Here is a 144,179-nt window from a genome sequence, read left to right on the forward strand (position 1 = left end):
TTAAGTTTTTCCTCCACTTTGCCTTTCACTTTAAACAAGTCTCCAAAAGAAATCTTAGCCCAACCCTTAGCATTTCTCCTTATATTATCTAGTTTTTGGGTCAGTTTATACATTGTAGTACTGTCTATCCTTACATTCCACCATTCTTGAACTCTATCCTTGAATTCTAGGTGAGTCTGCCACATTATTTCATATCTGAAAGGTTTTAGCCCACTTTTTAAACCATCCACCCATTGAAAGATTAAAGGGGAACGATCAGAAGTAGTTCTGGTGAGGTTCTCCAAAAGGGAATTGCCTAGTCAATTCCAGTTCCTTGTCAGCAATAGCCTATCTAATCTAACTTGGATAAGGTCTCTCCCCTTTCTATTATTGGTCCAAATAAATGGATTCCCTCTTAGTTCCACATCAATAAAGTCCATTCTACTCATAAAATCATGGAGATCTTGTAAGCTTTCAGGGCAGTCCTTGTTACCACTTGAGTTCTTCAAATGATAAAGGGGGGTATTAAAGTCTCCCATACACATTACTTGATTATCCTTCATTGTTTCTAAGATCCTAACCAACTTATCATATGTTTCCTTTCTCCCTACCTTGCTATTAGAAGCATAGATATTGATGAGCCCCCAATGTTGAATACTAGTTTTGAAATCAATAATTATAAAATTTCTATCTTTCCAAAACTCAACTCCTGTCATAGAGTATGGGTTGCACATAGTAGCAATTCCCCCCCAGGTTCCTTCAACATCCATATGCATGTAAGAAACACCTAACCAAACATGGCTAACAATTTTATCAAAATTAGCACTAGACATTTTAGTTTCTTGTATTAACACACAGTCAACTTTTTCCTGAAATATGCACTGTTTTAGAGCATATTACTTCTAGGGATTATTTAACCCCCTTAAATTCCAAGAGAGGAATTTCATTTCTTACCTCTAGTTACAATCTCTAGTTTAAGTTGCTTAACACTGACCACGTCCCTTGCTACTTTTTTTGTCCTAGTTCCTCTGCTAGATGGTCTTCCAGCTATCCCACATGTCCCCACATCTAATTTTTCCCCCCCCTTCTCTTCTTTTTTTGGAACCTCCCATTCCCCATTAACCCCCTCCTATGGTGAGGTGGGGTTAAGCTCCTTTTTAGCCTTGTCAATGCTTGCCATTACTTTAGTTGTAATCTCTATTGAGGAGTCTTTAACCATCCTTAAGGGGGTAGAAACCCTCTCATGTAGGCTCTCACCTCCCTACTTTGCTGGGGAGCAAGGAAGAGGGTGGCGATTCACAATTTCGCCTTCCTCCAACAAATCTCCTTCCTTAAGTCCCTCCATGGGTGAACTCAATAGTTCCTCCAACTCCCATGTAAAGGGGTATTCTCCCAATTTCTTCTTATCCTCCAAAGCTTTCCCCTCCCTAGTATCTGTATGCTCCCTTGGTCCTTTAACTAGGGTGGATAATACTAGGTTATCCTCCATAATTAGTGTATCAGTAGTTTCTTCCTCTAGTCTTGGGACTTCTGACAGTTCACCCCCAACTTCCATAACAATACCCGGGGAACCCTCCTTTTGTTTATCCTTCTACATTTGGGCCTTACAATCAACTATAAGGTGTCCAAATTGACCACATTTCTGATAGAATAGGCCTGCATTCTCATATTCAATGGGTTGAACTTTCTCTCCCCATTTGGCCTTAAGAGTAACCACAGTCAGGAGTGCTTGATTCAAGGCTACATTCACACAGAAGCTAGCATAGACCAGTCGTGATTTTTGCATAGTCACTTTGTCCATAGTGAAAAACTGACCAAATGAATTTCCCACCCACCTTAGGATCTTCCAATCCCAAAATTCAAGGGGCAATCTAGGTAATCCAACCCAAACTAGAGTTGGCTTATTTAACTCTGCACTAGCATCAAAGCTCAGATTCCACTTTGTTAAGGTGAGACAATGTTTTCCATAATACTTGTAATACCCCAAAATTGGCTCATTGCCATTATACCAATTCTAGTCTATTCCTGATAATTTCAAAGTCCTATTCTAATAGGCAATTCTCATTCTGCTATTCGCTACTTGACTTAATTGTCAGATGCAGAAAACCTAAATCTACATTCATCATGCTTATTATTTAATTCCTATAGTATTTACTCATATTAGTCACATTAAACCTATTAATTAATATTTAATTTAATTATTAAAGTATTTATACTTTAATTAAATTAAATTATATCCTAAGGCTAATGTACTATGAAATTAAATTTATTTAATTTAATAAATACACCTATCTTAATTAATTAAATGTCATTATTTAATTAAATGGGAAAGGTATTTCTAATTAATTAAAAGAAATTATTTAATTAAATGGAGTACTTACTTCTAAATAATTAAACAAAGTTATTTAATTAAATGGGAAGCCATTCCCAATTAATTAAATGATGTTATTTAATTAAACAAAAGTGTCTCTAATTAATTAAAGATTATTTAGTTAAATAGAAAAAGTAATTATGAGAGCATATTTCATTTTATTAAATTAAATATCTCAACAAAATCTCTCTTCAGTTCAAAAAGGGGAATTTCCAGTTCACTATTGATAAAAAATGAGTTAACTCAGTTAACTCCTTTTTTTACTCAAATTAAAACTATTAACTCCTTATTTTACTCAAATTAAGTTTGTTAACTCCCTTTAATTTGGGAATCTCCCTTTATGACTAAAACTCATCTTCAATCTTGACCATTGATCTGAATCGATCTCAACCATTGATGGATTCCAGGAGACTCTATTTAAGAGACCCTCATCTCTTCATTTTAGGAGGATGAATTGATTTTCTATCGAATTGCTATTGAAATTCATGCTCATGTTTATTGCATACATTCTCATTCTTAGTTTAATCTCATTTTAGTTTAATCATGCATATGCTTAATCTAGTTTGCTTCATTTGTTCTTAGATTACATTGCATCTTTCATTTTTTTAGATTAATCTGTATACTCATTCTTAGCTTAATTCCATTGTCAAATCCTTCGTTCTTAGAGGGTATGGTTGCCTACACCTTGATTCTGAGGATATTAATAGGCAAAATCCCTTTAGATAGAAGGCAACAGGTCGCCTTGCAGATCAATTTTTGGATGAACAATCCAATGTTCATTCTGAGATGAATCCGCATTCAATGACCGTGTTGAAGTGTGTGTGTTAGCATAGGCTACATTTTCACATATACATTTCTGGCTCCCACCGTAGGGCACGAAAATCAATTTTTTTGGCCTCTTTCTGTATTTTTTTAATCATTTTTTTGTTCTTTGTCCGTACTATTCCATACAGATTTGGGAATCTTCGTGCGAAACTGTTCATTTTCACGCGAGGATCTAGAATCTTCATGCGAAGATTCTTTCTGCATCGCACGAGAAAGTTCTTTGGCGTGCGAAGCTTCGCGCGAGACCTTTTTCTTCGTGCGAGCCAATTTTAATTTCGCACGAGCCAAGTTTAATTTTGCGTGAGCCAAATTTGATTTCGCACGGGCCATAAAAATTCTTCGCACGAACTGTGAGGAATTTCATGCGAAACTCTGCTGACAGAGGAAAATTTTTTGCATTGATTTGCATGTTTTTAAATTTTTTTGCTAACTATTCACGGTTTCTAGTGTTTCTGTGTTTTCTTATTTTTTGAATAGCATAGCAATAGTTTGTGGAACAATGGGAAAAGCGTGCTAAAGTTGTCAGAAATAGGTAAAAATCTACTAAGCGCATTGCGAGGATCACCAGGTAATCTTCATCAGCTGATAACATTTCATTTGGATCTAAAACAAACATCTTTCATGTTGAGCTTGTGTGTTTCCTTCTATATTTCCATTTTACAACACATGCATAAACTCATACTAGGGTGTGATCTCTGTTAGTATTCATTTAGTAGGCTTAGTCTTTAGTGATAGATCTGATTAGCTATCTTGGGTTATTGGACTCGTTAATCCGTCGGCCCCTCGTTCCACCCTGTGGTTGCAAGCTCAACACCATGTTAAATAGGGGAGGGGTCTATAGGACATAAGCGTTAAAGGCTCCACAAGGAAACCCTTTTGTGCTTTTTAGAACTCACTAATTTCTGAGTTGTGGACTCATTTTCACTTGCGTGAGGGGTTAAATGTTCCATATCTTTGGACTCACCTCACATTAGTTAAAGCGTTAAGTATACCACCTTGTTCTTTTTTATTACTTTTAGATAGATTTGCTTTTAGGAATTAACATCTGTACACACATAGTAATTAAGCCCCCATGAACACTATTCGTGGATCTTGAGGGAGTGGGTTCCTAGTGAAACTCCTCTCTAAGATGGATTCCTTATGGGTGGGGAGGATACTTTGAGCATCTCATAGATAGATGAATCTTTGACTTGTTGATTAAGGCATCCTTTCTCTGGAGAGGTTGATAGATCACAGGAAGATGATATCATAGATCTTTAAAAGAAAATCTTAGTCTAGCATGTCGGATTAATCTGTTTGTTTTAATTGGGCTAAAGGTGAAAAGGTGTCAAAACCTTGAATCTGGAAGCTAAGTCCCCTTGTGGTATACTATTGTGAGTTGGTCGCCTTAGAGAGGGTTAACCGTAGCAGACAAACCCTCTACAAGGAAAACTGTGTTGACAAAACCTCGAGTGGTAATAGCCATTTTGTCCATGGTAGTGACAATCTCTATATAAATGTCCTTGTGGAAGAAATATCCATGGGTGTGGCTCATTGTGGGTTGTCAGATCTCCCTAGCAGCTCTTGAAGATTAAGTTCTCAGATTGTGTCAAAACCTCGGTGCGTCAGGATTGGAGGTCACCCCTGTGAGTCATAAAAGTTGCAGAGTCAAACCATTACAAAATACCTTAGAGAAGCCAACTTTTATTTTCTAAAAATGTGTCCAATTATTGCAAAACTCTTTGAAAATGTACACAATTAGCTCTCTTAAGAATTAGCACAAACTAAGTCACTTGATTGTTCATGTGCAAGGTTGCTTTTTCCCTTGCTTATTGTTTTCAGATGTGCCTAAAATCACTTGCTTGTTGTTCTACATGCCTGTTTATCTGCCTGGTTATTGGAACAATCAAAAATTTTGTCAAAATCAATCACTGTTGTGAAACTGTTCTGTCCTTTCACGCAAAATCATTTTGTTCTTGCGCAAAATCAATTGGCTCTCGCGTGAAATCATTTGGCTCTCGCGCAAAGCCATTTTGCCCTCACGTGAAATTAAAGTTTTGTTGCACATCTTCGCGCGATCCAGAAATCATTCTCGCATGAAATTAAAAACTATTACTGATCTTCGCAAGAGACAAAAACGTCTTCGTGCATCCTGTAAAACTTCTTCGCGCGACTCGTAAAGGTTTTTCGCGCAAAATTTTGTATCAGCATTAACAATCTAGGTCTGTTCTAGCTATATACGGCCTGCAGGCTATCCTTTTCTTCCTCCATTTATCGCTCTCTATTTGCAAACAGTCCTAGAATAGCGACACTTCGCTTAATTGAAACTTGTGTCTTATACCTTGACTAGTCTCGTCTCATGCGTAATCTTGGTCCTCGTCTTAATGCTTGTCATACTTTGTGCTGCAGTGGTCATAATCTCTGGCTATTCTAGCCTTTAAATCAGACCATTTGTGCCTTAGTGAACATCATTCTTGCTACTATCTTATCCTTTTTGAGACTCAGTTTTAGTATAGTCCTTGTCCAAGTTCTAGCTTCTTGTCCTTGCCTATGACTGTCACAACCAGAAGCGGCAACATTTTTTATCTTGATAACATTAGACGTGGTCGCGCTAGGGGTCGTAATCGCAGTAGAGGTAGCTTACCTTTCGCTACGCAATCTATATCTAGTTTGGCTAGTGAGGCGTCTTCACGGTCTTCCTCACCTGGAAGGTCATCTCAAGTTCAACGAACATTTTCCAATTTGCAACAAATTAGGAATCCTTTTTACCAAAAGGATACTGAGACAGGTAGGAGTCCTGCATTCTCAAACAAAATGTATGACCCTTTCTCCATGGACCCTTTTCAAACACAACGTACGAAAACTGAACAAGTTCCTATAATGACTAATCGTGAACCTGAACGGGAGAAAGAGAAAGAAAATGACACTGATGAAGAACAAGAAGATGTGGAAATCCTTCCTGAACACATAGTAAGATTTTGAAGAGACAAAAACTTTCAGAAGGTCATGGGAATCCAAATCAATGAAGAGAAAGAAAAGTACTTTCTCAAACTCGCCCAAGAGGGAGCTAAACTGCCCACACATTTTGATGTGGAGACCATTATCACATGTGAAGAAGAAACTGAGACCACTAAACTCCAAAAACAACTAAAAATTATGCAAGACCAATTGGCTCAGATGATGCATGAGAAAGAGAAACCCAAAAAGACATACACATTGGATGCTTTGTTCATTTCCATTTGACAAAAGTATAAACATGTCGCCTTTCCCAAGAGGTGTAGAACTACCCAAATATGACAAGTACTTTGGTAATACTAATCCCCAAGATCACTTGAAGAACTTTGGTGCTTTGTCTATGGAGTTTATACACAATCAAACGTACCTCATGTGTTTATTCCCTAGAAGCCTAGGTGGTCAAGCTTTGGAGTGGTTCTCACATTTACCTCCTAGTATCAAGACATTTGACAAAATTGCTAATTCATTTGTTCAGCAATATTCTCATAACATTCAACATCTTGTAAATATTTGAGATCTATGCAACCTTAAACAGAAGGTTGGTGAACCTTTTCTCACTTTCCTCCAACGGTGGAGACAGCTTTATACTAAGTACTCTCGTAAAATCCCAAAAACGGAGAAGCTCGAAATTTTCACTGATAACCTCTTACCTGATTTTGGGTATAGATTCCAACTACAAGGTCCACGTACCTTTGAAGACATGATTACATAGGCTATCTGTATCGAAGAATTTATGGTCAAGAAAGGTGAGCTCACTCTTTAGAGAGACTCAAAACAAGGTTCCACTTCCAACAGGGATAAAACCAAACATGTCAACAAGAACCGAGAAATTGTACATGATGGGGTTGTTGATAATGTCACACCAAAACTTGCTAAAGCAGCATTTAATCTCACAGACTGCTTCAAAGTGGCCAAAAGTGCTGAGAAGCCTCCTCCTGACAATAAAACGTTTGGGAACAAACCAAGAAACTCATGGGCAGCATGACCCAAGTGAGAGTATACGCCTTTAGGAGAACCTTTGGATGTGGTTTAAAAAACATTGCTACAACACAAGCTTATCTCACCAATGGATAACCCTCATCCCTATGATCCAAAACCATGTCCACCATGGTGGAATAAGACCTCATTTTGTGAGTATCACCAAAAAAAGGGACATAAAACCATCAACTGTATAAACTTACATCATAAAGTCCAGGACATGATTGATGCTGGTGAACTTGTGGTAGATGGACATAACAAAAAAATTGGACCACAAGGCATTCAAAGAGCCTTTCCCAGCTTATGAAAAAGGAGAGACTTCGAAACTAGAACCCTACAATAAGGTCAACTATACGTATTCCAATGATGACAATGTCATTCACATGGTTGAACTTGTAGATTCTGAATACTGCGACGTTATTACCATAAAGGGGAAGCAAGATAATGATAAACCCAAGACACCATTTGTCTTGAGAGGCCCTATTTCCAATAACATGGATAATGCGTCTTCGCAACACTATGCTAACACTATTACTCGCTCTCATGCGAAATTGGCGCTAAAAGGCCCTACACCTCCTACTTCAAATCTTGAACAACACAAGGAAAAAGCTCTTGCTAGTCCATCTGGTAAAGGTGCAAAAAACATGACGAACTTGACTGCAACCAGTTATAGTGTTCTAGATCAATTGAAATGAACCAATGCTCACATTTCTATATATTAGCTGTTAAAAATCTTGCCTGCTCATAGGAAAATTTTGGACAAAGCCCTTACTGAGGCAAACATTCCTCAAGATCTTGATCTTGAATGATTTCAATCCATGGTAGGTCACCTAACCTCACCTCATCTTATGACCTTCTCTGAGGAGGATGACAATTCACTGAATCACCCACACAATCAGCCTCTACACATTGAGGTTATGATCCACCAGACACGTGTTTGTCAGGTACTCATTGACAATGGCGCTGGCCTAAATATTGTTTCTGCGGCTCTACTTAGACAATTGGATTATTCTGAGGACTCTATTGATCCTCGATGAAAGATCACTATTAAAGCATACGATGAAGTAGAACGAAAGTCACTAGGTCTTGTGACTTTACCAATTCACGTCGGTCCTATCGAAAGGGATGTCACTTGTTAGGTGCTTGACATTCCCTTAGCCTAAAACATTCTGTTGGGACAGCCATGGATACATGAGATGCGTGCTATGCCATCCACATACCACCAATGCATTAAATTCCCATTTCATGGCTCTGAAGTTACTATTCCTACAACTACTAGCTACACTTGCAATATGCTCAAAGCTACTGATTCTTTCGTCCCTACTAACCGTGAGTCTACTGATTGTCACAACAATAAGCTAAAACAAATTGAGCAATTATTTAAATTGAAAGAAATTGCTATGGGAGAGTACCACATGAAACCAGTGTTATCATTAACATCAATTCCAGAGTCCCCTCGACATTTTGGGAGACCCTTAGTAGCAAAGAAGCCATTCGTGTTGACACCTCAGACCAAGTTTAATGTCTCTTTTGTTAAAGCTATAGTTCCCTTAGAAGATGAAAGAAAAAATAGAGCCATTGCTGCATGGCTTTACAAAGAAGAGTCTCCAGTAGACCTAACAGAACAAGCTCGAGAAATCACTCCTAAGAAGTATGGACCTGGTCTTAAGCTTATGAAGCATTTTGGCTATAAGGGAACTGGCCCTATTGGGTGCAATAACAATGGTTTAATAGATCTTGTCAAAGCAACAGCTCGAAGCAGCAATGACACAACTGGCATAGGGTTCAAGAAGGTCCCTTTCCATTTGGGATCCAATAAATTCATACCGGTACCTGAGAGTTCATCTGAAAATGAGTCACAATCTGAATCAGGTACTCGAGAGGAAGAATCTGATGATGAGGATTCTTACCCTCATCCTATTCCTTATGATCTTGCTAAATTCTTTGCTGAGCCAGATGACTTTGTGCCATGTGTTAGCACTATGGATGATACTAGTGATTCTTCTGAGGACAATACTAAGCAACTCAAATATCATTCTGAAAAGGGGGAATCTAGTCAGTCATGCCATATTGAGTATTTGTGTGAGAATCCAGAGGCTGAAGGAGAATATGTCCCTATCATTGTTGGTGAGTTCTATAGTCTCTCACCATCTAGCACCGATTCTCATGAATATGAATTTGACAATCTTTCAGAAGCGACTACTGATAAAGACATTGACCAAGTGCATGTCTATGAAAATCAAATCGAAGTGAGTGAAACGTCTAGGGATAGGTCACAGTGGTCTAATCCAACTAGTGTCTTAGAGTCATCAATTACTAACATTCGTACTCTGAGACGTTTGAATACACCTATGGGTGAGGTCGTCGTAGGTCTCGAATTGCTGGTCCACGCATTTAATAACTATACTGTGAATGCAATTGAACTAGCCACTACTCTCTCACTCGCACATCTTGAGCTTATAGAATGGAACCCCAATGCATCTAATGAAGTCCCCACATTCCAGAATGACTATACTCTTGCCTGTTACTTAAACGCTATTGAACCTGTAACATCTTCCACCAATGACTAGATCTTCAACATGACTGAGGCCGACATCAAATATCTCAGTCACATAATTAAAAAAGAAAAAATGCAAGAGGTCCGATGGTGAAAACCACATTGTGGCAGTGTCGGATCCAAAAAAAGTAAAAACAAAAGACGTATCCAAGGGTGAAAAACTCTCTGAGGCACCCGCGGATGAGATATTTGATGTCCTTCCCAATCACTTTTAGGAGAGATCATCAGTGTTAATAGAGCCAACACAGCCGATTAACCTAGGCATAGAAGAACATCCTCATGTGATACATTTGGCTCAGTCATTGTCAACTGAAGAAAAGGAACAAGTCATTGCCTTTTTCAAGGGAAAGAAAATAAATTTTTCCTGGACATATTCTAACATGCCAGGATTGGATCCTGATCTTATTATGCATCACTTGTCCATAACACCAGGCATAAAACCAGTTAAGCAGAAGCTTCAAAAAATGCATCCTCATGTTGCATTACTAGTAAAAGCCAAATTGGAGAAACTTCTGAAGGCTGGTTTCATTCGTGCAATTGATTATGCTGAATGGATATCCAATATTGTCCCTGTGTCCAAGCATGATAAGTCTATCAGAGTTTGTATAGACTTCCGTTATCTTAACTTGGCATGTCCTAAAGACGATTTTCCACTCCCTAATATTGATATGATCGTGGACATGATGGCTGGTTATGAGATGTACTCACTTATGGATGGTTTTTCTAGATACAATCAGATAAAAATTGTGCCAGAAGATCAAGAGAAAACAACTTTTACATGTGCATGGGGAACCTTTTGTTGGAATGTGATGCCATTTGGTTTAAAGAATGCTGGAGCTACGTATCAGCGGGCTGTTACTACAATTTTCCATGACATGATGCATAGAACTATGGAGGACTATGTTGATGATACTTTGGTCAAAAGCACTAAATGCAATACTCATTTGCAAGATTTGGGACCAATCCTAGATCGTATGGAAAAGTTTAGTCTTCGGCTCAATCCTAAGAAATGCGCATTTGGTGTCACATCAGGAAAACTGTTAGGATATATTATTTCTGCAAAGGGAATCGAAGTAGATCCAAAAAAAGTACAAGCAATAATGGACATGCCACCACCTCAAAAAATCAGTCCAATGAGAGGACTATAGGGAAGGCTTCAATCTATTCGCAGATTTATTTCACAATTGGCGGATAAATCACAACCCTTCACAAAGACCTTACATACGGGTGTGAAATTCAATTGGAGCCAGGATTGTGAGAAAAGCTTAACATAGATTAAAAAATATCTTGCCAATCCACCAATCCTGATGCCTCCTATGCATGGGAAGCCTTTGCTTTTATACATTTCAACCACTGAAACATCTTTGGGAATCCTGTTGGCTCAGGAAGACAGTGATAACAAAGAAAGAGCTATTTATTATTTGAGCCAAACATTGGTCTCTTATGAGAAAAACTATAGTATTATTGAGAAAGCTTGCTTGGAAGTTGTCTTTGCTTCCCAAAAATTGAGACACTACATGCTTACCCACACTACACAGCTTGTGGCTAAAATAGATCCATTAAAGTATTTGCTCAGTAAGGCAGCTCTCATAGGAAGATTGGCTAAATGGGTCATGATACTAAGTGAGTTTGACATCTAATATGTTGAACACAAAGCTATAAAGGGACAGGCAATTGCAGACCAGCTGGCTGAGGCACCCATACAAAGTCTTCTACCAATAAACATTGATTTTCTAGATGAGTCAATTCTAACACTCACTCACCATACATGGGTTATGTTCTTCAATGGATCCTTCACACAACAAGGATCAGGTGCTGGATTACTTTTCATCACACCATAGAAATACTCATTGCCCAAAGCATACAAGATTTTGTTTCCTTGTACAAATAACATTGCTGAATACGAAGCTTTGATTAATGGTATGAAAATTGCAGCTGAATGGAGAGTAGATCAGTTGGATATCTTCGGTGACTCTCAGCTTGTCATCAACCAAGTAAATGTTGTGTATCAAACAAAGGATGAAAAACTAATTCCTTACAAATGCATGGTTGATGACTTGACAAAATATTTTGCACACATCACCTTCCAACAGGTTCCATGCGTAGATAATAAAGTGGCTGATGCCATGGCCACTCTGGCCTCCCTTCTACAAATGCCAAAAAATGATCTCTGACACAAGTTCTTGGTGGAAGCATTACACTACCCAACCTATGACACACCTGATTCCAAGATGATCTATTCTATTATAGGACAAGAATCATCCCGCTACAATCACATCTTTTCCTACCTTCGTAATCAAACCATTCTGGAAGGTTTGACCCGAAATGAGAAATGTTACCTAATCCATAATGCTTCACATTATGTCATTATTGTTGACGATCTATATAGGAGAGATCTCGACAGAACACTCCTTAGGTGTTTAGAACCCGACGAGTCCAAACGTGCACTAATTGATGTTCACAAAGGCATTTGCGGATCTCATTCCAATGGCCTAAGACTAGCTCGCAAACTCCTTCGTGCTAGTTACTACTGGCCTAAAGTAGAGCAAGAAGCTATTAAATATGCTAGGTCCTACAAACAGTGTCAACTACACAGGAATCTCATTCACGCTCCAGCTAGAGAGTTGATTCCCTCTACTAAAACATGGCCATTTCAACAATGGGCCTTTGACTTGGTGGGACAGATTCACCCAACCTCTTTTAATGGACATAAGTTCATTATCACTGCTATAGATTATTTCACGAAATGGGTAGAGGCAGTCCCTCTCACAATTGCTAATGGCAAAACTGTAGTGCTTTTTATCACAAACTACATCATCTATAGATATGGGATACCTTCCTCAATCATTACTGATAATGGAGGAAAATTCAAAAATAAAGACCTTAAAGAACTGTGCAAGAAATTCAAAATTACACAACATTGGTCTTCCATTTGTTACCCCTAGGGTAATGGCCAAGCTGAGGCATCCAATAAGGCGATCCTCAAAATTCTTCATTACACAGTTAGTAAGTCAGGGCGAGACTGGCATCTCCAGATCAATCCAGCCCTATGGGCATATAGAACAAGCATTACAACTCCAATGACCACGACTCCTTTTGCATTGGTATATGGGGCGGATGTTGTGCTTTCAATAGAGGTTTAGATTCCTACCTTGAGAATCTCTATGAAAGGTCTTATCATAGATGATGACTATAGGATAGCCTGGCTTCAAGAGCTTGTGTTGCTGGATGAACAATGAAAAGTGGCCTGTGATCATCTACGAGCATATCAACAAAGAATGGCACGAAGCTACAATAGGAGAATTAGGCCACGTGACTTCCAGCTGGGTGATCTTGTCCTAAGAGAGAATCCTAAGAATCAACAAAAATGAATGCAAAAGGGAAAGTTTGAACCAAACTGGCTAGGTCCTTACATCATTACTATAGTATATGGATCTGGCGTCTATCAACTTTCCACAACTGAAGGAGAAGTGCTTAAAGAGCTTATGAACACTCTCCACCTGAAGCGGTTTTACAGTTGATTCAATCTCAGCAAGCTCTCTGCACATATCTAAATGTCCTGAAAAAAATCCTAAAAATCAGAAAAAGTCCTAAAAAAGTTGTTACCCTGGTAAAAACCTAGCAATAGGTGCCTTTGTAATACCAAAAAAAAAAAAGAAAAAGAAAAAAAAGGGAAAATCCTGCCAAGAAGGTGAAAACCTAGTAAACAGGCGCCTCTTGTTAGTCACTTTCATGCTTTCGCTTTCCTGCTTTTCCTGCTCATGTATCCATGGATTGAGTCTTGTCATAGCTCGGGGGCGTTCCCCCCTTAGTGTCACTCTTTTTCAAGATTCTCCTCATAGAATCTCCTACGCGACAGTCACCAGTCATTCTAACTATGTCTGCCTACTGTTGCCAGTGTCATTCTTTTCGAGATTCTCCTCATAAAATCTCCTATGCAACAGTCACCAGTCGTTCTGACTGTGTCTGCCTACTGTCGCCAGTGTCACTCTTTTCAAGATTATCCTCATAAAATCTCCTACGCGACAGTCACCAGTCGTTCTGACTGTGTCTGCCTACTATCGCCAGTGTCACTCTTTTTGAGATTCTCCTCATAGAATCTTGTATGTGACAGTCACCAGTCATTCTGACTATCTTCCTACTGTCGCCAGTGTCACTCTTTTCAAGATTCTCCTCATAGAATCTCGTACACGACAGTCACCAGTCATTCTAACTGCATCTGCTTACTGTCGCCAGTGTCACTCTTTTCAAGATTCTTCTCATAGAATCTCGTACGCGATAGTCACCAGTCGTTCTGACTATGTTTGCCTACTGTCACTAGTGTCACTCTTTTCGAGATTCTCCTCATAGAATCTCTTTCGCAATGGTCACTAGTTGTTTCAGCTATGTCTGCCTATCGTTGCTTGAGTCATGTCTCAAGATTCCTTTATGGAAGATCTCTTTTACGTCAGTCACCAGTCGTCCTGGATGTGTTTGTCTACTGTCGCTTAGTCCTTCTTAGGTTCTTCATTGTGAAGATTCCTCTTTGACCTCAGTCACCAGTCGTTCTAACTGCGTCTGCCTACTGTTGTCACCCTACTGAAGAGATTTCTTTCTTACATATTCTAGACATTGACACTTGGCATCAATCCCGAAAACATTAAACTCAATGACATACTTGTTTGGATATGTTGAGCATTTTCTTTTTTTTCTTTGTTTTTCTTTATCATATCTCCTTGAGTAACTCAATGATTTCATCTTTGACTAGAGAAGTAATGACTGGGGGCATGATCTTTTTCTTTGCTTTTTGTTTGCGGTTTAGTTCTAATAAGTTGATCTATTCCTATAAGAGGGATGTCCACTATAAGAGCCTCCATCTCGTATTGGATGGTCGTGTGTACTTCGACTCCTTTTATACAGATACGTCAATGACATTGGTTCTTCTCCTTGTTTGTTGGAGTGAACTCTTCATACTACAGTAAATATTGATATTCGTCCTATTAAGTGAACGTACGGGTCACTGCAAGTATATCTAGCATACTTCTATCTCAGGTTACGAATGCAAGGGTCATTGCGGACAGAATGAATACTAAATACTTAGCATAAGAGGAATCTCCCGTGTGTTTGGTGTGCCTGTCATGCAAGCAACATTCAGGTCATCCTAGCATTCATGCTTTGATACTTATGTTAACTTGCTACATTAAAAGGGACAAATGTTCTGGTCATTCTAGTTTCTTGTGCCTCGAATGCTTACATTTAATCCCGACATCCCAATAATGTATGTTATATTCATATTTTCATGATTGCAATGACAGTGGAAATTGTATAACATATGAGCTTTATTTTATATCCAATGATGATAAAATCATCGAGGCTTGGTAACCAGACCTAGGGTTGCATTTAACATAGTCTTGTATACTTCATTTGCATTAGCACGTGATTTGATGGTAATCTTGTTCATACTCCACATGCATCAGATTCTTCCACGGCTGCACAAGCGTTTGGTTCGTCGATTCTCGCTCCTCAATGGAATACCTATGACTGTCAAACAAAAACACATAACACTACATCAGATGTAAGTTCATACATATGTGTTCTATCTAAACATACATCTCATGTACATCAGAGCAAAAAAAAATAGACAATGACATGTACACAGGAATACTCAGCTCAAAATCTCGTGTATATATATATATATGAAAGAATGGGTCGGTACAAAAATGGGCGCTACTCGAGTGCAATCGATCAAAAATGATACATGTGGTGCTGGCACACCAATCGATGCATAGCCAGAGATCAAAATTAAAAATCAGGCACAGAGCGTCTAACTCTGTCCCAAACTCTCACCTCCAGGAGGAGCAGGGGCAGCAGGTGGCAGAGGCGGTGGTGGCATATCTGGCCTGACAGGAGGTCATGCACCTCCAGACTCTCACACATACTGAGAGAATCGTTGCACCTGTAATGTCTCATTAGGTACGGTGCTAGTGTATGTAGCATAATAATATGCAGCTTGAGCAGACTAGAAGCGGATCTCATCCTGTGTCAGCTCCAGCCTCCGCGTGCTCTCTCTGACAATCTGTCTCTCGCTGTCGCTCTACCAACTGTGCATCCCTGACTGCCAATGCAATCTGCAACTCTCCCAATTGTCGGGAGGCTGCACGAACCCGCTCTCAGTACCGCCATACCGCATCCTGTACCCCACTCACCAACTGATCTGACATATCCTCATCAATCATCTCTGGCGGAGGTACCTGTGGCTGTGGAGGCACCTGCTGCTGTGGGACCTCCTGCTGAGGGGCCTGCTCCTATGTCCTCTGCCTCCTCTGCTGACTATGTCCTGCCCCACTACCCCCAGCACCTGGGTCTGATCCCATCTAATGTGGAGGAATAGGTATCTGCTGTACCTGGTGCTGGACCTGTGGTTGCATCTGTGGCTATGCCTACTGCTGCTAGGTCACCTGTCTCTGTCCCTGTACCTGCCCTACCATCCCTAGTGGATCCGTGAAGCATGGGAACATATGGCTCATCAAAAATGCCTGATATGCAAGCATCATCCCGACATCTACTACCTCTAGCAGGTAGTCCCACTGAACTGCAACTAAGCTGCAGATATCTATCATGGATCATCCTAGATCCATCCGTGGAGGCCATCCCCACTCTATATCCTTCTGCACCCTGGCATAGGCACAGTACTCAGCTTAAATATCCTATGGTCAGTCGTACTGCCACCACACTCGTGAGATCACAAATCTCTCTATGACGAATGTCGTCCTGCCAGCCAGCGGTTGAGAACTAAACATCCAAGGTAACTCTCTCAGGGCATCATCCCAGTCCTTTGTCTCTCTCCAAGGTCGCCATATAACAGACACCAGGTCATCAAGATAAGTCCGCCAGTGCTCAATCTTACCCAGGTGGGCCTGGGTAATATGCCCTTGATATTTACAGATGTAGGGCTCCATGGGCTCTCGAGAATCCTCAAAAATCAGCCTACATACAGGGAGATGCTCCAAGGCCTAGATCTGTAGCACATAAACACCTGCTGCCATGGTCTTCTTCTCATGGAAGATGAGCTCATGCATCTCATGAAAAAGATGGGCCAACATGCACTGACCCCACCCAAATATCTCGGGTGCCTCAACCATCCTACGAAGCATGACACCCCATCCACACTCCAATCCATGCTCTCCCCTGTCAAGACATAGGAAGCAGCTCAAGAAAATACCTAGCATGGATGCCAACCTATGTGTGGGTCCATAAGTATGCATTCGCTCATCCTAGCTGATGGCTCTGCCTCTCGATAGCTCTCTCCCGAATACAATGGAAAGTGCCTTTGTCCCTAATCGAGGCACTATATCATAGATGAATCGAGCACCATGAAATGGGATCCTCAGTATCCTCCAAATATCCTCTGGGGTAATCGTCATCTCACCCATCGACAAATGAAATGTATTCGTCTCCGAATGGAAATGCTCTACCAATGCAGTCAGTAAATCGTGATTCACCATCACAGCTGGAATCTAGCATAGTGAAGACAAACCCAATTGGGCAATGTGTGCCCGATCTGTGTCATCCAAACTCCACAATAACTCTCCGTAAGGCAAATAATGAGATCTAAATGATACGTCTCTGAAGACCTCTTGCACGCACAAAAAAAAAATGACAAACAAATGATCAGTATCAAGTCAAATCAAAGCATCAAAACAAAATAAAATGCAATTTCTAAATGCAAAAATCACAAAACTGGCACAGAATTTCGTGCGAGATTAATGAAATCTCGCGCGAAGACATATAGTTTTCCACGAAATAGTTCTTTCTTCGCATGAAGAATCTAGCCTTCGCGCAAAAAAAGATCTCCTCGTGCGAAGATAGATCTTTTCGCACGAGAAAAGAGGTTCTCGCACAAAACACAAATTGCCTCGTGTGAAGAATCTCCACCTTCGCGCGAAACCAAAATCACCTTGCGTGAAGATATTCTGGTTCCGTGCAAAGAAACAGCGCATCCTATTTCTTCGCACAAAGAAAGAAGATGTTCGCATGAGAAGAGATCGGTCTCATGCGAAGAAATAATTGAACATCCTAAAACATGCTAAAAATGTGCATAAATGACCTCGAAATGCATGACAAAAAAAGTACGAAGATAGGAAATTGATGACTCACCAGTGGTCCATACTCTGCTGGCCAGTTGTGTCGTCTGGAGTGCTCGAAACGATGATATCTCAGGTTCACTGCCATGTCTCTATCAGAACTCAAAATCACTACAAGACAAAAAGCACAAATGAATTGAAAATGACCCTTCGAGCCCTTATATGGGTGTTGACCAAATTTTTCAAAGTGCTCGGATTTGTGCAAAAATTGCACCCCTGGCTAATTGGACCATTTTGGATCCATTTTCAGGATAAAATTCAAAATCTGACACACCTAAGAGCCTTAAAAATGCATTTTAAAATTTTGGAGACTGACGTAATTGAACGCTTGTGCAGCCCAAATCTTTCTGATACTTTATGATTCTTGGAATCCTTTCAACTTTACATTCTCCATATTTTCAATAGTCAAGTCAACTGTGGTTGACTCTGGTCAACTTTTGGTCAAACTCATTGCGACTTCACAATCATTTCAAATCAACCCAATCTTTAGATTGTTCTGATCTCTTCTAGATTCTGCTGACATGATATACTGCTTCAATCATATTTCTGGTGTGTCATCTTTCGATTTCGCTCCCGAAGGGGCAGGATGATTACATCATTAAATACTTATTGCTCGGGGCATCTAGTTCCCATCTTATGTCCTAGTCACTTGGGGCATCACATCACTTGGGGCATATTGTTCCCTTCTATCTGGCATCTCTGCCATCTATCTTATCTTTTCATCAATTGATCAACCTCATAACAACTCTTCTCAGAGTTCGATAGACAGGTATTGGGATAGTCTAAACCCCTTCTCCTGAGGATCAAGCCTCATTCTGAGGATGATTCTACGACTCATGATTGAACCTTGTTATCTTTCTTTTATCAATTTTGGGTATCTAGGTGTTCTATCTGGATCCTTGAAGGTTAAGCTTCGTGCTGGAGATAATCTTCTAAATGCTTTCAATTCTAGGTATCTAGGTGTTCTATTTGGATCCTTGAAGATTAAGCTATGTTCTGGAGATAGTCTTCTAAATTCTCTATCACTCTTGGGTATCCAGGTGTTCTATCTGGATCCTTAAAGGCTAAACTTCGTTCTGAAAAAACTTTTTAAATGCTTATCAATTTTAGGTATCTAGACGTTCTGTCTGGATCCTTAAAGATTACGGTTCATTTTGGAGGTAGTCTTTTAAATGCTATCAATCTTAGGTATCTAAGTGCTCTGCCTGGATTCCTTAGGATTAAGCTCTGTTCTAGAGATGGTCCTTAAAAAGCTTATCAATTGCTCTCTGTATCATCACCTTCGGAACCAATCTCATGTTCACATCATGCTTTCTGATTATCTTTGAATTGAACATGCTGCTCGCACATTCATTCAAAGAGGGGCAAAATGTAATACTCCAAAATTGGCTCATTGCCATTATACTAATTCTGGTCTATTCCTGATAATTTCAAAGTCCTATTCTAATAGGCAATTCTCATTCTGCTATTCGCTACTTGACTTAATTGTCAGATGCAGAAAACCTAAATCTACATTCATCATGCTTATTATTTAATTCCTATAGTATTTACTCATATTAGTCACATTAAACCTATTGATTAATATTTAATTTAATTATTAAAGTATTTATACTTTAATTAAATTAAATTATATCCTAAGGCTAATGTACTATGGAATTAAATTTATTTAATTTAATAAATACACCTATTTTAATTAATTAAATGTAATTATTTAATTAAATGGGAAAGGTATTTCTAATTAATTAAAAGAAATTATTTAATTAAATGGAGTACTTACTTCTAAATAATTAAACAAAGTTATTTAATTAAATGGGAAGCCATTCCCAATTAATTAAATGAAGTTATTTAATTAAACAAGAGTGTCTCTAATTAATTAAAGATTATTTAATTAAATAGAAAAATTAATTATGAGAGCATATTTCATTTTATTAAATTAAATATCTCAACAAAATCTCTCTTCAGTTCAAAAAGGGGAATTTCTAGTTCACTATTGATCAAAAAATGAGCTAACTCAGTTAACTACTTTTTTTACTCAAATTAAAACAGTTAACTCCTTATTTTACTCAAATTAAGTCTGTTAACTCTGTTTAATTTGGGAATCTCCCTTTATGACTGAAACTCATCTTCAATCCTGACCGTTGATCTGATTGATGGATTCTAGGAGACTCTATTTAAGAGACCCTCATCTCTTCATTTTAGGAGGATGAATTGATTTTCTATCAAATTGCTATTGAAATTCATGCTCATGTTTATTTGCATTTCTTGCATACATCCTCATTCTTATTTAATCTCATTTTAGTTTAATCATGCATATGCTTAATCTGGTTTGCTTCATTTGTTCTTAGATTACATTGCATCTTTCATTTTTTTAGATTAATCTGTATACTCATTCTTAGCTTAATTCCATTGTCAAATCCTTCGTTCTTAGAGGATCTGGTTGCCTGCACCTTGATTCTGAGGATATTAACAGGCAAAATTCCTTTAGATAGAAGGCAACAGGTTGCCTTGCAGGTTGATTTTCGGATGAACAATCCAATGTTCATTTCGAGATGAATTTGCATGCAATGATCGTATTGAAGTGTGTGTGTTAGCATAGGCTGCATTTTCACATATACAATACTAGGTCCCTGAAAGTATGAGGTTGATATCCTCTTATGTCGTAAATTTGAAATAGAAGAGGCCATTAGGCATTGCTGAAATGCCCACACTACCCCTAACTTTCCATTTCTGACTCACCCATTTATGAACCATCTCAATTGTGGGTCTAACGGCAACGAATCTGCCTACAACACAAATTTTGAGGCTAGAGGTCACACTTTCCACCAAACTATCAGGGAGGGAGATCACAAGACCATCTATGCCATGGACAATCTTGGGATCCTCCATAAAGACATTAGCCACCGAGGAACCCACAAGCGTGTTCTTCCATCCACTCAATGTCCCATCTGCTAGCTTTTGACCACCATCCAAAGGACAACCAACAGGACCACTACTACCCAAAGCAACAGTCTCGAAAAAAGTCTTCCCTATATCTCCCATGGACCCACATCCATCCATTGTGTCCTAATCCCTGCACAATGCAAGCACCATTTATAGATTCGGGCAGGGTGGAGGATCTGGAGGCTTAGGACCTGCAATGGAACAATTCAAAATTCAAATTCAAAATTGGGCGGTAATGGGTCAACAAGTTGCAGAGCTCTTTTACTTTCTAATATGTTACTATTATGTGTAAATGCTTTAAATATAAGTAAATTTAAACAATAATGAAATAATATTTTATTAAAATTTGAAATGTTAAAGAATAATAAATTCAAATTAAATGAAAAATATTCACTTTGTGCAAAATAAGAATTTATTGCCGCATGCAGTAAACATTTATCTAATCTGCAATGCTAGTTATGTTTATTTGATTTGGACATGCGAGTTTACATAATCCCAACAACTTATACATTGTTCATTTACTGTGTGCTATGATGATAGGGCTAGAGCTTAGCTTTCCTAACATTATTAAAAATTTCACACTAACATGAAGGGAGGCACATGTAAATCAACAATAATTATGGGAGAAGAGAGAAAATGGTAAAAAGAAAAAATGATAGAGCACTCGACTTCTTGTTGTTTTCAAAGTTTAGCTCGGGTATTCTCACCCATTTCCAAAATGACATGACAACAGAGCTTGACAGGGTATTAAATCTGTTTCATGCTAATTAAATAAAGAGCTATAGTGAGTAATAACGATATTGATCTTTGAACGTGATGGAGATAATCCTTGGATGCAGTGTAGGGTTCCGATCCCTAAATAAATAAATAGTAATGTAGGTATGATGATTTTGAATTGTGCATACGATGGAGAGTTCAATTTTGGATCTTGGTGAGATGAGTTGGTGGGGCGTGGTAGTAAGGCTGCTTTTATTATGGATAAGTGAGATGAAGTAATGTCATCAACCATCAGAGATCAAGTCATGTCAACCATGATCAAAATATCAAACTTAGATGCTGATCATAATATCAAACTTAGATGCAAACAAAATCCACCATTGAATGTAGGAAAGGAAAGAAATAAAGAACGTTTCACAATCTTCAACAACCATAACATACCTAACAGATTTCCAAATGTTGACCCCAACACTTGTTCATGCATCATAGTGATTGCAATCTTCACAAACTTTTTGGAATATTAGGGATAGACTCAAATTGTATGTGAAGGCTTGCTACTTTGATGTTTACTATCTTCTAATTTATCATGTTCAAATGTTGTAATGTCATGTTGTTTGATAGATTGTGTATTTTTCTCATGAACATACCTGCAAACTGTGCACCTAGATCCAAAGCTTTCAAAAGGAACAAATGCAAAAGATAAGCCAATTGTTCAAATGCCATATTGTATATCTTTAGAATTGATATTTTATTTTCTATTAGATACAATATTTAGATGTATTATATTAATTAATTTTTAGTAAGTTACTATTGGCCTAACTTATTCATGAGAAATAATAAATTTGTGTAGTCAATCTGTTGATTGTAAAGAAAGTATAACATTTTATCTATCATTGAGATGCTAGAGAAAAAAAACAAAACATCGTAATGATGCACAACAACTTTCCCTAATGTTTAAAAAGACAAATTACGTGGTTCCTTATTTACCCATTTACAAACAAAAATTAACAAAATTTCCTTCCATAAAGGCTATCAATGTATAGTGACGAGTACTTAGTTATGAGCCATGGTCCAGCCCAGTTCCCTAAGCCAATGTGATTGATTACAGCGAATAGGTGGGGAAAATCTTTGGCACTGGCTAAATAGCCACGAAAATGCATTGGGCTAGCTAGTGTCGTTACACTTCCGTCCGTTAGATCCGTCCTGTCTTCCCATGATGCCCATCCCCTCGACTGGTGTGCCCTCTGTGCTTCTATGTCCTCTCAGGTGTCGTGCAGTTTCAAACTCTGCAAAATCCGCATCCTGCGTACGTGGATCACGTGAATCAATTTTGCAGAGTTTCAAACTATATATGATAATAAACTATAAACTTAGGATACCTGAAGCATATAACATTTATCATAAACTATAATGACAACTATAAACTTTCTAATAATATTTATCATAAATTAATTATTATTATTATTATTATTATAATATGATTAATTATGTTAATATATATATAATATAATAATATTATTATCATATTATATTATATTAATAATATATTAGCTTAGAAATTAATATGATTAGTTATTAATATAATATTAATTAGTTAAGTTTAAGGGTATGTGCAGGATCATGGTGTACCAAACTATGGCCTTAAGTGGCAGTGAAAAATCAGCAAATCAGGGTTATGTCAACTTGACACATAATTTTAAAGTGGTTCTGGACTTTATATCAAAAAGTTGTAAGAAAATAATTTGTAGAAAATTGAATATAGTTTCTAAACTATAAGGCCTTATCTAGAGAAAAAATTATTTGATTGGTTAAAAGTTTGGATTTTAATGCAGTACTACAAAAAATTCAGGGCAAAAATAAAAAGTAGGTGTATGTCTGACCACCTTAATCATAATCAAATGATAATATTTTTAAATATAATTTTAGATATAAAAATTAGACTCATGCTTGGATGTGACACATATTTTTGGCAATTTTTATTCCAAATAAATAATTAATTATGAATTTTCTACTATACTGTTTTCAGAATTAAAAAAACTCCCATGTCTGACCACCTTAACTAGTTCAAAAAAAATCAAAATTAAGTTTTTCTTTTTTTTTTCTTATACTAGTTGAAGCATAGAATGTGATGCATATTTTAGATTTCACAAATCTTATACGGTTTGAAAGTTATAGCTATTTTTCAACCAGTATGTTAATCAGCACTTTGTAGCTAACTCCATTAGAAAATAAGTAATAATTACCTACTGAACTCGTAATTTGACAAAACTTACATTTATGAAAAGCTAAGAACATTCTTAAGAAACCCTTTTCATTACATCAAATTTTGGTTTAAAAAAAGTCATCAGCTACATGCTTGAAGTAAAAAATACATAAGAACATACCAAAAACACATTTTTGAGATGTTTTAAAGATGACCATATAAGGTTGGTATTGAAAGATATATTAGGGATTATAAAAGTATTAATTATTTTCATTTAGTATCAGGATGGGTGGGAAAAAAGTGGGAATAGATTTTGAAATTCTTTGAGGCATTTCAGAACTACATATTTTTCAGATCGCCACTTTTTGGCACACCATGATCCTGCACATACCCTTAATTATCTATTAAATTAATAAATTAATGTATTTATTGATCTAATAATTAATAATATTATTAATTAACTATATTAAGTTAATCTTATAGTTGTCATTATAATAATTATAATTTATATAATATATTAATAACTTAATAAGTTATACATATTATAGTTTTAATATTATTAACTTATTAATAATTAATTTTAATATTATATTATGATATTTAATTTGGCATGGATTTTACAAATTTATAGAAATTTTAATCTTTGGCATGATTTGCCAAGATTGTGGTTCTAATTGGTACACTTTTCACTATACATTTTAATCTAATTAGAACCAAAATCTTGGCAAATCCATGCCAAAGATGAATAGAGGAGCGTTCAAGGATGTTCTATATGTTCCTAATCTTACCTAACTTTCTTTCAGTCCACCAAATGACTTACTATGAAGTTGAAAATAAAGTTGAATTTCTTCCAAATTCAGTGGTAGTGAAAAGCATCAAGGATGACTCAATGATTACAATAGGTGAAGCCAATCATGACTCAAGGCTTTATATTTTCTCCTCCTTTGTGCCAAAATCAAATGCACAAGCCTTGTTATTACATTCAAATGCAAAAAGAAAACTGTGGCATGAGAGATTTGGACATCTCAACTACATATATCTTCAGCAGCTTAGCAACAAGAAAATAGTCAATGGTCAATGGTCTACCTCAAATCCAGTTTTCAAAATGTGTTTGTTCAGGTTGCTCACTTGGAAAACATCTATAAAAATTATATGAAAAGGAGAAGTCTTGCAGAGCACAATGTGTTCTTGAATTAGTTCATAGTGATGTAGCGGGACCATTTCCAGTGCCATCATTTGGAAAGTCTCGCTATGCACTCACCTTCATAGATACTACTCTCACTTTACTTGGGTTTTCTTTGTGGCTCATAAGAGTGAAGTGTTTGAAAAAATTCTTAGCTTCAAGGCTCAAGTGGAAAAGAAGTTAGGGAAAGCAATCAAAGTTCTTCGAATAGATAATGGGGGGGAGTATGTGAACTCAAGACTAATAGACTTTTGCACTCAAGAGGGCATTGACCTTCAGCATTCATTACCATATACACCACAAAAAAATAGTGTTGCTGAAAGGAAAAACAAAACTCTCAAAGAGATGACCACTTACATGCTACTAAAAAAATCTATTGATCAAATCTTTTGGGCTGAAGCTATGGATTGTGCTAACTATATCCAGAATAGGATTCCTCATAAAGATTTGGATGGTGTAACTCCTTTTGAAGCATGGACTAGCAGGAAACCTATGGTTAAGCACTTTAGAGTGTCTGATTGTCTAGCACGGGCATGAATACCTCCACAAAAATGCAAGCCATTAGAAGCTCAAAGAAAACCTTGCATCTTTGTTGGATATTTGGACTCACATAAAGCCTACAAGTTAATGGATCCAAAGACACACGATATATTCTATGTACACACAATATATTCGATGAGAGGAGTTTACATTTTGAAGAAAGTTGTCCAAGCTCTACTTCTTCGATTCCTCCTTCTTCCTCCATTGAAGAGAGTGATAGTGATAATAATGATGTAAGATGTTCATCCCTAACCCAAACAGAGGCATCAACCATTAGAGTTTGAGGATACTCCTTCTACATCTTCTTCCAATATACCTAGATGGGCTAAGTAGACATTGGATGCAACAAGACCATTGGCAGGGAATCCTTCTGATAATAGGAGGACAAGATCACAACACAACTCACTCCCACATGCTTATATTGTAGTTGCTTCAGATCCACAATCCTTTAAAGAAGCATCGAGTATTCCATAATGGGATAGAGCAATGGAGGAAGAATATAATTCTCTTATGAGAAATGATACATGAGACTTAGTCTCACTTCTAAGGGAAGAAAATTGGTTTGGTGTAAGTGGATCTGTCAGACCAAATTCGCAGTGGATGGAAGTGTTGACAAAAATAAGGCTTGACTTGTTGCAGAAGATTTCTCTTAGGTACTTGGCATTGATTACACTGAGACATTTGCACTAGTGGAAAAGATGAATTCCATTCATTTGACACTAGCTATAGCAGTAGCTCAACAATGGGTTGTTCATCAAATGGATAATTATTATTTATGCTTTTCTTAAGTTTAATTACCTGATAAATGCATTATTTTATTATTTCTTAGGTTAGACACTTAGGAGTTTGCATACTCATATGAGTTGTCATGCACATGGTGTCTATAGCACTAGAGTTTGCATAATCAACTGAGTTGTCATGTTGACAACACAGTTATTCACACTCTTATTTTAGCACATGGTGTCTACAACATAATTTTACGTGAGACACCTTTGTAGCCTTATCCTCTTATCATCACACTAACTCTTGTGCTTAATGGAGGATAACCCACTCTTGGTGGACATGTGCTTAATTGTGAGGCTTATCAAATTACTAACTCTAGACATTCTAGATGCATCTTAGAGACCTTTATATATAGGCACCTCTAGCATACTTGAACATCAATCAACACATCAATTGAATATCATATTATTATTTTGATCATACTCTATTGGTCTATTTTGTGCTAGTTATTGTGCTTCTTGGTTTTGGGTGATTTTTCCTTAAGGAAAATTCTTAAACTCTTTAACTCTTTATTAACTTTTTTTTTAATGTTTTCATGCACGCTTATTGCAATATAAAATATATTTATTTAAATTTACTTGCCTTCTTTTTTTAATTAATTTATTATATTTTAATCTCATGCATACTTTATGCAATATTAAAACTCTTTAATAAATTATTATCTTTTCCACTCTTTAATTTATTTTTGAAGTGTTAATTGATAAAATATTTATCAAGTCAAGTAATAATAATATTTAACATTTATTTAAAAATGATCTCCTAAATATATATTATTATTAAATTAAATTAATATTATTCCACTCCAAAATTAAACTATAATTATCTCTTTAAATTTGATTCTTTTTATTTAATTAATTTTCCAATTAATTAAATATAATTAAATATTAAAAAAATATCATAACAATTTTTCTTTAAATCAAATCATTTAATTTGACTTAATTAATAAGAATCAAACACCAATGACCTATAAGACAAAATAAAAAAACCCATCATGAAATACCACATACAAAATCAAACTAAAGGGTTATAATCATGAATTTACATCATACGACACATTGAGAAGGTAATCATCTCAGATACTTGTCCTAGTTTTCTAGGACAATTGGCTTAAAGGTTTAGGATTTGGACTCAAGAATTTATCTCCCCTCTCTTACCATTGAGATAATGCAATAGGGTATGCTCATCCTAGCAATTTAGGGAAGTCTATACTTGGTACTTAAAATCTGCGTAAAATCCACGCATGTACAAACACATGTGATAGGGTACGCTCATCCTAGAAATTCAGAGAAATCGATACTTGGTACTTGTAATCTACATAAAATCCACACATTTATAAATACATATATACTAAACTTAACAAGAAATGGCAGAAAGTGGTGCATCTTGTAGATCCCGACTAGCAAGTGACTATGACTCACTTCCTTAACCAAGTCAGAAATGCCATACATAAAGAAAATATATAGGCACACCATACACATGTAGTATGCGGTAAGTATCCATAAAAAAATACATAAAATAATCCATCTAACTAATCATCATCAAATAACTAAAATCACTGTAATAATCCTCATTATGCATAGATGAAGTAAATAGTACCAAGTAGTCTCATCATAAAATCAACTGAATATGAAACAATATCTGATAATTTGAAAGATAATGCTACTAATCATCAAGCATAAACTAGCCTAAAAGAGTTTGGCAATGATAAAAAAATGTAAACTAGGGGTAGGCACTACAGATTGTATATTTTAGAAGAATTCCATAGGTTTCATCATTATTATATCATGTATTCTCCTTGTGGTGACCAGACATTTATAAAATATTGGGATTCAATGATATGGAATCTATCTAACTTGACATATTCATGTGCTAACTAGTTTAATTCTTTTCAATATCGCCTTCCTTTGTTGGTGTCATCTTGTGTTAATTATGTGGAGGCAATTTTAAATAACTATATTGAAAGATTCATCTAGAGAGGCTCACGTCCTCATCCATTCTTTTTCTTCTCATCCTTATCATCTCTTAGTGTGGTTAGTGTTTATGTCTTTTGTCCATGATCAAAAGTTGCTTGGGTTATTGTGAATTGAGAGATGCTTGAGAATTGCCTTTATGTGTGCATGTGTATCAAAAGCTAACTATCTTTATGTGGGGTAGTTAGTAAAGAAAAAAAGTCCTTAAGTCCTTTCTTACAATATTGGTCTATTCTCAAAGACATGTGAGAATAGTATAACTTTTGATTCTATTGAATCTATTTAATACTGTGGCATTAGAGAATATGAGATTAAAACACATTACACAATGACATTTTCAAGGTAGACTGTGTGATCTTTTTTGTGGAGATTAATACAACTGAAGAGAGGATATTATCCAATGAACATACCTACAAATAAATGCTTGAAAACCTCAAAAAATAAAACCCCATTATACAACTAACAACATATAATCTCTAGGAGTCGACAAATTCAACTCTCACAAACCCAACCTAAAGCACTTAAACAAACAAAACTTTCAAAATCTCCAATAGTTGTAGACAAAAACTTTTATTTTTGGGATAATATGATGTGTAAATTTACACAAGGGTAAACATAAGCAAACAGACCCAAAAACTTTATAAATTTTGATTTATAAAAAAGTGGAGTTGGAATTAGTTTTCTATTTCTACCTTTATAGGTGGTAGAATCATATGTTCATTTTAGGCAAACATTAGAATTTGGAAAATCTATCATTTTTTTAAATTTTTTTTTAAATAAACTGCAAATTTGGGAATTGTGATATTTGAACTTTCCATTTCAACAACCAAATGGGTTTTAAATGAATTGTCAATATCATTTGGATCTCATATTGCTAATGTCATTGAAGCCCAAATACATAGTCACCTTGAAAGTACCAGAACACCACTTTGAAGAGCAACTCCATTTGATTAACATTGGTACAACTGCACAAATTTTCATCTGTGGAACCCGGTGGATTACCTTCCCCTTTTTCATTGAAAGATGATTAAGGACACCACTATCTTTCTAGGCTAATGGTCATGACCACAAAATTTTTCCCACTACTAAGCTCAAAGAACATCTGACAATAGATATAGACAAATTTAATTTCATAGTAATGGGCACTTCTCTAATTGTCACTTGCTCTCTACAAAACTCAAAAATGATATTTCTAACATAGATTCCTAACATTCTTTAGATTTCACAGTGTAAAAGACCACTGGAAAGTCCAGACATTCTAGTGGGAGTCTTGCTCTACATAAGCCTATCAACTAATTATAGAACTAAAATTTTGCAATGTATACAAAAGATAAATATTAGTTACATAATTAAATTATATATAAAGCTCACATACAAGAAAGTATTCATTTATAAAATTAAAATATCTAGGTACATTTTAAATTTAAAAATTCTATAAACTATTTTGTACAATTATCCTTCACTATTTAATTAGAGCTCATATTTGAACAAGGTCAAGTGAGCCAATTGATCTATTTATCTACCTTATAGACCTCTATAAATAAGGGTAATATTTTTGAAATGATACTCAATGATGTGTCAATTTTAATATAAGGTTTTCAAACAGTAATGTATAATTTAATAGTTTAGTGAGTTATTATGTTTGAATAAAATTAAATGAAAGCAATCTTTTACTAATACTAGATGGTCTATGAAACTTAAGATTGGAAACAATATGGAACATCTAGTAGACTTAACCAATAAACCCAAACTTAAGTTCTAAACGTCCATGAAGAGTCCTTCCTCTCCAAAAGAGTGTCATCCAACACGTCTAGGGGAAAGGACCCAATAGTGGATTACCCTATGGTGAACATAGATTCCAATCTTCCAACACATTTTTACTATATATTGTAATCAAGGAGTAGACCAAGCCTGACTTGATATAATCAAATGTGTATTCAAAATGATAAATGAACAAAACATAGATTATATACACATCAAAATGTTCTTCTTTGAATGATCTAAACTTACTATATACACGTCATTTTAGTTCATAGAATAGAGTCAAGTTTATATCTACCTAAACATTTTTCATTAATTTGAATTAGATTACTTAAACATGATGACAATACCAATACCAATTTTGTTTGTTTGTTTAAGATAGATCCATTTTTATTCATATTTAATTATCAAAATTATATTTGAAACATTAAATTGTATGTAGAAGACTACCCAAATTGATTGTTGTTAATGAAAAATTGCAAAATACTAGCCACTATATTTACTAGCATATTGCTTAAAATAAAATTAATTTTGAAAAATCTTGCAGTGCATTGATAACTTTTTAATAACACTTATTTTATTTTGTTTTTTTGATAATTTTTAAAAATTATCTATAAGATAAAATTAATTTATTTTTTATTGTTATAGGTCTTCTACAAAAGAATTTTGAACTATTAATAGTATCATAGAATGAATAGGAGAAAACTATGTTTTGTTAATTTATCATTTTGAATGCACATTTGATCATATTGATTGTTTGATTAACATTTAAAAAGTATAGTTGTTGAGTCAGGCTTGGTCTACTCCTTTCTTTTTCTATTCTTTCACTCTCTCTTCCTGAAGATGGATCACTGAGTGTGATCTAAAATATTGATGCTAAAAATACACACAATCGAATCTAGAAATTTAATCACATGGATTGTAGAAATATGATAATGTTAAGTTCATGGTTATTGCATTATGATGTACATTGAAAAACAATAAATATAAATCTGATGTTAAATTGATAAATCGTAATAGTTATGGTATATTTCATGTCTATGGTTGATGTAATATGATGCACACTCGAAAATAATTAATTAAAATCTTATGTTTTAATAACTCTTGATGGTTGTGGTACAATATTGGTTTGTGCTTGTTGCATATGATGTACACTAAAAAATAATTAATTTAAATCTTATATTTTGATTTAACTCTTGATAGTTGTGGTACATTGCAAATTTATGGTTGTTGCATTATGATGTACATTGAAAAACTGTTAATTTAAATCTTATGTTTTGATAACTTTTGGTGGTTATGGCACATTTTAAGTAAATGGTTGTTTCATTATGAATTGAACAATGCTCAACAATTCATATATCGATGAACAAACACCAAATTAATGAGGAACATTTTGATTATTTGTTCATGGCTTCTTGAATCAATCTTAACATACATTGGAAATTACCTCATAAAATATTTACTTGACAACCCCAAATACTTTCAAATTTGGCTATGTTCATAAAGTTTCGTAGATCACTACAAATCTAGTGAGATATATAGACCTTGTCGAAGATGCTAGCACATGTTTTCATTTAATATATCAATTACTCATTAGTTTACAAAAAAAATCACTTCTAGAATAGCCAAGATAGCTATTAAAATTATTTATTATTATTTTTCTTACCAATTTTATTATTAAAAAATATATATTTATTGTTTAATTTAAAAATTCAATTGACACATTATGTAAATTCATTATTCTACAAACTTTGACTTAGATATTATTTTACATTTTAATTATTATGTTAAAATGTTAATACAATATAAGTAATGGTAATCTTATTATTTATTATATGTAAATACATTTATCAAAAATATTTATTATTCATTTTACTTTTAATAATCTTACTTTCTACACTTTAAAAAAACAAGTGTATTAATTTTAATTAAATAAATGCAGTGAACCTTAAAAATAACATATCAAATGCAAAGGCAATTTAGGCCGCTTTACTGATTCTGCATGTACGTCCCTCCGTGGCTTGCAATGAAAGCGTGTGTGTTGATGGTAGCACTGGGATCTCTGTTTATAACTATACTTACCGGCTGATGGCTTCTTTCGTTGGGCACGAGAGACGTTCCATGCCTTGGATTTCTGATGTGGACTGTCAGAGTACGTTTGGATCGAACAGAACTGTCAGAGTACGTTTGGAAGGTCAAAGTACGTTTTCTTCCGGATAGTTAACGGACGGAAATGTAACGGCACTGGCTAGCCGGCGCATTATCGTGGCTATTTAGCCAGTGCCCAAATCTTTACCCAATATCACACAGGTACCCTTGGGTGCCTACTTCATCAAGGCCCCGTTTGGTTGCTGGAAGATGAGGGCCAAAACCGGGTTATCAGAGGCAAAACCAGGTTTTGCAAAAAAACTTTGGTGTTTGGTTGGTTAAAATTATAACCTGGTTTTCAATTAGTTTCTTCAAACAAAAAGGTGGAATTCGAAATTAAAACCAGGTTTTGAATTTTATGACAGTTTTTTTAATAATATTGTGGGATCCACAGTATATTCATCTTCCGTGTCAACCAAACGGACCATTGGCTTTCCAAACCACAAAACCAGGTTTTCGAAAACCTGGTTATAAGATAACCTGGTTATGTCAAAAAATCATCTTCCCCAACCAAACGGAGTCCAAACGATGTGCCGTGTTGTGTAAGTGACCTTATCACGTACAATAACGGAATAAAAGCACATTTGGGATGATGAACTAACTAAATTTGCGATCCACACGGGAGAAGCTAGATTTTTTATGTTTTCTATTGCTATTTTATCGTTGAGCTTCTTATGAAAATTAATTGAATGGCACCTATCACATATCAAAGTTGTTTGTCGCAATCAATACCTTTTATAAAAAAAAATATCATATATCACATATCAAAGTTGTTTGTCGCAATCAATACCTTTTATAAAAAAAATATCATACGAGCAAAGCGTATGGTCTCTTTGAGTAGTTACAATGTCTGTATCTGGAATGGCGGATTCTCCTTCTTCCCAGGCAGAGGCAGAGGCAGAGTGTGAGAGGGTCTCTGAAAAAGGAGGTCCCTCCTCGCCCTCCAAGAAGCGGCCCAAGGGAACAAGTGTTGATGATCACGAGCCTTCTGCCAAGAAACCAAACAATGAAAAAGAAAAGGCAAAAGTGGAGAAATCCGTGAGGAAGAGCGGCACAATATGGAAAAATACGGATGAGTTAACATTCTTGGAATATCTGGTGGCCATGTGCAACGAGCGCGAGCACATTCCCAAATCTCTGTCTGCTTTTTACGATATTGTTAGGCCCCATTTAAAGGATGATTTCAGCAATGACCAGCTTTATAATAAGAAAAGATTCCTCAAGTCCAAGTATTACGCTCTAAAAAGGAAGAAGGAGGATATGGAATCTGGTAAGCTCGGGGGTCATGAGAAGGATGTGTACAAGCTAGCCAAACAAGTGTGGGGAAGGTGGCAGGAGGAGGATGTGAAGAAGAAGAAGGAGAAAATTGATGAAATGGCGGTGGGAATCAAGGCGGCTAGGGGAACAAACGAACAAGTGGGCAATCCAAAAGAGCAGAAGGGAGAGGAAGAAGAAGAGGAAGATAATTCTAAAGAGGAGGAGATGAGGAGGGAAAATGAGTCCTTGGGAATGAGAATGGGAAAGAAGGAGGTTGAAGCTGCTGTTGCAGCAGCAGTAGATTATGCAGAGCATCATCATCATGATGGTGCAGAAAGGGAAAGGGAGGTTCTAAATCAGGATCTCAATCCTCTTCATTCTGCTCAAGACCGGAGGCCTCCCGCGAGAAGGAGGAGGAGGAGGAGGGAGGAGGAGGATGTGAAGAAGAAGAAGAAGAAAACTGATGATGAAAAGGCGGCTATGGGAACAAACGAACAAGTGGACAATCCACAAGAGCAGCGGGGAGAGGAAGAAGAAGTGCCTCTGCCTCAAGTGCGAGCTGAGGAGGAGGAGGAGAGGAGGGAAATTGAGTCCCTGGGAATGGGAATGGGAAGGAAGGATGTCGACGCTGACGCTGCTGTTGCAGCAGCGGTAGATCATGCAGATCATCATGATGGTGCAGAGAGGGAGAGGGAGATGGCGATTCCAAATTATCTCATTAATCCTCCTGAGGACCATAGAAGACCTCCCGTGAGAAGAATAATTGTACCAGCAAACATTAACAATAACGATGTTTGTAGTTTTGGAAACCCATATGTAAGATTTGAAGAGATGTGCAAAGCGAGCTTGAAAGTGCACAATGCTGAGATGCTCAGGACGTATGAGAGGATCACCGCCGCTGTGGCAAAAGGGGTAAAGGAAGTTGACAGCGCTGCCGAAAGACGAAAGAAAGAGCTTGAAGCTGTTTTTAACAATAACCATGACCTCGACTCCTCATTGTTGAGCAAACTGTCTTATTGCAGGAAGCTAGTGAAACTCAGCCAAAGCGAAGAGCAAAGATTTGTGGACAGGTGGCGCAAGCAAAATGATGTTGAAATGAGAGCTGCTGAAGGCCGCGCCGAGCTAATGCTAGAAGAACATCGCGCGCGCATGGCAGAGGCGGGCCTGCGTCAATAGATTGCTTGTTTTGCTCATCTGCACAAGAAGCCCTCCTTAACTGGTACACAGCACAGTTATTTGTTATTTGTTCATACGCGTTTTTATTTACTAAATGTTTTTCTTTGCCGCAACTAATGCGTACTAGGCAGCCACATATGGTTATGATATTACTGTTAAAAAAATTAGGGATCAGTGGTGTATCAGATAGTCTGATAGTCTTTGTTTAGGTTTAGATTGAGCACATTTAGACTTTTGTTAGGGTTCAATCATAGTGACAGTTAAGTTCTTGTTCTGATATAGAAACCCCAGGAAGAGTTGTCCCACGAGTACGAGATAATTCTTGGGTGTCTGAAATGCACACTTTTTGTAAGCATGAGATTAATCAAATTATGATACTGTTATCGAAATTTTGATGATCAAAATATGATGTTGTTATTGCAACTTAGTTGTTCAGTTTTGAAGGATATATTTTAACTATTTGTATCTAGGGGATGTTTACACATTTGAAGCATCGAACCTTTTCATGAACTTGTTACTTATCTATTCGAGTTTTATTCTAATATTTGTGTGCTAATTCTAAGATTAATTCTATATGATTAGACTTGTTATCTAATTTACAATATTTTGTATATTATAAACTTCTGTTATAAAACAATTGGTTATAGAATATTGAAACATTTTAGATAATCATTTAATAGGTAGAATAAAAGAAAAAATAACACAATTAGATTCTTGTATTCTATATAAAACATTTCAACAATTGAAAGCAGACTTTGTAATATAGGGAATTAGTTAAGGTTAAAGTATGATACTATTCTCATCCATATCAACAATCCATTATTTTCCAATATGATACCATTTAACATCTCACTCTTGATATTTCCATCTCCATAGATTTAATTAAAATGGTATGAAAAAAGTAAGGCCACTCACAATGGAATTGTAACAGATGTAATGTCGGTTCTCTTGGAGAATAAGAATAATTCCAAACTATGCGATAATTGCATGCTCACCAAGATGCATTAACTACATGCAATGAATATGTTATGCGAATTTGAGTGCAAGGTAGTAAATTGGTTCCTTCGCATGATTTGCTCTTTTAATAAGAGTTTACTTCAGTATAAAGATTGCATTACTATGCTTACTATAAATTAATCAATGAGAAATAGTTTATTCATTTTTAGCAGCTCTGTTTTCTCTCTTTCTGATCTGCCAGCTGGCTACATTCTTTTAGCAAGATTCTCAAGATTCTTATTTGTTTTCTTTATATTTCTAATTTTATTTTCAATTTCTTTTTTTCTCCCAGTTTCATGGGTTTTAATTAGCTTTTATTTATAAAAAATAAATTGTTTAAAAAATTTGTGGTTTCACCAAGAGTTAGGTTTGACATTTGTTGTAAGTATTTAACAAATTTTTCTCAATCAAACACATAAACCATTTTCTTGGGGATTATTTTTGGATAATTGGAAAATATAAAAAATATTTTGATGTGGGAATTTATTATATTTATTCTCATTATTTTGATTAGTTTTTAAAGTGAGCAAACTAAATGAATTAAAGGAGATTTAAAAAAATTGCTTTTCATAAATTAAAATTTATTACAAATAAAATTTCTATCTAAATTAAAATATATTAAACATGTTTTTTTTTTCTTCTATTATACAAAATTTTAACAAAAAAATTACATCCGTATTTATTTCTATAAAAATAATAGAATTTATTACCAAAACTTTGGTAGAACATAGAATAAAATAAAATTTAAATATATAAAAAATAACTACTAATTATACTCTTTTTTCTATTATTATTTTTTATTTCTAATATATTTACTAAATCTCTAGTTCTTTTTTTTTTTTTTAAAAGAGGGGTAAACGCTTTGACCTTGAGCTATGAACCAGTGAGGCCACAAATGGGGGACCTCATCCCCATGAGATTTGAACCTTGATGGCAAGGATAACAACACAACAACTTAACCATTACAAAAAATAAATATAGTAAGAAAATGAACATTTTCTTCTTAGATGATTAAAAATTCAACTCTTAAATTACAACCAACATATCTATATAAGTTATATTGTGTTCTATTTGAAAACATGTATCACAATGTTATAATAACATAATCATTTGAGGTCCAGGTTTAAGAATAGTTAAAAAATATAAAAAATTATTTTGGTAGGGAACATATATAGTTATTCACATTATTATTTTAATTATTTGCAAAAGTAAACAATATAAATGAATTAATTGATGAGGTAAGGAAAATTGTTTTAACATATTCATAAATTAAAATTTAATATAAATTAAATTTCTATCTAAATAAAATTATACATGATATGCATATCTTATTTTTCTTCTATTATAAAATAATTTAACAACACATTTTATACATATCTATTTTTTATACATATCTATTTCTTAAAAAATTATTAGAACTTATTACCAAAACTTTAGTAGAACTTTAATAGAACATAAGGTTGGATAAAGAATTGATTATAAACAAAATATTTAAATAAATAAAAACCACTTTTTTATCTCTTATATATTTACTAAACCTCTAATTCTAATAAAAGCATATTTTTTATAAATGCATATAATGAGTAATATACAACAAATGAATGTTTTCTTCTTAGATGCTCCAATTTCAATTCTTAAATTACAACCAACATATTTATATAAGCTATATTGAAGTCTACCTTATTTTTAAAAATGTTAATAATTTTATTACTATTTTAGTTAAACATTTATGTGAAAAAATAAAATAAAATATTATTCTTAATAGAAAATAGTTATTAATAAAAAATTATAGAACTTCAAAGTAACAATGATAGAAAGATTATTTTGTGTCACAATAATTTTTCTTGGCAGGGCAGATTTCCACTCATGGCCAAACTATGGCACATGGATTTCTATCCTCTCTCGAAATCCTTTAATAAGTTCCTTATCTAGGTTCAGCTCCCTAATCTTCCATTACATCTTTGGCAAGATTCAATTTTTGAAACTATTGGGAATGCTATTGGGGATTTCTTATATGTGGATGCTGACACTTCAGATATTCTCCACTCGACCTGTGCTTGCTTTCTCATAGACTTGGATGTTTCTAAGGGCCTTCCTAAGGAAATTTGCTTGGATTCCCCGAAGGGTTCTTGGACAAAATTTTTGGATTACGAGGGCATCCCTTTTCGTTGCAGGAAATGTCACTTAACAGGCCATATTGTTGCTCGTTGTGCTACTGGGAAATCCAAATCTAGGCAACCACCTTCTTGGTGGTCAAAGGCCTCCTCTAAGCACTACATGGTGAAACATTCCTTGGTTGCTCCTAAGGATTCTGAGGCTGAGGCTAGCTCCGAGCCGGTGGCTGAGGAGGATGCTCTAGTGGAACTTTCCTTGGATGCTTCTAAGGATTATGTGGCTAAGGTTTGCTTTCAGTCCGAGCCAGTGGTGGAGGTGGATGCTTTGGTCTCTACCCCTAGTTCGGATGTCCCTTCTAGGGGTTAGACGTCTGATTCTCTCACGGAGGTTGTTGCGGCTTCTGCGTCCCCTGGGTTCCTCGGGTCTTTGTCTTCTGAGGCTACAAAGATTGAGGACAGTTGGATTGCGGTTAAATGGAAGAAGTCTAATTATTCTGCCCCCCCTTTAGATAGGGTCCTTCGATCGGGTAAGGGAAAATTTATATCTAAACGAAAATCTTTTGTTTCCTTATGATGACCGATTTTTTGTGTTGGTGAACTGGTTGCTTTACTGGTTCGTTGGATACTGGTTTGGGAGGATTTTCAAGTAGTTGTTCCAGTCTGTTGACCTTCCAGGTTCCAATATTGTTTTGGTTGATTTTTCTGGTCACATCTGTTGGTCTCAGGTCCCTATAAACCTGATTTAGTTGTTTAGCTGGTTTCTGGTCTTTCTACTTGGTTGTGCTTAATGGTTTATCTTTCTCTTAGATGTACAGGGTTTCGGGGCCCCTTCAAAACCAGCTTTTACCTTAATTTAAAAAAAATTATAGAACTTTATGTTTAACTTATTAATATTCTATTTATTATTTAACAATTTTTAGGGTGTGACATGTATATATTTCTATCAGTGTATTGTTGCATGTACACAAACATGCCACTGCTAGTTATTTTATTTATAGGCATTGCAAGTTAGTCTAGGATGATTTTTTTTCCCATTAGATTGGGGGTTGTTAATTTGTTTCCTTTTGTAATGACAAATTGAGATAAAGTTCTTTTTTTGGGAGAGATCAGTTGCAATGCTTAGCCCTAGTTTACTTTTCATGTTCTATTGTCGAATTCTTTTAGGTGAGCTTTATGGTAATGTTTTATTATTAGCGGTACTTGATTACTTGATTTGATTGGATGTTATTTTAAACTCACTTTATATATTTGATGAGCTACTTGTTATGTGTTCATGATTATTCTTTCAATGATCATACATGTATGTTCATATAGTGATTTCAGTTATTTCATGATGATAGTTTGATGGATTATTTATATACAAATTTCTATGGTTACTTAGCCCATACTTGCATATATATGGTGTACTTGTATGTTTTACTTTATGTTTGACATTTCTGATGTGGTTGAGGGAGGGAGTTGTAGTCACTTGCTAGTCAGGATCTACACAATGCACCACTCCTTGCCACTATCTGTTTAGTTTAGATTTATATGTATATGTACATGCTTGGGTTTATGCATTTTGCAGGAACTAGGCACCGACTTATATGAATTGCCAGGATGATCGTGTTGTATCATAATATCTCAATGGGAAAGAAGTGAGCTAGTTCTTGAGTCCAAATCCTAAACTTAAGCCAATTGCCCTCAAAAATAGGACAAGTATCTGAGTAATGCATCCTTATGAATTCGTCAAGTGATGTGAATTCAAGATTGATGGAGACTCATTTTAGTATCCTCGCATTTGCACTTTTGAGTGAGTTTGGATCAAGACAAACCCCTTAGTACAGTAAACCCTAATTATAGGGTGATGTCGGTAAAGCAAGCTATCTAGTTAGTAGGTGGGCTCAATTAGAGTTTGAGAAACATGGTTGTTAGAGCACCATCTAAAATCAATTCAAGATCCTTGCAGTGTAATTAGAAGACCTAAGGTTTCACTTTCCTCCAAAAACCTTGGTACGACTGCCCTATGTCAATAATGAAAATTTTGTAAGTAATTGGATTTACGTCCTTATTTGTCTGATTTCTGATTTTGATACTCTTAATGTTTTTCCTTTTTTCCAACAGTATGATGTGGGGATGTTTAGCCAACTGTATTATTGGTGATTCTATTTTGCCTCTTAGTTATGTTTATATTTCTTGATTAAAATTTTACTATTGTGGCCACTCTTTATTTCTTTGTTTTTAGACTTTTGCATTGGATGTTTCATCCTTGATGTTGGATTTAAATTGTGAGGTACTTTCTTTTAAATTTTGTTGGCAAAGTGACATATGATGGGCCTACCAAAAAGGGATTCCTGGCGATTAAGTGGATGTTAACATTAGGGTTTGGGGTTATTAGTGAGAGTATTCGCCCCACCCTCTCCCAAGACTTTGAGAATAAGACTAGTGTTATCTGTTGGTTGTTATGAGAAATGAAATTGCACTCTAACATAAATTTGGTTAAGGTTACGGGTTAACCAAATGAACTTCTAGATGAAAAGGTGCAAGTGTAGCGATGGGTTGTTTAGTATCCTATCAAGGACTCAGTAAGTCATGGAAACTCTAAAGTAAAAGTGTTTAATGTTAATAAAGAGCTAAGTTGCTTATTATGAAAACCTCGTTTGAGGGAGTCTTGTATAGATGTTATCCCAATGAGTGAGTGTGTGGAATATGGGATATCTATGATATTATTATTATTAGAGACCTTATAAGTATTTTATATGAGATTGGAATGTTGTTTTCATATGACCAATATGTTTTCAAGAGTATTAGACCTTGGAAAATGTAATCATGTAAGAGCTATGGATTGAACTTCACTTTTAGTAAGAATAATTAGGTAAATATGTTATCGCCCCTGAGTATGTCTATGAATTATTGATCATTATTTTTACAAGAGTAAATTTTGGTATAATTCTAGATAAGGTCTAGCATAAGACAAACATTTTAGTTGTGCGACTTCTAGGAGGAAGTCAAGAGCTAGTGGGGGAGGATGTAACGTCTCTCCTCGCATGTACTTATTAAATATGAATTTCTTGGTTAAATCTGTTGTAGGAGATTAAAATGGATATGAAGTAATGTTATGTTGTAAATGTCCTAATGAAATTGAGAGTAGTTGATACATCCATATTTTAATACTTAATGATTCGAGAACTATTACATTATCTTGACTATTTAAACAATAAAATTTCACTAACAATGATACGAGGCATTTTCACCTGATGATAAGAGTGTTGATTTTGGTACCTCAATGATTAGATTATAAGCATTCAGATAGTTCAATATCCCTTAATTGGTGATGTTTATGATCTTAGGTATATGCATGCCTAACGATGATTATTTTAGTATTTTAATCTGAATTAGCGTATAAGTTATGTTATATTGATTTTGTAATTTTTGATGATTAAATGCAAGTAGAAAAGAACTAAACAGTTAATTATATGAAAGATTCATGTTTTGATTTATGTGACTATCCAAATAAGTTTTGAATATATGTATGGGATTTTTCTTGAACTATTGATGTGTGAAATGAGTGTGGAGGATTTATTAACAGAAGAATCTAACAGAGAATTGGAACTGAACCCTATGTACCATTTGTGGAAATCAGGGTTGAATCTAATGAAAAATGTGAACCCCGTTGTTCATATTTTATTTGTATCATGGTTTGAATGAATGTATCATTTTGTAATCAGTAAATGTTAATGTTTTGTAATAGTGTTTTTATAGTGTCGCTTGACACTCGTGAACTATATATGCATTCCAACATGATAGTTAGGGTTAACCGAGCAACCTAAGGATCTAAGTCAGATTAGGTTAGTAACACTTTTTGCTAATCAATTTATAATGGAGATTAATTACTCTTAATCTGGATTAGTGTTTAATCTGCATTTTTAAGGTTGTTGGAAAGTCCTTAAAATTCATAGCTTTTGATAGGACCCTAATTAATCCTAAAGGCCTAAAATCATGAAATCTAAGTACCCAAGGGGTATGGGTATGGGTTGGGGGCATTTTCCACCCCCGTAGCCCCTTTTGTTGACTTTTATGGTCACTCAAAAACCCCATTTTTTCTTTATTACGGAAATTGAGTGTTTCATCATGAGTTTAATAACTTTAACTCCACCTTGAGGTCAGCCTTATGTCTAGTTGAGTTAGAAGACTCTAAAACTTTTGGGCAAGTGGGGGAGTTATTGCATTTTTGAGGTGGTTGAGTTTATGATCTTATTTAGAGGCAAATTTAAGAAGGTTTGGGTGTTCACCCAACCTCTAGTTTTAGAGTGGAGATCAAAATTGAAGGAGAAGGAGAAGGAAGGGAATGCTCTTCTCAAACTTGTTCAATTGCCATAACCCAATTTTGAAGGTAGGAATACTTCACCTCATTTAGCTCATGTTGTGCTTCATGTTTCAGTTTTATTACTTATGTATGTTTGTGTGTGTGTTGAGTATGTTGGGAGGGATCGAAACAGGTTTTCTTAAATGTCTTTCCTTTGTGTTTTGCTTTGAATTTCGAAGGGATTTTATGGGTGTATTGGCATTATTCACCCTCGGATAGGGTAGAAGTGGCCATGTATGGGGGAAGGTCTTTAGTTGGACTCCAACAAGTGTAGAGTCTCTTCTTAGGATGAGAAGAGGGAGAGAGGGTAGGGTGTTATGAGCACCGACTCATCAGCACAAACCACATATGAGTTTTGGAATGTACGAATGGAAGAACATAAGTCTTGAGTTTATAGCTCTGAAAGGGCACCTATTTTGATGTCGTGTTTGACGTCTCTTGTTGGAAAAATCCACCTTCTCCCTAGTCTGGTTCTATGTTGATCCTATTGTGTAAACCTGGTATGGGAGTGAATGTTTGATTTTGTCTTTATGTTATAATTGGTTGTGATCATTGTGATATATTGCAAAATTCGTAATGGATCCCTTTTTAAGGGCCAAGAAGGAAATTCAAAATGGTTAATGGATTTCAGTTATGTTGGGAGATTTCTCCTCGAGATTGAAATCCTGTGTAAAATGTATTTAAACTTATTGTTGAAGTGGCAATGATGTCAAGTTTTCTTACTGGTTCTTTCCCAGCAAAGCCTTTGAATCAAGTGGTCAATAAAAATAAAATTGATTGAGTAATATCATTGCTTATGAGATTCTTGTATTTTTAGTTATATGCACGTGTATTGAAAAGTAGATAAAATGGTGATGTTCAATTATGCAATTTTCAAGTTCAAATATGTTAAGAAAAAAATTACGTTATGTTTGGAACTTCGATTCATTTTCGTGATTATTGGGAGAAAAAGTACTCTTACATTGTTGTTAAAATGTATTATTCAATCCCTTGGTTTAACTAGGTATTTAGCAAATTCAATTAAAAAAGAAGAAATAAATATAAACCCTATGTTATAAAAATAAATTGCTTGAAGAATCCATACTTAGCAAAAATATGGATTTGAAAAAATAAATACACTTCCAAGAGCAAAAATGCTCATTGGATTTTGTATAGGAGAAAGAATAATTACCTTTTTGCAACATAAAATCTAAAGATTCTTTTAGATATTCTTTTGTGATATTTTTGTTATATATATAATTCATTAAAAGTAGAATAATAAATAAAAATATAACTACAAATGTAAATATCTATTTCTAAAAATACATTCCTATCTTATTAAATTTTTTTAAAAAATCACCAACTAAAATTTAGACATTTATTGCACCTACATGTTCCATTTGGACTTGGTAGGCTTTTATTACTATTGTGTAAGAAAGGGGGGAAAAGTTTGGTTAAAAAAAAACATTTGATTGGACAGGAATTTAATTCCCTTTTACCACATACAATGGACCCACGTGACATTACAAATTGGATATGAGTGGGAGAGTAATGGGGTGCAGGTCTGATATTTTAATTTAAAACAAATTCAAACTCTTTCTTGTACTTAACCTTTTTCTTTACCCCTTGGGGCTGCATTTCTTTTTATGACATAGGTCAGCATGGAGTATTTTAGGCGTGAGGGAGGTTAGGCGAGTTGGAAGTAATATTTTTTAGTTGTTAATAAAGTTTGGGGGTTTGGTTAGTAAAAAGGTAAGTTAGTTGTGATAATTTTAAATTTTTATTTTTATTTATTTTTATTTTGTTTTCTGTTTTATTTTATTATTGTAGTTTAGTGTTAGTTGTAAATTATAAATTTTAAATTTTTTCTTTATTAGTAATGGTTTATTTAGAATTTAGTTTTAATAAAGTGTAGTTAGTTAAGTTTTATGTTTAATGTATATGTTTTATTTAATGTTAGCTAATTTGTATATATTAAAAAAAAATTTAACAATTATAATTGTTTTGTCTTAAAATTGTAGTTAGTATTATTTCATTTTAAGTATGTTTAGATTAATAAAGATTTGAAAGCTAGAAATCGTTAGTTGTAGTGTATGATTAGATTAGTTGATAAAGTTATTATGTTTTATTTATTTTATTACTTAGTTGTATTTAATTTTAATTATAATGTCATTATTAGGAATGTTTTATTTAAAATAGATTATAAGTTTAAACAAAATTATTTTTAGAATAAAGTTTATTCAATTGTATGTTAGAAATTATTTGAGTTAGTAAGTTCTTTTATTTAACTTTTCGAATAATTAGATTTATATTATTTAAATGGTCATTCAAATCAATTACTTTATATTGTTAATTGATATTTTGCTTGATAGATATTTTATTGATTAATGTTAATAGGATTTAAATTAATTGTAAAATGAGTTAACTAGTAAGCTTAGTACTATTGTTATAAGGATGCAATATTTTAAGGGTAATTAAAATAATAAAGTGTTATGTCTTTTCATTAATTGAATTGAATTTATTTAATTTAATTAGTTGATTTAACAATGAACGATTAAGTTTAACAACCTATTCTTACATGGTGTTTTTAAGCTGAGTTGTAATCTTAAAGTATTGATAGGAGATCTTGTATCCGTCACTCAGTGTACCTACACTCTAGCTTGTAAATCAAACAAAGAAAACTTCATCAAAACCCCTTAATGAACTTTTTTTTTCTTTTTAATCAAAAAGTGACATAGCACTTATATAATATATGTATTAATAAACTAGTTCAAGGGCTCATCAGAGAAAGAACTAGCAAGAAAGCTCTAAATCATTGCCGAAATACAAAAGTGTTAAAAGCTGATATGTCATACCAGGCATACCTACAAAAAAATACAATTTCTTTGCACTAAGCAAGAGTACCCAAAATATGATATATATTAACACTCAAGAATGATCAAGGTCCAATTAATGCCAATAAACCTCTCCTTTTGAAAGATTTAACTAAAATCAAGAGAGCTTTGAACCTCCTGTCTAATTAGAGCATTTGTGAACATGCACAAAGAATGTGCAACCTAATAGCCATGTGTCGATCAAATATAGTACTAATTTCTATTAAGCTTCATTAATCTTCTTTGTGTCCCAAATATGGCACTCTGCTAAGCATGGGAATTTTGAAAAAATAATCTCTGAATGGCAAGATTCAAATATGGAGCCTTCACAACCAAGATTAGCTAGACAAATAGCTAGTTTATTGCCCTCCCTCAGAGTATGAGAAAAACAAGTAGCTTGAAAAGAATAAATTAAATCCCAACATTGTTGAAGGATATAGGCTAGTTTCTAGGTATGAGAAGATTGTGAGAGACAAGAGTTTATAATTACCTGAGAATCACCTTCAATATGGATGGTGGAAACATTACATCTCTTTGCCAAAATTAGACTTGCTAATAGGGCTTGAGCTTCTGCAAGGTTGCTAGTACCAACTGGTAAAACATCTACTTTGATTGCAACTACTTCACCTTGCCAATTTCTAATACAAGCACCCAATCCTGATTTACCAGGGTTCCCACGAGAGCAACCATCAAAATTTAACTTTAGAAAATTTCCTGAGGGGGGAGACCATTTTACATGAAGCCGATCAGATTGATGATTAGAATTCCAGTTTGCAGAGAAACCTGGAGGTAACTTAATTTTTTTCTAGAGTTTTAGAAGAAGATAGTCCCAAGTAGAAACTAAAATATTATTCATACAATTGAACATATTTGCATTTACTCTTTCTGAAATTGCATTCTTAATCCCATCTAGAACAGATTCTAGGTTTGATTTTTCATTGTGAAAAATGATCTTGTTACGTTCCCACTAGATGGCCCACACCACAGTAGCTAGGATGCACTTCTAAATAGTAACAAATAGAGATCTTGGGAATAGAAGTAGACAAGATTGAAATAGGTCCCAAAGATTGTTTGGCAAAGGTAAAGACATTTGAAGCTTGTTCAACACAAAAACCCAACACTCATAAGAAAAGGGACACTGGAGAAGAAGATGATCTGTAGATTCTAGCTCCTTGTTGCATAATTTACAAATAAAAGATTTAGCAATACCTAGCTTGGACAACCATTCACTAGTGAGTATTCTTTTTCTAAGGGCTAGCCAAGCAAAACATCCAACCTTAGGCAACACAGTGGAGTTCCAACAAAAGGAAAAAGCTGTACACTTCTTGGTTGAATTATATGCTTGTCGAAGACCATAATAACTTTCCTTGATTGAATAATCACCACCTTTGGTCAGGGCCCATATAACTATATCTTCCCTATTAGAAAGAAAAACAATTCTTTCAGCAAGAGAGTCCCTCAAGGAAAGGAGACTTGGCTAACTAAGAAAATGTGTTGGAGGTTTTTTCCAAAGAACCCTTCTTGAATGAATCTCAATAGCTAAAACATAGTCCCAAAAAGAGGAGCCCCACTTAGCTTTTAGGACATGGCATGGTTCATCCAACTTTTCTTGTTTGCATAGAGGGGGAAATCCACTCCATGAGTCTTCCCAAAACTTTACTTTCTCTCCACTATGAATTTCCCAAGTAACATAATTACAAACAATATCCTTTGAAGAGACCATAAAATTCCATATGGCTGAACCTAAAGGAGGATTAGACATAGTAAAAATTCTAGAAGGACTTGGAGAATCTAAGTATTTTCCTTGCATGATTGAACACCATTTTGCATGAGATTTTGTATACATATGCCACACAAGCTTGCCCCCAAAAGCCTTATTTCTAGTAGCAATATCATGCAACCCCACACCCCCAGATGCCTTATCATGAGACATTTCAAGCAAAGAAACAAGAGGAAGCTTCTTTTCATCTGACAAATTTCCTTTCCATATAAAGTCTCTGATAATCTTTTGAATTTTCAAAATTGTATAAGAGGGAGCATTGAGAATTGACAAGTAATAGTTTGGGATAGTTGTTAGTACAGCTTTAACTAACAAAATACGGCCTAACAAAGATAACCATCTAGCTTTCCAAGTAGAGATCCTAGCCCTAATTCTGTCAATGATAGGAAGCCAAAAAGTTGTCTTGTTTGCTCCCATAAAAAAAGGAATTCCAAGATAAACAAATGGGAGGTGATCCACCAGGAAACCCAAAGTTGAAGAAATCCTTTGAGCTACTGCATTATTAGTGTTGAAAATGAAAATTTTGGATTTTTTGGCATTGATTCTCTAACCAGAAAATTCTGAATATAGATCCAAGGAATATTTAATATGGTTAGCTTCCTTTACATTTGATGTACCAAAAAGAAGAGTATCATCAACAAATAGGGAATGGGTAACTATAATAGATGTACGAGGAATCAAAATTCCTTGCCATAAGCCCAATTGTGAAGATCTATTGATGAATTTGCTAAAAGCATCAGCCATAAGAATAAATAAAATTGGAGATAGTGGATCACCCCGATGAATCCCTTGAGAAGAGGGGAAAAAACCAATTGACTCTCCATTAATAATGACTAAAAACCAGGCACCAGAAATACAATTTTTGATCCATCTACACCACTTATCTAAAAAACCAAATTTGGAAATAACTTTAAAGAGAATGACCATCTTACCCTATCATAAGCCTTCATCATGTCAAGCTTGATCACAAAAATAGACAACTTATGAGAATTGATAGAATGAAGAGTCTCATGTGCAACAACAACACCTTCCCATGTTTCTCTTCCTGACACAAAACCACCTTGATCTAAAGAAATGATATGAGGAATAAATTGCTGCAACCTCATGTATATAGCTTTAGTAATCAATTTATAAATCATGTTGCATAAAGAGATAGGCCTAAAGTTAGCAAAAGAAGTTGGCTGCTTAACTTTTGGAATAATAGCAATATTAGTTGAATTGAAACTCTTTATTATCTTGGCATTCCTTCCTAACTCTTCAACCACTGCTAATAAATTAGAACCAATAAAATCCCAACATTTTTGATAAAAAGAGCTGTAAATCCATCAGGGCCTGGGGCTTTGTCAGGTGGGAATGAAGATACCACTTTTTTAATTTCTTCCAATGTGAAAGGGGCAAGCAACATCCTATTATGATCTGTTGTAATAAGAGGGGGAATACAACTAATAAAATCATTAATTAGATTGTCATCAATAGGATCCAAATGAGGGGGACCCAAAAGATTTGAAAAAAAGCGAACACCTTCCTCCTTAATACCATTGTCATGTTCTATAAGATGACTAGATACTGACTGCTTAATTGAAAAAATAGTGTTAACTGCCCTTTTAACTCTAGTAGTTTCATGAAAAAAATTTGTGTTCTTATTGCCATCTCTTAACCATAGTTCATGAGACTTTTGTCTCCAATAAATCTCCTCCCTGTTGCAAAGCTCCTCCCATTCCTCTTTCAAGGATTTTTGCTCATGATATAAATCCGATTAAGACCTTTTTGAATGATGATTGTATTTACCTTCTCAAGTTTTTCTGAGACATCCATTGATGAACTTATTAGTTTAATTTAAAAAAAATTTTATGTGTTTTTACCCTTGTATTTTGGGCATGACATTGGCCCTTTGAGTTTGATTTTGTACATTATTTTTTAGATGGGTTTTCTTATTTAGTTTGTGGGTTTGTTGTGATTTTTAGTTATAATTAAATCAAATAAAGATATTATTAAATGATTTAATTTAATGAAATTTTTACAAAGAAAAATCAAATTTTAATTATATTTAATTAATTGAGAAATTAATTAAATAGAAGAAACAAATTTAAAGATTTAATTAAAAGTCTAAATTTGGCATAGTTATATTTATTTAATTTATTAATAATTAATTTAGAAGTTTCATTTTAATAAAGATCTCTAAATATTATTATTAGTTAAATTAATAAATGTATTTTCTAAATATGTCTTATTTGATAAAAGCAAGTGGGAATAATTTAAATAAATTTTATTATAATTAAAACGCAAAAAATATGCATAAAGAATTAAATAGATTAAAATAATAAAAGAAAAGGCTTTTGTATGTTCGTAAAACCAAAGCCTTGGGTTGAGAAATTCTTTATTAAGAGATTAGAGCTCATTTCTCCACATATGTTTTGGAGAGAAAAATTTAGAATTAGAGCAAAAGAATTGTTGAAAGTTTTGAAGGGTTCGGATTTGCATGCATTCATAGGTTGTCTCAGATTTTAGTTATTGTTTTGAGGTAGGGTTTGAAAATTCATTGTAAAATTTTATTGAAAGATTTGTCTACTCTGTGTCTTCTGGGTGCTTGCATAATGCTTATTAATTTACAAAATTGAATTTTGGATAAAGAATTATGTTTTAGATTTTGAAAAGAAAACTTATTAATTAAGAAAACTTGGCCATGGAAAAACTATAGAAAATTATTATGACTATATTCTTTTAAAACCCTTTTCTAGTATAGAGAAAATTCTATTAAAGATTATTGGAAGAAAACAATAAATTGAATAGAAAGGGATTCAACTTTAAACTTGTCATTAGAATCATGTGATTACCATGAATTTTATAATTATAGATAAATATTTTTCTTATACCTAAAATGATTTGATCACAAAATTTATTGTAAAAACAAAAGATTAATTGAGAAAACATGTTCTTCCATAGATCTGCTTCCAATCATAAGAAATGGAACACCAGTACCTCTTTGGAGGAGGAAGGAGGGAGGGCCCTGAAGGAACAAGAAGATATGGGAAGACACATGGTGGAGTTCTTCACAAATGCTTATAAAAGGGAAGATGAGCAAAGCAACAATTTAATCAGGAGAAGTATGCTCAACAATATCCCAACTATCCTAGGGGGTGAAGAAAATGATAAGCTCAAGGAGAAAGTCTCGGAAGAGGAGGTCAAGAATGTTGTGTTCTCCATTAAAACCTATAAGGCTTTGGGCCCAGATGGCTTCTTGCCTGCATTCTTCTAGCACTTCTAGAAAGTGATAAAAAATGAACTTATTTGGGCCTCTAGGGATATGATCAGAATTGGGAGGATGCTAAGGAGGATCAATAAAACATTTATTATCCTTGTGCCTAAATCCAAACACCTAGAACCATAAGGGTCCATTTGGTTGTCGAAATTAGGATGGAATTGGTATTTGAAATTTTGGAAAAAAATATATCCATTGTTTGGGTCCGTCAAATCAGAATGGGAATTGTAAAAAAATGGAATTTTGTGTGCCCATTTAACCCCTAAAACTTGGATTTTGTATTCCACCAAAATATTTGGAATTGGTTTAGTTCTTATTTTAATTCCAATTTGGCGAAAATGTGAATTACAAATTTATGAAAATTAAGTCTTTGTTGAGGTCCGCCTGACCTATTTGATTTCTTGCTCTTTGGTTCAACCCTATTTTAGTCTTGGTCAGACATTTCTCTGCTCAAAAATCTTGTCAAGGAATATCCAAGCACAGTGGATGAAACTTCAATTGTCTATCTGGGGTCTGGAATACACACCCTAGAAGTTTCTCTTTGCAAGCATTGCAGTACTTTCATCTACCAGTCCGCTGTTGAAAATATAACTAGTGTCTGTGGAAATGAGGATGCTAGGTTCCATCAGCCAAATAGGCACAAGACTCATGTAACACGAAGTCAGAGCATGTTCCACACTTATATTCGACATTCGCACCAGATGCTTTGCATCCCCTGCATTTATATTTTGGAATACCTTCCCTCCATTGAAGCTCATGAACATGGCAACCTTTCTGAGGTTCCCAATCACAACACGGGCCTCTCTGAGGTTGAAGAGCTTGCCCATCAAGAGTTTCTGTACACAAGTATACATTTGAGGGTTTTTTGATGTCTTGTTTGGGGTGTAGCCGTCTTTGATCTTTCATTTGTGGTCATCTGCTAATGATGTCATCCAAACCCTAACTCAACTTTCTTGGCATGCTATTGTTCTAAGTCTACCAAGAAGCCAAATGAAATCACTTGTTGTTGTGGTGAAGACGTCAATTGCATCTAATATGATCAATGACTTCATGGAAGGATGTGATCGAAATTCGTTGTTGAACTTTGAGTGTGACAAGGCAAATGGTTGATTGTTTTAGTAATTACCAACCCACATGAGACACATAGATACATTCTTGACAAGGGTTACTCTGCTTGGAAAGAAAGGGGAAGAACATAAAGCTCTATCTGTGCTATATAGAATCATTAATAACCACTTCTGCTACTAAATTTCTTCATGTTGGTATTCTAATTCCAAATCCAAAAATGAACGACCAAACTGAGGAAATGTGTAGTCTCATAATGAATTCTCGGTGAACCAAACAATCCCAAATCAAATTCTCAAAACCTTACTTTGGATTTGGAGTTCTAGAATCCCAAATCAAGGATTTTGAATGCCAATTCTGAAATGATCTTCCAGCAACCAAACGGGCCCTAAGGGATTTTAGGCCAATTAGTCTCTGCAATACCATTTATAAGGTCTTCTCTAAGGTGTTAGTTAACAGGATTATACCTTTCTTGGAAATGGTTATTAGGAGCCCTTAGAAGGGGTTTGTTCTAGGACGTCAAATCCTAGATGTTTTGATTACCACACATGAAATCATCCACTCGGTAGACAAAAGTGGAAGACTAGGTATGGCCCTCAAACTAGACATCTCTAAGGCCTATGATAGAGTCAATTGGTCTTTCCTCTATGATGTCCTAGAACAAGTGGGGTTTAGTAAGAACATTATGAATATCATAAAAACTATGGTGGAAACCACCCAATTTGAGGTGTTGCTTAATGGGATGGGGTAACTTTGAATTTGGAAGAGGCCTAAGATAGGGTATCCTCTTTCCCCTTACCTTTTCATTATGGTGGATGAAGTGTTAGGAAAGTCGGTTACTATGTTGGCTGGTTCAGGAAGCTTGAAGTGTTTAAAACCAGCTAGTACTCTAACACCTGAGATCTATCCAACAATTTGTGGATAACACTTTTCTTTTTGGAGAATCCTCTATCTAGGGAGCTAGCACTTGGAGGAGGTCCTCCTCACCAATTATGAGAATTGCTCAGGTTAGCAAATTAGTTTGGTTAAAAGTAAGATTTTTTTTTTAATATCCCTAAGGTTTTGTAGGTGAAAGTTAAAAAGATACTTAGTTTCCAGTTAGACAATCTCCCAGATACCTACCTTGGTCTTCCCCTAACTACCAAGGAAGTATCTACCACTTTTTGGAACTCTATTCTAGAAATAATGCAAAAAAAGATGGCTCAGTGGAAAGGAGAATTATTAAGCAATGCAAGTAAACTTCAACTCCTAGTGGTGTCTCTTCAAGGAATACTAATATACTTCCTCTCAATTTTCAAGACAAACTTGAATATGGTGGATAAACTTGAAAAATTGCAAAGGAAATTCCTTTGGTCTGGCATAGAGGAAAGAAACAAATGGAGCCTCGTCAGTTGAGAGACTATGTGAAAACCTAAATATAAAGGGGGGCTGGGAATTAGAAGAATTGCTGATACGAATAAGGCTCTATTCACTAAGTTCAAGTGGAGAATGGTTGAAAATAAGACTGGTTGGGGAAGGATCATGAGTGCTAAATACCTAGCCAACACTCTCTTTAGATATAACCTCTTTAATAATGACCTCCCTAAGGGTGCGAAGAATTGGAACAACATCCTCAATTGTAGGCCCCTCCTATGGAAGGGTGTAAAATGACTGGTTGGGAATGGTCAAAATATAAGATTCAAGGAGGACAATTGGATAGGGTGAAACCACTCATTTGCAACAAGTTTAGTGGGCTGCAAGAACCCTTAAAAAGGAATATGGTAACAAAGGTGGAAGATTATATTGATAATCAAAGGAAATGAAAGCGGTTATCCACCTTGGATATCCCTAATAAAGAGGATACCCTTGTTAAAGATTTGGAGGAAATGATGTGCCACCCCACTCTCCCTATACATGCCAAATGGGATGAGGTGATTTGGGATAGGAGGGTTAATGGTCGGTTCTTGGTTGGCTCTACTTACCAGCTTATTTTTGAGAATGCTTAGACCTCAATTAGTTGGAGCAAGATCTGGAATAAACACTTACTACCAAAAACCATTTTTTTGTGGTGGACAATCATGCATGGTAAGATCCTTACTACTGACAACCTCCAAAGGAGAGGTATTCAAATAACTAACTGATGCTACCTCTACAAGGAGGACAAGGAAAGTATTGTTCACCTCTTTTTGGAGTGCCCCTATTCTTTAAAAGTATGAACCTACGATCTAAAATAAATTCTTGATGGCTTGGGTTATCAATAGAGGTTTGGAATAATTCATGGAGAACTAGGACTTCCCATTCATCCACCCATGTCTCAGAGTCCTTTGGAATCTCCTCCCCCAACATTTTTGATGGGGTATTTGAAAGGAGAGAAACAACAGGGTTTTTAGGGAGGAGGAAAGGGGTGAGGTAGTGGTGGGAGAAATTTTGAGTAAGCTCATCATAGAGAATTTTATGGTGGCAAAATTTAAAGTGCCACAGAAACCCTCGAGCAAGAAGAAGATGGATATTGCTGGGAAGCAAAATATTCTTCCCAACTTTCAGAATTTTGACAATTCAAAATTGGTTGCTAGAAAAAATACCCATTGGTTCCCCCCACTGGGTCCATGGTCAAACTAATTTTTGATGGTGCTACTTAGGAGGGCAAGTAGCAGCTAGAGGTGTACTGAGGAATGAAAAGGGCGATGTATTGGTTGCCTACTTAGGACATTTGGGTCAGGGAACCAATAATGCAGCAGAGGCTATTGCCTTACTTTGGGGGCTAACATTTTCTATGGAATTAAAAGTGAAAAGATTAACCATAGAGGGGGAGTCTAAACTCATCATTGACTCTATTCAAGGGGTTACTCAGCCTGGGTGGGCCCTACATCCATTTTGGGTGACATTTGACAATACCTCACAACCTAGATCATTACGACTTACAACACACCTACATGGAAGGCAATGCAGTGGCAAATGCTTTGGCTACTTTGGGGTTTAATTTGGAGAACATAAAAAGTTGGAAGAGTGTTGAATCATTGCCTAACTCTATAAATTCCTGAATTATTAGGGAAAAGACTCCTCTAAATCAGGTTAGATGGCCTTCCAATTTTGGAGAAGAGCCCATTTTGGCAGAATTGTTATCATTATGATAGTTGAGATCGTCTTGAGTTTGACAAGATATTTTGCAAGGTTTGATTATGTGTACCTATTCATGAATGGGCACAGAGAAGGGGATGCAATTAATAATACCAAATTCAAAATTTGTGCCATCATTTTTTGGTGTTATGGCATGATTACAAAAAGAAATCACATTATGAATAAGGCTATATCTCCAATGTATTTCATGTGGATTTCTTACACTCCTTGTAATGATGCTTTAAAATGGTTAGTACATTCTAGAATTCACACTCTTGTGAAGCATAAGAAAGATAATTCTTTTATAGCTAGTTACTGCATTTCTAGCCCTGTTTGTGCAATTTTCTAGATGCAAATGAGAATTATTGAGATTGAGGAGGGTGATATCATTGAGGAAGCTATTCACATGGGTGGAGATATGAAAAGGTTGGAGCCCACTACATTGGAGGACTTCTCCAGAAAACATGCCACTTGGATTCTGTTGAAGGATGGAGGGTTTGTACCCTACATGTAGGCTATGGAAGGCTACAATAAGAATTGTTTGCAATAATTTGTTACTAGTGAGAAGGATAGGCATGCGACTATTAATGGCATTACGTTCTAGGTGAATGAGGAGTCTATTTCCATAGTGGTGGGACTAGACATTACTGGATGAAAATGACAGAAAGTTACGAAGGTGGTGGATGAAGCAATGAGGCTCCAGACTGTTATCGTGGTGGTTTTAGGAGGGATAAACTGCCATAATCCTGGGATGATGTTTGTCTGATGATCTTGAAATACTTGATGCTAGAAGGAAGGCACAATGTGTATTGATTTTATCAATTCCTGCTTCTTAACCATTTTCATAATAGGGAGCTTGTTTGCATATCTTTCTTTGTAATGCATGTGCTTGAAGAGACTGTGATGGATGTTAGAGGAAAAAGGAAGAAAGGGGCCAACTTCACTATCCTTCACCAAGGGCTCATGTTTCTCCTTTCCAGTTTTACCTAGCTCTTTTCCCACCTAGTGTGATTGCATTTGACAATGTCCTCCCCTTTGGGGCTCCCTTGTGCTTGGAATTTGCAGGTGGCAGTTATGCCCCCACCCCTCAGCCTTCCCCTAGAAAAACCCCTTTTAAGGGTAGGGAGAACAAGTTGGCCCTAGAACAAACTGCTAACATGAGAATTAAAATGAATAAATGGGTGGAGGTGGAAATTGGGGATTTAGACGAGGAAGTTGGTGAGGGTAGAAGAAGGTCATGAATAATTGCTAAGACCTGTAGAAGATTTAAGCAACTGGGTTGTTGCTTTCAGGAGGATGAAGAGGATGACACTAACTTTGAGGAGAGTGACAAGAACTCGGGGGATGACCAGGAGAAGGGGAATGATGAAATAGAGATAATACTAACCCACTTTTAATAAAACATATTTTAAATTATTATTAAATAATCTAAAATAAGTATAACTTTTATTAATTTACTAAAGTTTGAAATTTGCCAAATTTATATTAAATAAGACTTAATTTTAAAATTGTAAACTAGAACTAATTTTAACATTTAATTAAAATTTTAAATAAATAAATTTAATCTTTATATCACTTATATAAATAAAAACTAATTTATAACTAAACAAATTCATAAATTATTTAAATAAACTAACTCATACTAAAACTATCTTATAAGAAATCTTACCTACCCTCCCTCTTAACATTGTTTTTAAAATAAATAATAATAACTGAAGAGAGTTAGGCCCACCTCCCCTCTTATCCATGTGAGAGAAAGGAATGCTTGCTAATTTTAAATAGAACAAGACAATCTATGTTTACTTTAAATATGGCAAATAAAATGTCTTATGGACAATTTTTTTACACAAATTACTTTCCCAACGAGCTGACTACCCAGGTCACCCATTTCCCTTTCCCACCGCACCCCATCCATCATCCCATCTCTATATGCCATCCCCCATCCCATTCAACTTGATGTTTTCTTTATCTTGAAAAATTGAGATTAAGTAAATTTAGTATCATGTTTGTCAATTGATTTTTAATAAATTGAAACACTATATTGAAATGCTATATGATAAATTTAAATCTATGAGCTTACAATCCTAAAATTAAATCAAGAGATAATAATAAAGTTATTTGAGGCTCATAAATAAAATAAAAATTTAAATAGAATGACCAAATTAAATTAAGAGATATTAATCAAGAAAAAATAATTTTACCCTTTATTAAATTTTTAATAATATTAATTTACTTGTATATTTTATATTTAAATATATTCATTTATTTATAAAATTTTAATAAAATAATAATAGTGTCACATTCATAATGTTAATAATAAGATTTACTCTAAGCAATAAAACTAAATCAAATATAAGAAAGGTGCTAGGAAATTTAACTATTCAATGATAGTTGTTCATGAATAATTTTAGTTAAAATAAAAAGGAAATAATTTTAAAATTTTTAAAAAAAATTTAAAAAACTTATTCCCATACGTATAAGTTAATTTAGTTTTTTATTTTTTTGTATTTCAAATATTGGTAAATAAAAAAAAAGATATCTATAAAATGCATTATATTTTTAATTTGTTTTAAAATTTATTATATAATTTTTTATTTTTTTTTGAACATTATGTTTATCATGTTTTAACATATAACAAATCAGAAGATATTTATGTTAATATGGTAATTTAGAAAAATATTTTATTGATGTAATTAAGTCAAATTCAATTTACAAAACTATTATAATAAATTATTTTACTAAGAATTTAATATAAAATTTAGTATATTCTGAATTTTTTATTTTACTTATAAATAAATAAAATCATATTGCCCTTATACATTAATTTTTCTTTCTCTAGATAAAATGGCTAAAATCTCCTAAGAAAGTCGATTTTCAAAAGAACCAATACTTGTCCTACTCAAAAGTATATAAAATATTTATATTCATCTACAAGGTATTATTACGAGAGTCAAATTCTAAATAGAGTTAAAATAGTCATTAGATAACTCATATTACACTAATCCAGAAAATGATTATCCAAAAAGATATGGACCGTGAACCTCCATTATAGTAACATCCATATGTGTAAAGACATGAACTAGTTATAAAATCAATTTACAAAAGAAAGAGTTGAAATTGATTAATTTTGAATATCATAATGTTCTTACCATCTCTAGTTCCCATTGCATTTACTATTGTTGATGTTTCTTGATTAAGATCCAAATTTAGTTTATGACCATTTTGTTGATCAACTAACACTGAAAAAAGATGTACATTTCACAAATCAACTTAGATAAAACCAATATACAAATTAAATACTCAAAATTAACTAAATCTTACTTCATGTTTTTCTTACCATCTCTTGTTCACATTGCATCATCCATTGGTGTATGGTTGAGATCAATAGAATAGGGAAACATATGCTCTTCTACTTTATCATTTAAATCTATAATAACAAACAAATTTAAAATTTAAACTTAATGAACCAAATAAAAATTAAAGATTCACAATGAAATCCATTTAGTAATTTTCATACCATATCCAATTTGCATTCCATCCATTGTTGTTGATGTTTGGTTGAGATCCATACAAAAGGGTAACATATGTCCATTTTGTTTTTTAAAATTGAAAACTGAAATAACATTCACGTTCAATGACAATAAACTTAGATAACATTTTCAAGTGTAAAAATATATAATATAACTAGTATATAAATATTTAAAATTTGAATTACCAAAAATGAATTGTTGAAATGTTTTCTTAGGGGTAACATTCAACATTGATGCTTCATCTCCACAAATTGTATCTAATTTGTTTGAATATTATAAAAAAATGTGTTAGATACATGATTAAGTAATTTTCTATAAATAAATAGATTAAGAAATTTAATAGTTAAAAGATACCATCTACGAGGCATGTTTCACTTGTTATTGTTTGGTTTAGATTAATTGAAAAAGATAACCAACCTCATGGATTACATTCTTGAGCATACAAAATTGTAATTCAACATATCATTAATATATGAACTGATAAAAAATCATACTTATATAAATTAACAAAACATTTTTGAATGAATGTACTCACCTTTTTGTTCCCTACTAATAAGAGTTTCTTTTTGTATTGCTATACCTAAGCGATTACTGCCCTTCTTTTTTCTTTCTTTCTACATCCTCTAGAGGGGAATTGAAAGGTTTCCTGCTCAACTCTTTCACTTAAGTTTTGACAAATGGTATCATGCCTTCGTTGAGTAGAATGTTGTTTGTGCATTTTTCTTGGACTAAACCATGGTGATATTCATCTCATAGGAATGTTTTCCAACCCAAGTATTGCTTGAGATTTGGAAGAGGAAGTGAGAGATGTATTGACATCTTTTCTAAATCTCTTAATACATTTACTAAGATGTTTTTTCTCATCCACTTTAGTTGGTAAATTTTGGAGCAATGAACTCACATAATCAATGGAATTTTCAAAGTTTTAATTTGAAGCATCATATATGTTATCTAGATTAGAAACCTATTTTTGGGTCTTCCCTAATGATACATCCAAGAGCATCATGATCTTTGAAATAAAGAAAGATATCTATATAAATTTGAAATAAGAAATATTGAGGTTTGAGAATCATAAAATGATCTAATGTTTAACTATAAAGATATTGTAGAGATTACCAGTAGTGATGTTTTCATGATTAAGATTCCCTCTATCATCATGGTCACCATTTGTCAACAGATCAACACCTTGTGTAACTTAATAACATTAAACTAGTTACATTTGACACTAATCATAGCAATAATTAAATATTAAAAAAACAAACATGTGTGAAATAAAACATACCTATAACTTGATATTTCTCATTTGTTTTGTTTCTCTTTAGAAGATCTAAAATCTTCAATGCATGTTTGCATGTGTTTCCTTGTTTTTCCCAATCACAATCACATACATGCAAATCAAGTCCACAATTTTTGACAACATACCATTTTGTTGGAATTTTTTTGCTTCTTATGTTATACACATTATGGAGGTGATCATTAGGATAAGAATTTGTATTCGGTAAATTGTTTTTATCTTTCTAGTGCATTTTAATAGTATTGTTCTTTTTGAAGTTTGTTACAAACCGACATAACTGCAAAAATCTTTTATTTTTAGGAATGGCTCTACCCTATGAAGAAATACATGGATGAGAAATTCCATTCTCCTTGTGCAATTCTTAGAATGAACCAATAAATAATGATCCTTCATGTGACAATGGTATGATTCTATTGAAGCATTGGTCTCTTGACTTGAATGAGAAAAGTTTCAAAAATCCTTGGCCCACATTTCTAAAAAAAATATAATGAGGTCACACAAAAATAGCTAACATGATGTAAATGCATATAAATGTAATTAATAATCACATGATCTTTACCAATACGACTCTTATGATGACACTGAGTTTTTTGAAGGTAATCAATAAAAGTCCTCTTCTCTTTGAATTCTTCCATGAAATTCTTTATTAGGTGAGTAGTAATGTCTTCATCATCACTCATTGCATACATAATCTACCCAATTTGAATATTTTTAATTCCAATTTCCTTATTTCTCAAATGCCTAAATTATAATGTAAAATATCAAGATATGATGTTTCAAGGTATATAATATTGATTAATTCCAATTGAAAATTCACCTACATGTGCACATTCTTCAACCACACCCTATGTACATGCCAAATACATAAAAGTATTTGACAATTGAAGGATAGCCTACAAGTTCAATTATAATAGTTCATAAGTAGTATTCGAACAAAATTAACTTTTATATTTATTCAAACAAAATGAAAAATATAATTTTATAAACTAAATATCAAGAAAAAAAAATTTGATTGCCTCAATCTCAACAGTAGCATCATCTGTCATGAATGCATTAACATGCCAGTCTTCTTTAGACTCTTTCCCTATTTTATAAACCTCAATTATCCATTCATTTATATCCTCAACTTTATTTCTTGAGGATATGGCCCATGCAACAGGAACACTAGCCTCTTGCTCATCGAATACAAGTAAAGTATATAACTCAAACTCTACATGATTACACTATATCAATAAATAAAATATATGTATGAATTTTATAGATTATAACTATCAATAATAAATTTATGATCCATAGATATGGGCATCAAATTTATACTTACACCATATTTATTTGTAGAGAATTTGGAATCCATCGCAATGAGTGAGTTATGTGAATGTTTTACCATCATTTCTTGAATCCATAGTGTTTGGCTATAACAAATGGAACATATTTCATGTTATTTGGCCTCTTATAGTAGAAAAAATTGTATATATCCTTTGGATGCCATAAACTTACACTTTTGGCATCATCTTCATCTTTCTTAGATCGATGGGATCACACTCTCTTCCATGCATTCAATACATATTTTCTTAATAAATGTGTATCCCTTTTATTCATTAAATCAGTTAGACTACGATCTAAGTTATTTTTCTCACATATTGTGTCAATTTTGATACTCATTAGTAATAAAGATTCAATGTCAAATTTGCATTCATTTGATAATATTGGTGCAAATCTGCTCCTTAGCACTAGCAAGGTCATCCTTTCCATGACAAAACTCACCATTAGTGTCATAATGGGTAAACTCATTATATGTAATTATAACATCTGGTCTACCATACATAACCCTAAATAGAAAATGAGCTTGACAACCCCTTTTTTGGGTAAATCTTCTTTTCCTTTCAATGTTTTCAGGTTTTCCTCTATTGTCCTTAGGACCATAAGCACACCAATAACTGTGTATACATGAAATTTTTTTTTGACTTGATAAAAATGTATTAATAGATATGACATTTAATTACTCTATTAAATATAGGAAAACCTCGAGTATGTCTTTGTAGTGTGGTTAGTAGGTTTTTTTGAGATTGCCTCTTTATGCTTCTTAAGTACAAAGTCTGTCTCTGTACTATCCCAAAAACCTTCCCCTTTGACAAAGTGAGGAAGCCTTTCAAGAGGGATTGCAATGCATAAGTCCATATTGTAATGCCCCACCAAGGGATCCAAAGAATTTCACTAAGTTTGCCAAACAATTTTTTTAAAACATGAAAGTAAAACCATTCATAACATTTGCGGAAGTAATAGTAAAATCCAACTGAAAGTAAACATAACATACATAACAGATTACATTCTTCATGAATCCCTTAATGTTGAATCACATCTAATCTTAACCATTCATCTAACATCACATCCTTATGAACTAACAATGATACATCCAACATTCTTAAACCATATACAAGTGTGTAATTACATTTTAGAATTGCTCAATCATCCATTGTACATGTTACAAGGTATGAAAGAATAAACATCCATGTAAATATAGTACATCATCATCCAATATTAATCCATGATGCAATTAAAGTAAATGAAACCACATATCATACATGATATAGCATCACCATAAAGATATAAACATCCATCATTAAAGATAACTATGAATTACAAACATAAATAACTAAGTGCACGGTTCCTCCCAACCATAAATAGCATCATTAGACCATCGTGGATCCTAGCCATCCCTTCATGCATAACATTCCAAAGCACCGAAGAGATCATCGGTATTAACATAGTAGGAATGTCACTCCTATAAACATCCTACTAACATGCAAAGTAAAGCATAATATATCATCTAACATATGCAAATCATCAATAAGAAACATACCAATAAATACATCCATCATACGGTATATCATCTATCATAATGATCCGAGAACAGAATGAGGATAAATACCAACCAAGAATGCTCCAGCCACGGTGTCTCAGATGGATCTCAAATGATAAGAGTGGAAAAACACTACCACCCGACCGCATGGAACCTAAGTGGTCCACTCCCACCATGCTGAGGAGATAATTTCAAGTCCCAAAAAAGCTATCAAAATCACAAAGCATAAATCTCTATAGTCCAGGAATCCTAAAAGTATACTAACTCAAAGGTTCCAATCACAAAACTGACATCTAACCCCAGAGGCACACAATGACATGTAGGAAACCTACTCTGCAAGCGGGAAAGTGTCATCGCATTTATCACGTACAAGTTACCCTGGTAGTTAGCTAAACTCCACAGGTCCATATTGATCTCATGCAGCCACTAGTATCCTCTCATACTGACGAGGCATACTACTGAATGCACAGTCGCAACCATGCATTCTCTCTACTCCCATCCTAGTCTGTACAAGCACTCGAGGCATGGGCGAGAACATCAAAACAATTATCTTTTTAGGTTCATTTAATCCCCATTTAGTGTGTAAATGTTATCACTTATTAACCAAACTTACAATGAGTTATCCTGGCAGCCACTTAGGGCCCTGACCCCCATTGCAAGCCACTTCCCAACACTACAAGTAGATATCCTACCCTAAGCTCATGGAATCATAAAATCACCACAGTCCTGTACAAGCGATTGTAAAGAAAATCCAAAAGATAATCCATAAAAAGAATCATCAAATATCCATGATAAAAGCATCAAATATCCACAATAAGAATCATCAAATCTCCATGAGCATCCAAAAAGAATCCATAGAAAATCATGACCACAACAGTTCTCTATTGACAACTGAAGGCATCACTGATAATCAAAAGTATCCATTCATTCTCAATAACCAAAATATATCTCAAAATCATACTAATCGAAGACTCCAAAATGTTTGAGTCAAAACATGTCACGACATGACATCATCAAGAAATAAATCAACACTTTAGTCCCATCATGGCGACTAGAAAATAATCCAAGGATAACTGATCGATGACTCAAAAATGATTAGCTCAAGTGTCTCATACACATACATCTCAGCTTCACACATGAAGACTGATGAACAATAACAATCAACAATTACAAGCATTTCATAGAGCATATGATCACATTACCATGGTTGGGTTTATAAAGATCGAGACCAAATAAGATCAACATTCCATCACATCTCATAACCCTCGAGCCTCTAGTAACAACCTAAGAGTGGTCAACACTAGTCAACCCAAAACTCAAAACAAGAAGCATATAGAATACATGATGCAAACACATGTTTTGGTTTACTAAATTCACATAGTTGAATAATGTGTAGGGGTTTTCAGTTTTCTATTTGCAAGTATACTTTCAAGTGTCTTAAGTTTCATCATTTGACCTACAAGTCAACCCATTTGTTCCCCGATAGCATTATCCTTCCATTATTAAGAATTACATTCTAAGAATAACTTAAGGATAAATATTCACTAAACTGATCATGATTGACGTTTAATTAAATTGTTCTCTATATTTAATCATGATCCATATTCTAATTGATTACCTTTCAACTTTTCTAGGATCATTATTCGTTATATTATAAGAGGACTAATTATCATTCTTCGAATAAGAGATTATAACTTTATTAGAATGATCTATTAATATCGGTTCACAATCCTTGACCTTTTATCATTCTAATCATTCTCAATTATATATTACTAAGTCTTCACCATTAAAATATCTAAAGTCGTTATTCAAGTCATAAGAATAATACCTATCAACTTGATATCAATATTTCTAAAATCTCATTAAAAGAATTATATCAATTAAATCTCCATTACATAACTTAATTATTAATTAAATCCAATTAACTCTAGTTAATTGATTTAATTAATAATTTCACAACCAAACCATCAACCCAATGAATATTAGTTGACTAATAACTAAAAGTCAACCATACACAAATATTCATGTTCATAGTTCAATAATAATAACTTGCTAATATTTAATGACAAGCTATACTGGGAAACTTATTAATAGATCACATTCATCATTCTTTATGAATACTAATGTTTCCTTAATTAATTCGTATTAATGATAGTCATTTCAAGATAAATCTCAATTGCATAAATATATTGACAACTTAATGAATATGAATTGATTAAAAATCAATTATACTTCAAATCCAAGACTAATATCCTTACAAAACTTTAATCAATAAATAATCTTCACTAGATTAAATCTAATCGAATTAACCATTTATACCATTATTTATTAATAGTTTGTTAGACCCAATGAACATTAATAAATAATAAATTCATCAAACTAATATTAATCGATCTAGAGAAACTTAACATAAGCTTCATTAGCTAACTCTTAATGAGTTATTTAATAATACATAACGTATTAATAATAACATAGCAATGTTATAATATAACAATGACTCTTTATCTTTTTAAATAATACTTAATTAAATCTCATATAATTCGCCATTGCGACCCCAATCAACAACCCAAATTAGATTAAATATTATCCAAATTGGAATCTCTTAATTGAATTATTAATTATAATTATAATTAAAGGATAACTAACCATCTACCCAAAAGAACTACCTCATTGTATGTTAGATCAACCTTCTCAATGTATTCCAAGGGATAATGGTTAATTAAGTTTAAGGCTTGAATTTAACCACCATATCAATGAATCCACAATTCCTATTTTATTGCAATCAACATCCACTCAAACTCTATTGCATGGTTTAATTTTTAGTTAAACTTAATTATTTCCAAAATAATTAAATTAACTTAATAATCTACATAACTATAATAATATCTCAACATTGACAAATTATTAATAATTAATAAAATTATCAATGTTAACTAAAATTTTAATGAATTTTATTACTTAATAGTAATATAAAAATATTATTAATAAATATTATTACTAAGTTTATTAATAACAATAATGTTTTTATTTATTTGATTAATACGAAATTCTCAAAACATATTAAAGTTTTCAAATACACTCTGACCATGGCTTAATAATACCACTATCGCGGGTACCCTATGAGTACCCTGCAACCTTACCACATGCCACACGTCATTGCAGAGAAGATCGAAGGAAAGGTATGTGGGGTTTAAATCGTGTTGACCCCACACATTTTCGACAATGGTCGCAGGCGGGTACCCTGCGACATGCAGGCACCCGCAGGTACCTTGTACTCTGCATCCACGCGATAGAGTTGAGTATGCTGCCGTGGTAAATGAAGGGAAAGGGGGGTGCGGTTGGGTAAATCCCGCCCACCCAACAGTGATATGAATTTTATTTTATTTTAAATGAATTTCGCTTTCCCAATAATCCAATTTGGATTTCATGTATATAATTTCTACTGCGATTTAAATATATATATATATATATATTTATATATTTATAAATGTATGTATATATATGTATATATATATATATGTGAAAAAAATGTGAATTATTGTTAATTATAACAACATATATGTATATATATATATATATATATATTATATACATATATGTATGCAGATTTGCATAACTTGATAAGAGAACAAACAAGATTTTCTAAATCTATAAATTAATAATTTCTTCTTAAAATAATTGTTTTCTAAACATATCCATTAATCCATCCAATAAGTTTATTTATAAATTTGAAATCATCATTCTCAATTTGATTCTAATTCGAACCCAAACCCATTTAGATCTAATTTCTTCCTTAATTGGATCTAGGGTTTCTAATGTTTTCTTCTCAACCAAATAGCATATCTAGATTTCAATTTTAGTTTTAATCACAGAGAGTATTTAGATACATATAACAAACATGATGAAGACAGGAAGAGAAATCATGCAAAGAGAATATGTGAATATCACGAGTGCACCTGAACACTGATGCTAATCCTTCATGCCTCAGAAGTCCATAGAAAATCCCTTCTCCATCATTCACAATTCCTCCAAGAATCCAAGCCAACCGAATCCTCCAAGTGACTAGAAGTGCTAGAAGAAGTATAGAAGCATGTAGAACATATGAGCATGGAGAAACATATGAGAATGTAGAAGCATATGAGCTTCTCAATTGCATGTAAGCTTGAAGCTTGAGGCTTCCATTTTAGCTTGAAGCTTGTAGCTTCCATTAAGCTTGCCAAAACACACTAGGAGAGCCTCTATTTAAAGGCCTCTAAGATGCATCTAGAGTGTCTCTAGAAACAACTAGAAGATAAGCATGACAACCAAGCATGGGTCTTCTCCAACCTTCTAGATGAGTCTTAAGGTTGTAGACACCATATGCTCAAATAAAATGCTCACTTATAAGTGTAGACAACTTGTGCATTCTTAGAGTGCAAACTCCAGTGTTGTCTACATGACAACTCCCGAGAATTTGCCAACTCCTATGTGAGAAAATATTAAAATAATGCACAATAATTCATATAATATTTACTTTAATCTTTCCAATTTAATTAATTTATTTATTAAATCTCATGCACTAACTTTAATATATCCACTTTTCAAACTTAATATATTTATATTTTAATCACATGAAATCTAGAATCTTTTAATAATTTTAATATATTTTCCACATTTAAATTTTATTTTCAAGAATTAATTGCTAAAATATTTATTAGCTTTAATAATAATTTTATTTAGTCATTTATTTAAAAAATGAACTCCAATATATATTATTATTAAAATAAATATTGTCACATTCCAAATTTAAACTTTAAAATTTTATCTTCACATTTAATTATTTTATTTAATTAATTTCCCAATTAATTAAATAAAATAAATATTAAAATATCATATTAATTTTCTATTAAATTAAACTATTAATTAAATCTTTTAATTAGGCTTAATTAATAGAAAATACTCCAAAGGCTTCACAAGGTAAAAATATGAAAACCCATCATAGCCAAAATACATACAAATCAAACCAAAGGGTTTAGATCATGAATTACATCATCTAATGCATTTGGAGGGTACTCAACTCAGATACTTGTCCTAATTTCCAATTAGGATAAATGGCTTAAAGGGTTGGGATTTGGACTTGAGAATTTATCTCCCCTCTCTTATCATTGAGATGATGTCATAGGGTACGCTCATCCTGGCAATTTAGGGAAGTCGATACCCGATACCTACAACCTGCATAAAAACCATGCATGTACAAGCACAATATATACTTAAACTAAATAGGCAATGGTAGGAAGTGGTGCATCGTGTAGATCTCGACTAGCAGGTGACTACGACTCCCTTCCTTAACCACATCAGACATGCCAAAAACATGCAAGTATGGGGTAAGTATCCATAAGAAAATACATATAATAATGAATCATCTTAGTAATCATCATTAATAACTGCCACCATTGAAAATAATCATCATGCATACATGAAATATAAAGTCTAAGTGATCTCATCACATAATAGACTAAATCCATAGCACAATATCTGATAGTCTCAAAATAATACTGCTAACCATCAACATAAAACTAGCCCTAAAAGAGCTAGACAATGATAGCAAAATTGCAACCTAGGGGTAGGCACTACACATATCACCACCATTTCCAATAGGTTTCCATTCAAGATTATCACTTGAGAAATGATTTCCTTGGTTTGGAATATCTTGTACACTTAGCTCGATGAATGATTCCCATTTTTTTGACCCATTTTGAGTAATATTATTGTTAGAAGTTGTAATCTTTCCTTGGTGTATTTATAAACCAAGGTTAGAACTCCTTTATTTATTATTGTAATATATTAGGATATAAGCCAAGGTATCCTAATATATTTCTTTTTTGTCCTTTTTCCACTACATCTTATTTTGTCATCTAGTGGAATATGTGAGGACAAATATATATTGTAATTTCTAATTTTAGATTATTCCTCCTTAAGAGGAATCTCACACTTGCCCTCACACACTTATGAATGGTGGCATTCATAGACATGGGAGTTACATTCTAACTCCTCTCTCTCATCTCTATTTAAGAGATGACCCTCCTCTCTTATTCAGCAACAATGAGGTTTCTTCCTCTTCTCAAATATTGTATGAGCTATTGCTCTCTTGCTCTCTCTCTCTTTCTTCTTAGGCTTTTCATGCCTCATTCATAATGTCACAAGGGGTTTTCTTTGCTTTCCCCTTTCCAAATATCTTGTCTCATGGTGTTGGAGCTTGAAGCTTTCTCTCTTCTATTTTATGGTAATATCTTTTCATGCATTTACTCACTTAGATTCTTTCCTGGTATTGCTTGTTTACAGATTTCTTTTTCCATTTCTAACAATTATAATAATTAATGACTATATTTTCAAAATGTAGAAATAAATCTATTAGTTTTCTAATCACTCAATAGTATAGTTCTCTTTACCTTAAAGTTTTTGATATAAAAGTACCCAAAACTAGGGGTTGCCCTTTACAATAGTGGTGGCACAACCAACAAAAAGCCAACCGACAACCAACAGACAACTACACACATCGCTCCTAATGTTTTACATAATTATCTTTACCTTAGTGTTAACACTTACTTTTGACTTCAAAATAAGAACCAATTTAATAATATACAAATTATAGAGATATAATTAAATATCTAAACAATATAAAAGGATAGATATAAAGGTTCAAAGTTTTTTTGATATATATTATTATAAGTAAATGTATGGTATATTGTTAGATTTTGTATTGCATGTGATGTGATAAAAGATAATTCAAGGTGGACTATAGTGAGATGACTATAGTAATGACATAGAAAGAGGATTTATTTTAGGATATTTTGATTTTGGAAAAATGACTAAATTTCAAAGCAAGGCTTTTCTATATGATTGGACAACAGTAGTGCCTTACGAAAGAAATTATGATCTTTATTTTTAATTAATAGAAATTTTTAGACATGTCTTCCAATAACCCTAAAAATCTTCAGCCATGTGAAAATGAAAGATGGAAAAAAGTATTAAATGGAAAAGTTAGAAAATGTTTAACTAAGAATTTTAAGTGAAACCTTATTTTTAGCTTTGTTTAATTTTTATGCAATCTAACTTGAAGGTGATAGAAGACTAAGAACATTCACTATTCTAGCTTTTTTTAGAAGACTAACATTAGATGAAACCTTAGTTATAGCTTTGTTTAGTTTTTAAGTAATCTAATTTATACTTTATTTCAATTTGAATGATCGATAGAAGATTAACACTATTCATGAGGGATCATGTTGTATGTATTGGATTATTTAATAAATTTATATGAAATATTTCTTAAGTAATAATTTTTTTCATTCAAGCTTGGTTTATTTGTAATGATTCAAGATCTTAACCAATTTTTGGAACAACATTATTCAATATAATTTACAATATAATATGAAAAAATTAGAAATTAATTCTATGAAATTCTTTAGGAATGTAGTAGAATAATGTTTTAGATTACAGTAAAAGCAGGTTTTGAAGGGACCCCGAAACCCTTTAACAAAAAAATAGAAAGATAAAGCAATACAACCCAACCAGGAAAAAACCTGCAACAAACTGAAGAACAATATCAAAATCAGGTTTTACAGGGACCTAAAACCACTAGAAAAGTCCAAAAATAAACTAACCCAGGTTTTACAGGGACCTGGAACCACAAATAGTCTAAACTATATAAAAAAATCGAAAACCAAGACCAGAGTCCCCAACTAGCGACCAATACTAGACAGGCACCAAACCAGAGAACCCACCCCAGTGCCACTATTTCAGCTCCAGGATCAATTTAGCTGCTTCCTTACCAATAGAAGCATTCTCTTGAATGGAAACAACATCCATAGTAGCAGCAGCTTTCATAGCACTCTTCCTCGAGCTCTGCCTAGTTCTTTTGCTTGGACCCTCATCCGAAATGATATCTTCATTCGCCCTTTTGCCTAGGCTGGCAGCAATTACCCAAATACTCGAGGTGACCTATTCCATCTTAGTGCTACTCTCCTTGATTAACATTGTGAGGTTATGCTCATAGTTGTTAATTTTTTTAGGGATGTCTCCCATCTGTCCTTCCATATGACTAAGCTTAGCATTGATAGTGTCCAGGTTATGTTGCAGAATTTCCACCTTTTTCTTCAAACCCATTATTTCATTGTAGATCTAGGAATCAACCTTGAGACTGGTGTCGACTTTCTCCTTAGCAGAATGTAGGAAGGTAAGCATGGTATCCCTCTGCATAGCATCACAATCATCTTCAGCAGTATCGTGAGGGGGGGAGCAGACATTATCATTGATATCCTCCATTTTCGTTTGATCCTCCTTTCAACCCTCAGCATAGTCCTTAGGATGAGTAGAGTCCTTCCTTTTTTCTTCCTCTATCCCCTTAACAAGAGAAGTAGTAATAGCTGTATGGTCCTCCATCTTCTTCTCAACAGGATTCCCAACAGTGTTATCTTCCACTTTATTACCCCCACTAGAAATAACCTGGTTGCCCTCATTATTAGATTTACTCTGTTCAAAGTTACCTTCACTATTATTTTCCTCTTTTCCTTTTTCATTATTATCTTCAGTATCCGGATACCCATCCAAGTTAGAACTTAACTCTCCAATTTCAGTATCATCTTCATCCTCAAGTTTCCAAGTCTCACAACTTTCCGAATTATCAGTCTCAGACTCCTCATCCTCAAGAACTTGAGAGGCAGAGGGTTTCAAATTCAGGGAATTTTCTTTACCTTTAACAGAGTCACCCTTCTTACTCTTAATGGGTTCTTTATTCTTGTCCTTAGAGGGAGTAGAGGCAATGCACTTATTTTTACAATATCCTCAATAAGAAGGATCAAACCTTCATGAAGAATGGGTCTGGATTCCTTTTTCTTATGGGCTTCTAAACTGTTAAGTAAAGAAAACCGCAAAAAGAAGGGGAAAGAAATTCTATCTTTATATCTGAAATGATTTAAAAAAACAAAATGACATTTATGGACTCTTTTATTTCTTCCATCAAGTATGAAATACTCACAGATGTAGTAGAGAACATCCCTCTAGATCTCCTTTATCTGGTTTGCATCAAAGAAATCACCATTCTTTTCTAGAAGCTTCTCCTCTTCTTCCATTTTCAGAAAATTTTTGTAGGCTACATTTGAGATACTAGTTTTCTTAGTGAATTTTATGCCCACCGTAGGAAGCCCTGTAATCTCAGCAATAAACTCCTCCGTAAGTTTCACAGTCACACCATGGAGAGTGACTTTGTCATTGGACCAGTTCTTAAAGAAAGCCGTAGTCATGTGTGGCTTAAAACCATTGAGTCGCTCCATGTAATGAGTCACTTTCCCTTTCTGCAGAATATTCCAAACATCCTTGCAAGCCTTCCATGCCTCATAATTTTTTGGTTCTTGTTTGCACGGCTCGCCCTCCATCAGCAGAGAATAGTAAACACATTCAAACCAAAAAAACCAGATGCATAGAAGGAGAGGGTTAGCAAGAAAATTGTTTTTCTTCCCACCAAAATAGACACCTTTGTTCAGAGAAATGTGTGAACACCACGTCGCATTCATTTGAGTGTACTTCATAGGGAATGAAAATTTGGCAATAATTTGATCACTCCATGAAATCATTAACTTTCCAATCTTTTCAAATCTTACCCACCTTCGCATGAATAGCTTCATAATGAATAATTGCTTTGAGATCAACTTGATTATTTAATTTATCGGTCTACCTCACCATTTGCCCTGTTAGGACAACATAGTTGGCAACCCAATCAGCAACACCGTTGGCCTCCCGAAAGGTATGAGATATGACAACTTTTTCAAATTTTTGAATAAGGTATTTAATCTCCTTGATAGTGGTCTCTATCGACCATGAGATAGCACTTTTATTATTAAGGATATTAATAATATTTAAAGAGTCACCTTCCAACCATAATTTTGGACATCGCAAATCCACTGCAATTTTCATAGTATAAAGGGCCACCGTAGCTTCAGCAATGTGACTATTAGTCTGACCTATAGGGATAGCTATAGCATCTTTAACTATTCCCATATGATCTCTCAACACACCTCCACAACCCGCACTCCCTGGATTTCCCTTAGTAGCACCATCAAAGTTTCCTTTAATCCAACCATTCAGAGGAGAACTCCAAGTGACATTCAATCTTGGGTTATCAGTTTGAGTCTTAGGGTTTCCAGGAAACATAGGATTATCAATAGGAAAGGTTTGATCAAATATTTTTAGAGATATGAAATTCTCCTTACAAGCTCTAATAATATTCTGACCAAGCACCCATCCAGGAACCTCTCTATTTCTAAAAAATCTATTATTCCTTTCTCTCCAAATACCCCAGCAGAGATGAGGTAGAGTAATTTTTCCTAGAAATTGAACATCAAAATTCTTAGACGGGCACTTCCAGCTTTTAAAAGAAGATTCCACATTGTTATGATGAACCCAAGTCAAGTTCCAATACATTAGGATCTCATTCCAAACCACCTGAGAATAAGATCAGTTTAGAAACAAGTGGTCTCTATCTTCAAAACCATTCTTACATAAAATACACCTATTCACCAAATTTATACCTCTTTTCTACAAGTTATCAAGGGTCAGAATTTTATTTTGAAGCAGGACCCAAAAGAAGAAATTAATTTTAGGAATGAGACCCTTAATCCAAGCCTGAGACCACAAGGGATGATTTTCCTTCTCCTTAGAAGCAAAGAGAGAAGAAACCTTGTATTGCCCATTAGGATCAATATACCAAATAATCTCATCCTCAAAAGAAGGGTGAAGAGAAACATCATTGAGAGATAATTTGATGTGATAGAAACTTTGATCAATGTCCTTCAAGTTAACCCAGGCATCATTCTGCCAATAATGACTAACAAGAGTGTCATATCTCTTCTTGCATAAGATGTAGTAGAATAATGTTAACAAACTAGTTCTAAATGTATTTAAGAGAATATTAAAAAATTATAAAAGATGAATGATTTTACACTTATTCAACAAAAAATTATTTAATTCTTATAATATTTAATGATTGGTGGTCTTAAATTCAGACACTTAATTTCAAATCCAGTTTACATATAGATTTGTATAATTAATATATTTGTATCTTTTGATATGAAATTGTAAAAAAAACCAAACATACACAAATAAAAATAAAGATTACAATTTACCAACCTGATCTATCCTTACTTTTTTACTTGAATAACTTCTAATAGAGGAATCAAACAAAACCCTGAAATTTAATATATTTTATTTTAATCATTTAAAAAAAATAGTTATTCATTTTAAAATGTAAATAAAACTTTAAAATGTCGAGTCTATATATTATTTTTATCCTTATAATTTTTGTATTCATTTCTTTTGTCTAACATGAAAATTCTGAATATTTCTCATTGATTAAAAAACTGTTTTAGAAAACATCATATATTAAACTCATATTATAATTTAAAACAATCCAAAATTATTATTTAGAATTAAAAAACAAATCAATGAAAATAGTTCAAGCTTAAAATAAAATAAATCATCTGTAGCTTACAAACATGAATATACAATTGAAAAAGTATTTATAGAGAACTAAGGCATTAATGATTCACAAAAAATGCAAGGATTTCATAATAACAAACATGTAAATCTAACATAAACAAATTTAAATAAAAAATAATAACTTACTACTGAGATCAACCACTCTAGAAATATTGTTGAGAAGATAAATTTCAATTTATTAAGATCAATTGGTAAGTTTGGGTGCCAAAGCGACTTACTAAATGTTGTAGATATGGAATAGATTTACGGTAAGTTAATTTTAGTTTTTCAAGACAAAGGAAACACTAAGTTGAATGGGATGGGGGATGACATATGGAGATGGGATGATGGATGGGGTATGGTGGGAAAGGGAAATGGGTAAGCTGGGTAGCCGGCTTTGCACCTTACTATGTCATCATTTTCATGATTTATTATGTTTTCGTTTTCCTCTTATAATGGTATGTGAGGAATATGAATGGAAGGTAGATATGGTGAATACCTTGCAACTCATATAAATATATATAATATTTAAATAATTTAATAATTTTATTATTATTAGTTTTTATAACAACAAATCGATAGGGCAATTTAAACCAACCAATCAAGAATTTGTTTGCAATAATCTAATGATTCATTTTACCAAGGTCTCAATCAAGATGTTTTGTACAAATTATATGTTTAAAAGTGTGATTTTTATTTGACAGTATCAAATGAGGGTTTTTGTTTCCATTGAAGTTTTTCCAATTGAATTTTATTCAAACCCTGGCTAGATTTTAGATCAATTTCTTCAACTACATTCTCTGTTATTTAATATCAAAATTTCTAACATCCACATCTTTTTATTTAAAAACAACAATTCAATTCAAAGATACTAAGAAGACACAAAGAATACAAATCTTTTAAAAGAAATTTATTATCATAGGTTTTCAAAACCCTACCTTACTTTGATGCTAAAAAATCTTGACAATCTGGTGAAACTCTTACCAATCCAAAACCCTCGAAGTTTCCACAAGTCCTTTTGCTCCAACTCCCAAAATTTTCTCCCCAAAACTTCTGTGTGAAATAATGAACCAAAATCCTCTAATATAAAGCCCTCACTTCTCTTTAGGGCTTCTATCTCTAAAAGCTCTAAAATATAATTATTTTATTTAATTAGTCCATAAATATGCAAATTTAACTCACTTTTTAATTAAATAAACTCTTTCATTTTATTTTTCCACTTTATTATTTAATACAATCACGTTAAAAATAATTATTTAATATTTTAATCAATAAAGCTAATTAGAATACATTATCTAAATGCAACTCTAATTTTGATCAATATTAATTAAATGTTTAGACTAAAATAATATTTAATATTTAAATTCTTTTTATTTAGTTCTCTAATTTAGGACTTTAAATTAAATATTTTTATTTAGTAAAGTATTCCAATAATTCTAACAAATGAAATATCGACTTATTTTAATATTTTTCTCTTTTTAATTAAATAATATTTAATAATTCAAATATCAATGATTAATCCAAATATCATAAATAAGCATTTTACAAAGCAAATCACAAAGTCAAACCACATGAAATGCATAAGGAAATCAACCAAAGCAAAAGTCAAACAACACACACACATAAAGACTCACAGGTTTGAAAATAGACACGGGTAATTATGAGTCCTCCTTGCAAGACAAGTATTTAGGCTATGATTGGGATTGGACCCGATTATTATCTTCCCATTCTTACCATTCAGTTATTGTGATAGGGTGCACTCATCCTGACAAATCAAGAAAATCAATGCCCGATACTTTCGTCATGCATAAAAGACAAGCATGTACATGTGCATATATATATATATACTAAACAGGCAATGGTAGGGAGTGGTACATCATTAGATCCTGACTAGCAAGTGACTATGACTCCCTCCCTTAACTAAGTTAGATAGAAAATTAAAACACACACACACACCATACACATACAAGTATGGGGTAAGTACCATAATTAATCATGAGTACAAGGAACATCATATTTCTATATAAATTTATTTATATTCATGAACACACAATCATCATTGTTCAAAGACATACTGTAAAACATCATCATGAAAGCAATTGCAATTACTAACTAGAAGTCCTTAAAGAATCATCATTATGAAAGTATTCAATCTAAAAATAAAATCAAGTCATGGAATACTGTCATATAAGTATAAATCAAACATATCTTAAACTAACACATGCATGAAAATATGCCTAAAAGAGTTCAAGACACATAATAGAAGGGCAAACCATGGGTGGGCACTACACATTTGTTGTGAAGATGAACAATTCAAAGCTATGGGTTTTGCCCTTTGTTTTACCTACAAAAGAGTAGAATGGAATATAATTATGGAGAACATTACCACAATTACCAAAAGAGAAAGATGTTCTTCATCGCCTAGTCAATTCTTTTTCATTTTTCTTAAGTGAATACAATTCATACATATTTATATGGTGCATTAGTTGATAATGGAAACAAGTTTCAAGAACCAAAATAAGGTTAGTATTGAAGTATATGGCATTAAGATTTCTAGTCAAATGGATGGTAAATGTTTTCCCTCTAATCAATTCCATGAAGTTAGGAAACATTTGAGATCACACCATGACTTTGATCACATTTTTAAATCTGTTGTACATCTATTTTGTTTTCCCTTATCAATTAAATGATACACATCGCACATCAATGTTTATCTTCAATGTCTAAATGTGGCAAATATTTTAATGATATCATCAAATCTCTTGTTGCAACTTGTATAAAAAAGAACATGTTTTATGCTACCTCCAAAGATAAACTTAGAAGGGAGCTTGATGGTGTTCACTAAGAGTTGCAGGCCACCGATCCCATTGAGATGGAAATTCATGTCATTAGGGACTGACATCTAAAGAAGATATTTCCTTATAGTTTTGTTCATAAAGATATGTATTTAAAGCAACGATCTTTTGTACTATGCCATTAAACTTGGTGGACGTGTAATATGAAGGTGTTTGAGTGATTTTATGTACTTCACTATGAGCTATAGAGTTAAGGGAAGTCAATATTATTATTCAATGATGGATATGTCATATCCATGGTGTACATTTTTGGTTGTGGTAGAGCAACTCCCACATCATTTTGTAAGAAACAAACATTGGGAATTAATTAATTTTTATGATTTTTCTTGTCAAGTTAGTTTGTTATGCTACTTTGTTGAGTGTCTCAGTGAATATTTGTACTATTGTTTTGTGGAAACATTAGATGTTGAGTCTATAAGAAAAAAAAATTAAATTTTTAAATATGCTTTTAATAGGTTTGTTCAATAATTTCTTTGATAGACAATAATTGGATGTAAAAAACATACTGTCCCTCTAGAGACATTAGTTGAGATTAAAGTAAATTATCTCTAACAACATGAAGTTACTTTTGTTTCCTATTGTCTTATAAAAACTATATCTTAAAACATATTTTAAGACATTCGGTTAAAGATGAGATGTGAGATGATACACAACTTTTTTATTGTTGCAAATGAATACAATTGATAAAGGCGTTATCTAAAAAATGTCTTTATTCCCCCTATAGATAGTAGTGTGTATCACATATATTATATATTATTATACTTACCATAGGCTAGTACTATTGCATTCACTTTACACAACTAATGAATTAGTTTTGCACATATGAACCAATTACAATGAAGTATTCTTATTTCATTTCAATATTTCTAAAGTTTCAATTTTTTTTTATCAATTAAATCTATTTTTAAAAATAATTTATCTCAAATGTAATTGGCTCAAATTATTTGGTCATATAGGATCCCTTTTTTTGAAACTCCATCATGGTGCATTTCTAATGGTGACATTTTAGGAGATTATTTATATATATAAATATGTAACATTGTAATTAAACATAATTGTACTCATCTATAAGTATAAATATGCAGGTCTACTATAATCAAACATAATTTCAATCATCTATAAATGTAAATATGTAAACATTGCAATCAAAATTAATTGCTTTCATCTCTAAATATAAATATGTATCAAACATAATTGCATTCATGGAAAAAAATTTAAAAGCATGATGTATTTGGTTTTTTCATAGATGTATTGGACAATTATGCTTCAAACATTTAAATTTACTAAAGAAAATATAAGTTAAAACTCTAAATTTAGGGCAACAAAAATTTCAAATTATTTATTTAATAGTTATGATTCTAATTAATTATAAATTTGTCTTAAAATGTGCTCAATTCATTAAATCAATACAATTAACTTCTAAAACATATATTTTGATAGCTACAAAATCTAGTTAAACATTTCTATACAACAACTGCATAATTTCCAATAAAATATTCTACTTGCACAAATTAATTAACATCATTTTTTTCTCAAAACACATACACTAATAAAGATTGTTGGGCGATCAAAAGGGTGATTGAAGAAATTAGGAATTTTTTAGCTATCCTAAAAAGATATGACTTGCACCATATTTGTAGGGAGGGCAATGGGGTAGTAGATTTGATGGTAGCACTAGGTTTGAGTGTGCAAGGCTTATGTTGCTAGAGAGAAATTGGAGTGTTACCAAATTTGGTAAGAATTTTAGTGAATAAAGATAATATCCCATCATTGGGTCTACTTGGATAGATTTTATGCTTTAAGTGACAACTCAGTGTTGAGTTGACTGATGGGGCTGGTTCACTATGGACAAATGGAAAGGAATGAGGGAAAGGGTACTTCCAATAATAAATTTGTGTGGTTTGAAAGGGAAAGTAAATCAAAGCATGATTTGAGGGTATTTTTTTTTATGATTTTCTTTATCATAAATTCATACTGGATGCCGAGTAATAATTCAAATTTCAAAAGGCTTTAGCTTCTTGGAGATGATAAAAAAGAGTGGTATTGGGGAAATGATTGTTGGTACATGATAAAAAATCAGAGAAGTGACATGGGTATTCATTATAGTAAAGGATTTTATGAGTACTTTATGCAACTTACTTTTTTGAATAAGTGTGACTGTGTTTTTTAAATTTTCCTATAGTCTAGAGCTTTGAAAGGAGTGAGATTTGTGGTGGAGGTTGCTACAATGGGGGAAGATCTGTTGCATATTGAGTCTTCAATGATTGATGATAGTTCTCGTAAACCCCTAACCTAGTACATGCTTGGGGAGGAGAGATTGGTCTCATTCATGGATGCATTGAATGGTTTTGATGAGAGTTGTTCTCAACAATTTATGAATTCCTGAGATGATAGAAAGGTGACGGTTAATGGAATTACATTTCAGGTTTCTAAGGAAATTATTTCATTGGCGACAGGCCTTGCAATGAAAGGGAGAAAATGGTAGAAGGTGACTAGGTTTGCGGATGAAGCTAGCTTGAACTGCTTCTTCCAGGAGGGTGAAGAACCCATTTTCCATCATGGAGGGTTTTTGCATGAAAAGCTTCTAGAGCCATGTAATGAAGTTTTGTTGGTGCGGATGAAATATCTGACCCTAGAATGGAGGTATGGTGTTTCCTACTACTACCATTTTGATTATCAAACTTCTAAATATCTACATCTACCTTATTTAAAATCAACCTCACAATGTGTTGTAACTATGGCATAGGTGTTTGATCATTGATACCTTTCATTTCAGCATTCAAGTTTCCAAGATTGGTCAACACCCTCACTTGTAGACCTCTCATGTATAGCCCTTTTTGTACTATTTCAACACCATGTTCTTACTTCTAAGCGAACGGTTTTTTAGATGCATTTTCTTGTAAAACATTAATTTTGTTGAACAATTTTAAACTCTTAGAAAGTGCATTATTATTTTCATGTATGTATGTATGTAGGTTTTGGAAATATTCAAGACTATGCTAGGTTATTGAGAGGGGAGGGGTGAATCAATAACCAATTTTTTATTATTATTAATTATAGATCTTAATTTCAGTAATTCAATTAGCATTTAGTTTATCATATTTGATTTAATTGCATGCATGACAAAATGGAAACGCAAAACATTCATAACACTTGAACACAATGATTTGGTGACCTAGAAACATTCCAAATAGAAAGTAAAATTGGGGTGGGGATGATACCCAAAAAACTTCAATACTGCAGCATAGAGTTGGCCCATTAAGGCTTACAATGATCACTTCTGATGATCTACCCTGTTGGGAGAAATTAGGACTACTAGGTCCACCTTGTTAGAGGTTTTACAAACACACAATGAAGTCTGCATTCTATTAAGAGATTTAAGAAAGACAATTAAGTCTATCTTGTGAAAGGATTTTGATTGGTTCACCTATTACGATGAAATAGTAGATCTCTGACTTACAACTAGATTGTTGATAGAGATTCTTTGATTGTACTGATCACCTTTTTGTGGTGAATATATCTCTGCTACTCCTCTTTTGATATGGCCTTCACAATTAACTTTTTATCTGCTGCTTAGCTTCAACTATCTACATTCGCATTTGCATGCTATTAGTACCCAAGGTGGTCACATTTTTAAAACTTCAAGTGTAGAGTTTGAACCACTTCAAACTAAAGTTTGAAGTAGTTCAAAGTGGTTCAGTGGTTCAAATGAGTCATCCTTCAGGTTCAACATAAACAACATCTGGAATGGTCCTATGGGTTTAGAAGGTTCGATGGTTAAATCCCCGTGGAAATGGTTATCAAAGCCAATGCTTTTGACAGCACCACCTAGGTTCCACATAGTGTTCTCTCTACAATTAAAAGAGCTTAGTTTGCTATGAACATATTCAACAATACCATTCAAAAGGTGTACATGGCTGTGAGTCCTCCGTGAGCATGGAAATTGTTAAAGAAAACATTGGCAACTATGTGGGTTATACATACCTCTGGTTGAGTGCTCCAGTCATTGAAATAATCATCGAAATCATGAATGTGAAACATTTTTATCATAGGATATGAAGTGATCAAATTTCTAATGTAAAGAAGTAGCATAAAAACTACATGGATCCAAAGGCAATACTACTTGGATGTTCAAGTAGAGGATTTGAGCCAACTGATACTATGGTTACAAATTTAAAAAAAGAGGAGACGCCCGCGAGCTATTGGAAGATAATAACACATGGTGAGTCAACTTATATATAAGCAGCCACTTGAGTTAATATTAATCAAAGGCACAAGTTAAATAATCAAAATGTCGGGTAGAATATTAAAAGGGACCTGATGCATTAGATATCGAGTTCCACTAACCTGAATACGTACAAGAAGTCGCAGTGGAGTCAATGCATTGGCTTGGAACCCGAACTAAAAGTTGAGTGTTAGGTTGGTACTCTGATCAGCTCAGGCATGAAACACATGAAGTAATTCCCAATGATATTGAATCAGGTTTTTATAAACCCATTTTTGCTATAAAATCGATGAGATTAAAAGCATGAATAATCCACTCAATCGTGGTCTAGAATACCAAAGCAGAGATTCAAGAAAGTGGAATACCATTCAATCCAAGAATGGTAGGTCAACTCCCAAACTAGTATGTAGTTACAGTACATGACAGATAAAGAGGAATCACTCACAAGTTTTAGGTTCCTAAGGACCAGTACATACTACAAACTATAGAGGATCAAGATATATCATTACCATGTGCTTGCAGACATGGGTGTTGTACAACATGTGTGGTATGCATGAAATCTAGAGTGCTACATCAACTCGAAGCTCTTGGAACTTTTTATGAATTGAAGTCTAAGGGATACACTCTTCTCTATGTCAATTTTCCAGCCTCAGATTTTGAAGTAAAAACTCAAGATAAACATAAGTCTTATTGGCTTCAATTTCAAGGACCTATTGAAAGAGATAATTATGCACTTGAGCTAGCTATGGGTGATGACTAAAAAATTTCTTCTCTCTATTAAGCTTAAGTTCTTTGAGAGAAAGGGGAGGATTGATTCTTATTCTATCTCCACACATCAGATGACATGTGTCAAACAACTCTACACACTTGTCCAAAATAGAAACAGTAAGGTGTAGGTAGGGACACATTTAATAAAAACTCATAATATTATTAGAATGTCCCCATGTCACATTCCGAGGATACAAAATTTGGGGAATGACTTATAATGACAAAGTCATATTCTTGGGAATATTTCTTTTTGAATGGAAGTTAATAAAGATGGAATAATTCTTCATAGTGAAAACAAGAAGAGAAGAGCAATGGGTTTTCAAGAATTAGTTACCAAAACTGAACAGTCACCGACAACAAGGAAAGATAAACATGTCTCAGCAAATGTGAAAAGGTTTCCGGTTTTCTAAATATTGGCTGGGAGACTTTGAGCTATAGAAAAAAAGAGGCTATGAATATAGTGATAGGAGGGAAGATTGGATTTCTCTGAGACTTTGTGCTATAGGAGGTCCCATTCTTTTTCCTGTTCCATTCTGGCTTCTTCCAGACTGCAAACTTTGAGCTTCAGGCAGGGAGGAGATCTTGCAAAACTGTTCTATTTTTCTTGAGAGGCTATGAGAGGTAGAGCATGTTCTTTTTCCTTCTTTTATTTTTTAGAACTATGTGCCTAAGTTAGAAATAGGATTTTGATAGTTGATGTAATATTGTGAAAGGAGTTTCTGTCTTTCTTGAAATAGTATTTTGATTGTGATGTGTAGAAGATATTTCACAATCTTTTACAGTCAGGGAAGGGAGACTGAAGGTTAATTATATCAAAGCTTTGATTATGGTGTATTTTCTTTCCACTGATCATGAACTTTGCATCATCCTCAGTTTGCTCTGAATTACATTTCAATATCGTTATTTTCTTGTTACATCATCAGTTTAAACATCTTTAAAGACTCTGAGTTTTATTTCTCTCAAGAGAATGGAAGATATATTTTATTTCATTACACAATGCAGTGTTCATGATGCAGGAGCATCCAGAGGTGTAAGGGCAATCCTGTGTCACCCAAAAAAATGTACTTAGACTTAGTTTCTATTTCATGTGTTTTCTTTTTTGGACACCCATTTGGGTCAAATAAAGGTTCCAACTCTCACATTTCCATTATCAGTGTGTTAGCAAATCCCGAAAAAATAGGAGTATGTAATTGAGCCATCATTTTGGTAAACCAAAAGGTGTGAATTGGCTAGATGAATGTAATTATGATTTAGAGCATTCTAGAAAAAGAATCAGGTCAAAAGGCCCCATGGTTTGAAAGTTATCGCAGTTTTTTAGGTTTTGCAAACCTCCTAAGAATGCTTCAAAGTCAGGTTAGGGGCATTAAATGACCTCAAAAAGGACCAAAAAATGGGGAATGAGAGAAGCTTTTCCATAGGGATATAGAGCACTTTGAGAGCTTTCCAGAAACATAAACGTTTCATCAATCAGAGCTATGGTTCAAAAGTTATGCCTCCCGAAAGTTCGGTTACCGTTTCTGGATTCTTCTAGATTTGCACTGACTTCTAACGCAGCTTTTGGAGCCTTCTATTTGGTCGGTGGATGCCTACTAGCACTTTCTAGAATGTATTCCTAGTCTTTAAACCTTCAGGGTCTAGTTAAGGAGATTCCTGGCATTGTAAAAGGCAGTTCGGAGTGGAGTTTGAGAGGAGGTACTGAAAAAAGAAATTATCTCCACATTTATGCTATTGTAAGCCCTTAGGGCATGTTTTGAAGTTTATTTTCTCTATACTAGATGTACTAGCTTATTTTTCAATTAATACAATTTCCCTTTTTCTGTTGTGTCCATTTTGTTCTTGGGTTGTGTCCCCATCAAGTGGTATCAGAGCTGGTTTTCCTGAGTGTGTAGCTAGAGTGCCGACTGTGAGGGAGTTTGCACTATGACTGTGGTTGTGGGTTCGAGTTAGAAGATGCCTCCATGAAGAGAGCATGGCGAAAGGGCTAGAGCTATTAATCCTGAGGAGGTTAGAGCCCTCTAAAGGTAGGTACAGGCATTGCAAGAGGATCTCCATAGAGGAGAAAATGTTGTCGTAGGTGACAATAGTGAGGATGACAATGCAGAAGAAGAAATGGGACCAGAAGGGGAATTTGATGGGGAATTTTTGAATCATGCAGAGGAAAGGCTTTTTAGGGCCATTACTAAGTTTGGGAAAAGACCTACAATTGAAGTGGGTGTATTTTCAAGAAATCTGAAACCAGATGAGTTGATCGATTGGATCAATGAACTGGAAGAATACTTTGAGTATGAGGATATCAGGGACCCAGATAGGGTTAAGCTTGCAAAGGCCAATCTGAAAGGCCATGCCAAAATCTGGTGGCAAGATGTTCAATTGGAAAGAAATAGAAGAGGAAAGGAGAAGATCACAAGATGGGATCGCATATTGGAAAAATTGAAGAAGGAGTTCATTCCTGTGGACTATGAGCTTGATTTGTTTAAGATGCATGGGTTAAAGAAAGCAAGAAGATTAGTCCAAGAACATATAGAGAAATTTTACTGACTCTTGATTAGAGTGGGGCATGGAGAAGCAAATAAGGAGAAGGTTGCTCGTTATATCAGTGGGTTGCGACCTAGCATCCAAGGGGAATTAAGTCTGGTAAGAATGACCAGCGTTGAAGAGGGATACCAGTTTTCCCTATGAGTTGAAGATAAGCTGAATAAAAGGTTTGAAGGAAGATAAAGAGGGCACGGTCAAGGAGGAAGGGGAAGTGGTAGATCATTTGGAGGCTCCAATGAAACCCAAAAGAAAAATGAAGATGTGGGTACTAGTAGGAACCAGAGGAATGAGGGTTTCAACCGCTCCCATGATCAAGACTTTGGAAATCAGAGAGGAAGAGGTAGAGGACATGGACAAGGAAGATGAGGCTTCTATGGTACCTATTTCCATTGCAATGAAGAAGGTCATCGTGCCTTTGAATGCCCTCAATGACAAGGAAGGACAGATAGGAGAGCTGAGGGCCAAGCTAGGGTTGCTCATGTGGATGAGGATGCACAATCATCACATTCAGAGGATGCAAAAAGAGGAGAGACCTTGGTAAATGAAAGAGTCCTACTAAGTGGTGAGATTGAACTAGGAAAATGGAGGAGTTTGTTCTGTACCAAATGCAAGTGTGAGGATAAATATTGTGATGTGATCATTGATGGTGGTAGCACTGATAACTTGGTATCAGAAGAGATGATCTCTAAGCTGAAGCTCAAGAGGGAGAAACATCCCCAGCCCTATCGGATTGCTTGGGTAAAAGATGATCATAAGGTCCTGGTAAGTGAAAAATGTTTAGTGAAATTCAAAATTGGGAGTTACCATGATGAAGTTCTTTGTGATGTTATTCTGATGGATGTTTGCCATCTATTGTTGGGTAGACCATGGCAGTTTGATAGACATGAAGTACATGATTGACATGCAAACACATACTCTCTAACAAAGGATGGAGTTTGCCACAAATTAAAGCCCATGAAAAAGGAAGGTGAAAAGGTATGTAGCAGTGCTAGGATTTTTCTTGTTGATGGAAGGAAGTTTTTAGATGGCATGAAACATCAGCATATGTGCTATGCTTTGATTCCTAGGAAAGATAAAGAAGGTAGTAGTGAAATACCACTTGAAGTTCCAGATTTACTAGGGAAGTTTGGAGATATTATCTTTGATAATGTTTCAGATGGATTTACACTAGTAAGGAAAATTAGTCATCAGATAGATCTGATTCCAGGAGCTAGTTTTCCTAACAAGGTTGCTCACAGGATGACTCCTACTGAAACAGAGGAGCTAAATAGATAGGTTCAGGAGCTGTTGAGGAAGGGCTTGATTCAAGAGAGCCTGAGTCCATGTGCAGTACCTACAGTACTTGCACCAAAGAAGGATGGAGAGTGGAGGATGTGTACAGATTCTCGAGCTATAAATAGGATAACCATCAAGTACCATTTTCCTTTGCCAAGGATGGGTGATCTTATGGACTACTTGAGTGGAGCTCATTACTTCACAAAGATAGATCTCAAGAGTGGTTATCATTAGATATGGATTCGAGAAGGAGATTAGTGGAAAATAGCCTTCAAGACCAAGGAGGGTCTCTATGAGTGGTTAGTCATGCCCTTTGGATTGACGAACGCCCCAAGCACCTTCATGTAGCTCATGAATGAGGTACTTAAGAAGTTCTTGGGAAAATTTGTTATTTTCTATTTGGATGATATTTTAATTTTCAGCAAGACTTTGGAAGAGCATTTACTACATATTTTTAGTGTCCTTGAAAGGCTAAGGGAAGAGAAACTATTAATTAATCTGAAGAAGTGTATCTTTGCAAAAAGGGAGTTGGTCTAGTTGGGGTTTGTTATATCACCCGAAGGTCTCAAAATGGATCTAGAGAAGGTAAAAGCCATCTTGGAATGGCCTACTCCAAGTTCTGCTACTGAGGTAAGATCATTTCATGGTCTAGTTAGTTTTTACAGGAAGTTTATTAAGAATTTCAATGGCATATGTGCACCCCTAACTGATACAATAAGAGGGGATAGAAAATAGTTCAAATGGACTGTAGCAGCTACAAGAAGTTTTGAATGGCTGAAGAAGAAGGTAACATAACAACCTGTGTTAGCACTTCCAAATTTTTGAAAGGTTTTCCAAGTGGATTGTGATGCCAATGGCAGCGCTATTGGGGCTGTATTAAGCAAAGAAGGTAAGCCTATTGCATATTTTAGTGAAAAATTGAATGATGCAAAGAAGAAGTATTCTGTTTATGATCAAGAGTTTTATGCAATAGTTTAGGCCTTAAAGAAATGGAGGCATTATTTATTGCCAAAGGAATTTGTTTTGTATACTGATCATTAGGCATTATAGTACCTAAATAGCCAAGGTAAATTGAATCAGAGGAATATGAAGTGGGTAGAGTTCTTGCAAAGTTATACATTTGTGTTGAAGCATAGAAGTGGAAAATCTAACAGGGTTGTAGATTCACTAAGTAGGAGATAGTTGTTGCTTATAGTAATGCAGGTTGAAGTAGTTGGGTTTGATGAACTCAAGAATTTGTACCCCGAAGATCCTGATTTTGCTGAAGCATGGAAAGCTTGTAAAGAACCTGTTGCTGTAGATAGAACCAAGTGGTTAGACTATTTGATTCAGGATGGCATGTTGTTCAAGGGTAGTCAATTGTGCGTTCCAAGGAGTTCCATGAGAGAAAATCTGATTAAGGAGAAACATAGTGGAGGGATGGTAGGACATTTTGGTCGAGATGAGACCATTGCCATTCTTAGAGAACATTATTTTTGGCCTCAAATTTCACAACATGTGAAGAAGTTTGTATAGAGTTGCCAGGTTTGTCAAGTTGCCAAGGGGTTTAGTCACAATACTGGCCTATATCAGCCATTGCATGTTCCATCAAGGCCATGGGAGGACATAAGTATGAATTTTGTTCTTGGATTGACAAGGACACAAAGGGATAATGACTTAGTATTCGTGGTGGTTGATAGGTTCTCCAAAATGGCACATTTCATTCCATGCCACAAAACTCATGATGCTGTCCATATTGCAGACTTGTTTTTCAAAGAGGTGGTAAGACTACATGGTCTTCTAAGGAGTATAGTTTCTAATAGAGATACTAAATTTGTGGGGTATTTCTGGAGGACATTGTGGAAAAAGTTGAGAACAAACTTGAAATTCAGTTCCACGCATCACACACAAACTAACGGCCAAACAGAAGTGGTAAACAAATCTCTCAGCAATTTGTTGAGATGTTTAGTTGGGGATAAGCCCAAGGGATGGGATTTGATTCTACCACAAGTAGAGTTTTCTTACAATAGCTCTATAAATAGGAGTACTGGAAAATCACCATTCCAAATTGTATATGGGAATAGCCCAAGGACTACACCAAAATTGAGGAAGATAGAGCAAGGAGAGAGGACAAGTGCTGAAGCAGAAGAATTTGTTGAACATATCAAGTGTCTACATGAGGACGTTCAGGCACACATTACCAAGATGAATCAAGAGTATAAAGATAGGGCTGATCAAAGGAGAAGACATAAGGAATTCCAAGTAGGGGATCTAGTCATGGTGCACTTATGAAAACAAAGATTTCCAGCCGGTACTTACAACAAGCTAAAAATGAAGAAATTTGGCCCCTACAAAATTTTGAAGAAACATGACTCAGGAAATGCATATGAGGTGGAGCTGCCAGATGGTATTCACATTTCTCCCATTTTCAACATTGCAGATTTAATAGAGTATCATGATGATGGTGCAGATGAGGAGCTAGTGTTAGAGCTATGTCTGATTCCTGCTTCTAAGAAGGAGGAGATAGAAGACATTCTAGATCATCGTGTGGGTAGGAGTACCAAAAACAAGTAGTATGAAGAGTATTTGGTCAAATGGAAAGGATGATCGATCGAGGACTCAACTTTGATTTCAGCAGCTAAGGTTTCGTATTTGGGATTTCCTCTACCATTCATAAAGTGACAGGGTCACTTTTCAATCTACCCTAGGTGTCTGATGCAGGAGCATCCAGAGGTATAAGGGCAATCCTATGTCACCCAAAAAATGTACTTAGACTTAGTTTCTGTTTCATGTGTTTTGATTTTTGGACACCCATTTGGGTCAAATAAAGGTTCCAACTCTCACAGTTCCATTATAAGTGTGCTAGTAAATCTCAAAAAAATAGGAGTATGTAATTGGGCTATCATTTTGGTAAACCAGAAGGTGTGAATTGGCCAAATGAATGTAATTGCAATTTAGAGTATTCTAGAAAAAGAATCAGGTCAAAAGGCCCCACAGTTTGAAAGTTATCGCAGTTTTTCAAGTTTTGGAGACCTCCTAAGAATGCTTCAAAGTCAGATTAAGGGCATTAAATGACTTCAAAAAGGGTTGAAAAATGGGGAATGAGAAAATCTTGTCCATAGGGCTGTAGAGCACTTTGAGAGCTTTCTAGAAATGTAAACGGTTCGTCAATCGGAGCTATGGTTCAAAAGTTATGCCTCTCGAAAGTTTGATTACCATTTCTAGATTCTTCTAGATTTGTACCGACTTCTAACGTAGATTCTGGAGCCTTCTATTTGGTCAGTGGATTCCTACTAGCACTTTTTAGAATGTATTCCTAGTCCTTAACCCTCCGAGGTCTATTTAAGGAGATTCCTAGCATTGTAAAAGGTAGTTCAGAGTGGAGTTTGAGAGGAGGTATTGAAAGGAGAAATTATCTCCACATTTAAGCTATTGTAAGCCCTTAGGACATGTTTTGAAGTTTATTTTCTCTATACTGAATGTACTATCTTATTTTTCAGTTAATACAATTTCCCTTTTTCTGTTGTGTCCATTATGTTCTTGGGTTGTGTCCCCATCAGTTCAACAAATGAACTTTGTGTGACTTGTTGTTCTTTGCTTTCTTTCTATACAGTAGTATAGGTTTTCGTATCTACACTGTATTTATGGGTAGATATTTGATATCCTTTTGTGCTTTTTTGTAAAAGCACCCACATTTAATTCATTGAACATCTTGTACAGGGAACTATACCCGATAATAATTCAGAGGAAGGTTATCAATTCATGATAAGCTATCCAACCATTGGTGTTAGTTTTTCCTTTCACTTGGGCGTTCAGGGGTAGAATTGCATACATTTTTTCGAAGGACAATCTATTCACTAAGAAATTTTTGGCTAGTCTATTGGGGAAGAAATCGCAGTTGCAGTGTTTTCTTTTCTCAGAAATCTTAAGGTACCTCCCCAAGGATGGAGGTTGGCAGCTCTATTAAGGAAGAATGCCAGAAAGTCTTCCTTACATATCAAGAAATTTTAAAGGATTGGGTTCCAGCAAAAGAAGAAAATACATCATATATCTTTATCTTCATCTCACCATTCCAAAGCAATCCTATCAGAGAGGTTACTAGAGAACTTGCAAAACAAGTGGACTGGTTAAAATATTTCTATGGTGCTATTCTCATCAAGAAGAAACCCCATGTGCAAGAATTAGTGAGTGAAAATGAGCAAAGTAGTATTGAAGAGCTTGTAGACTCAAATGAGAAGGACTTATATTTCTTTAGCCCAGAGGTAGAATCTCACAAACCCATAGTATCAAAGCAACAAGAAAGATTAGGTATCAAGGAAGATGACTTCGCTGTAAAAAATTTAGATTGTGTTAATTAGGTTGAGCATCATGATGATTTGATAAATGAAGAAGCAAAGGAGATGCTTGGTATGCACAACAATGATGCTTTACTTCCACCAAGTGAACCCATTGAAGAATCTTGTCACTCTGAAAATGGAAGTGATGTTTGTGATGAGATAAAGATGTCTTGGGTTGAAGCTTCTTATGATGAAATCCTTTAACAAAAACTTGATGACTCAACCGAAATGCTGAAAGACACCTTTCTCAATGAGGAAGAAGATATTATGCAGAAATTTCAATCATCACTTAAGCCAAATGTTTCCTCTCAGGCTGATTTAGGTATTCATCCAAATCAAATTGAAAATGAAACATTGGTAAATGAATCTATTTTTTAGTCTTCTATGCATGCTTTCTCTGATCTGGATCATAGAGGTAATTCTAAAAGATGTAATGACACCTTTCAAAAGAAAGAAGATAGCATACCTTGCATACTTGATGATAGTTTGTTTCTTGGAAGAAATGGAGATGTTGTACATTCGGGACTTGATATCATGTTAGAGAAGGCATCTTTTTGCTTGGAAATTGATCATGATATTAAGAGCCACATGCAAAAGGTGAGTATTAATGACAACATTTCTGAATATCAGGCATCTTTTCTTCAAGAAACTTCAGCAGTCTTTCCTTTTCAATTTGAAATGAAATCCTATCTTGTGGAAGATCAACTCTCAAGTCAAAAGGAATGCTATGATGAATTGTAGTTGTTTGGGAAGGAATTTTTGGCCAGCATATTTATATGTGCTTTCAGCATGTGGTTTGGCATTGAAGATGTTGCCCGTAGGTACTAGTATAGAGCTGCTCAAATAGACATGACTTGTTGCTCCAAAAAGGATGCTACTTCTCCCAACCGGTAAATGTTTTCATGTGATTTCTTTCTTTTCTTCTGGTTGTCATGGTAGGTTCTCTTCCTACCTTTGTATATATTTTGTAAATAAGTTTTTATTGTGCATAGTGTAGTCTGAATAATGCGCAAGCCTTGTGCTTGCTGGTAGTGTAGGTGTTTTTTTTGTTGGTTGGTTTTGCCCTGCTCCCCTTCACCCTCTCTACAAGAAGCTCTTGGTCTTCTCTTGCTGACTCTATTTTCCCAATGGATAAGGTGCTATTCTTTTCCCAAACATTACTGGAGTCCTCTAATTTTGTATCAAAATCAATGTTGTAGTTAGAGCCCCTATTAGTACCCAAGGTGGTCATAGTTTTAAAATGTCAAGTGTAGAGTTTAAACCACTTTGAACTAAAGTTTTAAGTAGTTCAAAGTGGTTCAGTGGTTCAAATGAGTCATCCTGCAGGTTCAACATAAACAACATCTGGAATGGTCCTACAGGTTTAGAAGGTTCGATGGTTAAATCCTCATGGAAATGGTTATCAAATCCAATGCTTTTGACAGTAGCACCTAGGTTCCATATAGTGTACTTTTTGCAATTAAAAGAGCTCAGGTTACTATGAACATATTCAATAATACCATTCAAAAGGTGTACATGGTCGTGAGTCCTCTATGAGCATGGAAATTTTTAAAGAAAACATTGACAACTACATGGGTTATACACAACTCTGGTTGAGCGCTCCAGTCATTGAAATAATCATCAAAATCATGAATGTGAAACATTTTTATCACAAGATATGAAGTGATTATATTTTGAATGTAAAGAAGCAGCATAAAAAGTGCATGGATCCAAAGGCAATACTACTTGGATGTTCAAGTAGAGGATTTGAGCCACTTGATACTATGGTTACAAAAAAAGAAGAAGAGGAGAGGCCTGCAAGCTATTGGAGGACAATCGTACATCTTGAGTTAGCTTATATATAAGCAGCCACTTGAGTTAATATTAATCAAAGGTACAAGTTAAATAATCAAAATGTCAGGTAGAATATTAAAAGGGACCCGATGCATTAGATATCGAGTTCTACTAACCCAAATACCTACAAGAAGCCACAGTGGAGTCAATGCATTGGCTTGGAGCCTAAACTAAAAGTTGAGTGTTAGGCTCGTACTCTGATCGGCTCAGGCATGAAACACATGAAATAATTCTTGATGATATTGAATCAAATTTTTATAAACCCATTTTTGCTTTAAAATCAATGAGATTAAAAGCATGAATAACCCACTCAATCATGGTCTAGAATACCAAAGCAAATATTCAAGAAAGTGGAATACCATTCAATCCAAGAATGATAGGTCAAGTCCCAAACTAGTATGTAGTTATAGTACATGATAGATACAAAGGAATCACTCACAAGTTTTAGGTTCTTGAGGACCAGTACATACTGTAAACTGCAGAGGATCAAGATATATCATTACCATTTACTTGCAGACATGGGTGTTGTACAACATGTGCGGTACATGTGAAATATGGAGTGCTACATCGGCCCAAAGCTCTTGGGACTTTTTCTGAACTGAAATCTAAGGGATACACTCTTCTCTGTGTTGGTTTTTGAGCCTCAGATTTTGAAGTCGAAGCTCAAGATAAAGATAAGTCTTATTAGCTTCAATTTCAAGGACATATTGAAAGAGATGATTATGCACTTGAGATGGGTATGGGTGATGACTAAAATATTTCTTCTCTCTATTAAGCTTAAGTGCTTTAATAGAAAGGGGAGGCTTGATTCTTATTCTATCTGCACAGATTAGATGACATGTGTCAAACGACTCTACACACTTGTCCAAAATAGAAATAGTAAAGTGTAGGCAGGGAAACATTTAATAAAAAGTCATAATTTTATTAGAATGTCCCCATGTCACATTCTAGAGATATAAAATTTGGGGAATGCCTTATAATGACAAAGTCATATTCTTGGGAATATTTCTTTTTGAATGGAAGTTAATAAAGATGCAATAATTCTTCATAGTGAAAATGAGAAGAGAAGAGCAACGGGTTTTCAAGAATCAGTTATCAAAACTGAACAGTCAACGACAACAAGGAAAGATATATATGTCTCAGCAAATGTGAAAAGGGTTCCAGTTTTTTGAATTTGGGTTGGGAGACTTTGAGCTATAGCAGAACAGAGGCTGTGAATACAGTGATAGGAGGGAAGATTGGATTTCTTTGAGACTTTGTGCTACAGGAGGTCCCATTCTTTTTCTTGTTCCATTTTGGCTTCTTCCTAACTGTAGACTTTGAGCTTCATGCAGGGAGGAGATCTTGCAAAACCATTCTATTTTTTTTGAGAGGCTATGAGAGGTAGAGCATGGGATTTTTCCTTCTTTTCTTTTTTAGAACTGTGTGCCTGAGTTAGAAATAGGATTTTGATAGTTGATGTAATATTGTGAAAGGCGTTTCTGTCTTTCTTGAAATAGTGTTTTGATTGTGATGTGTAGAAGATATTTCAAAATCTTTTACAGTCAGGGAAGGGAGACTGAAGGTTAATTATATCAAAACTTTGATTATGGTGTAGTTTCCTTCCACTGATCATGAACTTTGCATCATCCTCAGTTTTCTCTGAATTATATTTCAATACTATTGTTTTCTTGTTACATCATTAGTTCAAACATCTTTAAAGACTTTGAGTTTTATTTCTCTCAAGAGAATGGAAGATATATTTTATTTCATTACACAATGCAGTGTTCAACAAATGAACTTTGTGTCACTTGTTGTTCTTTTCTTTCTTTCTATATAGTAGTATAGGTTTTCGTATCTACGCTATATTTATGGGTAGATATTTGATATCCTTTTGTGCTTTTTGGTAAAAGCACCCACATTTAATTCATTGAACATCTTGCACGGGGAGCTATACCCGATAATAATTCAGAGGAAGGTTATCAATTCATGATAACCTATCCAACTGTTGGTGTTAGTTTTTCCTTTCACTTGGGTGTTCAGGGTCAGAATTGCATACATTTTCTCGAAGGACAATCTGTTCACTAACACATGCTCATTATCTTATATATGGATGTGATACAATATATTGCATATATATACCAATCCAAATTACATAGTTACAAAGTCAGCCATCATATAGATTAGCACATATATCACAAAGTCAGCCCAAATGAAGATACTCGGGTTCTAAAGACTGAATTGGTGATGTTCTGACACTTGACACCCACTGTCATTACTTAGCATCATCATGCACTTAGTAGATGTAGAAGCTTAGTCCATACTGATCACTTCAAAGTAGTCTTGAACTCAGTCTGCACTGGTGACTTGGTAGAAACTGTGTAACTTGGCATAAACTAAATCACTTGGTAAACGCATAAGCTTAGTTTACACTAGCTTTGCATTACATGAATTGTGAATTCGGTAGAAATTGTGATGCTCAATAACCACTGAAATGCTCGGCTTGAATTACTAGACTGAATTTGCTCGATTTGAATTACTGGGCTTTACACCAACTAAATACACTTGGTAACCATTGAAGAGCTCATTAGCTACTAGAATTAGTCCAAAAAACTCGGTAGCAACTATAGAGCTTGGTGGCTGCTGAATTACATGGTGAACACTATAGACTATTCAATGAGCTCGATAGCCATACAAAATCTAAATTAGTGTGTGTCACTAATAACAAACTTGACTGATATGTCAACAACAGGTATGCATGTCTGTATATATACAAAGAGATCTTGTGGATTGTGGATTATGGATCATAAATAAAAAAGATAAGAAAACATGACATTAATCATTCCCCATTCATTTTGATTGATTATGGAGAGTTGCACACAAAAGAGGGTGGAGGGCTCCAAATGTTGGTGGAGATCAATGGAGATTTAGGATTTTGTTGCTATTCCCTTGTGATCTTCATGCCCTTGCTCTACAATTTTCTTTAAGGGGAGAAGAGGTACCTATGTAAATTTTCCTTTCTTTTGTTTTTAAACACGTATCTCTTGTTCATATATAATAGATTTGGTCAAATTCCAGGATAACTTATGTCATGCCCAAAATTTAGAGGGCAAAAGCAAACAAACAATTTTTTTTAATTTTTAATTTTTTTAAATTTAAAAATTTATAGCACCACTAAGTTTGATATGATTAATTGCACATGTTAAAGTTGAGGTATAAAGAGAAACATCTACAAGGCCTTCTAACAATGTCCTAACATTTCCATTTAGATTTAAATCAATGAGTAAGGAAAAGATCGTTTAAATCTGAGCATACTATTAAATTGATTTAGACATTAGTTTTGTTATTACTTTAATTTTAAAGTAATCTATTATAAATAGAATAATTAAATAAAATTTCCTAATCTCACAATACTAACCAATTACTGAGATGTAAAATCAACACTTAAACTTTAATCTAATAATCTAACTTAATTTAACAACATTTACAAATCTAAAACATCTTAAGACAAAATAATACTAACTCCCAATTTAAGAACAATATAATCACTTATAATAAATCTTGATTAATTTTAAGATTAATTAAATATGCTAATTAACTTATCTTAGACAACATACTAACCAATAATGATGCTAACTTTTCTTAAAACATAGAACTTTACTAAATACTAAATTGACTTTATAACCTTCTCAACAAAAACGTAATATCAAAAAGTGAGGTCGACTCAATCAATTTAGAACATTTATTATTATTCACTATAACGTTAACTATCAAAATATTACTAAACAATATAACTAAATTCTTCTAATAACAACTTAAGTAAATATAACTCTAATTATTTCGAAATCACAATCATAGATCTGATTATCTAAAATAACACCTAGCATTAAATTAATTAAAACTTTATTTAATCAAACATAAACAAGACCTCTAACCTTGAAGCACACTTTGATATCCTACACACAATTAATACTATCTATAATATAAAAAAGAAAACTTGTTAGTTATGATTCACTAAAATTAACATATCACCACTACCCTAATTATGTTTCGCTCTGAATTTTTACAAATTTTTCATTAAATAAATTGTTTTGGAAATTAAGATAACTAAACAATACTTCGATCTAGCAATTATAAATTTTTTAAAAATAAAAATCTATTCATAAAAAAAAAAAACATGTTAATTAACCTTCACTTCTATCTTTAGTTTAGAAAATACTTTTAAATTTCCTTAAAAACACATTCATTAAATTACCAAGGAAAAACAAACTAACTAAATCCCACTTAAATATAAAGCTAAACTAATTAAATAACTTTTACTAATACTAAAATAAATATAAGTACTAACATTGCTAATGTCTAAGGTACTAAACTCACTACTACTAACTAGCTACCATAATATTAACCTTTTAAGTCACCACTAAAATAAATTATTAACAATTAAGACTAGCCAGGTTTCACTTAATTTAATTATACTAACATTAATATTATTATATCTTTTAACTTACACAATCTAAAACTAAACTTTATTAAACCCTACTAACCTACACTCATGCTACTCCCCATGACCCCCACTTGCTACACGCCACTTAAAGCTTCCTTGGGTGGTACCCCAGGTTGGTACAATGTCCAAGCCTTGTGTGGGCAGAGGAAGATCAGGTGCTATGAAAGGGAAAGATAAAGTGTTTTACACTCAAGCCAAAACATTAACTTAAATGCCTCTCCAAACAAATTACTTCCCTAGCCCACGCGTGGTCTCAGTGAGCCTACAAAAATCTAAGAGGATACAAGGGGTACTTTAACCATTAATTCATTGACTTTAATACAGTACAAGTTTAGGTCTACCCTCTGACCAATCTGACGCCAAGGAATTCTTGAGTGGGGGGATAAGTTATCACATAAAGATTAGTTGGTGAGTTTTCAGGATAAGTTAAAATAAACTTAGTTAGATATTTTAATTTAGGTAATTTTTTTCTTTTTATGGAGTTCTTTGGTATTATTTAGATTTAGAAAATAATCTTTTAGGGGAATCAATCTAGAATATGCTCTATTACAACATGAAAGATAAAACACTTTGTCATACAAAATCCAAAGAGTGTTTTACTCCTGGGGGATTTTTTTTTTTTTTTTTTTTTACTCAATCTTTTCTCTTCTATTAATCAACCTGGTTCAATGCTTTTTCTTGAAAGAACCAGTAAGAAAACTCGACATCCTTGCCACTTCAACATGAGTTTAAACATATTTTTGCATAAGATTACAATACAATTAGAATTCTCTTCTAGGTCCTTAATAAGAGATCCTTTCCATTATCTTCATTGCATCAAGGGGAATCATGGAGAAGATGAGAACTGACCCAGAGGTATAACAACATAATAAGAAGAACAAATCAAGCATGCATATCCATCTCAATTTTACACAATAGGTCCAACATTGAACCAAACTAGGGGGGAAGGTGGATTTTCCCAATAGGAGATGTCGATCACCATACCATAACATAGCCCTTTCGGGGCTAAAAACTTAAGAAATTTTGTTCTTCTACAAATGCCCTTTCGAGGCCAATACAACAAAGATTTTCATTCCTTCTCTTCTTCAAGAATTCAAATTTACAAAACATGGTATGTGATGAGAGGTAGGGGCCCATAAGACCCTACCTTCTTTCTCTCTTCTCACCATGAGAAGAGACTCCACACTATTGAGGTCCAACTAAGGCCCTTCCCCCATACATGGCCACTTCTTCCCTATCCAAGGGTGAGTAATGCAAAATGCAACCCACAAAAATCTCTTCAAAAATCAAGCAAAACATGAACGAACCATTTAAAAAAACATGTTACAATCCCTCCCAAGCATACCAAACAAACATACAAGCATATCAATGAAACACAATAACATATGCATGAACAAAGCTTGAACAACATAAAGAAAATGAGCCAAAGAATCCTACCTTCACAACAAGGTTCTGGCAACATGAACCAGTTTGAGATGAGCTCTTCCTTCCTTCCATCTTCAAAATTTCTTCCTAAAACTAGAGATTGGGTAACCACCAAAACTTCTCAAAGATGCCTCTTAAAAAATGATCCTAACTCAACTAGATATTAGGTAAACCTCAAGGTGGAGTCAAGGTTACTAACTCAAGAAGAAAGCAATCCATTTTCATACTAAAGTAAAAATGGACTTTTTGAGTGACCATAAAAGTCAAACAAAGGGGCTAAGGGGGTGGAAAATGTCCCCAACCTATACCCATACCCCTTAGGTACTTAGATTTAATGATTTTAGGCTTTTAGGATTAATTAGAGACCTATCAAAAGTTAGGAATATTTTAGGATTTACTAACAACCCTCAAAATGGAGACAATTCACTAATCCTAATTAGGGGTAATTAATCTCAATACTAACTGATTAACGAAAAGTTAACTAACTAGATCTAGCTTAAATCTTTAGGTTACTCGATTCCCTCTAACTATCATGTTGGAATGCATACACAATTCACAAGTGTCAAGCGACACTATAAAAACACTATTACAAAGCATTAAAATTTACTGATTATAGAATGATACATTCACCCAATCCATGACACAAATAAAATACAAACAACGAGGTTTGCATCTTTCATTAGATTTAACCTTGCTTTCCACAATTGATACATAGGGTTCAGTTTTGTTTCTTCGTTAAAAAAAATTCGGCTAAAATATCCTGCACACTCATTGCACACATCAATAGCTCAAGAAAATCACATGCATATATATTAAAAACCTATTTGGATAGTTACATAAATTAGAACATGAATGTTTCATAAAATCAACTATTTAATTCATTTCTACCCACATTTAATCATCTAAATCACATAATCCATATAACATAACTTATTCATTAATTCAGATTGAAGTACTAGAATAATCACCATTAGGCATGCATACACCTAATCATCATAACAACACCAATTAAAGAATATTGAACTATTTGAAGCATAAAACCTAATCATTGAGGTATCAAATCAACACCCTTATCTTCAGGTGAAAATGCTTTGTATCATAGTTAGTGAAATTTTAATGTTTTACCAATCGAGAAAATGTAGTAGTAATTGAATCACTAAGTATTAAGACATGGATATACCAACTATTTTAAGTTTCATTAGGACATTCACAATATAAGCATTAATTCAAATCCATTTAAATCTCCTATACCCATTTTAATAGAGAATTCATATTTTATAATTACATATGACGAGGGTCCTTACAACTTATTATGATGATTGTATGCATATGTGCATGTATTTATGTAAATTAGTTCACTATGTGAACTTCTTTACATGCATACATACACACTTGCATAGTACTTCTGCTAAATTAAATTAATCATTCATGTCTTGAATTCACACAAGCAATTATCCTTGCATTCAATCAAATTTATTCATACTAAACTATGTATGTAGAAATTTGTACTTGCAGATTATACTATCTCTTGGTGATTGAGTAAAGCTCTTGTGCATAATATCATCTAGCTAATGATCGGATGCATTCACATTAAGTCATAATACGATCAAGCAAATGATCCATTTATGTTACTTCATACTTATTTTATTAAATATTTTGTTTAACACGATCAGTAATACTAGAGTTGTGCAGCTACAACTAGAACCCTTGTTCATTTTATTTGATGATATACATTTAAGACTTATTTTTAAAAAAATTAGATTGTATATTTATTGTCACTAAAACTTTTTAAATTTCAAGATCTTCATATTTAATGTGAAGAGTTTCCAATACTGGATAGTCGAATAGCAACAATGTGGAGCCACATAGCTCATGGATTTTTCCACCAAATTATATTTTTATTATATTTTTGTCCTTCAAAAGTATTATAGGTGAATGTTCTTCTAATTTTCCATATATTTAATAATTTGTCACTTGTCGTTTGAGGTAACTTTCTATTATGAGATAGAGAAATCTATCATAGGATGGACATGCCTATTTTGATAATCTTACTTTCAAAGTTGATTCCCTTATCTAATTAATGATACTACTCGCAACTGACACCTTGATTTTTTGCAACTTTCCTAATCTTCCATTCACACAAACGAATCATCCCATATCCATAAACAATATCTAATCTTCTGTAAGTCTCTGTCCTCTAAAGATCCAATACATGTGAAGTCATTATCATCATGACTAGACTCAATCTCCTCAGACAAATTCAATCAAAACTATTCATACCAAACTAAGTATGCAAAAATTTGTACTTAAAAATTATATTATCTCTTGGTGATTGAGTAAAGATCAAATGTACATCTTTCCAAGGTGATAAAATTGCATATGCAGATGTATGTATGTATGCATGTTTGCATCTCATTATCATTCCCTTGTGATCTTTGCATATGTATGTTTTTATGTATGTATATATGTATATACATATGTATGTATATGTCTGTGTGTGTATAGAAACATACATATACATAAAGAGAAGCTTTTGTAATCACTTGCTAGGGGAAATATAAAGAGATACATATCTAGAAGGAAAATAAAAGAACATTTACATAGGTACCTCTTCTCCCCTTCAAAAAAAATTGTAGAGCAAGCACTACTACATTTGGGCCCGAACACCACAAATTACACTACCCTCGTAGAATGCCATCACAATTGACCCCAAATATTGTAGTGCTACAAAGGGCACAAAGATCACAAGAGAATGACATAGAAACAAAATCATAGAGCAAGGGCACAACAATGAAATGTAGAGATCACAAGGGCATGGCAACGAAATCCACGATCTCCACTGATATCCACCAAGGGCACAACAATGAAATATGGAGATCATAAGGGCATGAAAATGAAATGAAACTATCACAAGGGCACAATAATGAAATCTCCACCAACGTTCAGATCTCTCCAACCTCGTTCGAAGCTCTCCACCCTCTTTTGCACACAGCTCTCCACAATTAAAACTAATGGGAAATGATTTATGTTGTGTGTTTTTTTTGTTTTTTTTAATATCTAAAATCAACTTCACATTGTGTTTTAACTTTTCTATAGATGTTTGGTCCTCAATAAATTGCATTTTAGCATTTCAACATGCAAGTTTTTAAGTTTCCTCTTCATTATATAGTCCTTTCCATCCTAAAAACCACTTTGTTACTTCATTAAAATCAAGACTTGAAGAAAGCCAATGATAAAACAAAGCCTACATTAGTTGTTGATTGGTTTGTTTGATTAAAAATTCCAATAGAACTATCATTTGATTAGGTACAATAAAAAAAACAATCAGTTGTTCTCAGCTAGCAGGATCAAATAAAATTTTTCAAGGTGATAAATATGTATATACATGTAGATATATGTATATATGTATATATGTGTATAATTGAAAATATGTATATATGTATGGATATATGCATGTATGCACATAGAGAGAGAGAGAGAGAGAGAGAGAGAGAGAGAGAGAGAGAGAGAGAGAGAGAGAGAGAGAGAGATCTTGTGGATTGTGGAGATCTAGGATTTCGCTGTCATGCCCTTGTGATCATTGCATTTTGTTGTCATGCCCTTGTGATCTTTGCATCTCATTGTAATGTGCTTGTGATCTCTGTATATGTATGCATGTATATACATATACATACATACACACACACACAAACATACATGTATATGCATATATGTGTGTATGTGTGTGTGTGTGTATAAATAGAGAGATCTTGGTACAACAAAAAAATAGTGAAACTTACTCAACATATAGCATTGGAACGGGTATTGCCACAAGCTTTTAAATATAGCTATATAAGGAATGAGTTAGGATGTATATAGGTTAACCTTACATTAACTATAAACTACAACACAAAGGTTGTACCAGGGTATTATAGTATAGTAATAATAGAAAACTGCCTAATTCATCTAACTGGGTGTATGATGGAAAAGCATTGTATTAGGTGAGAAAAGATCACCAGTAGTTATAGGAATACAGCTACATCAAAACAATTAGAAACCAAAACTACATATTCATTAGAGTGAGTAGTTCAAGGGTCTTGATCCTATGGATACAAGTATGTAGGCAGCCTGGTAAGTAGAGTATGCCTCTAGTGTGTAGATGCCTTGGACATCGTTAGGTAGCACTTAACTATTTTAAGACATTATATGTTAACACACTAGCTTATATTTTAAGACATTATATGCACCTTGTGTACATTCCTTTTGAAAATAGAAGGCTAAACTCTATGTTTCAACATTAATTGGACTGGTCTATTTAGACCCATTGATTATTGTCAAAAGCTTTTAAACATAAATATATAAGGAGTAGATTAGGATGTATATAGATTAACCTTACATTAAATGTAAACTACAACACAAAGGTTGCAACAGGGTATTACAGTATTATAATTATAGAAAACTATTTGATTCGCCCAAATGGGTGTACGATGGAGAAGAGTTGTATTAGGCAAGTAAAGTTCACCAGTGGTTATAGGAATATAGCTCCATAAAAAAATTAGAAACTAGAACTACATATTTGTTAGAGTGAGTAGTTCAAGGGTCTTGATCTCATGGAAACAGGTATGTAGGCAGCCTGGTAGGCAAAGTATGCCTCGAGTGTGTAGACACCTTGGACGTAGTTAGCTAGCCTTGGACATAGTTAGGTAGCACTTAACCATGTATGTATGTATGTATATATGTGGGTAAAAACACAAACCCGTGTCACCCTTTTGTAAAGGAAAAAGGCTAACAAAAGTATAACTCTTCACCTTCAATAACATAAATTTGGTATTGTTATTTTGAATTTGAAAATGAAGTAAACTGATGAAATGTGTAGAAATGGATGAAGTCTAGGATTATAATAATTATTTCGAATAACAATTGATATTTTTTCTTAATTCTTATAGATAATTATTTAGTTGCTAAAAAGTACTGAAAATTAGGGGTCTAGTTCCCACCACAAAACTATATTGAAATAAACTTATTTCCCTTTGATCTCAAACTATGTTATAGATAACATATATAGCTAGACCAATCCAAAATAAAAAAAAGCTTTAGACCTATATTTTCTCTTTTATAATGATTCAAATTTGAAATCACTTAAAATCGATAGTTTTCATCTCGCACCACATTTTTCAAAATAAATCAATTCTAACCAGGAGAAAAATTATACATTCTAGAAGAGGACTCTCTCCTCTAGAATGTCACATATTTAAAAGATTTTTTTGATATGATTTAATATATTTTTCTTTCTCAAATATGACATCTTTTTTAAAATACGTGCTTGTGGAAATTTTTAATTACAATATACTATATCTAATTAAAACACTATAAACTCTATATGAAAATGTTTTTGACTCTGAGCTCTATAAAATAGAGTTTATATGTCATTAAAAAAAATCATAAAAAATATTAAGAGTTATTAAAACACAACTTTAAAATAATTTTATTTCTTTAGTAATAGGATACAAACTAGTATTAAACATGCATTTAATAGACATTTCTAATTGGAAAAGTATGAGACCATATATAACTTAGCTAGAATGAATTTATCTAGATCATATGTTTGAACAAAATTGGTTTTTAGATAGAAATACTCAAATTTAGACATTCTAATAAGTCAGCTTGAAAGGTGACACAAATTTGTACTTTTACCCATGTATGCATCTATGTATGTTTGGACAGATGGATGTAACTATTCTATACTTAATAGTGTCATCCACATGGGGGGGGGGGCAGGGTGTGGCGCAGCTGAGCTTGCACCTTTGGCAATACTTCATTTCCATTATTCACACTCTAAATCAAAGGTATATAACTATATCACTTTTAACTATAATTTTCAAATAGTACAAACCACAATAGTTTCATATAATTCTATGGTTCTCTTTATAAGTTTCTAAAATTGAAGTTTAAAATTTAATTACATTTATGTACATCTTTTTCAAGTTTGATATTTCTCTTTTTCCTGACTCACGGTCCACCAATAATTTTTCAAAACACATACTGACTAGTTAGAGATTGAGCCAAAAAATTGTAAGAACATTTGTTCTAAAAGAGCTAAAAAACATGATTGGTGCACGATAATCATCTTTTTACACTCTTTTTTTCATAGTTGTTCTTACATTTTGTGATTTTTGGTGAGAAAAAAATTCCAAACTAATTAGCTAGGTGATCGAAAATTAAATCATAATTGGTTAAGGCATGTTTTAATAACTTATTTTACATGTTATTGAATGTTATGTGTTTATGTCCTACTGTTAATGAATGTTAAAGACTGAACTAATGTTAGATGTTAGCTTTGGACATTATGAGATTATTTTATGGATGCTCATGATTTTTTTATGCTTCATATGATAATGAATGAATTCTATATTTTATTAATGAATGAATGTGAGATACATCTCTTCTTAGGTACTCTTTCTAGGCTGTTGTGCCAGTTCTTAAGCACATTCCCTCTATCTAGATGTTTCAACAAGGGGAAATGCAAGTCTTTGGGAGCTATAAAGTTTATAGGTAGTAATTATAGAAACATCATGAATATCAACATCCTTGGAAATTCTAGACAAATCCTTCGTAAGGAGTTTCCATATAACAATTCTACTAGGATTCTCTCTCTCTCTCTCTCTCTCTCTCTCTCTCTCTCTCTATCTATATATATATATATATATATATGTATATGTATGTATATGTATATGTATGTATATGTCTGTATATGTATATGTATATGTATGTATATATATATATACATATATACATATATATACATATATATGTATATATATACATATACATATACATACATATACATATATATATATATATATATACATATACATACATATACATATATATACATATATATACATATATATATATATACATATATATGTATGTATATGTATATGTATGTATATGTATATGTATATGTATATATATGTATATATATATATGTATACATATATATACATATATATACATACATACATATACATATGTATATATATACATATATGTATATATACATATGTATATATATACATATATATATACATATATATATGTATATACATACATACATACATACATACATACATATATATATATATATATATATGTACATACATACATACATACATACATATATATATATATATATGTACATACATACATACATACGTACATACATACATACATACATACATACATATATATATATATATATATATATATATGTACATACATACATACATACATATATATATATATATATGTATGTATGTATGTACATATATATATATATATATATATATATATATATATACATATAAGATTATAATGCTATATTGAATTTTTAATTATTAAATGCAAGTATACCGCATAGATAATTCCTGCATGTAATCTCTCTTGACCAAGTGCATTATGAAATCTTCTAGAAGTGTTTGACATTGTGACCAAAGAGATTCCTGAATTGACATTTCTTACCCCCAGAATGCCATGACTCAAAGATTAATCGGCATATTTCATTATGAATGTGCATTGCAAGTTGTCAACAAGCATCAACTATTTGACGGAGAAAAGATTATCCAAACTATAAACAACTACCTTATCAAAAATAAGATTATAAGAGCTTAGATATAAAGAAGATCACAAAGAAAAATTAAGAAATTTAAAATGTTTTTGATCTCATACAACATCAATCAATGTGGATTAAGTGAAATGGGTGGTCAATATTTTATCCATATTCTAATTGTTGATGCCCACTTAATTTACTAACACTGAAAACCTCTTTCCCTATCGAAAATAGGAACTTTGTTCATTCCCTCCTTTTTTCTACCAATTTTAAGTACAATAAAAAAGTTTTGACATTATCGCTTTGAATACTATGCTAAGATGCATCGAATTTTCCCCCAAAGAAGAAACCACTTTAGATAATTTGTTGTCTAATAAGTTGAGACAAAATTTTGATAATGTAGGAACAAATGATATTTTCAAGCACGTGGAAAAATTGAGTTGATTTTTATTTTTCCCAGTACAAAATTTTATTTCAAATCTATGTTTTTTTTCCAAATGCCATGATTTCTAATGAGAAAATCTAGCTAAAATATCGTATAGAAATCATAGAATATATTTAATTTTTTTAAGGGAAAATTTGTTTAGCTTTTTAAAGATTATTTGTATTTAATGATTGCTTTCTTTTGCAATGGGGTTTGAAATATGTTTACTTGTCTGCACCTCTTAATTATAACTATGTTTTCTATGTGCTCAAGAAATATGAGTTATTGAAATTCCAATTTGACTTCAATTAGATTTAGGAAAATTAGCTAAGACATGGTATTAACAATGTAGGAAAATGTAAAATCCAACAAAAACATATACTATGATGGGAAGCGATAGCGACGGGAGTGGAGGGAGCGGGTGTTTTCAAAATTCAAATTCATGCAAGAGTGGGAGTTCCTTGGATGGTTTGTTTCGGGTCCCTGGACTAGAGCATGGACAAAAAGATGGAGGCTATCTGGCTGCTCCTGGCATTGGGGACAGGTTGAAAAGCGCAGTTGGGCGTCCAGCTATCCATGGGTCGTTCTTCCCTTGTGCTCCAGAAGTGGTCATCTGGCATGAGCTTGAATGATTCTTTTTTCGCCCAAGCTCCTGTGTGGGTAAGACTGCCAGAACTGCCACTTGAATATTGGAATGAGGACATCTTTGGGGGAATAGCTAGGACCTTTGGGGAACTCTTCTCAACAAATCTGATTACTACTTCCAAGCGTCACCTTAATTTTGCATGCATCTGCATTGAGGTGAGAGAAAGAACAGGCATGCCTGAGTTTGTTGAACTTCATTCCAAACTTGGAGTGCACAACCAGAAAATCATCTATGAAATGATCCCCTTTGTGTGTTTCCTCTTCCTGACAGCTAGTCATAAGGCCCACTAGTGCCCCAATGAGGCAAAGAAGAAGATCATGAAACCATTCATCCCTGATCATACCATGAAGCTTGCTACACGCCCTTTTGGAAAGGGAAAGATGAAGTTGTTCTGGAGGTGCAAACTTTCTGTGGCATAGGGGAGAAAGGCTGTTAGCCTAAAAGACACAAGAACAAAGGACATTATTAAGAAGGATCCCCCAAAGGAGAAGGCTAGTTCCCCCCCCCCCCCTCCCCCCCCTTGAACAGGGCCCTGTTTTGGAAAAGACAATCTCAGATCTGTTGGAGGACCCAAAGGTGTAGGTAAGCTCCCCCTCCATAGCCATGGGTCCCATTGTGGAGCAGGATCTCCCTTTGGAAACTATAGTGCAGTTTTCTCTCATAGTGGAGGAAGTCCCTCTTTTGGGAGCTATAGTGCTGAATCACCTGGAATGGGAATCCCTAGCCCGGGAAAAGGATAGCCAAGCTAAGTGTCTTCCCCTTGAGGACACTCTGGCTTCTCCCAGGGTCATCACTAGAAAGGGGGGAGATTCTTCTGCCCCTATAGGGATTGAGGCCAAGCTTCATCTCCTCATTAAGAACATTGATCCAACACAGCTCGCCCTATGGGAAGATAGGTTAGATAACAGTGCGATGGGTAGCCTTGATGATTGGTGCATGGTCAAGAAGAAAAAGAAGAACTAGAAGAAAACTCCCCCCCCCCCCATCTCCTGCTTCAACCAGAAGTAGGGTTAAAGCTAATATTGGGTCACCCCCCAAGGGAGCAGGAAGAAAGAACTTAAATCAGATTCCGCAAGAAGAAATAAGAAGGAAATTGGCAGATGGAAGCCAGAGGTCCATCAAGGATTTCTCAGGAAGTAATAAATAAAATTTATCTCATGGAACATAAGGGGCCTTAATGGGGATCACAAACAAGAAGTCATTAGAAATATGATTAGAGACCAAAGACCTGACTTTCTGATGTTACAGGAAACTAAGATGAAAAGGGACCTGGTAAGAAGGATATCTTTCAGTAAAAAATTTTTTTGTGAAGCTTCTAATTCGGATGGAGCTTCAGGTGGTGTCCTAACCTTGTATAACACTAGAGCTTTCAAGTTAACTACTCTTTTTAGCTCTACTAATGCTCTTCTTTGTAAGGTTTTTCACTTCCAAAGCAATGAATCTTGGTTAATTTTTAACCTATATGCCCCCAATACCAAGAAAGAAAGGAACTACTTCTGGACCAAGCTCCTTGGCATCTTATCTAATTGTAACTTGAATAAAGGGATTATAATGGGGGACTTCAACTCACCTCTATTTGATGTAGAAAAAAGGGGGGGTCATGCCCCAGATCAAGATAGTAAACGCGACCTTGCTTCCTTCATTCAACATCTCGCCTTCCTAGATTTGGACCTTCAAGGTGGCAGCTTCACTTGAAGTAAAAAAAGAATCGAGGGTAATAGTATTCAGGTTCACCTTGATAGAGCCCTCGTCTCCCCCGAATGGCTCCTCTCCCACTCCTGTAGATTATCCCTCCTCCCCAGGGTGGGCTCTGATCATTCCCCGATTTCTCTTTTTGCATCCCTCCATTCCAGAAACAAGGCCTTCCCTTTTCACTTTGAGAAAATGTGGCTCTCACACCCTGCACTGGAAGGTAATATTTCCCATTGGTGGAGCATTGAAGTTGAAGGCACTGCAATGTATAGAGTTGCCCAGAAGCTGAAAATGTGAAAAGAAACATCAAATCATGGAATAGAACTGACTTTGGCCACATATTCCAAGAGAAAGACAAGATATCTGATTAGTTCTCTTCTATTCAGGATGAAATCTAGCATTTAGGATACAATGCTCATAATAGCCAACAAGAAAAGGCCATCCTTTCAGATCTGCACAACATCATATCTAAGGAAGAGCTTTTTTGGAAATAGAGATCAAGAGTCAGTTGGTTGAAGGAAGGAGACCGCAACACCAGATTTTTTCACTTGACCACCCTTAAGCACAGGGCTAATAATAGAATAACCAATATTGTTAAGGGCCAAGTTCAGGTTACCAAAGAGGATGAAATTTAGAAGGAAGTTGTCTGCTACTTCTCATCTCTCCTCTTAGTTGATCCTTCCCTCTTTGGGTCTGAACAAGAGGAAATCCTAGCGACCATTCGCCCCATTCTTCAAGTTCACCACAACTCCATGCTGAAGGCAATCCCCTCCTTGGAGGAAATCCATCAGGCCCTCTTCTCTCTCCCGGGGGATAAAGCTCCTGGCCCGAATGGTTTCCCAACTTTTTTCTTTCAAATCTTTTGGAATGTAGTGAAAAAGGATGTGGTTAAAGCAGTTCAGGAGTTCTTTGGAGCTAGGAGTTTTCTTAAAGAACTTAATGCTACCTTTATGGTCCTCATCCCTAAAATCCCAAGTGCTGATTCTCTAGATAAATTTAGGCCCATTACCCTATGCAATTCCTTCTATAAGATCATTGCCAAGGCTCTCACTTCTAGGTTCCTCAGAGTTCTCCCTCTGATTATCTCTCCTCAGCAAACTGACTTTGTCCCAGGTAGGCAGATCCTTGATTCAATAGTTTCAGTTCATGAGGTTATCCACTCTCTAGAGGCAGGAAAAAATGAAGGCTTCCTTCTTAAGTTGGACCTATCAAAAGCTTACTATAGGGCTGATTGGAAGTTCCTCTTTTCTGTTCTTCGTACCTTTGGCCTCGATGATCAAGTTTACAAGTTCATCTCCCAGCTTGTGTCTTCACCCTCTTTGTTAGTTCTGGTCAATGGCCACCCCTCTCCTTTCTTTTCCCCCTCTAGGGGTCTAAGGTAAGGAGACCCCATCTCTTAAGTCTTGTTTGTTATCATGGTGGAATGCTTTGGTAGAATCATCTAGAAGAAGATCAGGGATAGGTGTTTAGTGGGTTTGAGGCCTTCTTCGGGTCCATCCACTTTCACTCATCAACAATTTGTGGATGACATGATTTTGGGGGGTAAAGCTTTAGTTTGGGAGGCCAAGACCTTCAAAAGAATTCTTAATTCCTACACCAGGGGTACTGGACAAGCTATTAACTTAGACAAGAGCTCTGTCTTCTTCCTCAACACTCCTTTAGAGAGGTAGAGGAAAATTGCTTGAATTCTAGGTTTTTGCATTGGGTCCCTGCCGATGACTTATCTTGGGCTTCCTCTAGGCTCCAAACCCTTGGACTCCTTTTGGACAAGCATTATCAATAGCTTCATCAAGAAACCTGCTGGTTGGAAAGGGGCCACCCTTAGTCAAACAGGTAAATGCACCCTAGTTAACTTGATTCTCTAGAACCTCCCCACCTATGCCCTCAGTCTCTTTGGGATTCTGGTTAAATTTGTAGATAGAATGGAGAGGATTCAGAGGGACTTTCTCTGGACTCGAACTAATGACCACAAGAGATACCACCTGGTAGCTTGGAACTAGGTTTGCTTGCCCAAAAGCCAGGGAGGTCTTGGAATCAGGAAAATTTCTCACCTCAATCAATCCCTCTTAGCTAAACTCCCTTGGCACATCTTTTAAGGCACAGGGGTTTTGAGGGACATCTTGGCTAAGAAGTACCTGGGAGGCCTATCTCTCTCCTCCATTTTCCAAGGGGTCAAGCTGCTGTTGGGTTCTAACATTTGGAATGGTATCTTGAAGGCCCTTCCCCTTGCTAAATATAGGGCCAAATGGAAAGTTGGAATGGGAGACAAAATCCTTTTTTGGAAGGATAGCTGGCTTTTCAGGAACCTCTCAATAACCATCCTTCATTTGGCAAGTGGGCTGATCAGGCAATAGGCAGATATGGTATGTTGGTTAGGGACTACAGAAATGGGAATGAATGGCACAATCTGGTAGAGCTTTCACAGGATCTCGAGCCTTTGATGGCCTCTTTGAATGCTATCAACATCAACCAGATAGGCAATGCCTTAGTCTGGGGAGACTCTTCTAGAGGCCATTATACTGTAGCCTCAGGCTATCTTTCCCTTGTGGGCACAAGGGAGAAACCTATTTGGGCCAAGGCCTGGACCCCTAGATTAATGCCCAAAATCAACATTTTCTTTTCGCTCCTCTTGCAAGACAAAATCCTTACCCTAGATAATTTAGCCAAGAGAGGCCAAATTATTCCCAGCAGATGTTGCCTTTGTAAGCATGACCTGGAAACGGTTAATCACATTTTCATTCACTACCCCTTTTCCTCTAGAGTGTGGAGACTTCTAATTTCCAATATGAACTTCTACTGGTGCCTACCAGCTAGTATCCAGGAATTATTCATATAGTGGAGTAGCAACCACAAAGGCTTGAACTCCCAAATTTTGAGTTCCTGGATTATCCCACACTTTTGCTGGGGAATTTGGAAGGAGCGCAACAATAGGATATTCAGAGATAGAGAAGTTCCTAAGGGTATTATAGCAGAGAAAATTGATGGCCTCATGAAAGAGAACTATTCCACAACTAGATATGGAAACATAAAGGACGGAGGGAAAATTAAGACCAAGAAAGAAGACAGGATCAAAAGAAGACAGCAGGCTACTTGGTCCTTCCCCCCAAAAAATTGGCATAAAGCCAATTTTGATGGGGTGGCTAAGGGGAACCCTGGTCCTATCAGATGCAGTGGAATCATAAGAAACAACTTGGGAGGGGGAATTGCTCCTATCTTCTCCCCTATTGGTCACCAAACCAACCATTTGGTTGAAGCCAATGCGGCCAGACTCACTGTTAAGCTGGCCCTGGACTCAGAGATCGAACAACTGTGGCTTGAAGGAGACTCCCTAAATATAATAAATTGTATTTTAGGAGTAACCAAAACATCATGAACCATTGAAAGCATAATTGAGGACCTAAAAATGGACTTGAGAAAATTTAAAAATTACCACGTCAGCCATGTCTACTGTGAAGCTAACGTGATTGCTAATTGGTTTGCAAACGTAGAGATCACATTCAATTCGATGATGACGTCGGGAAACAATAATCATTTTCTGGCGGCGGCTATGGAGCTCATCCAAAAGGAGAAAATTCAAGGTACCAACTCAAAAATCTTTTTTATGATGATGAGACATGCTAAATCATGTTTTAAAAAGGGAATCATTTGGAGTTATGCAAAACCCCCATCATTTCATAATAACGTGTATAGATTACATGAGTAGAAGAAAGCCAGAGTTAAACCCAATAACACATGCATTAAAGCTCTCATCCTTAGCAATTTTTTCATCTTTGAGCTCTGCAATTCTATTAAGGGTTTAGGGTTAGAGAGGCATAATATTGCAATGGTGGGAGAAAGGATTAGAAGAGAACCATGGGGAGAAATGGAGAGCTGGAAAGAAAAAGGGAAGGTTTGGGAAAAACTCGAGAAGGGCGGCATAACCAGCTTCATGGAAAGGCTCCATGGTTTCGACGCGGGGGTTACCAAGATTATGGTTGAAACCTGGCACAACAAAAAGTTCAAAATTGATGGTTTATCCCAAAAAATCACAGAGGGTCTCATTGCAAAGGTGACAGGCTTCTCCCAGGAAGGGATGAGTTTCTTCAGGGATAAGAAGATGTCCACCAATGCTGTCAACGCTTTCGTCAAGAATGACAAGGAGAAAAGCAAACTGGTAAAGATACACACCTACTATGACATTGAGTCCATCAAGAAGATCTAGGGGCATGTTCTGAGGATCATCATAGAGTATGTCACTTTGGAGCCTAGATTGGATAGAGTCAAGTGCCATCATTTTGTTTTGCTTAATCATTTTAGACATAAAGTGAAAATCTCCTTTCCTTTCTATATTTATACTTCTATGACTAAGAATATAGAGAGTTACAAGAAATGTCCTATCAAGAATCTCACCCTTCATGAAGGTCTTCTACTCCTCATTTTTGAGTTTCTGAAAACCTAGACAAGAGTCAAGTCCATTGGGGTTTTGGGTGGCTCCTCGGAGGACATCGCCAGCTTAGACTTAGGGGAAGTGCGCATTGTGAAATCTGTCAAGTCTGAAACTCCAAAAGCCAATCCCTCTCCCTGCTTCCCTAGCAGGAAGAGCCCCAGGTGCCCTCCCCCTAACCCCCCTTCCCCTCATCCTAAGGAGTCTAGTGATGAGTTAGATATGGAGTCGGAGGAGGTGGATTTGGTGGCAGAGAAGGAAAGTGAGTTGGAAGACGACAAGGAGAAAGATAATGATAAGAAGGAGGTGACCCCCTTTGTAAGCCAGGATAAACCCAAGAAAATAAAATTGGACTAGACCCCAACCCATGATCATCTCAGTGACAACGCTGATTTGCCCCCTAGTTCTATTGCACCCACCTCCCCCCTAGAGGTCCCCATTTTGCCCCCAAAAGAGATGATATAAATCATGGTTGAAAAGGGGGGGGGAGGCCATCAAGAAAAATAAGAGAAGAGCCTGGAGCAATTTCAATATGGATAGGGTCAGTATGGGCATTGTTAGAGAACTTGCTAAAATCCAGGTGTTGGGGGATCTCGACAGTAGTACGCACTATGATGAGCTCCTTGACCTGACTCTTTTGGTTCTCTCTAACAATGTTCGTGAAATGAGTTTCAACTTTCTCAACATTGCAAAGAACAGCCTAATTGACAATTTCCGCTCCATTAAGTCACTTTTTCAAGAAATTGAGACTCTGAAGGAAAGGTCCAACCAGACCAAAAAAAAGGGGGATGTCAAGGATCATGAGGCCAGAGGTAGTAAAGACTAGGTGGACAGCCAGGAAAAAGACAAAAGCTAGGACCCCAGAGACAATCAGGAGGACAGAATCACCCGGCTCAAGTAGAAGGTCCAAAGGTTGGATTCTGTCCACCAGATTGTGACTAAATAGATTGTGGATACCCTCCATACCTTGAATGAAAAAATTATTAATCCGGGGGACTATCTGACCAATGTCGATCTTGTGGGGAATGTGGAGCAGAGTACAGAGCATGGAACCAGCCGGGAAGATCCTTAGAAAGAGACTGGAATCTAGGAAAGTCAGGGGGACTAGATGCATTTCCTCCCCACAATCCAGGAGGAAGAGGCCAACCAGAAGGAAAGTGACGCTGCAGAAACCCTGCAGGCAATGGAAAATAAGGGACACTAGTCTGCCCGCCAAGCTCTGTTCCTGGCCTTTGTGTATTAGGCTTCGGGCCTTTTGAGGCAGCTTTTTTTCTATATTTTCTGCTTTAAGTTGTTTTCTGCTGTAAAACTTTGCGTTTCAGGATCCCTGTAAAACCTGTTTTCCTAATAAAAAACAATGTAGGAAAATGTTGGGAAACTTAGTGGATTATGTTATTATTTTTTCTATGTTTGCCAGCAAATTTAACAGGAATATCTATATCTGGAAGACTTTGTATTTTTTGCCTATCTTATTAAATGTTTAAAAGAATTGTAGATAAATAACTTGATTGAAATTATGCAAGTTTTGAATTTTATTGGCATGCTCTCCCTACGAGGATCCCAACTATCTATTGTTGTTGTTAATTTGGTCTAGTTATTGATTAGCTGGGTTGATCATAAATTCATGTAGAACTATGATCAAATTAGGTAAAATAAAATGAACAATCAATTATTCCTAGCTAGCAAGATGGAATACAATTTTCTAAGGTGATAAAATTGCATATGTAGATACATCAGTTGAATGCCAGGCATGAAGTGCATTCCCCAATTTATAACGAATGGTTGGATATAAAGGCTCCATATATTGGCCTGGAACAATGGAAGGCAAGGATGTAACCATGCATGTATTGCACACTCTCCCTATGAGGATCCCTAGTATCTAATGTCATTGTTAATTTGGGAATCACTATATGATCCAAAATGTAATCAAGTACTAAAGCTGGTAGTAACTTCTCCCATATCTCTAGAAAATGTAGCATAGATTTAGGGTCCCTTAGCTCCCAGGAATTTGTAGCAACTATTCTCACTGCTAGAAGAATAACTTTAGTTAAGAGTTTAGTGTAAGGAGTTAAAGAATCAAGTTCTGCTTTTGTGTAAATGCCATAATCAAGAGGCTCATTCCCTTGCAGAAGCCATAACCTAATTAAATATATGTATATATACAAGCCATAACCTAGTTAAATAGTTCTAGTTGCTGATTACCTAGGTTGATTACAAATTACTGTAGAATTGTCATTAGATTAGTGATAATAAAAGGAACAATCAATATTATTTTTGTGCAGCATCTCGAGCTAAGTCACTTAGCATGAGTTGAGTGAGTTTTATTATTTAATTATTTGGATTCTAGAATATGTATGTAGCTAGATTAGTTTTTCTGTTGTGCTAAGATGCAATAAGTACCTTAAAAAAGATCTCTTTGTATACATACATACATACATACATACACAAATATATGGATGTATGTAAATTTATGTATGTATATGTATGTATCATGTGGAGATCTAGGATTTTGTTGTTGTGCCCTTATGATCACTGCATTTCATTGTCATGCCCTATGATCTTTGCATCTCATTGTTTTACCCTTCTAATCTTTGCATCTCATTCATTTTATTATACCTAATATGATGACAGTTCTATAGAAATTTGTTGTTGTTCCCTTGTGATCTCTGCATCCCAAATATCTATTGATGCTGTTAATTTTAGAATCATTATATGATCTAGAATGTTATGATGTACTAAAGATGGTAGTATCCTCTCCCATGTCTCCAAAAAATGTAGCATAGATTAAGGGTCCCTTGGCTCCTAAGAATTTTTAGCAACTATTCTCACTATTGGAAGAATAACTTCAATGAAGAGTTCAGTGTAAGGAGTTGAAGAAGAAAGTTTTGTTTCTATGTAAATTCCATAATCATGAGGCTAATTCCCTTGTAGAAGCCATAACCTAGTTAAATATGTGTATATATCAACCCATCTAATCAACAACTAGACCCGTTTAACTGGGTTATGGTTTTTTTCTTTCTAAAAATATTTGCTATGATATGTTTTTGTAAAATTTCTTGCGAACTTTGCCCATTTTTCTTGGTCTGCATTATTTTTGTGGAGGATGTTAAGGTAATTCACTTAGCACTTTAAAAAAGATCTCTTTGTATATACATATATACATGTATGTATGTGTTTATGTATATATGTATGTATGTATGTATGTATGTATGTATGTATGTATATATATATATATATATATATATATATGTATGTATGTATGTATGTATAATATGCCCTTGTGATCACTACATTTTGTTGTTGTGCCCTGGTGATCCCTACATCTCATTTTCATGACCTTATGATCTCTACAACTCGTTGTCATGCCCTTGTGATCTATGCATATGTATGTGTGTGTGTGTGTGTTTATATACATACATATATACATATGTATATATACATGTATATGTATGTATATATGTATATAAATAGAGATATCTTGGCACAACAAAAAATAATAAAACTCTCTCAATAGGTAGCATGGCCATAGATGAGATGTCAATGCCTATTGGTAGGTAGATTCCTCTTTCTCACTCATTTTTCATGTGTTTATTTCACTTGAACTATTATTTCTTAAAGGGCATTTTCCAATATTGGATTCATTTTATGCAGAGGCAATGAGGACATTCTTGGATGTACATGTGTGATGAATTTCTCATGAGCAATGAAGATGGACTTCGCCTGAGAGTAGGAGGAGGTGATGAAGACATCCCAAGTACTTTAAAGATTGATCCTTTCTTATAGATTTTATATGCTGAGGAGGAATTTAGATGTTGGGGTGGGTGGGGCAAATGAGATTCCACCTTCACATGGTTGACCTTGATTAGTAGAGAATATTAAACTATTCTCGAAACCAAGTGAAGCTCAACAATAACCTATGATTATGATAACTAATTATGTGAATCTCTTGGTTTCAGGCATTACAAAAGGACACCATAGATTAATATGCAATGTCAATTCATATGCATATGACATTAGGTAGAGCTGAAAAATGAAATAAGTTTGAATTTTTGTTAGAGGTCTTTGATTAGGTATTTTAAGTTATAGATCCTCATGAACATTGTTCACATGATGATGGTCTATAATTTTAAAGACTTAATAGACCTATTAATAAATGTAATAGTGTTGTGTTTTATTAGCTCTGCCTATTGTCCATGCATTTGAATGCAGCTGCACGTGCATTCTTGATTTAGAGTTGCAAAATCTTATTTTGGATGCTGTGGAAAAATGACATGTACTAGAAGATGGAAAAATGATGTCACTTTTGCAGGTCTGGAAATTTTTTTTTACTTTAAACATTGATCATTTCTTAAATATTTTAGATGTTAATAAGGAATTTAGATGTTTGGGTGAGGGGAGGGGGACGTGAGCAAGGGTGGGGTTGGGTGGGGAGGGGAATGAGATTCCACCTTTACATGTTTGGCCCTGATTAGTAGAGAATATTAAACTATTCTTGAAACTTAGGGAAGCTCAATATTAAACCTATGATTGCATCATAGCTATTCAACGTTTGCCAATAATTTTTTTTATTAATATAGTATGTCATCATAATTGCAATAATTGGATGTCGATCCCACAAAATTCCTACCACATGCCTATCCCAATTGTGATAGAGGTTTTTGATGGCTTGTCATGGGACCCATAGCATTTCTATCACATAGATGTCACAATTGTAACATTGTCTTTGACAAATTTTCATCACAATAGTTACAGTGAAAATGAACGATTTGCTAGAATGGTAGCCCAATTTTTGACACCTGTACAGTTGTCACAATTGTGACGATAACTCTCTCCATCACAACTTGTGATAGTAAAATTTCAATGCTCATCTGATGGGAGCCAGCTCTGATTGATGTTAGTTGGATGACAGTTTACTATCGTAATTGAAATGGCCTACTATCACAATTTGGGTCCAAATGTAGAAGAGAATTTGTAGATCATTCGACCAACATAAGTAAAAAATTTAACCAATTTTTGTTGAAAAATGGGGTCGATTCTACTAGTGCACCCATAGCTTGAGTACTAGTACAAGCTAGGATGGGAGTAGAGATGATGCTTGGTTGTGACTTTACTTCGTTAGTATGCTTTATCTGTATGAAAGGATACTAATGCCATATACAGACACTAGGGAGTCAGAGTCTAGAGAGGCTACCAGGGTAAGCTTAGAGTTGGCTCATGCAATGACACTTTCCCACTTGCATAGTAGATTTTCTACATGTCTTTTTTACCTTTGGGATTAGATGGTAATTGTGTCTTGGTACCTTTGAGATAAATTGCTATTAGGATTTCCTTGACTAAAATGTTGGTTATGACTTGTGGATCATTATTTTCTTGGAACTTGAGACTATCTCCTCAACACAGTAGGAGTGAGCCATTTAGGTTTCACGAGGTCGGGTGGTAACTTGCTTTTTAGTTATACCATTGAGATTCGACAACTAGATGTCAATGTTGGATGTCCTTATGCATTTATTTCTTTCTTTCTAATCTCGTGTTCTAGTGCATGGTTATATTTTGTTATATTGTACTTGATTATCAAAGATCTTAGGAGATGATGTATTTTATTCATGATGTATATTCTTTGAGCTTTTCATAGCTTGTGACTTGTAAAATGGATGATTATGCAATTTTGTTATGCCGAGTGGTATCTTTTGTAATTGTATATTATATAATTGGATTCATACATGTGGTTATTCCATGATGTGGATTTTGGTTATGTGTTAGATTTAATATTATTAAAACTTTTACATGTGATTCAATGTCATGAAACTCTATTAGGCTAGTTTTATGTTGATGGTTAGTAGCATTGTTTTTAGACTATCATATATTGTGCTATGGATTCAGTGGATATATGATGAGATTACTTAGACTCTACATTTCATGTATGCATGATGATTATTACATTATTTTCAGTTATTGATGATGATTAGTTAGATGGCTTATTATCACATGTGTTTTCTTATGGATACTTACCCCATACTTGCATGTGTATGGTGTGCGTGTTTGTTCTCTTATTGTATGGTGTTTCTGATGTGGTTAAGGAAGGGAGCCGTAATCACCTGCTAGTTGGGATCTACATGATGCACCACTTCCTACCATTGCCTATTTAGCTTAGCATATATATATAGTTTGTACATGCATGAATTTTATGTAGGTTGCAGGTACCAGGTATTGACTTCCCTGAATTGCCAGGATGAGGGTGCCCTATCGCACTATCTCAATGGTAAGAGATGGGAGATAAATTCTCAAGTCCAAATCCTAAAGCCTAAACCATTTTTCCTAGAAAGGTAGGAAAATTATCTTAGACATTTTACCTTTTGAATGCGTTGGATTACGTAATTCATGATTTTAACCCTTTAAACTGATTTTGTATGGATTGTTCTATGATGGGTTTTCATATTTTATTTTGGAAATCTATGGTGAATTCTCTATTTATTAAGTCTAAAATTAAAAGATTTAATTAATAATTTAATTATTTTGAAAAAATTAATATAATATCATGATCTTTTGATATTTTGATTTTAATTAATTAAATGGAAACTAATTGAGAAAATAATTAAATAAAAGAAATTAAAATTAATAATAATAATAAATAATAAATAAATAATAATAATAGAAATAATAAAAGAATTAAAATAAAATTTATAAGTCTACCTAGGAGTAAGCGCACCCCTTGATTGCACATATGTCTACAAAACAAGAGTTAGCGCACAAATTAAGCACATGGTTTCTACAACCTTGTGACTCATCTAGAAGGTTGGAAAAAGCTCGTGCTTAGTTGTCAATGCTTATCTCATCTTTTGGTTGTTTCTAGAGACATTCTAGGTGCTTCCTGAGAGTTCTTTATATTCAAGCACTCCTAGAAGCTCAGGGAGTGTGTTTGGAGGACCCAAGAGCATTGGAGAAGGAAGGAGCTTGCTTTGTAGATTTTGAGGAGAAGTAATTTAGCATTAGTGTCTAGGTAGACACTTGTGATTTTTGCATACGATATTTTGCTTCTTGCACTTCCTATCTTCTTCATGTCTTCTGAATGCTTTCTGAGGATTTCATCTGTTGAATACCTTAGTTGTATGCATTCTTGTCATGGGTAGTTAAATTCCTTTATGAGAAAATCCCACATGCGTAGATTTGAGGAATCTATGGGACCAGGGTTTCAGATGCTTATGGACAAACCTATTAAAAGAATTAATAGGTAAATCTAGAAAACGATCATTATAGGGAGAATTTCTAATTTATAAAATTGGAAAACCCTTTTTGTTTAAAAATTATGTATATGTTTTTTTTAAAATGCATATATATATGTATATATATATATATATGTATATGTATATGTATATGTTTTTTTTAAAAAATGCATATGTATATATATATATATATATCTATATGTATACATATATATATATATGTATATATATATATATATATATATATATATATATATATATATATATATATATATACAAATCTGCATACATATGTATATGTATATGTATATACATATACATATGTTAGTGAATAGATTGTTCCGCCTTAAAGAAACATGCAAACATGACCCTGAATAACCAAGTGACGAGATTAAGTGACGGGATTAACCACACCAACAGTTGGAGAGGTTATCATGGGTTGATAACCTTCCTCTGAATTTTTATCGAGTACAGCTCCCTGTACAAGATATTCAACGAATGAGATGTGAGTGCCTTTTCCAGAAAGCACAAAAGGGTATCAAACATCTACCCGTAAAAATAATGTAGATGCGGGAAAAACTAAATAACTACAAGAAATTAAATGGTAAATGACACAAAGTCCATTCACCCTAACATGCTACAAATACGGAATCAAGAAACGCATTCTCCATCTTCTTGAGAAAGTGTAGAAATGAAAATATGGAGATATAACAACATATTTCAGAGAAAACTAAAGTGACACAAAGATCACAATTAGTGGAAAGTAATTGCTCAAACTCAAAGTTTTGGCAGACAATTAACTTTCAGGTCTCCCTCCTCCAAAAGCATAAAAATGCATTGCTATTACAATCACCATTAATAAAATCTTGAGGTTTTCTTTGCATTTAAAACAAAATACAACTCTCTTGACATACAGTTCAAAAAGAAGTGAAGGAAAACCCCGGCTCTGCTCATCATGACCTGCACAAGAAAATGGATTAATGCTGGAAACAAAATCTAGAAATTCTTTCCTCTTGGCCGTAGCACCCAGTCTGCAGTCCCGGAGAGAAAATATTTTTTTTTCCCCCTTTGCTGTTCTGAGCATAAATAAACATCAGTAGATGGTATTCATTTCATGTAACCGAATCTTGAAAATCTGTATTATTTTTAAATCATTCTCGTGGAAAAAACCTCTTCAATTTTCCTTGCACCATTTCGTTAACTCCTCAACTTTTATTTTTGCAAGATTAACTCATCCTTTGTTATCAAAATTGATTCTTGAAACTGCCCTGTTTTACTATCAAATTGTCATCGACTTTTTCTATCTTTATAAGATATTTTAAATATCATTCCCTACTAATGATGATATAATGTTTTTAAAACATTATAATATCATTTGCTTCTCTTTAAGCTTTTATCCACGACACCTGTCACTATGCATCATCGGGAAACCTTTGAATGGGGATTGTTAAGTCGTATTAATTGTTGCACTTTAAGCATTTCTTCAAAATGAATCATCAAATCATACAACAAATCTGCTAAATTTCTCTTAAACTAGAATATATTGGAAAAAATTTAACATTAAATGTGCCTCGACTGGCAATAGTACTATCCATAACCTTTGATTTGCCACTGCCACATCTAAGACCTCTAAGAATGTCATTCATTTCAGCATTTTCTAGTGACAACCCGACATCCACCTTGCTTGGAAGAACAAGTGTGATTGATGACTAATGCAAGCCATAGAATGAGATCTTCTTCTAAGGCTATTGCAATTAGATTCTCCCAAATGATGGATAAACATACTTATAATCAGGCACTACAGCATAATTACAACCCATTATAACACACAATATCTTATGTAATCTCAAACACTTTTCTCTAAGTCCAATTTTCTGAGAGTTGAATGCATGTACAACCAAATTGTGTGTAGTCGCCACAGGCTTTGAAAAGCATTCTATAACCTTTCACAGTTGTAACTCTATGCCTGAATCACTTACAAATGTCATGTGTATGATTCACATGCTTATCAGCTTAAAGAAATTGACAAAGCGCGGCCATAGAGCTTTGGAGGCCAATAATCATCCTCTATACCTGTTGATTCATCATTAATACTCATGCCAAGGAATATGAATATGAAAAAGAATTCGGAGCATCAAATTTCAGTGTATGTAGCATTCCAACCAACATGACAATCTGTGATATATTCATCACTAAATCTTGGCTTCATTCTGCAGGTTTCAAGTTCTCAGGCATACCGCAGCTCTCCATATATTAATGAGCACACATCATATAATGAGACACGGGTTAGGGATAAATCGGGTTGGTTTCGCTAAGAAGATCGAATGAACCAATATTGTGCTTTTGATTGCAACAACTTGATGAATATTTGCTGGAAATAATTATATATGCCACTCTGATTAGGTGCTAGCAAAAGGATTGCATTCCACGGACCATACCCAATTCTGTTCTACAATATTTGCCGCCAAGAAGAGTTCTAACACCAAACTCTATAACCCATTAGAGCTCGTGCCTAAGATCTTTTATAAAGACTTCACTACTTTTAGTGTCTTTAGGTGTGACCATGGGTGCCGCGGTCTTCATGATATTACCTGCACAAATTCAAAACTCTATATCGACATGTTCACAAATAGTTTCCATCTGATGTCTAATTATTTCCTTAATTATGATCTTCAAAGCATGTAATGTTGAGGCCGAGAGGAACTATGGGTGTGTTCCTTGATTTTCCTGAGGATCGAGCTTGACTGATGCTTTCATCTAGATATCGCTTGTGCCTGATGTATCCTCTACTAAGGAACTCAAGCTTATGGCCTCATTTTTGTAGAGTTAACTGATCTTAGGCATTTTGAGATGCCCCTGCGAGCATCTTTAATTATCTTCTACCTTGCGGCTATTGTTTCTTCTTTCTGGATCTACATGAGCATATTGAATCTATTCGGACCTCTGAAAAGAACTTTGAAGATTCACTATAATTGTACTTTATTCCTTGACCAAGGAGCATCTCCAAAACATGGCCTCTAAATCTCTATACTGAACCATTGAACTTGAAAACTTTGAGCTTGAACCTAAATCTGCAAGCTAAACCAACGAGCCACCTTGAACTTTTGAAACACTTTGAACCACCACACTTGAACCTCATCTTACTCTGCACTTCTACGCTTTCTTGAAATCATTGGGCTGAGACCGAATCACAAACAGAGGCTAAGTTCTGACCTTTTCAAACTAACCAATCTGCATTTTCAAAATCATTTGAATTGCCAAACTACTTTGAACTACTTTGAACTTCAGTTCGAAGTGGTTCAAAAACTCTGAACTAGAAGTTTTGAAACCGAGGCCATATTGGCTGCTAACAGGGGCTCTAACTGTGGGACTGATTTTGATGCAAAATCAGAGAACTCCAACAATCTCTGGGGAAAGAACAGTGCTTTAACCTTGGTCAAATAGAGTCAACCAGAAGAGAAGACTAGGAGCTGCTTGTAGAGAGGGCGAAGGGGAGCAGGGCAGGACCAGCAAACACAAACCAACATGCCTAAGCTACTAGCAAGCACGAGGCTTGTGTATTATTCCAACTATGATACACACAACAAAATCTTATTTACAATATTTACAAAGGTAGGAAAGAACCCTACCAAGAATACCGAAAGAAAGAAGAAGTCAAGTGAATCCATTTACCGGTTGAGAGAAATAGGAGCCTTTTTGAATTAGAAAAGCGTACCTTAATGGAACAGCTCCAAACCATTGCTTGATGATGACTCCCTCAATGCCGAGCTTTAGACTAATCAAACCCTCTCTTCCAAAGAGCCATAACTCATCATAGTATTCATCTTCACTTAAGAATTGATCCTTCACACTGTCAGGGTTAAAATCCAGTTCAGGATGGGAAATATGAATTAAAAGAGCCTCAACAAAAGACAATGTACAATGCTGCAAAATGTTTTCATGAAGATCTGAATCTTGCACATGATTATGCTCAACTTGTAGCCCTAGAGATGCCTCCATCAACATAGGGTCAACCCTTAGATACATACATTATTTATTTCTTTCAAGAAACCAACTCCCATCAATCATATCATAAATTCCATCCCCTTCTCTTCTTAGAACGCCATCAGATATCTCAACATCAATTTCGCAACCCAAACTAACAACATTATGCATAGATGAATGAGGAGGAAAACTTTCAATATATGCTTCTTTATGGAATTGATTTGAACAAGTAATTGAGGCATCATCAAAGAAATAATCCAGTTTAAGTGATGACAAGAATATACCTATGGTTTCTTATTCTTCAAAAATTTCTTTCTCTATCTCACCAGCTGAATCAACAATAGATCGAAAGATATCTTCATATTTCTTTGTCTCAAATAGGAATTCAGAATGAGCATCTTTTTCTTGAGGCATCTTTGTCTTACACCCATGAAGAACTGAATCACCATCAAGAGGATTAGTTTGAAAGCCATCTTCAAGCTGAAGACATAGCAAGAATTCAGTAATCACATCTTCTTGTTGATCAAATGATATTTCTTTCCATCCTTCAGCTAGATAGTTTACAGGCTGAGTGCTGATTTCAGAATTCTCAGAATGAAAAAGAAACTTTTCTTCATGCACTTTCACCTTGTCATAGTTGCAAATTTCATCATCAAATGGAAATGTTTCTTGCAAGGGCTAGTCGTTAGTCTGCGAGTATAGGAAATTATCTCCATTCTTTATAGAAATAAGAGGTTCAGTCTCAGGCTGCATGTAGTCTTGAATCTTTTCTTGAAGAAGATCTTCCAAAGAAAATTGACCGACATCAAAGGTAAAACATTGAAAATCCACAGGCAAAATGTCAACTTCCTCATAAATAGAAACTTCTAAAATAGGGAGACTATCAACATAGTCAAAACTGAAACTCTCATGGTGTGAAGAAAAAGATTTGAAAACACCTCCATTAAATACAACATCATTCACAAGGTCTGTTGTTGCAACATTTTCAAAATAAAAAGATTCAAGAAGAGGATTTTTTCCACATTTTTCTCCAAAGAATTAATACCTTCACATTCTTTTGTGGCATTTAAAGACTTGTCTTCATAAAGAACCTCAACATAATCTTCAGGAAAAGAATAATCACCTTGACTTGCTACTGTAAAAATTTCTGCATGAGACAAAGAAAGATCTTGAGACAAGATTTCACCATTATTGCATACCTTTTCTCCAGTGTTGTCATGGGTATTGTCTTTTTTTAAAACTGGATTAGCATGACACTAGAGTAAGTCTGGTTGGATTTCTTCTTCACTAAAGATTGAATAATTGCATGATATAAAATGAGATGAAATCATTGGGGCTTCCTTGTTACCAACATCCAATTCTTCCTCAAGTTGCTGAACTTTTCTCTTGTGTATTCCCAAATCTTTCAGTTTATGATACCTAGTACAAATGTCTTTCCATAACAGCAAAGGCAGGTCATCATCCTCAATGGGTATATTGGTCCGGACACCCCAAGAAATGCTTTCTTTGAATCTTTTCACAAAGTTTTGCAATACTTTATTATCTATTTGATGAAGTTCAAGGAGAGAAGGGTCCAGTCTTAATCTTCTCATGACTTTTATGGTCAGCATGGCAAATAGATTCGTCAATCTCCTACACGCGGAGATAATAAAAAATTCAGAAAACAAATGTTAATACAAATTTTTGCTTTTGAATCCCCAGCAGAGTCACCAAAAATCTGTTATTGAACAGATTGTCCCGCCTTAAAGAAACATGCAAACATGACCCTGAATACCCGAATGACAGGATTAACCACACCAACAGTTGGAGAGGTTATCATGGGTTGATAACTTTCCTTTGAATTTTTATCGAGTACAGCTCCCCGTACAAGATATTCAATGAATGAGATGTGAGTGCCTTTTCCAGAAAGCACAAAGGCGTATCAAACATCTACCCGTAACAACAATGTAGATGTGAGAAAAACTAAATAACTAGAAGAAATTAAATGGTAAATGACACAAATTCCATTCACCCTAACATGCTACAAAAGACAGAATCAAGAAACGCATTCTCCATCTTCTTGAGAAAGTGCAAAAATGAAAATATGGAGATATAACAACATATTTAAGAGAAAAGTAAAGTGACACAAAGATCACAATTAGTGGAAAGTAATTGCTCAAACTCAAAGTTTTGGCAGACAATTAACTTTCAAGTCTCCCTCCTCCAAAAGCATAAAAAAGCATTGCTATTACAATCACCATTAATAAAATCTTGAGGTTTTCTTTGCATTTAAAATAAAATACAACTCTCTTGACACACAGTTCAAAAAGAAGTGAAGGAAAACCCCAGCTCTGCTCATCATGACCTGCACAAGAAAATGGATTAATGCTGGAAACAAAATCTAGAGATTCTTTCCTCTTGGCCGTAGCACCCAGTCTGCAGTCCCAGAGAGAAAAGATTTTTTTTTTCCCTTTGCTATTCTGAGCATAAATAAACATCAGTATATGGTATTCGTTTCATGTAACCGAATCTTGAAAATCTGTATTATTTTTAACTCATTCTTGTGGAAAAAACCTCTTCAATTTTCCTTGAACCATTTCGTTAACTCCTCAACTTTTATTTTTGCAAGATTAACTCATCCTTTGTTATCAAAACTGATTCTTGAAACTGCCCTATTTTACTACCAAATTGTCGTTGACGTTTTCTATCTTTATAAGATATTTTAAATATCATTCCCTACTAATGATGATATAATGTTTTTAAAACATTATAATATCATTTGCTTCTCTTTAAGCTTTTATCCACAACACCTGTAACTATGCATCATCGGGAAACCTTTGAATGGGGATTGTTAAGTCGTATTAATTGTTGCACTTGAAGCATTTCTTCAAAATGAATCATCAAATCATACAACAAATCCGCTAAATTTCTCTTAAACTAGAATATATTGGAAAGGATTTAACGATGAATGTGCCTCGACTGGCAGTAGTACTATCCACAACCTTTGATTTTCCACTGCCACATCTAAGACCTCTAAGAATGTCATTCATTTCAGCATTTGCTAGTGACAACCCGACATCCACCTTGCTTGGAAGAACAAGTGTGATTGATGACTAATGCAAGCAATAGAATGAGATCTTCTTCTAAGGCTATTGCAATTAGATTCTCCCAAATGACGGATAAACATACTTATAATCAGGCACTACAGCATAATTACAACCCATTATAACACACAATATCTTATGTGATCTCAAACGCTTTTCTCTAAGTCCAATTTTTTGAGAGTTAAATGCATGCGCAACCAAACTGTGTGTAGTCGCAACAAGCTTTGAAAAGCATTCTATAACCTGTCATAGTTGTAACTCTATGCTTGAATCACTTACGACTGTCATGTGTATGAATCACATGCTTATCGGCTTAAAGAAATTGACAAAGTGCGGCCATAGAGCTTTGGAGGCAAATAATCATCCTCTATACCTATTGATTCATCATTGATACTCATGCCAACAAATATGAATATGAAAAAGCATTCGGAGCATCAAATTTCAGCGTATGTAGCATTCCAACCAACATGACAATTCGTGATATATTCATCTTCAAATCTTGGCTTCATTCTGCAGGTTTCAAGTTCTTAGGCATACCGTAGCTCTCCATATATTAATGAGCACACATCATATAATGAGACACGGGTTAGGGATAAATCGGGTTGGTTTTGCTAAGAAGATCGAATGAACCAATATTGTGCTTTTTATTGCAATAGCCCGATGAATATTTCCTGGAAACAATTATATATGCCACTCTGATTAGGTGCTAGCAAAAGGATTGCATTCCACGGACCATACCCAATTTTTTTCTACAATATCTGCCACCAAGAAGAGTTCTAAGACCAAAATCTATAACCCATTAGAGCTCGTGCTTGAGAGCTTTTATAAAGACTTCACTAGTTTTAGTGTCTTTAGGTGTGACCATGGGCGCCGCGGTCTTCATGATATTACCTGCACAAATTCAAAACTCTATATCAACGTGTTCACAAATAGTTTCCATTTGATGTCTAATTATTTCCTTAATTATGATCTTCAAAGCATGTAATGTTGAGGCTGAGAGGAACTATGGGTGTGTTCCTTGATTTTCCTGAGGATCGAGCTTGACTGCTACTTTCATCTCAGTATCACTTGTGCCCTATGTATCCTCTACTAAGGAACTCAAGCTTATGGCCTCATTTTTGTAGAGTTAACTGATCTTGGGCATTTTGAGACGCCCCTGTGAGCATCTTTAATTATCTTCTACCTTGCGGCTATTGTTTCTTCTTTCTGGATCTACATGAGCATATTGAATCTATTCGGACCCCTGAAAAGAACTTCGAAGATTCACTATAATGGTACTTTATTCCTTGACCAAGGAGCATCTCCAAAACATGGCCTCTAAATCTCTATACTGAACCATTGAACTTGAAAACTTTGAGCTTGAACCTGAATCTACAAGCTAAACCAACGAGCCACCTTGAACTTTTGAAACACTTTGAACCACCGCACTTGAACCTCATCTTACTCTGCACTTCTGCACTTTCTTGAAATCATTGGGCTGAGACCGAATCACAAACAGAGGCTAAGTTCTGACCTTTTCGAACTAACCAATCTGCATTTTCAAAATCATTTGAATTGTCAAACTGCTTTGAACTACTTTGAACTTCAGTTCGAAGTGGTTCAAAAACTCTGAACTTGAAGTTTTGAAACTGAGGCCATATTGGTTGCTAACAACATACAAACATACATACATCGATGTATGTTTATTAAAAAAAAAATGTTGTAGTGCTTATTAAAAATCTGCATATGTATATGTATATGTATATGTATATGTATATATATATATATATATACACATACATACATACATACATATATATATATATATGTATGTTTATTAAAAAATAAAATGTTGTAGTGCTTATTAACAATCTGCATATATATATATATATATACATATACATATACATACATACATATATACATATATATATATACATATATATACATATATATATATATGTATACATACATATATATATATATGTATATATATGTATATATATATATGTATATATGTATATATGTATGTATATATATGTATATGTATATGTATATATATATGTATATGTATATATATATATATATGCATATATATATATATATGTATATGTCTATGTCTATATATATACATAGACATATACATATACATATATATACATATATATATACATAGACATAGACATATACATATATATATACATATATATGTATATGTCTATGTCTATGTACATATACATATACATATACATATACATATATATATACACACACACACACACATAGACATGGACATATACATATTAAAATGCTACTTATTAAAAAATCGCAGTGGGAAAACATTTATAAAAATCTGATTTGTTTTGGGAAAGTGTTTTTTAGAAATCATTTATAATTTTTTTTTTATTAAAATATGGTCGGGGCGGGCTATACCCCCATTCTCACTATGACAAGCTATGGCATCGTACTTGCAGTCATAGGTACTACGACAGCTGTCGCAGACCCTACGACGACAGGGAAGGTCGCACGACCCAGGCTTCCTTTTAAAGGCGGTGGCCTTTTTAAATAAACACCATATAAAATGCGTTTTCAACTTAGTTTTATTTTTGTTTATTTTAATTATTTTGTATTATAAAGATTATTTTGTTGTATTAATAATTATTATCAATTTTAAAATACTAATTATTATATATATTTTTAATTAATAATTATTATAATTATTGTAAATAAATTAGTCATTTTATAACTTTTTAGTCTTTTAATATAAATTTAATTAAATTGTTTAATTGAATCCAATTATGAAGAATAGAAAATAATAAGGGGAAATTGGTAAAATTTACAATGCATCCTATTGGAACACGATGGGGGTCATTTTGAAATAATGTTTATATATAAAATATATCATTAGAACAATTAGAAAATTGAGTCTAAGAGCTATGGGAAAAAAACTTCCATCCATCAAACAAATGCATGGGTTTGAGAGAAACATATAAACACTCCCTTACTTGATTTTTAAATCCGAAATGAAAATTGGAACCTCATACTTAATCCAACTATGTGATTTTAATGAACCAAAATATGTGCTTGCATTTTATGTTTTCTCTATGCTTCTTGTTTTGGGTTTTTGGGTTGACTAGATTGTTGACCAGTTATAGGACGTCTACCAGAGGCTTGGGGGTTATGATTTGTGATGTCATGATGATATCTTTGATCTCAATTTTATTTAAAAACCCAACCATGGTTATGAGATAGCTTGCTTATTGATATTGTTTTCAGTCTTCTTGTGTAAGCTGTGATATATATAACCATTTATGAGTATCGATCAGTTGTATTTGGATTACTTTCCAATCACATTGATGGGATTGAATTGTTTATCTGATCTTGATGATGTCATGTTGTGACATATTTTGACTCGACCATTTTGGAGTCTTCAATTAGTATTATTTTCTTGATATGTTTTTTTGCTTGCTTGTTGAGAACCAATGGACATTGTGATTATCAGTGATACATTCAGTTGCCAATAGAGAACTGTTGCAGTCATGATTATTAATGGATGCTTTTCAGTTGCTCATGGAGATTTGATGCTCTTATTGTGGATTATCTTTTGCTATTTTTCCAATCGCTTGTATACGACTATGGTGATTTTGTGATTTATGATTCCATGAGCCTAGGGTAGCTTATCTACTTGTAGTGTCGAGAAGTGGCTTGCAATGGAGGATGGGGCCCTAAGTGGCTGCCAGGGTAACTCATTGTAAGTTGTTTAATAAGTGAAAACATTACACCTAATACTGACTTAAATGAACCTAATAAGATAATTGTTTGTTCTCACCCATGCCTCGAGTGCTAGTATAGACTAGGATGGGAGTAGAGAGAACGCTTCATTGCAAACTTGCATTCCGTAATATGCCTCGTCAGTATGAGAGGATACTAGATGCCACATAGGGATCACTAGGGGGCTAGGGTCTATTGAGAGACTACCAGGGTAACTCTAGCATGATCCATGTGATGACACTTTCCCACTTACATAGTAAGTTTCCTACATGTCATTGTTGTGCCTCTGGGATTAGATGTCGGTTTGTGTTGGAACCTTTGAGCTAGTATACTTTTAGGATTCCTAGACTTAGAGGGTATTTTTGCTATGTGATTGATAGCCTGTTTGGGACTTGAGATTATCTCCTCAACATGGTGGGAGTGGACCATTAAGTTCCATGCGGTCGGGTGGTAGTGCTTTTATTCTTACCATTTGAGATCCATCTGAGATACTGTGGCTGATGCATTCTTTGTTGGCATCTATCTTCATTTTGTTCTTGGATTATGATGATGGACACGTATCTTTATATTGATGATTAGCATATGATAGATGATGTTGTTTACTTATCTTATGCTTAATTTTGCATGATGAGATTTCTTTCTGCAAATGATGTAGTATGTTTAGGAGTGGCATTCCTACTATGATAATACTGATGATCTCTTCAGTGATTTGGGATGTTAGGCACAGAGGGATGGCTAGGACCCACGATGGTCTAATGATGCTATTTACGGTTGGGAGGAACAGTGCACTTAGTCAATTATGTTTGATGGTATATGGTTAACTCTTATGATGGATGTTTATATCTTCTATGATGATGTATCATGTATGAAATGTGGTTTTATTTACTTTATTGCATCATGAATTAGTATAGGATGATGATGTACTTTATTTTCACATATGTATATTCTGTTAAACCTTTCATACCCTGTGACATGTACAATGGATAATTGAGCATTTTGAAATGTAATTTACTAAGGGACATTCAGAGAAAAAGTATATTGTTTAAGAATGTTGAACTTTTCATTATTATTTCATGAGGATGTGGTGTTAGATGGAATCATTAATAGTTAATTTAGATGTGGTTCAACGTTAAGGGATCCTTGAAGAATGTAACCTATTATCTATACTTCCAGTTGAATGTTGTTATTGCTTCCGTTACTATGTGTATATTGTGAATGGTTTAGCTTTTGTATTTCAAGAAAAAAATATTTAAAAATGCTACAAAACTTAGTGAAAATTTAGGTTAATTCTTTGGATCCCTTGGCAGGGCATTACAAAAAATCAAATAATTTAACAACAATTGTTAATCTAAGCAAAATTATCTTCAAAATTAATTTAAATATTTTCTATTTTAATTACTATTTTAAAAACCTAATTTGTCTCATTATATTATTTAACACCTTTTTAATATATTATAATTTTAAATTAAAATAGTCATTAAAATAAATATAATATATATTAAATATAGATACATTAAATATGAGAATTTTATTTTATTTTATTAAAAATAGAGTAATAACAAAGTTTATAATGTAACAAAAGTTAGGGAAGAATTTTAATTTAAAATTGCAATAGATTAAAAATATAAATGTATTATAGGACATTAATAATTGTAATAATAATTTTAATTTTGTACATTATAATAGTAGTTGTATTTGTATAAATATTAATTGTTAGTTAAATTAGCTATTAAAATAGTTATAGCATGATATAATGTATTATAATTATAATTATTATATTTCTCTTTTATAATTTTATTAAAATATTAATATTTTAATAAAAAATCTAATTGACAATTTTATAAAAGTAATAGTAATTACAATTGTACATACATTCTATATTATAAAATATTTGATAATAGAAACTTGGGGTTTTGAATGATGATTATTGCTTAACAATTGTTAATGTTTTAACTCTCTTCTCACTTTATTCCTTATGAAATGTGCTACATTCTTCGTAGGTTATTATTTACATTCAACAAATTATTGTATTTTATGCTATTGGGATATTTTTGGATTGGAAATGTAATCTTATTTTTAATTTTGTGAGATTGTTATTTCTTTTGTTAGATTATATTTGTTCTCATATTCTTCTTAAATTATTAAATTTTAAAAAATAATATTATAATAGTAATTGTAATTAGAATGCATTATATTATCTTATAACTATTTTGAAAATATAATTTAAATATATATAATAAAAAGTACCAATTTTTTTTATATGTAAAAATATTCTTTTTAAGAAATTTTTAATTTAAAATATATTTATTTACTTTTATTTTTTTAACGTATTCTAATTTTAAATTTAAATTAAAAATTTTTAATCCATTAAAAATATATTACAATATACCGACCAATGTATAAATATCTATAATATTTTCCTTCTAATTCTTTTTATGAAGTATGAATATTTAAATTAATTTTTAATTTTAATAATAATTAAAATTAAAAATAGTAAAAATATTCATAAGAAAATTTTATTTTAAAATTATCATCCATTGAATTTCAAATGAAAAACTATTAAAATTATATTCTCTTCTAATTATTTTAAAAGTCTTATTTAAAAAATACAAATTGAAATCTATACAATTATCAATTACTTCAAATTTTTATTAATCCTTTGTATTCATACGTTTATTCTAAATATTTTATAAAATAATGTATTTACTGGTTACTTTTTGACAGTTCTTTAAAAAAATTTAAAAGGAACACCAAACTAGAGCGCATATCTTTCCATACTCACTTTAACATTTAGATTTTAATGTGTTGCGTTTAGATTTTAATTAATTTAGCAGCGAAATCTGTTGGTTTGATGGACTGAAAAGAATGTCAGCAATGTAATAATGAGATATAGTGCGGTGCAAATACAGCCAGTATCATGTTGATCATGCTGTCCACTTTATGAACTTTTGATTGACTTTCTGTATATTATTCTTTTTGCATTATTCAATAAAAAGAAAAAATATAGCCAGTGTCATCTCACTACCACCAACTCATCTCACCAACATCCACATCCAGTACAAAATCGTCTTCCCTACATTACTGTTTATTTAGGGATCAAAACCCTATACTGCATCCAAGAATTATCTCCATGATCAATATTATTATTACTCATTACAGCTCTTTATTTAATTGGCACGATAGGTGTACAAAGCTGGTCATTGCTGAAATCATCGTTAAAAGCAGACCAAGATTTGGGAATGCACTCGTGCTCGTTACACACGGCCCCAAGCTATTTCAGTGTTATCAGTGTTTTTCCATATTGTGCTGCTCTTCCTCGCCGATTTCTCCACTTTTGCCTTTTCTTTTTCATTGTTTGGTTTCTTGGCAGAAGGCTCGTGATCATCAACACTTGTTCCCTTGGGCCGCTTCTTGGAGGGCGAGGAGGGACCTCCTTTTTCAGAGACCCTCTCACACTCTGCCTCTGCCTCTGCCTGGGAAGAAGGAGAATCCGCCATTCCAGATACAGACATTGCAACTCCTCAAAGAGACCAAACGCTTTGCTCGTATGATATTTTTTTATATAAAGGTATTCATTGCAACAAACAACTTTTCTTGTATACTCATAAGCTTCCCTCGTGTGGATCGCTAAATTTAGTCAGTTCATCACAAATGTGCTTTTATTCCATTTCTGTACGTGATCAAGGTCACTTATACAACACGGTACATCGTTTGATGAAGTAGGCACCTGAGGGTACCTATGTGATATTGGGTAAAGATTTGCCCCACTTGTTCGCTTTAATCAATCACACTGGCTTAGGGAACTGGGCTGGACCATGGCTCATGAGTAAGTACTCGTCGTCACTTTACATTGATAGCCTTTATGAAAAGAAAATTTTGTTAATTTTGTTTGTAAATGGGTAAACAAGGAACCATGTAATTTGTTCTTTAAAACATTAGTTGACAGTAGTTGTGTATCTATAGTTTCCAATTCTTTAAGACAAATTTTGCTTTTTTTTGGAAGCTAACCTTTCAACTTTTCTACATTAATTCTGTGTGGAATTTATAGAGTGCCAAGTACTTTAGAAGTGTCATTTTACAATGTTCTTACCATAACATACCCCCAATAATCACTATAGTGCTTTTTGTACAAATGGACCAACCAGCAACCAAGAAAGCTATTACAGGTGTGATTGGCTATTAGTATGTGTGATTGGCTATTAGTATCTTTTTATGATTGTGATATTGCTATCACGATTTTGAGTCAAACTCATTGACCCATGACTAGTGATTCAACATGAATCCATATCTCATAAGTGTTCCATTTATTCTCAAGAGAGATGGATTCATGTTAAATCACTACTCATGATACATGGGTCAATGGGTTTGACTCAAAAATTTTGCACTACAAATATATTTAAATTAATACAATTAAATTATAGTTTAACTTTTTCAATTAATAAAATGCACAACGCTATGCTTGGATATTCATTGCCTTAAAATTCCAACCAAGCACCGAAATCCATCTCCCACTTGCCATTCCAATATAGTTGCCTCATAATTCCACACATTTTTAGTTCCTACCATAGGCAGGAATAATATTGCATTCATGCAGTTGCTTTTAATTTTTCCAATCAGACCAATCAAATCATAATATTTTACAAGTTCTATAGTCTAGTCAAATGTTTGTTTTTAAAAACTTTTTTTGAAATGGAGAAAATGTTGTTTATTTCTGATGGGGACACCACCCAAGAATAGAATGGACACAATAGAAATGGGAAATTATATTAACTGAGAAAATAAGCTAGTACAAATAGTATAGAGGAAATAAACTTCAAAACATGCCCTAAGAGCTTACAATAGCATAAATCTGGAGATAATTTCTCCTTTCAGTACCTCCTCTCAAATTCCACCCCGAACTTCCTTTACAATGCCTGAAATCTCTTTAAATAGACCCCGGAGGGTTAAGGACTAGGAGTACATTCTAGAAAGTGTTAGTAGGCATCCACCGACCAAATAGAAGGTTCCAAAAGCTGCATTAGAAGTCAATGCAAATCTAGAAGAATCCAGAAACGATAATTGATTTTTCGGGAGGCATAACTTTTGAACCGTAGCTCCGATTGACGAACCGTTTACATTTCCGAAAAGCTCTAGAAGCGCTCTATAGCCCTATGGATTAGCTTCGCTTGTCTCCCATTTTTCGGCTCTTTTCAAGGTCATTTAATATCCTTAACCTGACTTTGAAGCATTCTTAGGAGGTCTCCAAAATTCAAAAAATTGCAATAACTTTCAAACCGTGGGGCCTTTTGACCTGATTCTTTTTCTGGAATGCTCTAAATTACAATTACATTCATCTAGCCAATTTACACCTCCTAGTTCACCAAAATGATGGCTCAATTACATACTCCTATTTTTTCGGGATTTATATGAACACTGATCGTGGAACTGTGAGAGTTGGAACCTTTATTTGACCCAAATGGGTATCCAAAAATGAAAACACATGAAATAGAAACTAAGTCTAAGTATATTTTTTGGGTGACACAGGATTGCCCTTATACCTCTGGATGCTTCTGCATCAATTTCACGTCTTATTGACTATGCTGAATTTAGGCAAGAGATAAATAATTTTCCTTAAAAGATAAATAGGATGAAAATAAATAGCAAATTGATATTTATGAACCAAAGTTAACTATTACCTGATATGCATATCTATGACGTGTAGATTGTTGGATACCTGGATCACATAACATTTTCCACCTGTATTGCGTCGGTGCAGGTGATTAGAATGTTATTAATGCTTGTTTGAAAGGATAGCCGATCAGTCAATCCTTTTAGTCGGTGGCATTTGCATACTTTCCATTGCACCTTTCCATTCTTCACATTTTTATTTTGTATATTTCGACTTATGTATTTTCGATAGTATATTTGCATAACCTTCATTATAGCTTCCATTCTTTACAGTTTCGCTTTGTATATTTCGATATATGTAATTTTACAAGTATATTTGCATCCGCAGCTTCTCATTCTTTACAACTTTATCCTGCGCGGATTACGAAATCGAAGACTCCTTCTCACAGCGCTGTTGCACTATTTTCGCAAACGCACTCTATATGACTGTTGCAGAGGTCAGTTAATTTCTCCTCTTTTTTTCCTTCGTCTGTCAGTTAATTAAAACATTTCGCTGGTGAGGTGGAACGCAAGTGCGGCAGCGGGGGGATTCTACTTGGCAGAGAAGTTTTCACTCTAAGTATTGAGCGAGGCTTCGATCAGGGTTTCATTATGGGGCTGATTATCGTCTTTGAGCATGTAAGCTGAACATTAAGAAAATTTGAAGACCTACTGTAGCTTTTATTTTGCCATCAATTTTCATTATTCCATTTGGCAGGAATTATGACGCTTCGCGGTGCTTGTCCATCCTTGCACTCTCCTCATTATTCACCCTAAATTTAAGCTTTAAGTTGACTTATTTTACATTCTATTTCAAAATTGTTATTTTTAGTTGATTAAAAGAATTTTATTTTGTCACGAATTATTGTTAGGTGGAGAAACCCTACATTTTTCTTAGTATCATTTGATATAAAAAATAATATATCAAGTGGTTGACAAATAAATAGGTAAAACATAAAACTTAATGTCCTAAAATTATTTTAATACTGAAAGTAATTATTATTATTTTACCAATTTTTATATAATTTCAATCAAGTATCAAATTGGAATTTTGGAAGTTACCTCTATATTTGTAAAAGTAAGACAAGAAGACAGAAAAAATTGTTTGAATACACTTTATCATGTGAGAAAAAATAAATTTAAAGCTAAATTTACTAATGACATTAAACCCATTTAAAACATAAATAAGCCATCAAATATTTATGAGCTAAATATATTAAAAATAGTTAAAATGTATAATATATCTCTATTTTATATAATTGTTAAAAAATTAATAATATTTATTCTATCTTTTTTGTTAAATTACTTTTATAAAAAAATAAGTAGTTGAAATATGGGTAGTTGATTTAATTCTTGGTTGTTTTGCTCAACACTCTTTTATTCATCTCAATATGACTATAAAATACAATTAGTTGTGAATTGTTTTGTATTGTGAGAAAAATTGTGGGCAAATAATGAAATAAATTTATGTTTAATGAAAAAAAAAAATAGAAATATGAGATCTATTAGATTTCCACAATCCATGCTAATGCTTTTAGATTTCTGGATCTCACTGTGTATAGTTTTTTGTACATCAACGTTTCAGATCATACTACATGATCCATCATCAGGATGTTCTTTTCTCTTTAGCATCCTAATGATGGATCATGTAGTATGATCTGAAACGTTGATGGAAAAAAAACTATACACAATCAAATCCAGAAATCTAAAAGCAAATAGAAACATGCTTGAGAAAAAGCTTTAAAATTAACATTTAAATAGTTATCAATACTTCTAAAGTTTATCTAATAGCATGTACAATTATAAATTGAATAGTATGTATATGCATAAATGAATGGTAAAAATAGAAAAGATTTTCAATAAAATGTTATACTTCCTTTACAATCAACAGATTGACTATACAAATTTATTATTACTCATGAGTGACCTACACCAATAAGATTCTCAGTAACTTACTAAAAATTAATTAATATATTACATGTAAATCTTATATCTAAAAGAAAATAAAATATCAATTCTAAAGATATACAATATGGCATTGGAACAATTGGCTTATCCTTTGCATTTGTTCCTTTTGAGAGCTTCAGATCTACGTGCACAGTTTGTAGGTATGTTCGTGAGAAAAATGCACAATCAATCAAATAGCATGACATTACAAAATTTGAACATGATAAATTGGAAGATAGTAAGCATCAAAGTAGCAGGCCTTCATGTACGATTCGAGACTATCCCTAATATTCCAAAAAGTTTGTGAAAATTGCAATCACTGTTATGAAGATTGTGAAACATTCTTTATTTCTTTCCTTCCTGTATTCATTGGTGGATTTTTTCCATATCTAAGGTTGATATTCTAATCATGGATGACGTGACTTGATCTTTGAAAGGTACTGATGGCTGATGACATTACTTCATCTCACTTACCCACATAATAAAAGCAACCTTGCTACCACACCCCACCAACTCATCTCACCAGGATCCAAAATTGAAATCTACACCGTATACGTAGTACAAAATCATCATACTTGCATTACTATTTTTTTTTAAGGGATCGGAACCCTGCATTGCATCCAAGGATTATCTCCATCACATTCAAAGATCAATATTGTTATTATTCATTTTTCCTTTTACTGTTTTATCTCTTCTCACATAATTATTGATTTACATGCCCTTCCCTTCATGTTAGGGTGAAATTTTTAATAATGTCAGGAAAGCTTCAGAAAGCTGAGCTCTATCATCATAGCACATGGTAAACTTAATTATATATATATATTAAAAATATTAAAATATAAACATCCAAACATAAAGATGTATTGTCATCAAAATAGTAATTTTTTTAGTTACTTTCTAATAAAATTTTACTATTTTAATAATAATATATAATAAAATATAAAATGTATTATTATTAAAATTATAAAATTTTGAATTTTGAAAATATACTTAAACTTGATATATATAATAAATTATATATATGTACACACACACGCGCGCGCGCGCGCTCGCGCGCGCGCACACATACACACGCACACACGCACACGCACGCACGTGCACGCGCACGCACACGCACACGCACACGCGCGCACACACACACACACACACACACACACACACACACACACACACACACACACACACACACACAGATATACATATACATCTATACAGATATACATATGTATATAATCCTTGATATCCTTCATCTTTCTTTATACAAATTATATAATATATATAGTTTGAGTCATAAATATTATATTTATAACTTATTTTATTATTATATAATATTATTTTTATTTATACTAGAGCATCACTCTCTATCAAATAGAATTATTTGGTTTATGGTAAGGGTACAACAAAATATTTTAAAAATATTATATGTGTGCTAATAGTTAGGTTTAAGTAATAATGTGTCTTAATCAATTCTGAAAAGGGTAAGACTTAATTTTCATTTTCATTTAATGTATTGATAAGATTTGGTTTACCGTAAGAGTAAGATTTGATGGTTGGGTTTAATATATAATTTGTATTTGTATGCAATTCAAGTTTAAAATTAGGTTAGGACCTAGTTTATGCACTAGCTATACATATATTATATGTTATATATAATATATATAGAGAAAACCAGAGATGCTAAGGCTTTAATTTTTAAACGTGAAGTAAATTAAAGCCTCGATGTCTAGACACTTTATATATATTAGATAATATATAATATATGTATAGCTAGTAGCATTAGGATGATTTTATAATTTATTAATGTTGTAGTTGGGTTGATGATTATGTTTAGGTTATTATTTATCTTAATATTCAATTATGAAATAGGATAGACTACATTTTCATTTACAATTATGTTTTTAACTTTTTGTAGGATTATGTTGAATAAAGTTTAGAATTAGGGTATGCTTGGGTTTAGGGATAGAGACTCTTATTCAATCCTAGGTTTTTTAGAAAGTTAGGTTTTATAATCATTATGAATAGGTTTTAATTTTGTGTAGTGTTATAATTTTTATTTTGTGTTTATTAGTTTTGTATTCAATAGATCTTAGTCTAGGTTTATGTTTAATTTTTAGTTAAGTTTAGAGAAAGGTTTCATTTTAGTACTTAAGAGTAACTTGATTTGCACATAAAAGTGAATTGGGTTTAATTTGTTTCAATGTTAAGATTAAGCTTTGGTTATTATTATAAATATTCCTTTTAAGGTTAGGGTTTTTTTGGATTGAATGTATGATTTGAATAAGCCAACCATAGTTTTTATCATACCCCCCCCCCCCCCCTCGCTGTGTGTGTGTGTGTGTGCGTGCACGCGCGTGCTTGAACCATACACTCACACACACCCCTCCTCTATTATGTTTTATTATGTCCTAAACATTTTTTAGGTTGGTCATCTTGCCCTCTCTCTCTACCATCTCTTCCCCTACTAAATATCTATTAACATCTCCCCCTCCCCAATGACCCTCACACTCTCTTTCCCCTCCCCTATTACCCTCTCTCTCTCTCTCTCTCTCACACACACACACACACACACACACACACACACATGCCTTCCCCTATCTTTATTCCTCAATTACATATTATTTACCCTTTTCATATCACTATGTAACTACTCTTTGTCATATTTATTTCTATTTCTTTATTTCTCATCTATCTTCCCATCCAAATTCTCTCTTAACTTTTTTCCCCTAACTATACACCCTTTTACTCTCTCCTCTCCCTCCTCTCACCATATAAATTCCCCTTATTTACCCTCTATCTCTAGGACTTGTTTCTCTCATCCTCTCTTCCTTCTCTAATTCTCATGGTCATACCTATTTTCTCCTAATTACCCCTTTGAAACTCTCTCCTTTATTGTGTTAGAGTAATTATTTGTTTCCACTTATTAATTAAATCGCTTTGATTTAATTAATTAAGTTTCCTATTACTCTAGTTTGCTTAAGCTATCTTGAAGGTGAATATAATTAATATTTTATTAATTATATTGTGCAACCTAGCTTTTTTAGGCTTTAGGTTACCCTTTTCGGGTTTCGATCTCCTTTATAAGGATTGATCTCTTTGTATTTTTCAATTATGAAGATCTGTTGAATAATATTTTCTTCGTCTGATTTTTTCAGATCAAACCCTTGCCTCTTCTTGTCTTTTTCTTCTTCGTGACAGGTTTTCTACATGCAGGTTTTCTTGGGCTTCGTGAATTTTTTGTGTGCTTTTTCTCAAATCCTATGTGGTATCAGAGACAAATCTGCTATAGCTTGTTCGGTGTTTCAAGAAAAAGGGAGAACAAGGGTTTGGCAGATCAGATCTGGTGTTTTTTTGGGCTTTTTCTGATAAAAGAGGGGGGTCACTGATTTTCAGAGTAGTTTGAGGCCAAACAGACCTCACGGATGGATTCAGAAGGCATCAAAACCTCCATTTTGATACAAAATTTATCCAATTTGGCCAACGTTGATCTGGGAGGCAAATTTTTTTTGTCTGACAGGGCCGTACAACCCCTGGCACGCAGTTCAAGGCGGAAAAATAAAAAAAAATCACAAAAAATTGGAAAAAAGCATTTTTTTGGCCACGATGGTTAGAAAAACTGTTGGCGGTCACCGAAACTACTAGCAGCTCCGATAAACCACCGGCGGTTACCGCCTGCGGTCCTGCAGACTGCCAGCGGCTCGGTGGCCACAGTGGTTCCACCGCCACCGGCCGACCACCCACCCTCCTCCTCCATCGGTGCGACCTTTGAATACCTCTGTTCCACTAGGCCCCTACGCCACTCCGCTTTCGCTCCTTGGTTGGCAGGATTTTTTAAATGTTTTTTGTTTTTTAATATTTTGTTTAGTAAAAAAAATAATTTTTCATGCATTCTAGAGGCCCTGGTGGCTTTTTCTCCATAACTTGAGCATACGAATGTATTTTTTCGATCCGAAAAATGTGTCAGAAAGCTAGTTTTGAGACGGAGATGCTGGTATAGGTTTTTTTGGGTTTTGATGTAGTTTCTATTTTGGCAGTCAAAGCTGAATGTTCTATTTTGCACTCCGGGAGGCGTATCTTGAGCTTTCGATCTCTGATTTTGGACTTCTTTATATTGTTGGAAAGCTCTTTCTATGCTCTTTCTAATGATGCTAGTTTTTGTTCCAGATTTTGTACCAAGCACATCCTATTTATTCTTTTGCGTTTTAGCATTCTGGTGGATATCCTGATTGTTTCAGGTCTGGAGATCAATTTTGTTGCTTCAGATGCTTTGTTTTGGGCTTTACCTTTTGTTGTTTCAGCCTTATGTTTTTTCTGATCATTTTTGATATTCATTGTAAGCATCTTTATGCAATGCACTGAGATAAAGTGCCACTCTTGTGTTTTGAGATCCTTTTCATCATTGTGATTCGTTGTACTCGCACTATTTTATAAAGTGCCATGGGGGGGATAGTTGTTTGCCACTTATAGGCCCTCTTTGTCTTTTTTCTCATGCAGTTTCAATGACACATGCCTTTATTGGTGTTTGTACCCCACTCCTGATGTGTTTGGCTCCTGTGTTGTAGCAGATTTTTGGCCCATCTTTTCAGCTGCCTGTCACCTCACCTGCCTTAAGGAGAGGTTATATTGTTGTTCTATGCTTCTTTGGTTGATAGTTCGTGCCTTCTATTTCCATGGAGGTTCTACAAATCAGCATTTTGATAGAGTTTTGCGGTTCTTCATGCTTCAATGATTCTCTTCTGATCTCTTTGTTCCTTCTTCTGGAACATTCTTTGCTATCTCTTTTTGGAGTAGGGTTTTTTCCATGTGGTTTTCTCTATTTCTCCTCTTTATAGAGATTTTTTTGTGATTGGGTACTTGATTAGGCCTTGTTGTCGGGACCCAATTCTACTTTCATAGCTGTGCTAGGTTAGCTTACCTCCTGAGCTTCGCTTAAGGGGGGGTGTTAGAGTAATTATTTGTTTGCGCTTATTAATTAAATCACTTTGATTTAATTAATTAAGTTGTCTATTACTCTAGTTTTCTTAAGCTATCTTGTAGGTGCATATAATTAATATTTTATTAATTATATTGTGCAACCTAGCTTTTTTAGGCTTTAGGTTACCCTTTTTGAGTTTCGATCTCCTTTATAAGGATTGATCTCTTTGTATTTTTCAATTATGAAGATCTGTTGAATAATATTTTCTTTGTCTGAGTTTTTCAGATCAAACCCTTGCCTCTTCTTGTCTTTTTCTTCTCCGTGACAGGTTTTCTGCATACAGGTTTTCTTGGGCTTCGTGGATTTGTTGTGTGCTTTTGCTCAAATCCTACATATTGATTGTAACTGTTTATGCCCCCATTTAACCTCATCTCTCTCTCTCACTCTCTCTCTCTCTCTCTCCAAACTAATTAATATCTCTAATTCTTTCATCTCTCTCAACTCACTATCTCTTAACCCTTATTTACCCTAGAACTTTACCTTTTGTCTCTCACCCTCTCCCTCATATCTTGTCCTCTCTATGTCTATTAAATGTACCCCATGCTCTTTCTCTCTCTTTGTGTATATGTGTGTATCTATATATATATATATATATATATATATATATATATATATATATATATATATATATAGATCATGGGTGAACCCACAATAGTGGGTTGCACTTTTTTGGAGGAAGAAATTCCTTTGAAATCGCAACTACAAATTTTTCATTTCTTAGTTTCAATAGAAATCTCTTTTAAAGTTTCAATAGAAGCTATTTAATTTCTATCAAAACTAAATTAAAAAAAAATATCAAAACTTTTTGCTCCACGTAGTTTCGATCATAACTACATAGCTAGTTTCGATCAAAACTATTACATAAAGTTTCAATCAAAACTAAAAAATAATTGAAATATAAATAGATTGACTTTGACCCCGCATGTCATTTTTCATAGTGGGGCTACAAAGTTTTGATCATAAGTGCAACATAGAGAGGGGCATCCAAAACTATCAAACATCAAAAAGGTTATAATTTTTCCCTTTCAAAAACCATTTTAAATAATTTTAGTTTCATTTTATATGTTTTAAGTTTCAATATTTATGTATTTTGTATGTATGTATACATATTTATATCATGTATGTATGTATATACATGCATATATGTATATGTATATGCACATGTGTGTATTTATATATATATATATATATATATATATATATATATATATATGTGTGTGTGTGTGTGTGTCTGTGTGTATGTATGTATGTATGTATGTATGTATGTATGTACATACATAGATACATATATATATGTATATATATATATGTTATGTACATATCATGTATATATATATGCATATGTATATATGTATATGTGTGTGTATATATATATATGTATATGTATATGTGTGTGTGTGTGTGTGTGTGTATAAATGTATATATGCATATGTACATGTAAATATACATGCATGCACATATGTATATGTGTGTATATATGTATATATATACATACATATTGTGGATATACACATACATTTAATTTTTTGATGTACACATGTGAACTTGTAATATATTAAAATTTAAGTTCATATATATATATATATATATATATATATATATATATACATGTGTGTGTTTAAATATTCAGCTTACCTCTAATAATAATTTCAATGAAGTAACCCTAACATTAGTTCTAATGAGTTAGGTCATGAAATGAACCCTAATATAAACTTCACCTGAAGGTCCTCACCCTAATCATAAGTCTAATTAAACCTTGACTAAGTACCTAATCTAACAAATAAATATAACAACAATCCTAACCCTAAATGTCATGTAACACAATGCTAACCCTCATGTAAATTTAATCCCAAGGCATAATCACCGAGTTGTGGTGCCAAAAAGG

The sequence above is a fragment of the Cupressus sempervirens genome, chromosome 2, assembly GCF_028749045.1.
Source record: "Cupressus sempervirens isolate cs-2001-9-10 chromosome 2, ASM2874904v1, whole genome shotgun sequence".
NCBI lineage: Eukaryota > Viridiplantae > Streptophyta > Pinopsida > Cupressales > Cupressaceae > Cupressus > Cupressus sempervirens.